The following is a 144,179-nucleotide window of genomic DNA, read 5'->3' as shown; positions in this document are numbered from 1 at the left end:
TATAATTAAGGCATATAAACCACCTTCCATGCACAAATATTTTTGAAACCATACAAACCATATCTTAGGGTTCCAAGTCTAGAATGGCATAATAAATGACAAGTATAATGTACAATACAATACCACCAACTTATCAATTTAAATCATGCCTCATCAATCAGCTTTATGTACTAAATCTTAACATTATAGTAATAAACTTCTAAAATAATTACAATTAGTAATCCACAAGAATATAGAATTATCATCACAATAAATATAGCAATTTAAGTCAATAAGAATCGTATATGACATCAATAATTTTACACAATATAAATACATATTATACATGCTTAAATCAATAAATCCTAAGTCATATGTGAGGATTTCCTATAATATGCAAGACTACAATATTAAAAGCATGTACACAATATATATTAAACCCCAAAGGATTATAAAACACTTAAAGCATAAGCATACTACCACCCCTACCTCAATAGAGAATTGAATCTCTATCATTCAAAGCAACCAAGATTAAAATGAAAAACAAAACTAGGGTAGAAGAGAATGAGAGGAAACTTTTACTTTTCAAGGTTAAAGGTCTAAGGTGAGTGGAAGGAGGCCAAAATGAAACAATAAGCTCTAAACCAAGCTTTTCTTCAATGGTGGCTAGGTTAGGGTTTTGAGAACAAAATAAATGAAAGTGATAAAGTGAAATGTGGTGAGTGGAGGATTTAGTATTCCTCCACTTTCTAGGTGTTCTTACACTACCTCTCACACACACACAATGCAAGACTTAATTTGGTGCCTACACTTGTCAACCTTCCAAGCCAACAAGTGCACCTATCCTAGGCCAACAAGTGGGTGAATCTTCACCCACCAAATGTCACAAGATGATGCATCCAAGTCTCTCCACCCCAATACCAACAAGTGGCTCCATGAGAATGTGACACTTGTCACACTTTCCAATAGTTGCAAAAAAGGTCTTTTTTCCAAAATATCTTCCAAATTAAATTACAAGATGGTCTCTAAGACGAAAAATAATTACTTTACATAATTACAATAAAACCCCAAAAATCAAGAATGTTTGCAAGGAAACTATGCATCCATGCCCTTTACGAAAAAGAAAGCAACTAGCATGCTTTTCTACGAAAGTAAAAATACAATTACCTTGGAAATCAAATATTATGGATGCATGCAAAGCCGGAATCAAAGTCGAACATAAAAAGTGAGGTTATGTGAAGAAAAACGATAAACGGGAAAAAGACAAAATAAGAAAAAAGACGAAAAAAGAATTTATTCAAAAAAAAAGGAAGGAAAATGACCGGGTCATTACAACCTACCCTCCTTAAAAGGATTTCATCCCCAAAATCGAGTCGTACCTGAAATTGAGAACAAATTGGGATACCGAGAGCGAACCTCTTGTTCGAGCTCCCAGGTAGCCTCCTCAACGCCGTGATGTCTTCACAAGACCTTAACCAATGGAATGGTCTTAGTCCGCAAGACCTACTCCTGTGAATCAAGAATCTTGACTGGACCCTCTTCATAAGTCACGTCCTCATCAACAACAACATTTGTCCACTGTAAAACATGCGATGGATCTGGCTCGTACTTCCTTAACATAGAGACATGAAAGATGTCGTGAACCCAATCCAAGTTTGGTAGCAAAGCCAAACGATAAGCTTCTTCACCGACATGATCCAAAATCTAAAATGGTCCAATGAACCTAGGTTACAGCTTGCCCGTCTGTCGAAATCTTAGAAGTCCCTTCCGTGGAAAAATCTTGAGAAAGACGTAGTCCCCTACCTCAAAAGACAAAGATCTTTTCCTCATGTCAGCATAACTCTTCTGCTTGCTCTGAGTTGTAGCTAACCGCTGTTGAATGAACTTAATATTCTCTGTAGCTTCAAAGACAATGTCAGGACCCAAGGCGACTACATCACCTTCCTCGATCCAATAAATTGGAGATCTGCAAGGTCTGCCATACAATGCCTCAAAAGGTGCCATGCCAATACTGGTCTGGTAACTCTTGTTATAGGAAAACTCAACCAAGGGTAAGTGGTCCTCCTAACTACCCCTAAAATCCAAGATGCAAGCTCGTAGCATATCCTCCAATATCTAAATGGTACGCTCCAACTGACCATCAGTCTGAGGATGGAATGTTATGCTAAAATAAAGTCCCGTCTCAATAGCCTCCTGAAAACATTGTCAAAAGTGAGACATCAATCTGGGATCCCTATTCGAAACAATGGATACTGGAACCCGTGAAGCCTGACAATCTACCTCACATACAACCCACTAAGTCTCCCTATATCATTTATGACTACCATAGGCAAAAAGTGAGCCGTCTTAGTCAATCTGTCAGCAATGACCCAAACGGCATCATTCCCTGCCTTGGATCTCGAAAGTCCCGTCACGAAATCCATAGTGATGTGTTCCTATTTCCACTTTGCCACTGATAGTGGTTGCAACAGACCTGTTGGTTTCTGATACTCTGCCTTCACTTGCTGACAAGTAAGGCATTTTGCCATGAATTGAGAAACATCCCGTTTCATACTTTTCCACCAAAATTGTCTCCGCAAATTGTGATACATCTTCGTACCACCAGGATGAACTGCGAGTCATGAATGGTAAAAATCCAGAAGAACAACGTCACGACAAGATAAAGGAACAAACATCTTTCCTCTGTACTTAAGACCACTATCTGAATGTAAGGTCCAACCCTCTACATTCTCGCAGTCTGAAATCCGATCGTGGATGGACTTCATCTCCCTATCCTCCTGCTATACCTCAATAACTCTTTTAATAAGAGCCGGTTGAGCCACAAGGCTAAACAAGATAGCCGGTGAAACATCCTCATACGACTGTAAACTAAGATCTGCAAGAGTACTACGTGACTTCCTACTAAATGTATCGGCCACCACATTGGCCTTTCCCGGATGATACTACAAGTCAAAGTCATAGTCCTCCATGAACTCAACCCATCTGTGTTATCTCAAATTTAAATCCTTCTGTGAGAAGAGATATTTGAGACTCTTGTGATCGGAGAAAACCTCAAATTTCTCCCCGTACAAATAATGCCTCCACCCTTTCAGGGCAAAGATAAATGCTGCCAACTCCAAATCATGTGTCAAATAGTTCAACTCGTGAGTCTTTAACTGTCGAGACCCATAAGCTATCACCTATTCAGTTTACATCAGAACACACCTAAACCTTCTCGCAAAGCATTACAATAGACCATGTAACCCAAACCACATTCAGGTATGATCAAAACTGGAGCTGATGTCAATCTGATCTTTAACTCCTAAAAAGCAAAATTACAAGCCTCATTCCATATGAACTTGACTCCCTTACGAGTAAGTCGAGTCATAGGTGCCGCTAAACGAGAGAAATCCCGAACAAATCTCCTGTAGTAGCCGGCTAGGCCAAGAAAGCTCTGAATCTCAAACACTGTCTTCGGACACTCCCAAACCATCACAGACTCAATCTTCGACGGATCCACTACAACACTGCCCCTTGACATGACATGTCCAAGGAGCTTCACTTCAGGTAGCCAAAATTCACATTTCTCGAACTTGGCATACAATCGGTTATCCCTAAGGATCTGTAACACTATCCTCAAATGATACTCATACTCCTCTACCGAAGCCGAGTACACGAGAATGTCATCAACGAACACCACCACAAATCTGTCAAGATAGTCACTGAATACATGATTTATCAAATCCATGAAAGCTGCTGGAGCATTTGTTAAACCAAATGGCATCACCAGAAACTCATAATGGTCATACCGTGTACAAAAAGCGGTCTTGGATATATCCTCATCCTTAACCCTCAACTGATACTAACCCGATCTTAAATCAATCTTCAAAAAGTATGTCGGTCGCTTCAATTGATCAAACAAGTCATCAATTCTAGGCAAATGATACCTGTTCTTGATCGTAGCGTGATTCAACTTACGATAATCGATGCAAAGTCTCAAAGACCCATCCTTCTTCTTCGCAAAAAGAACCGGTGTTCCCCATGGTAAAGCACTAAGACGAATAAAGCCCTTAGCTTTTAAATCATCCAACTGACCTTTCAGCTTATCAAGCTCTGTCGGTGCCATACGGTATGGTGCAATAGAGATGGGCGTTGTACCGGGAATGACATCAATGGCAAAAATAACTTCCCTTAAATGAGGTAACTCTGTTAGTTCCTCAGGAAAGACATCAACAAAATCCTTAACAACTGCCAGAAGAACACTGCGCAAACTACTATCTATGTCAACTAGCAAACTAGCCAAGTAGGATCTGTGGCGACTCCAGTCACCAATGCTGAAAACCATCGTCGGGTGGGAATCACTCTAATCTCCCACAAAATGGAAACAATCTCCCTTGGGAGTGCAAACGAACACCCTCCCGTGGAAGCAATCAATCGTAGCCCGAAAAAATAATAACCAATCCATCCCGAGAATGATGTCAAAGCCTATTATGTCGAGAACAACGAAATCGAACTCTAAGGTCCGCCCAGCTATCTTAATAGCACAACCCTGACAAATACAATTCAAAGATACTAGACGCCCAACTGGTGTGTCAACACAGAGAAGACTATCCCGAAGTGTGACCTCCAGACCTAATGAATGTGCAAATGATGCAGAAATGAAAGAATATGATGCACCCGTGTCAATAAGAACCCGTGCCCAAGAACTAAAAACTGAAAAGATACCTCGAACTGAAGAGGTCCCTGCGGAAGCATCTGCCTGTGGAAGAGCGTAAGCTTGTCCTTGAGACTCTGAGCCCTACTGTGAACTACCATAATAGTCTGACTCACGTGTAGAAGCAGTAGGTGTGGAACCCCTAGCTGGATAAGTGCCGACTGGTGCCACTGGCTGTGGTGCTTGAGGAATTCTGAAACCAGACTGAACCACTGCAAACTATGCCGGTACCATCTGTGAATCTATGCCACTACGTGACTTATTCAACAACTTTGGACAATTCTTCTTGAGATGACCTGGTTGCCTGCAATAGAAGCAAGCTCCCTGCCCTGTTCTTGTAGAGACTGATGTCTGACTGGCCTGTGGTTGAAGCTGTAGGTAGTGAAGCTTAATGTGCCCCAGCTACTGACAATGGTGACAAATCACACCCCTAGCTGATCCCAAACATACGGGAATTGTGGGTGTAGAATGAATCTGTTGTGGTACCCCCTGTAAGTGTGTATTGTTCCCTATCTTAGCCTTCTTCCACTGACTCCAGGAAGATGACGGAGTGTCTCCACGAGGCTGCTTATGTGAACCCCTGATCCGTAACTGATCCCATTCCTCTGCCTCTGCTAGCATAGCCCTCTGGACCACCTCTCTGTAAGTCCTCAAATCAAGAATTGAGACCCGTGGCCTGATGTCAAGATGGAACCCATCCTGAAACTTCATTGCCCTAGCCTTATCTATCGCTACCATATCCTCAACATAACGAGAGAGAGAAGTAAATCGTGTCTCATACTCAATGACACTCATAGTGCCCTGATAAAGACCTGTGAATTGTATCCTCATCTCCCACCTCATAGCCCTAGGAAAGAAGCGCTCGAAGAACAAATCTCTAAACTCATTCCAAGTCATCAACTTAACATTATGGACATTAGTCATAGACCTCCACCAGATATCTGCATCTCCCATGAACAAAGAGGCAGTCAAAGAAATCCTCAACCTGTTCGCGGGTACCGCCATGCTGTCTAACTTGCAAACCATAAGGTCCAACCAAGCTTCTGAGACTAGCGGATTTGAACTCCCTGCAAATGGATCAATCTTAACCCTCTGTAGTCGCATGAAGTACTCCATTGCCTCATTGACTATCGGTGCCGGTGCTAGTGCCGGAATCTGTATCCCTGCCACCTACCTACGTATCAACTCCTGTAGAGACTAAACGATCCCCTGATTGATTCCCTGAGCCACCCTATCCTCGTAAGTCGGTGCCCGCAGCGGATTAGCATCCACGCCACGATTTGGAATCCTAAGCCTTCCCGGACCCCTCGTGAACTCGGTGTCAGCCACTTGTTCCTCTATGCCCTATCGTGAAGACTCTCCACGCGTGACAACCATGACGTTAAATGTACGAAAGGAAAGAGGTCAACAATAACATAAGTTATTATGACCGAATGCAACTCAAACTATGAATGCACAAAATACAAGCAAGACAAGGTATGCAACATACGGTCATGCTAAAGCAATCAAAGAAAGCCCTTAAAACAGTTCAGCACTTAAAAAAATAAGCATACATGTCAAACAAAGATGCTCTTAAATACATAAGCATATAAGCATAGAGACATATCAAAATACCAAACTTGTTGTTAAGAAACACATAAACATGTTACAATGCCAAAACATGTTATCAAAGGCAAATGAAAATATAAAAGTAGATCAACAAAAAAATGATATGCACCCAAAACCCATCGTCCAAGGTATTCAAACCTAGGAGCTCTCTAATACCACTTATGACTACCCAACTTTTTTATAAACCAGGTACATCAGTGATGACCGAAAGATGACCCGATAACGGATCTGAAATGTGGTAGCGAAAGATGAAAAATGGCTTCTAGAGATATACGTCATCCCTAAGGCACCAAAATGACTCCCCATGTAGCCACAGAACTCAAATGAGCCAAGTATTGAAACAAAGATTTCAAACTCGATAAGAAATAAACCAAGGGTAAAATGGTCATTTCAAACTAAAATGGATGCCACCATGCATACCATTGGAAAGACAATGAAAAATGAATGAAGTTAGACTCAATAATCATCTGACTTGGAGTCCGGACGGAAAAAAATATGAAAATATCTCACTAAAACTGTAATAACTCTCACTATAGTTGGATTTTTGATATATAGTTGGTATCATTGGAAAGCTAACTTCAAGATCTTGAATTTAGACTCAAGAACGACCTGATTTGGATTAGGAATAAAAGAGTTATGACCCTTTGAAGTCAGTACAAGAAAGCTACCCAAGGAAAACTGAAAAGGGAAAGCTCCAGGGAAGATCAACCGACCGACGACAAGGACCAGCTGGCCAAAACTCCATCATTAGCCAACCAAACCCCAATCATCAGCCAGCCGAAATGACTCTTTTTGGTCTCGAGCATGTGTCAGCCAGCTGATGGCTCTCACCAGCCGACCAACGTAGCGGTAACAGCAAAAGCTGTTGCTGCAATACGTGGGAATGGTTTTCGGTCCAACCTTAAAGCTATACATGCATTCTAAATGATCCGAAACAAGTTTAAACACATTTCCTAGCCTCATTCAAGCTTAAACAACATGTTAAACCAAAGGGAAACTTGAAACTTACTCCAATGCATGAATTTTGCATAAAAATCCATAAATCATCCAAAAATAGTTCAAAAGTCGGAACTTAAGAGTTTTATGAGATGTGAATGTTGTGACCCAAGTTTTTCAACCCGGTGCGTCAGTGATGACCTAAAAGTTAACCCGATAACATATTCAAAATACGGAAGCAAAAGATGAAACCAAAGTACTTTGAGATATAAATCATCTCTAAGACACCAACGTGACATTCCATGAAGCCACAGAACTTAAGAAAAGCGAATGAGGAAACTAGTGTCAAAACGAGCTAAATCCGTTAATTAAGGCCAAAGTAGTCAATTCACAATTAAAAAGGGCAGAATTGACTCTAAACAAGTCAAACAAGGAGAATACAACCTAATCTAATCATTTCACAACATTCCAAGAGGTTCCAAGAACAATGGCCAAGAATCCCACCAAATGCCCTTTCCGGTTTAAGCAAAAACTGATACTGTCCCACTAAAACATTAATAACTCCCACTATGATTTGAATCTGACAATTTCATAGGTACCATTGAAAAGCTGACTCAAAATCCTTGACTTTAGGCTCAAGAATCACCCCATTTGGATTAGAAATGAAGAAGATATGGCCATTTGAAGTTGGAACAATAGTGCTGTTACAAAATCTAAAGGGCAGCTGAATGTGGGCTATTTCGGTTTACCGAAATAGAGTTTTGGTCGACCAAAACTCACAAAAACTTTTCTAAAATCATGGTTTTGAGGGTTGGTAGGTTCGGTAGACCGAATTGAGGCATCAGTCGACCAAAATGGAGTTTCGGTCGACTGAAACTCCTTAAAAACTGCTGAAAACTCAATAAAACATGAGAGATTTGCAAGGGAACCTATGGGATTCATTCTATGCACATCCATAGGTCAAAAGCTGATCCTTTTTAAGGAGAAATGAGCATGTTAGCATGCACGCAAGTGTAAAATGGCATTTAAGACGTGTCCCAATGGTCCGCGACCTCAAAAAACCCCAATGCAAAATATGACCTCTCAACGGCCAAAAATGCATAAATATATAACAAATGAAACCAAAATACGAAACCTAGAATGAAATGGTGTTTGGCCTTTGGCCAAACCTCATATATGATCATAGAAACCCTATGAAAGAAAGAAAATGGAATTCCCACACCCGATGCAAAAGTTATGAAGCAATGACTTAGTATTTTTCAATATTTTCATAATAAACCTTGAAAACAAAAGTGCATAGAATACAAACTTGATGCCATTGGCCAATGGCCTCAACTCATACATGTCAAATACATTATAAAGAGTGTACTTACGTACACAATACAAAAATGGAATCGAATATACACATTTTGACATAAAAGACTATAGGTGGCGTTTCCAGCCAACCTTTACAAGAATTTAAGATCTTCAAGTCTACAATCATCCAAGCAATGATGAACACCATGAACCAAGTCTTCGTACCTGAACAAAACCCCCATTAACTTCGAGGTGAGTAAACAAGTTTACTCGTAAGGAATGAGCATGCATCAACTCGATTTCTTTCAGATTTTTAGACTAACATGATATAGTTCAAAAGGGTCATGCCACCTACGGCGTACAAGATGAGACTCAGGGAGCATCCTAACCTACTCATGCAATTGAAATGAACTACGGCGTACAAGTATACGTGCTCAAGTATACTAAAAAATGCCAAAACATGTTATACGGCATACAAGCATACACTTCCAAGTATACTAAACCATATTGAGATAAGTCATGCAATGTCTAAGCATGTCTACTCAAGTACACACTTAATATGGAAAACTAGTAAATCAAGTACATAAACAAAAGTATACTAAACTAATAGGATTGCACATGTGACAAGTATACATAGCACAAGTATACTAAATGAAACTTAAACTCACGGAGCAAATATAAAAGTTCAAGTATACTAAATAGGATTCAATTATCCAAGTAAGCATTAATTCTCAAACTACAAGTAATCCATGATTAACAACTTGATATTAAATGTGAAATCAAGTAATAGAAAGACTAGGACATGTGGTCGCTAGACCAAGCAAGTATTTTCAGGTAATTACGACCCACAAGGTACCACTTAGTACACACTTATGACTTAGAAGACTCTTGTCTCCATACTAGAGCCAAACCCTAACCATCACATAATTTATGTCCTCACAAGCTTTCCAAAATTAATAAGTTCAAAACTTATACAAAATCAAATGCAAGTTACCACATTCTATGTACCAGTAAGGTTGAATCCACACAATTCATGTCCTAGAATTCAAGTCTAAATAGCATATGGCAAGTCATGTCCTCAATATGCAATTTCTACACAAAGCAATGATATTTTACAATAATTGAGCCATATTACCATCCTAAGCCATAAGTACTAAATAAGCTTCAATTTAGTAACTAGTTTCTAAGGTAAACAATTGTAATATTCTAACAAACTATATACATATTTAAACAAGCTATTTAAAACAATGATATCACATATCATGCTAAGTCAAATCATCATCTTTAGAGACTACAAGTACTAAATCTACAACAAGTTAGTAGCATGCTCACAAGGTAATTAAACATATTCCATTTCAAGAGATTATCAACCTAACATGAAAAGTCTCTAGATTTCAAATAAATCCCAAATAATCTCAAATTAATATATGTTAAAGGTCATAACATGGTCTTCACATATATTATACCCAAAATCAATTTAAGTGAGTATAACATTTAAAATAAAATTAATTAAGCTAATTAATTAATTTTTCCCTAGATTATCAAACATATCAAAATGTCCTCAATTAACATATGTTAAAGAACTCGCTAATGCCTACTTTATTATCATATTACAAGTTGATTTCAAGATTGATACAACTATGTGAATTAATCTTTCACCAAAGATAAATATGAAATAAAATTTTCAATTCTCATTCAAATGCTCCCAATTTAATATATGTTAACTAACATACCAAGGCCTAATTTATTAGCAAGCCACAATTTAATTCTAGGCAACATACATCCATGTGAATTAAATTTTATACAAAGAAATAATTAAATTAAGTCTCTAGAACTTGAACCAAAGCATGCATACAAGTTGTATAAACATCAATAGCATGCAAGACAACATAAATATGAAACTATAACACCCCCTACCTCCATTTGAGATGAAATCTCAAATCCCCACCGAAAGAAATGTGCTCTGAATCCTACGATACTCTTAGGTTTTGTCGGGGACAACAAGGTGATCATTAAACACCAAGGAGGTACCATGAAAATCCAAACTTGGCCTTAAACCCAAACTCAAAAAATGGTCGGAAATGGGTTCTAATAAGGGGGAAAGATTAGCGTCGACAAGGCGAGTATAAAACACTAAAGCACTACCCAAGGGAAGTGGCTGGAAAAGAAGAGAGAAGAGTGGCAGCCCCTTGGCTGCCATGGCTGTTGGCCAAGAGAGCAGAGAGAGAGAGAAAAAAATCTGACTTTTCGTCTACTAACCCTCTATTTATAGAAAAACCCTAAAAGTGCCCCTAAAGGGCCCCGCCGGGTCCGGAAAAGTGGAATTTAAGCAGACGCATTCAAACGGCAAAAATCCGTGAACAAAAAAGATTCAAAATGGTAAAATATGAACAATAGAAGAAAGAACGTTGAAAACCGAGTCCCGGGCAGAGAGATATGCCCCAAACAAGTTCGGCGGCAACCGGGCCAGAAATCCCTAAAACTGGGGAAAACAACCGGAAGGGAGTTATAAGAGTTCATGATTGGATGAAAAGTGAAAATGAATTTCGTATGAGAATCCAGGCTCAAAACGTGACATTTTTGCAATAACTCTCGTTAATTGCACAATTGCCCCTCTAAAAAGGGTTAACTACACTAATGACCCAGAATGAAAATATCTTCCAAAAATATTTTCTTAAAAACCCCTAAAATAAAATATCTTCAAAAGATATTTATGAAAAACACCCCAAGAAAAGAAAAAAGATTCTGAAAAACTGTGCATCCATGCCCCTATAGACACCGGGAGCAACCAGAGTACTTTTCTACTAAAGTAAAGATACGTATTTTATGGAAACCACTTAAAATGAAGATACGTAAAGTCAAAAACCAACTCTAAACACAAAGAGTGAGGTTATCCTAACAAGGTGACAAATGGGGAAAAGACAAAATAGGGATAAGGACGAAAAGTGAATAGTGTCAAAAAATGAAAAATGTGGAAATGACTCGGTCCTCAAAGGAAGTTATCAATCCAAAAGAAAGAGTCTTATAAACTATTTCCGATCACTCGAGACGATACTAAGCGACAAGAAACCAAACTCAGGAAAGAGATTTCAACGAACAAAAAAAAAAAAAAAAATCATCCGTAAAATTCTAAGGAAAAAAGAAAGGAAGGAAATGACCGAGTCATTACAACTTTCCGTCCTTAAAGAGATTTCGTCCCCGAAATCAGGAACGTTCCTAGAAGAACCGAAGAAGGACCGTACACAAGGTCACACCAAAGAATAGATCATAAAGTACCCAAGGACAACTCCAAAGGTCTCAAGATCAATGAAAAAACACGAAACCACGAACCGTGAGACACCTCTCTAACGAATTAACATACTAACCCAATGTCAACCACCCAAAGGAGATCAAGGCAACTACATCACTAAACAAGGAGCACAACCAGAAGCAACATGACAGCATGAATATTGACTAGAACCCGCCCACAATGTACCCAAGGTGCGGTAGCATCGACAGCATCAAGCTTCCGCCCACACTTACATTACTAGCTAGGTAATGCAAAGTAGAATCGACGGCAACTAGCATTCGCTCACCACACATAACTTGTACGGTAGCATGACAGTATAAAGCCCTAATTCGTCACCTGCCCCTAACAAGCTTACTTGTGAAACCTATCGATACAAATAACATAAATGTCAAAATGGTCATTACCAAAAGCACCACGGAAGCTAGGCATTTTGTGAGAGTTACGATATGGTCCAAAGATGTTCGGCCAGACCATTCTGGCCAATCCCAAAACTCTGATAACAATGTTATAGGCACTGTTACGCTTAAGGCCTTAAATCCTCAATACTGGAAACTAACAATCCCAAGTCTCAAAACACAGTTGTCATCCACACCAATCACGAATCCAAAGCCTGACGAGTCTATGCCCTCAAGCCAATGGATCGGACTTTACAAAATCAAACAGCATCACCGCCACCCTAGTCACAACGACTCCTGACAAGACAATACACCCAAAATCCTCCACGTCATCCTAAAGCTGACCTACTATAAGGCTACGCCTAAGAATCAAGATATCGAATCAAGCTCACACATACAATCCCGACAACCAAGATCATACAACCCCAAGCACAGTGCGGAATGATAAAGGAAACGAACTAATAAAGCAATTAGTTATAAAACATATCTATATCTATGCAAGTATACATTCACAAGCATACTAAGAAATGTCAAAACGGAAACACAATATGTGTATATGTACAAGTATACACTCATAAGTATACTAAGCAGTACTAAATCCATGGTAGACAAGTATACAGGCTCAAGTATCCTAAACTAAAATGAAATGAAATAAACAACGTGCAACCATACTAGGTACAAGTATACTAAATGCAAATAAAAGTCCATGCACCATACAACTAAACATATAGTGTACAAGGGCAATCAAATATGCTACCTATCACATAGGGGTCAAGCATCAAAGACACGCTACACAGTACCTATGACGTTAGCATGACAAGCAGATATAGTAAATGAAAAACACGCCATCTATACCAGCACATAACCATCAAATAGTCACATCTCCTAACATGTTTCTAAGGCATACTCAAAACAGCAAGGCATATAAACGTGTAAGAATGACTATACAAATAACAATCCCACAAAATCAAAAGCAAGAAGGGATGGAATGCCTCTCAGAAGGGCAACTCACAGAAAGGAATCTGAAAACCAAGATGAGTCTGTTCTCTCTTCGTGAGGAAAGAAATCATCTCCCCAGAATGAACACTAAGGTTCCTAAAACAAAGAGTCTACAAGTGTTTCCCAAGACTGGCTCAAACACAAGGTGGAATCCTAATGCCACACAAACAAACAATGATGTAATGGATAGTCCCAATACTAAACATTACGAGACACCAACAAAAGAAATCAACTCAAGGTGTCGATGAGTTCGATGAGAACTCTACAGGATCCTATCGAACCCCTAAACACAAAATCCCAAGTCTCTAGGGACGAGGGAGAATAATTAATTGCACCAGTGCAATTAATTACACGAAACCACTCACACCCTAACCTAAGCTCGTAAGAGCTGTCCAAGGCAAAACAAGAAGAATTCCAGGTCAACACACCTATCAAATCACTAACCATCACTCTAAGAAAAAAAGACACAAGAACCCCACCGTTGAGGCTTAAGAAAACAAATCTCCCAATCCCCAAGGAAGGACTCGAGTCAATCCGACTCATGGTCCCATGACGTTAGAAACAAGACCCCAATGATGTCATCATATCAAGGTCACCATAAAACCCCAAAAGATGACACCGACACCCCAGACACTCCCTAACCACGTCGTGAAGCCATGAGGGAAAAAGGAAAATGAAATAGAGCCTCCCTGGCCCACGTCTCATTCTACCAGACAAGGATTGCAACTCTACGCTCACATGAACCTTACTTGCATCAAACATCAGACCAAAGTCTTGAAACACCCAAACCAACAAAACAGACAACAAGGTTCCCGACATGGGGTCTTTATAAAAAAGTTTTCTCCTATCCAAGAAGGAAACTCTGCAAGATAATAATGTATCTAAGGGATACAACGGACTCCAAGAGACAATGCCCTAGCAATCTCTACCAACCAAGATGGGACAACCCGCAATGCCTAAACAAGACATAAAAATAAGCAGCTAACACGTAACATAGCAATGGACCACGTACTCACACAAGTAGTGAAAAATCACCTAAGACATGTCAGTGTATGCAGCATACAGTCATGCTAAGGATGACAAGCATATGCAATACGCTAAGGCAAACAAACACATACAACATGCTAAGACATACAAGTATATACAATGTACTCAGACAGACTAGCACATAAACATACCCAAGGAAATAAGTATATACATCATGCTGAGACAGTTAAAGTAAACTTCTAAACATACATCTACATAAGCCCGTAAACATGTTATCAAGAAGAAACTAAACATATAGAGCATGGCAACACAAGCATGACATGCACCCAAAACCCGTCGTCCTAAGGTTTTCGAACCTAGGAGCTCTGACACCACTTGTCGTGACCCAAGTTTTTCAACCCAGTGCATCAGTAATGACCCGAAAGTTAACCCGATAACGGATTCAAAATACAGAAGCAAAAGATGAAACCAAAGTCCTTTGAGATATAAATCATTTCTAAGACACCAACGTGACATTCCATGAAGCCACAGAACTCAAGAAAAGCGAATGAGGAAACTAGTGTCAAAACAAGCTAAATCCGTTAATTAAGGCCAAAGTAGTCAATTCACAATTAAAAAGGGCAGAATTGACTCTAAACAAGACAAACTAGGTGAATAAAACATAATCTAATCATTTCACAACATTTCAAAAGGTTTCAAGAACATTGGCCAAGAATCCCACAAAATGCCCTTTCCCGGTTTAAGCGAAAACTAACACTGTCCCACTAAAACATTAATAACTCCCAATATGATTTGAATCTGAGAATATCATAGGTACCATTGAAAATATGACTCAAAATCCTTGAGTATAGGCTCAAGAATCACCCCATTTGGATTAGAAATGAAGAAGATATGACCATTTGAAGTTGGAACAACAGTGCTGTTACAAAATCTGAAGGGCAGCTGAATGTGGGCTATTTCGGTGACCGAAACTCACAGAAACTTTTCCAAAATCATGGCTTTGAGGGTTGGTAGGTTCGATAAACCGAATTGAGGCATCAGTCGACCGAAATGGAGTTTCGGTTGACCGAAACTCCTCGAATTTCGGTTGACCGAAGCTCCTCGAAAACTGCTGAAAACTCTATAAAACATGTGAGATTTGCAAGGGAACCTATGGGATTCATTCTATGCACATGCATAGGTCAAAAGCTGATCCTTTTTAAGGAGAAATAAGCATGTTAGCATGCACACAACTGTAAAATGGCATTTAAGACGCGACCTAAAGGGCCGCGGCCTCAACAGAACCCCAATGCAAAATATGACCTCTCAACGGCCAAAAATGCATAAAAATGTAACAAATGAAACCAAAATGCGAAACCTAGAATAAAATGGTGTTTGGCCCTTGGCCACACCTTATACATGATCATAAAAACCCTATGAAAGAAAGAGAATGGAATTTCCACACCCGATGCAAAAGTTATGAAGCAATGACCTAGTATTTTTCAATATTTTCATAATAAACCTTAAAAACGAAAGTGCATAGAATGCAAACTTGATGCCATTGGCCTATGGCCTCAACTCATACATGTCAAATACATTGTAAAGAGTGTACTTATGTACACATTACAAAAATGGAATCGAATATACACATTTTGACATAAAAGACTATAGGTGGCATTTCCAGCCAACCTTTACAAGAATTTAAGATCTTCAAGTCTACAATCATCAAAGCAATGATGAACACCACGAACCAAGTCTTCGTACCTAAACAAAACCCCAGTAACTTCGGGGTGAGTAAACAAGTTTACTCGTAGGGAATGAGCATGCATCGACTCAATTTCTTTCAGATTTTTAGACTAACATGATATAGTTCAAAAGGGTTAAGCCACCTACGGCGTACAAGATGAGACTCAGAGAGCATCCGAAGCTACTCATGCAATTGAAATGAACTACGGCATACAAGTATACATGCTTAAGTATACTAAATAATATCAAAACATGTTATACAACATACAAACATACACTTCCAAGTATATTAAACCATATTAAGACAAGTTATGCAATGTCTAAGCATGTCTACTCAAGTACACATTTAATATGGAAAATTCGAAAATCAAGTACATAAACACAAGTATACTAAACTAATAGGATTGCACATGTGACAAGTATACATAGCACAAGTATACTAAATGAAACTTAAACTCACAGAGTAAGTATACAAGTTCAAGTATATTGAATAGGATTCAATTATCCAAGTAAGCATTAATTCTCAAACTACAAGTAATCTATGATTAACAACTTGAAATTAAATGCGAAATCAAGTAATAGAAAGACTAGGACATGTGGTCGCTAGACCAAGTAAGTATTTTCGGGTAATTACGACCCACAAGGTATCACCTAGTGCGCACTTATGACTTAGAAGACTCTTGTCTCCGTACTAGAGCCAAACCCTAACCATCACATAATTTATGTCCTCGCAAGCTTTCCAAAATTAATAAGTTCAAAACTTATACAAAATCAAATGCAAGTTACCACATTCTATGCACAAGTAAGGTTGAATCCACACAATTCATGTCCTAGAATTCAAGTTTAAATAGCATATGGCATGTCATGTCCTCAATATGCAATTTCTACACAAAGCAAGGATATTTTACAATAATTGAGCCATATTACCATCCTAAGCCACAAATACTAAATAAGCTTCAATTTAGTAACTAGCTTCTAAGGTAAACAATTGTAATATTCTAACAAACTATATACATATTTAAACAAGCTATTTAAGACAATGATATCACATATCATGCTAAGTCAAATCATCATCTTTAGAGACTATAAGTACTAATTCTATAACAAGTTAGTAGCATGCTCACAAGGTAATTAAATATATTTCATTTCAAGAGATTATCAACCTAACATGAAAAGTCTCTAGATTTCAAATCAATCCCAAATAATCTTAAATTAATATATGTTAAAGGTCATAACATGGTCTTCACATATATTATACCCAAAATCAATTTAAGTGAGTACAACATTTAAAATAAAATTAATTAAGCTAATTAATTAATTTTTCTCTAGATTTTCAAACATATGAAAATGTCCTCAATTTAACATATGTTAAAGAACTCACCAAGGCCCATTTTATTATCACATTACAAGTTGATTTCATACTTGATACAACTATGTGAATTAATCTTTCACCAAAGATAAATATTAAATAAATTTTGCAATTCTCATTCAAATGCTCCCAATTTAATATATGTTAACTAACATACCAAGGCCTAATTTACTAGTAAGTCATAATTTAATTCTAAGCAAAATACATCCATGTGAATTAAATTTTATACAAAGAAATAATTAAATTAAGTCTCTAGAACTTGAACCAAAGCATGCATACAAGTTGTATAAATATCAATAGTATGCAAGACAACATAAATGTGAAACTATAACACCCCCTACCTCCATTTGAGATGAAATCTCAAATCCCTACCGAAAGAAATGTGCTCCGAATCCTACGATACTCTTAGGTTTTGTCGGGGACAATAAGGTGATCATTAAACACCAAGGAGGTACCATGAAAATCCAAACTTGGCCTTAAACCCAAACTCGAAAAATGGTTAGAAATGGGTTCTAATAAGGGGGAAAGATGCGTGTCGATAAGGCAAGTATAAAACACTAAGGCATTACACCTTTTTACCCAAGGGAAGTGGCTGGAAAAGAAGAGAGAAGAGTGGCAGCCCCTTGGCTGCCATGGCTGCTGGCCAAGAGAGAGGAGAGAGAGAGAGAGAGAAAAAAAAAAAAAAAAATCTGACTTTTCATCTACTAACCCTCTATTTATAGAAAAACCCTAAAAGTGCCCAGAAAGGGCCCCATTGGGTCCGAAAAGTGGAATTTTAGCAGACGCGTTCAAACGGCAAAACTTCATGAATAAAAAAGATTCAAAATGAGAAAATATGAATAACGGAAGAAACAACGTCGAAAACTGAGTCCCGAGCAGAGAGATATGCCCTAAACAAGTTCGGCGGCAACCGGGCCAGAAATCCCTAAAACTGGGGAAAACGACTGGAAGGGAGTTCTAAGGATTCACGACTCGACGAAAAGTGAAAATGAATCCCGTACGAGGATCCAGGCTCAAAACGAGACATTTTTGCAATAACTCTCGTTAATTGCACAATGGCCCCTCCAAAAAGGGTTAACTTCACTAATGACCCAGAATGAAAATATCTTCCAAAAATATTTTCTTAAAAACCCCTGATATAAAATATCTTCAAAAGATATTTATAAAAAACACCCCAAGAAAAGAAAAAGATTCTGAAAAACTGTACATCCATGCCCCTATAGACACCGGGAACAACCAGAGTACTTTTTTACAAAAATAAAGATACGTATTTTATGGAAACCACTTAAAATGAAGATACGTGAATTCAAAAATCAACTCCAAACACAAAGAGTGAGGTTATGCCAACAAAGTGACAAACGGGGAAAAGACAAAATAGAAAAAAAGACGAAAAGTGAATAATGTCGAAAAATGAAAAATATGGAAATGACTCGATCCTCAAAGGAAGTTGTCAATCCAAAGGAAAGAGTCTCAAAAACCATTTTTGAGCACTCGAGACGACACTAAGCGACAAGAAACCGAACTCAAAAAAGAGATTTCAACGAAAAAAAAAATCATCCGTAAAATTCTAAGGAAAAAGGAAAGGAAGAAAATGACAAGGTCATTACAGTGAACATGCCCGCAAATGTAAAATGATATTGTAGACGTGTTATAATGGCCTACGGCCTCGTTGCAATCCATTTGCAAATTTTGATATATTAAACCTCCAATTTCCACAAAATAGGCTATTATGGCCAAACTTGAGTTTCAAAAACATACTTGAGAACTTTAAGTTTAATGGCCCTTGGCCTGATGTTATACATACAAAATATGCATCAAAAAGTATACTTAGATACGCATTACACATCAAGGAAGCCATCTTAGCTTCTAAAAATACCATACATCCATGTTATACAAAATATATCATCCAAAAGAAAGCACGCTAAACAAGTGCATGTCAATATACAAAAATGTTCCAAATTGCTCATAAGCCACTATAGATGATGAGCATCCGAGAACATAGTCTCCTTACCTGTAAAATAACCCAAACAACTAGGGTAAGTAATCAAGTTACTCATAGGAAGAAGCATATGCGTATACCCTAAAGTTCAACATCATTGCAAGATTAATATAAACGAATACAAGGGATCATTCCACTTAACGTCTATATTCAAGGTGTTCTAAGGGATCATCTTAAACTAACTTAAATGATTCTTTAACAACACAATATCAACATCAATGTACTTAACAACGTCAATTCGCCAATAACAAAAATTACAAGTTACAATTAAACATTGGTTGTCAACTTAGAATTGAATGTGAAATCAATTAGTGGAAAACTTGAACATCAAATCTCAGATAAAGCCAAGACCTAAACGGTTATTCCGGGCACTAACCCGCTGAGAATACCACCCTAGTGCGCACTATAAATGGGGAGAACTCATACCTCCCGTACTAGAGCCAAACTCTAGCCATGTCACTTGTAACAATGTCCCAAGAGAATCCAAAATCATTATCAAGTTCAAAACTTATACACTATAATTAAGGCATATAAACCACCTTTTATGCACAAGTATTTTTGAAACCATACAAACCATGTCTTAGGGTTCCAAGTCTATAATGGCATAATAAATGGCAAGTCATCATTATGATATAATGTAAAATACAATACCACCAACTTATCAATTTAAATCATGCCTCATCAATAAGCTTTATGTACTAAATCTTAACATTATAATAATCAACTTCTAAAATAATTACAATTAGTAATCCACAAGAATATAGAATTATCATCACAATAAATATAGCAATTCAAGTCAATAAGAATCATATATGACATCAATAATTCAACACAATATAAATACTTATCATACATGCTTAAATCAATAAATCATAAGTCATATGTGAGGATTTCCTATAATATGCAAGACTACAATATTAAAAGCATGTACATAATATATATTAATCCCCAGAAAATTATAAAACACTTAAAGCATAAACATACTACTACCCCTACCTCAATAGAGAATTGAATCTCTATAATCCAAAGTGACCAAGCTTAAAATGAAAAACAAAACTAAGGTTTTGTAGAGGAGAGTGAGAGGAAACTTTTACTTTCCAAGGTTAAAGGTCTAAGGTGAGTGGAAGGAGGCCAAAATGAAACAATAAGCTCTAGACCAAGCTTTTCTTCAATGGTGGCTAGGTTAGGGTTTTGAGAACAAAATAAATGAAAGTGATAAAGTGAAATGTGGTGAGTGGAGGATCTAGTATTCCTCCATTCACTAGGTGTTCTTACACTACCTCTCATACACACACAATGCAAGACTTAATTTGATACCTACACTTGTCACCAATCCTTCCTAGGCTTTATTCTAAGCCTACACTTATCAACCATCCAAGCCAACAAGTGCACTTATCCTAGGCCAACAAGTGGGTGAATCTCCACCCTCCAAATGTCACAAGATGATGCATCCAAGTCTCTTCACCCCAATGCCAACAAGTGGCTCCATGAGAATGTGACACTTGTCACACTTTCCAATAATTGCAAAAAGGTCATTTTTTAAAATACCTTCCAAATTAAATTACAAGATGGTCCCTAAGACAAAAAATAATTACTTTACATAATTACACTAAAACCCCAAAAAACAAGAATGTTTTCAAGGAAACTATGCATCCATGCCCTTTACGAAAAAGAAAGCAACTAGCATGCTTTTCTACAAAAGTAAAAATAAAATTACCTTGTAAATCAAATATTATGGATGCATGCAAAGCCGAAGTCAAAACCGAGTATAAAAAGTGAGGTTATACAAAGAAAAACAATAAAAGGAAAAAAGACAAAATAGGGAAAAAGACGAAAAAAGAATTTACCCAAAAAAAAAAAAAGAAAAGGAAGGAAGAAAATGGCCGAGTCATTACAAAAATCAAAGAGTGTATGGATTAGAGCACCCCTACCTCAATTAGAAGAAAAATCCCCAAATTTCAAAATTTCAAAAGTGCTCCAAACTAGAAATTGCTCCGATCAAAATAAAATCCTCCACGCGCTTGCCCACTTTGCCTTAAGTGGCAAGATCAAATTCTCAAAGACAATCTCAAGATCTTGGCTTGAAATTGTGAAGAAAATAAAATAAAAAAGGAAACTTATAATGGCAAAGAGGAAATGACATGAGAATGGTGATACAATGGTCATTAGTTAAAAACTAACGATAGCGGTTGGTCCCAATTGCCACTAAATATCATTTAAACATTATAACATACATACATATATATATACATACATATATATATACATATATATATATATATACATATATATATATACATATATATATAAACACGAACCAATTAACAACCATATATTAAACATGTAACCAAAAAAAAAAAGCACCAATTTATAATAGTTAAAAATGCAATGAACCCAAAACGCAATCCCCGACCTCAACAACCCCAGTAGTGGGTCCTACCTGGGACCTCCGGTCCGAAAAATGAAAAAATACCGAAATAGCAACCAATACATTTCCAAGAGTCCTGAACTCAAGAAAATTTCCCAACCAACTCTCAAATATACCTGGCACACCCCACAGTGTCCGGTACGTAAAACGAGACAAGACAAAAATACCCTCAAAAAATTAAAAAAATCGTAGAAAATGAAAAATGGTAAAAATCGAAAACATTACACCTAGTGTCCAAAGACCATCTAGTTTAGGAGTCATTGACCTAAACTTTGCTATACAAATCTTCTAGAAAGCTTAATGGATGTAGACATTGCACAATGCTCTTACAATGAAAGAAAATAAAATAAAATAAAATTTTGAGAAAATATGAAGAAAAGAAAAGAAAAAAAAAAAAAAAAATTGCATGCAAGTGTGAAAAATATTCTATGTGCCTTAAAAGTTAAAATTTGAAAAAGTTTGCTAATGACCTGATGGATGTTGTGGAATGTATATGAGAATGGATGGTAAGCCACATAAATGGGTGTCAGTTCACTTCTAAGGATGCTAGAGTTGATCATTATTTGATTTATTGATTAGAACCTTGTGTGGGGACCATTATTACAATGCACAATGTTAGAAGTTTGAGGTTGTCTCTAGATAGTCATAATCTACATATTTGTTGTAATCTTCTTTTTGATAATTGTAGGGATACCTTTGCTTACTAAACAGGTAATGAATGAGCTAAGTGCAATGTTTGCACAAATTTTGGATGTTTGTGGGTACCATCTCTGGAAACCTTACGAGACAATAACTCATTCACTAGGGGTAACCTAGGGGTTTAAAGGCTTGTTGCATATGCTAAATGCAATCGTGATTCCCTTGAAAGAGGACATTTTTGTTTTTATTTTTACTTTAGTTTTGTGTTGCTAAGGGACCAGCAATATTTAAGTTTGAAAACGTGATAAGCGCTGAATATTTCATATTCGAGCCCTTAACCGTGCATATGTTAATGCTTTAGCAATACCTTTATCTTGGTCCATATGTTTATTTTTGTTTATTCGCTACTTATAGGTCTTTACCCGAAGATTCGGACAATTCCATGGATTTATGTTTGGAATGGTGTTGCCGATGCTTAAAGAGATGTTCCAAACCTTTCGAGTCAATTTGGGATTCAATCGAGAAGATTTGAAGAAAACAAGGCTTCAAAGCCCGAGCACTACATATTAATGCTCGAGCATTCCCTAGTGCTCGAGTACTGCACCCTATTGCTTGAGCACTGGTTGAAGAGAAGTAAAAAAAATGTTTAATTGCTTACTTGAGCATTGCATCTCAATGCTCGAGCACAGACCCTCAATGTTTAAAAACTGCACTTTGAGCTCGAGCACAAATCCTCCTAGAAAGCTGAAAAGACACTACAATTTGTCATAAAGAAGAGCTCGAGGTTCAAGACCAAAAGCTCAAACACAAGGGTTCAATGCTCTAGTATTGACTCCCAAAGCTCGAGCATAAGAATCCTTGGGAAATATCAAAAGGCGCTTCGAAAATCTCAGATTAAAGAGCTTGAGCATAAGAAGCCAGAGCTCGAGCACTGAGATCTAGTGCTCGAGCACTGAAGGTTAATGCTCGAGCATAGGTCACTTAACAGGTTTCAAAAAGTTGCGGGAATGTCATAAAACATCTCTCATTTGTTTCCTTATGAGCCTAATTATCCCCAAAAGCTATAAAGCCCATCCAAGGGGGATTTGGACTTGTTCTCCACTATAAAAGAAAATGAGAAAACACAAAAGAAGCTTCTTGGTGGCTTTTAGGGTTTTATGCTTTGCTTTGTATTGAAGATTGAAGATTCTAATTGGCAGTCCATGGAGAAGAATTCTGCAACAATGATGCTATCATCCATCTCCATGAGTATCTAAATCATTCCTTAGGGCATTGATGTAACCCTAGACTGAGTATCATGGTTTGATTATTCTTAACTCTGGGAAATTTTATGATTTGTAGGTATATTAATTGCACGATTGTGAGCAATTAACTCGGTTATACCGAGCAATTGAGTTTTTAATGTAAAGAATCGGTTTTGATGAAATTAATCTATTGTCTTAGAATTAATTTCATCTTAATTGAAATTAAACTGCTCGTATACTTTGTGATCATAGGAGTAGTAATCGTGCATAGTACTTAACGAATTTGTGAATGAATGTTTTGATAGTCCATGCTTGGGGAAGATGGGTTGTACTACACCGCCGATTAAAGTAGTTAAGTAGACAACCCATGCCAACCAAAGATGAGTTATGGCTTTAGTTATTCAATTCTGGAATATACATCAAATTAAATTCCCTAAGGTTGAAGTAATTAACCATGTTATGAGGCTAGTGGTAAAGTCAAGCCCTAAGTCCTTCTTACCTTGATATCTTTCCTTGATAACTCAGTTTTCTTTCAGTTCTATTGCAATTTAGAATTAGTCAAACTCAAAGTCAACTTTCGTCTTGAATCAAATCAGAATTAATTTTATACTTGACAATATCATCACGGTCCTTGAGGTTCGACACTCTCAATATAACCCTATCCTACAATAAATCATTCTATTGTGAATGGTCTTGTATAATTAACGCACATCATTGGGATTGTGTTGGACCTAAAGGATTTATTTTGCCCAATGTTATGGGCTATAGCGGGATCCATGGATTGGTCCTACATGGATCAGCAAGTGTTAGGATGAATTGAATTAATTAAATTAATAAAAATCTATCCATCAACCCTGTAATTTATCAGTGTGATGAATTATGGGGTGTTCTAAGATGTGACACAAAAAATAAATTAGCATGAAAGTTAATGGGCCTAATTAATTAGTGGTCTCCTTTACACTCCACAAGCCCTGCATGTTCCTTTAATACGTTTCGTAGACTCATAATCAAACTCCAATGCATATATATGTCTCTTTTAAATAGAGGCTCTTGGACTCTCTCTTTCTCTCCCTAAAATATAGAAGAATCCATGACTGCCCAAAACATTTCAAAGTGTAATGCTATTATGAGTGACGGACCCAAAAAATTTTGTCGGGGAGGGGGGGTTTGGGCTTTTTAATTTGTGGGGGCAAACTTATATGGTGGGTCCATTTTTGTAATTTTAAATTTTCAAAAATTTAAAGTATAAAATGAAAAAAAAATAAAAATTAGTGGAGGCGAATTGTAATTTTAGTGGGGGTATCTTCATAAATTCTTAGACATTTGAAGTAAAAAAAAAAAAAAGGAATCCAATGAGGGTGAATTGTAATTTTAATGAGAGCATCATCATAAATTCGAAAAAAAAAAAATTGAGGTATGAAATAAAAACATAAAAAAAAAAAAAAAATCCAGTAGGGGCATCCGTCCCCACTGCTGCTATGTTAGGTCATGCCTGGCTATCATCTACCTTCCTTGGTATTTAAAATCCACTCAAAGTATTTAATTATCAAATGTATAAAAAAAATAAAAAAAAAATAACAGATTTATCGAGATTTCTCACTTTATAAAAATTTATAAAATTTTGGGAAAGAACAAAAATTACAAATTCGATATAGTATTTCTTCATTCATTCCCATTCAATCAAAAAAATATTTAGTTTTGATTGTGTGGATTGCTTTCTTGATCTTGATGATAAAAAAATCTTTCTTAACAATTTGATGAATTATTATTTGATAATTATTAGTTATTTATCAAGCAAAAGTTAAAAGAGAGGCTTAGATTTATGCCTTCAACTAGGCCAAATGGACTTCAACAACTAAATTAGCTTGACAAACACAAGTTGACTCAGATAGTTGTGTCCAAATTTACAGAAAATAACAATAATAATAATCATAGTAGAATTGGTTTTTCGTTTTTTTTTTTTTTTCCTGAAATTTCTTATAAGGAAATTAAACTAAAAATTGTTTTCCCATAAATTTGGAAATGATTCTATTCTTTGTTTTTGAGTAAAAATTTACTGAAACTTTTTGATTTTGAAAAGCAGTTTCAGATAACACAACTGTGAAATTTCCAAAATTGTATACGAAAATAAAGATAAAAAAAACAAGTTCTCAAATTCAGAGGCATCTCCAATGGTTGTCTATATATATATATTTTTGTGTAAATTTGATGTTACGTAAATTTATACAAAAATTTTGGACTAATAAGCTTGCCTTAGGCCACACCAATAAGCCTCTCCTTCTGATGCTGATATGGACCAACAACAACTTAACATGTGTCCAAAAAAATTTTAAAAATTAAACTCATGCGGATCTTTTCATGGGTCATCCAAAAAGAAATAAGATTTTTTTTTCTTCGCGTTTGCGATTTTCTCCCACGCGTGTGAGACCCGGCAAAGCTCTCTCTCTCGGTCACTATTCTCTCTCTCTTCACACCAAATCGCCATTGATGTCCACCATCTCTCCAATTCTGAAACCCTAATATTCATCATCTGTTCTACCAGCCCACCTCCACTGCTTGCTGATCTCCTCGCAAATGTACCCTAAAACTTTAGTTGCAAGCTTTAGAGTTCAGATATTATTCAAGACACCACATTCATTGCTTGCCATATCTGTAACAATTCCATCTCTAGAATGACACAAGACGACAACTATTCATCTGAAGGAGAATTGACTTCTTTAAAATTTCTATAAAATCAATTGGAGGTTGATTTACCATTTTTTTAATTTGGACTATATGTTTAGTTTCTTATGTAACGGATTGTAATATGAAGGTTTTTCTTTCTATTTTAACAGTTGGGTGATCTAATTCTTTGGTGTATAAATTTCCCTGGAAGAAAATTCATTTGTGGGTAAAAAAAAAAATTCTCAAACGCGGAGAAAAAAAAAAAAAAAAAATCCTCTTTCATTTTGAATGACCAGTGAAAAGATCCGCATAATTCAAGTTTAATTTTTAAAATTTTTTTGTACACATGTCATGTTATGTTGGTCCATATCAGCATCGAGGCCTACTGATGCTGCCTAAGGTAAGCTTTTTCGTTATTTTTACCTCTAGCCATTATCGTATACCTTTTGTATAAAAATATATTTGCCAATAACAACCAACCAAGTGTCGTGCTAAAGACCCCACATAATTTTTACAAACTACTTAACATAGTGTTGATTCCTTAATGAAATGAAAAGGTAGGAGGAGAGAGCAAATATGTTGATGTGCCTGTGTAAAAGGGTTATGATGCACAACAAACACCCCCCCCCCCCCCCCCCCCCCCCAATATATACACGATAACAATACAAGGCAATAAATTAAGGGGTAATGTGTAGAAACATTCTAAAGTATACTATGTATAACACTTTCACCCCCTATTTTAAAAATTGTACTATTAACTCCCTCATTTTTTAAAATTTGAGTAGAAATCAAACACCCAGCAAATTACTTTTTGGAGAGATTTGATATAAAGTAATGTTGTAATACCCGTTTTATCATTTTACCCTTTTGAAAATTTTCAAGGAGGTGGTGTGCATGTACACTAATAATCTCATAGTAAATGATTGTTATGTGCATATTAACTATATTTAACCTACTTTTAAGAATTCTATCACCTTTAAAATAAAAAGTAAGAATTTATTTCTTTCTATATATTTCCCCTAACAGTGTATGATCTCTCTTTAAGTTTCTCTATGTAAGTTGATTGTTTTACATTTCCGAGAAACTAATGCCACTTATAAGTTTGAAATTTTTAATATATATATTTCTTTTACTGGTAAAATAGAAAAAAAAAATATATCTCCAAAAAAAAAAAAAAATTATTGTCAATTAAAATTTAATATAGTTATCATTTTTTATTAAATATATAATTAAAAAATTAAATTAAAGATACTGATAAATTATATATATATATATATATATATATATATATATGCATTTAATTTTTTGAACTTTTGAATTTATAATAGAGGGAATGCGGTCGTAATTTGACATATTTGGAGGTAACTGTAGTTATCCCTAATAAAATAATAATGTGAAATGAAACTTAAACATTACATGCTTAGACTGCAAGGTATAGGCAAGTTAGCTAGGATGACGATTTGGAGGGTAGACAGGCTGAAGTTGTATAGTTGGTGGACATTAGTCCCATCATGATGACATAGGAAAGAACTGAAGGTATGTTGCACCAAGCTAAAGGGGGCAGGAGGACAATGAAATATAATCAACATGCAAGCCATAGGCCCTACAAGTCCAAAGATAGTGGTGTCTCGTTCTAGCTAGGCAGTCATATGTGTGTGTGTGTGTGTGTGTGTGTGTGTGTGTGTGTGTGTAACCTTTACGTATTCAAGTGATACATGATGATTAGTTGTTAAACCACCATCAACTTCATGCTCTATTATGTCATCTGCTAATACTACTTTTAGACCATGGCTTCTTGTCTAGTGCATATACAATATATACATACCCATGTGTGTGTCTATATATATATATACACACAAAGATGCACATATTGTATAAGATAAGATCATAAAATACTACTTCATATCCACTATAGTTCCAGCATTGTTGCACATTGTGTATCATTTTACCCATACCCTTTGGAAATGCTACACCATAGTTTATCAAGGTGTGCGCACAAGATTTAAAACCATAGTCACATTTAAGAATTTCTAAATAATTCAATTAAAGGCGGTATCAAATCCATAAGAACAAAATAATGTTATGTTTGGTAGTACCGAATAGACATTCTGAATTTAGAATTGAAAGAATTTTAGTACAAGGTTTGAACTAAATTTCCCTCGATCAAATCTAAAGCATTGATTTGGTACTCCCAAACAAAACATACGAATAAAACCCGCTAGACTCGATCAAATCCAAAATCGTATTTTGATAAAGCTCAACAGCACCTAATCCGTTTACACCACAATTTTTTTAGTCGACTACCAGAGAAAGACTAACATGTGGCCGACTATGGCATGTGGAAATTTAGTCAGCCCATAACAATTCCATTATTCATATCAGTAGCAAGAGAGTACTAGTAAAAGAGAATGGCACTTGACATAACCTGAAGAGTCCTCAGATGACAAGGGACATGTGGAACCCTGTTAGAGGGAAAAGTGAGTCATAAATGGACATGTTTTGACACTTGGTAAGAGCTGTTTGGATAACTGTTCCTAAAAACTAGGAGAAGTGGTTTGCTAGACATGAGGATGATTCTAAGGGAGTTAGTTGTGTATTAAGTGGGAAGTTAATGGATAATCCATAAGGAGGAGTTGACTAAGAAGTAAATGGATAATCCATAAGGAGGAGTTGACTAAGAAAAAGGATTGAGACGTGAGAGCAAGGAGAGCAAAAAACAAAAAAAAAAAAAAAAAAAAACAAGTATGCATGGGATTCCTCCAATGATGTCATTTTCAGTCATTTCTCCCATCATCTTAATATTGACTATCACCGTATGAAAAACTTCTTGGCTTTCAACCTGATTATCAGTTCTTACGGTATTTGGTTGTCGGTGTTTTCCATGCTTAAAACCTTGTTGATCTGACAAGCTTAGTCCAAAATCTATAGCTTGTGGATTTCTTGGTTATAGTGATCAACACAAGGGTTATCATTCCCTAGACCCTTGCACAGGGCGTGTATACTTGTCTCGCCATGTCGTCTTCGATGAAACTGTATTTCCTTTTATTAAAAGAAATAAAACCTCTTTGTCTTTACCACCTTCAACAATCACCTTACCTCTTCCATTTTCATCATCCACAACTATAGACCATGCGCCTCCCGCTACTTCGTCTGATTCTGTTTCAACTTCTATTTCACGTTCTTCACTAATAACTCCTCGTGACTCCACTTCCATAATTGCTGAATCAACCTTACCCCCCTAATCCTCCTCCCACTAATACTCATCCTATGATTACTTGTACGCAGGATGGTACTCGCCGCCCTAAAGTTTTGTTCACCTCTCGTCGCCCCATCCCCGCTGCCTTCTTAGCCACTTTACCTTCACCCTCTCTCCAAGAATCAACCACTTTTCGCCAAGCCATCAAAGACCCTCAATGGATTGCTGCAATGGAAGATGAATATTTGGCTCTACTCAATAATGATACTTGGACTTTAGTTCCTTCTCATCATTCCATGAATATCGTGGGTTGTAAGTGGGTTAATTTATCGCATTAAAAGGAGAAGTGATGGCACTATTGAACGGTACAAGACACGCTTAGTTGCCGAAGGTTTTCATCAAGAGCTTGGAGTTGATTTTGAAGATACCTTTAGTCCAACTGTCAAACCTACAACAATTCGAACTGTGTTGTCAGTTGTTGTATCTCGTATTTGGCCCACTCGACAACTTGATGTGAAAAATGCATTCTTACATGGACTTCTTCAAGAAGATGTTTTTATGCAACAAGCGCCTGGTTTTGTTCATCCTCACCATCCTCCTTATGTCTGCAAGCTTAAGAAAACTATTTATGGTCTTCGACAAGTACCTCGTGCGTGGCTTCACAGTTTTAGCACCTTTCTTTTGAAAATTGGATTTACTCGAAGTAAAGTAGATAGCTCTTTATTTACTTTACATTCGAAAGGTGGGATGGTAATTCTTCTCCTTTATATTGACGACATCATTTTGACCAATGACGCTAATTCTTTACTTGATGAACTTATTCTTCAGCTGAAAGCAGAATTTGCTATGACTGATCTTGATGAACTTAACTTCTTTTTGGGCATTGAAGCTTCTGGCACTAGTGATGGCATTACACTTGCTCAAAACAAATACAATCTTGATCTTCTCAAACGGGCAACCATGACTGACTGTAAACCGTGCTCCACTCATGTTGCTTCTGGATCCAAAATGTCTATTATTGATGGGACTCCTCTCCCTAATCCACATAAGTATCGTAGTATTGTGGGTGCTCTTCAGTATCTCTCTCTCTCTCTCTCTCTCTCTCTCGTCCTGATATATATTATTCATTCAATCGAGTGTGCTAATTTATGCATGCTCCAACTACAACTCATCTCCAAGCAGTCAAGCGCATTTTACGATATTTAAAAGACACTCTCGGTGCTGGCATTTGTATACGTCCTGGACCTTTACAGCTTGTATCCTTTTCCGATGCTGATTGGGCAGGTAGTCCTAACACTCTACGATCTACAACTGGATTATGTACATTCTTAGGGCCAAATCTCATCTCTTGGGGTTCTAAAAAGAAGCCAACCGTCTCTTGTTCTATTGCAGAAGTTGAATATAAAGCCTTAGCTATCACTGCCTCCGAAATAGTAGAAATATAATATAGAAGAGAGAAGAGAAATATGTAAAATGTTTGAATGAGATAAATCACTCATTCACAACTCTAGTGCACATGCTCATATTTTCAAGAAATGATACCAAATCGAATCCCAGCATATACGATAAGTCATTCCATAAATCATAGCTATCATATCTGCAATAGAAATGTTATGGCTTTCTTATCCTCTTAATTGTCCCCTATCATCTCCTATGGTGTTATACTGCGACAACCTTAGCACTACTCACATGTACTCACATGGCTGCAAAAAGCACATTGAGGTTGACAACCACTTTGTTCGTGACTTAGTTGATCCTGGTGAGCTTCAAGTTAAATTTGTGTAAAGGAAAGTATTCAAAATCAAAAGGAAAGTATTCAGAATCAAAAGAAGATTTCAAGGAGGACGTTGATTCTCTACATTAATTTAGTGAGGACAATTGTAATTTATTCTTACCTTTTTTGGTGTAATTCTTTGCTTGTACATACTCTGTAAAATGATAAATACTCTACTCTGTATAATGAAATAACTCAAGACAACTTTTACCCTAAATCATCAAATTCTACACTTTGCGCTTTATTTTCTTTTCCAACCAGTTCCTCAGTAGCTAAATTGAGAAAAATTATGGAGTTTTTAGCTTTATTTTATCTTCCGTGTGTACATCTTGACTGGAAATTCATGCTTTAATTTGCCACTAACTACTATAGAACAATAAACTGTTATAAGCACGTGCGCGCGCGCATATGTATATAAGTTGTATTTATGACTCTCCTGGAGAGCTAGTTATATTTTTAATCATATGTGTAATGTTAGTTCTCTCACTTTTTAAAATTCCAAGCAAATTCTGTTCTGAAACATTTTGTTTTTAAAAAAGCAATTTCAGATAACACAACTGTGAAAGTTCCTTTCCTTGAGAGTTTCTAAAACTTGTATACGAAAATAAAGTTAAAAAACAAGTTCTCAAATTCAGAAAACATTCTTTTCTTAGTTCGTTCAAAACTTTTATCTTTTTCAAAGTCTTCTTAAAACTAAACCAAGCAACCCCTATATTTTACATGATAACAATACAAGGAAATAAATTGTGGTCTCCACATTGCTGATGATTCTATACAAAATAAGAAGAAGAAAATTACTGCATGCCGCCTTCAACGTTGATGTCCTGGTTAACAAAATAAAAAGGTATTTGTCTTAAAGGCCATTGATTTTATCCGAAACAAACATAAAAATATGCTAACATAAAAAGATGCTAACATGCAAATCTGTCCATTGATGTGTGGGCTTCCTCTGCATTTATGGTGCCAGAAGCTGTTCGAAGCCATAGGTGATATGTGCGGTGGTTTCAGCAACGTGGAGGAGGACGATCTGTCGACCGGAGAAAGAGTTATTCTCTTTGTACTTGATGGTGGTGTGATTCCGGAGTACTTGTCTAGTTTCATCAATTAAAACAATATCAACAGCAAATAAGACACATTGAAAACTCATTGTGAATGTGTCTTGCCAGTTCATTTATAACTAAGGCAAAAAGATTTGACTTAATGTTTACCTTTAATGTAAGCCTACAATAATTGAAAATTTAATTGTTTTTCCACAGTCGTTCTAATTAGAGTCACACACCCATCTTACACGTCCTTTATTGTATCCTTTAAACCCTTTTTTTCCTTGCATTGTTTTAAATATTGAACTAATAAATAAAATCTGAAGTACTAAAAAATATTCATTCATGCTTACGTAACACTAATTTTTCTTTTTCTTCTTTTTTTTTTTTTTTTTTTTTTTTTTTGAAAAGGGGAAAATATATACAATATCGTAAACTCAATAATACTATGTGGTGCTATGGTGATCCTCGTGGGAGGGGAAACTCCCATTGGGATGCTTCAGTTCTCTATTCTTAATACTTTATTGTTTTGGCTTTTGGCTTCTGGGGAGAAATTGTAAATCTATGGAGGAGTTGGAGGATTTTGTGGATACGTTGAGTGGTTAGGGGGCCCATTTGGTCCTTGTGTAGTTTTTTGGGGATGCGCTCCCCTTTCTAGGCACTTTCATAATACTTTTACGTATCCAAAGAAATCAAGCTCAATTCTACTATGAAAAACCTTGGGGCAGTTTCCTTCATGTTATGAAGTAAATGAAGGCAGAAAAAGTATCAACACCCATAAACACAGGAAAACTGCTACACTATCAAAATTCTTGAGTAAAGGTCAAATATGGGCATGATAAATAGAATCAACTCGATCAGAAAGAATAATTTGAAGAAGAAAAAAAGGGATAATACCTGGCTATAGCTCGCTGAAACACTCCGTTTAATTCGAAGCATTTCTCGGAAGGCGTCTTCATTTCCATGCTGCACCTCAAACTCCTGCCATTTGTTCCAGATATCAGGATCAGATCGTGGATCTGCAAACTGAGATGCATATACATATACTGCACAAGCACGATCAATTTCTCCAAGGCTCTTTTCCAGCTCAGCATATCTCATGCACATGGTCTTCACATCTTTCTCAGGAAGACCAGATTCTATCGCTTGCTCATATATCTCCCTTGTTTTTGGAACCCCAAAAATCTCATACATGCTTAACTTTTCAGTGGCTGGGACAGCCTTTGTAGCTTGATCATAAACCCCCATGGCTCGCTTTGCTAGACCGTAGTCCTCCTCTAGTTTAGCATATTGTAGGAACAATGGCTCCACAGCTTTGGCAGGGGCCTGATAGACAATAAGTAGAGTAAAGACAATATTAAGTAAAGAAAGTAAAGTGTGTAATTTACCATACTTGCCAAATATATAAATAAATATATATATATATACTTATCAACATATACACACACACACACATATATACCCATCATTCAACTCAAAAACACACTTATCAATGTTCTTTTTAAAAATAAAATAAAAAGAATAACAATCACTCAACAAAAACCACGGATTCTTTTGGGATAGTCTTGTTTTTGGGTTAGCTTTTGGCTTTGTTAGACTCTGGGCCTTTCAAACTTTTTTGTATATTCCTTTTTTCTGGTTAATAAAGTTGAATTACCGGGAAAAAAAAACAAAAACCACAGATTGCAGAAAATATCTATTGACCTTGACAAGATGGAGAAGTATTTTTTTTTTTTTTTAAATCAGTAACACCAACCAAAAATAAATAATCAAGTTCTGAAAGACCACAATAAAACTGGATTACAACATTTGAGATAATATTGTTTCGGCAATCGTTTAGTGATGCTACAGCATTCCTTGTTATTCCCATAGAATTAGCTTATTAATGATAATTCTTTTGTTACCAACGGCCAGTGGCATAGAACGGATTGTAATATGAAGGTTTTTCTTTCTATTTTAATAGTTGGGTGATCTAATTCTTTGGTGTATAAATTTCCCTGGAAAAAAATTCATTTGTGGGTAAAAAAAAAATTCTCAAACGCGGAGAAAAAAAAAAAAAAAAAAAAAATCCTCTTTCCTTTTGAATGACCAGTGAAAAGATCCGCATAATTCAAGTTTAATTTTTAAAATTTTTTTGTACACATGTCATGTTATGTTGGTCCATATCAGCATCGAGGCCTACTGATGCTGCCTAAGGTAAGCTTTTTCGTTATTTTTACCTCTAGCAATTATCGTATACCTTTTGTATAAAAATATATTTGCCAATAACAACCAACCAAGTGTCGTGCTAAAGACCCCACATAATTTTTACAAACTACTTAACATAGTGTTGATTCCTTAATGAAATGAAAAGGTAGGAGGAGAGAGAAAATATGTTGATGTGCCTGTGTAAAAGGGTTATGATGCACAACAAATTTATACATTGATGAAATGACAATGTATCTTATTAACATACTACTTTACACATTGAGTATATTTTACACAAAAATGTATTTTAATACACTGCTGGAGATGCTCTTAGTTCTTTAAAACTTCCCCCACCCCCCCCCCCAAACTTCCCCCCCCCCCCCCCCCCCCACAAACTTTACACATTGAGTATATTTTACACAAAAATGTATTTTAATACACTGGAGATGCTCTTAGTTACACGATAACAATACAAGGCAGTAAATTAAAGGGTAATGTGTAGAAACACTCTAAAGTATACTATGTATAACACTTTCACCCCCTATTTTAAAAATTGTACTATTAACTCCCTCATTTTTTAAAATTTGAGCATAAATCAAACACCCATCAAATTACTTTTTGGAGAGATTTGATATAAAGTAATGTTGTAATACCCGTTTTATCCTTTTACCATTTTGAAAATTTTCAAGGAGGTGGTGTGCATGTACACTAATAATCTCATAGTAAATGATTGTTATGTGCATATTAACTATATTTAATCCACTTTTAAGAATTCTATCACCTTTAAAATAAAAAATAAGAATTTATTTCTTTCTATATATTTCCCCTAACAGTGTATGATCTCTCTTTAAGTTTCTCTATGTAAGTTGATTGTTTTACATTTCCGAGAAACTAATGCCACTTATAAGTTTGAAAGTTTTAATATATGTATTTCTTTTACTGGTAAAATAAAAATAAAAAATATATCTCCAAAAAATAAAAATAAAAATATTGTCAATTAAAATTTAGGGATAATTTCACTCACACCCCCTAAAGTTTGGCCAAATATCAGTCTAAAACATTTTTCGAAAATAACTATCACTCACGTTACAAACGTTTGTTCTGTTTTTCACTCACACCCCAAAAGTTAATTTACAGGTGTGTCAACCACTTTTTACATGTAAAAAAACATTTTTACCCTTTGACTTTGGTTTGACCATTGACTTTGGTCTACCCTCATTTTTTTAATTTATTTTTTTACAAAATATTAGTATTAAAAGACAATATGGCCCCTTAAAAATTTGTAAATTTACAAATTATATTATATATATAGGCAGACATATATATACTCCTATATACACACACAGATATATATCTATATATACACACACACAAGCACAACACCACCACCAATCGCCGTCGAGCGCGGTAAAGAGGACCTCCAACACGCCGTGACTGCTCTCCTCAAGAAGATGTCGATCAGCGCGTGTGGCGCAATTCCAGCAACGGGGTGCGACGGGGTGCTGAGCTTGTCTTTGCCATGGTTTGAGTCCGATTCCGGTTTGGATTCGTCTCCGGCGGGGTTTGTTGGGTCTTGCGGGTCTCGGTAGCAGCCATCGTTGCCGAGTTTGGGTTTGATTTACACCACCACCGACACCGGCAAGGATGTCGGCACAAGAGACAGCGGTGGCGATAGCCGAATCGTGGTGGCTGAGCACCAAACCACCCTCTCCGACCTCACCAACCGTCTTTCCAAAACCCTTCTCAGCGGAGAATCTAGAGAGTGTTTGTGAGCGTCGCCATAGGTTCATGAAATGGATGGGTTTGAGTTTAGATCAGAATCCGGTTGAAAGAGAGAAACCAGGAGATAATGACATCAAAATGGGAATTGACAGAATTAGAATTACTGAAGACAGTGGTGCTGTGCTAAGAAATTCAGATTTGGAAGACCAGTTTTTGTCGAATTGCTCTGAAGCTACAGGATGGATACAAGATGATATATCTGATGAGGGGAATTCCGAGTGTAGTATCAAGAATTCGGAAGAGGAGAGAGAGATTGTCACGGATGAAATTAGCCATCATCGAATGGTTGGAAGATCACATGAAGAAGCTGAGGCTGGTGACACAGTGGATATGAAGAAGAAAATGAAGAGGGGCTGGCTTAAAAAATTAAATGTCCTATCACGTATTACCAACAGGCAAGGGGAAGAAAGTTTGAAGCCGAGTGATTTCAACTTGGAATTGGGGACTAGAGTTCGAAGAGTTCGGGTTCATCTACATGGGAAGAGGTCAAAAGAATTGTCCTCCCTTTACGCAGGACAAGAATTTTCAGCACACAAGGGCTCAATCTTGACAATGAAATTTAGTGCCGATGGCCAGTACCTGGCAAGTGCCGGTGAAGACAGTGTCGTTCGTGTCTGGAAGGTGATGGAGTATGAGAGACCAAATCAATTTGACATTCAAGATACTGATCCTTCATGTTTGTACTTCTCAATGGATCATTTATCCAAATTTGCCCATCTTGATGTGGATAAAAACAAAATTGGTAGGATGAAGAGGTTGAGGAAATCAACGGAGTCAGCTTGTGTAATTTTCCCACCAAAAGTCTTTCGGATTTTGGAGAAACCTTTACATGAATTCCATGGACACAGTGGTGAGGTCCTGTAGCTTCAGAGCATATCTATTGACCTTGACAAGATGGAGAAGTAATTTTTTTTTGTTTTTAAATCAGTAACACCAACCAAAAATAAATAATCAAGTTCTGAAAGACCACAATAAAACTGGATTACAGCATTTGAGATAATATTGTTTCAGCAATCGTTTAGTGATGCTACAGCATTCCTTGTTATTCCCATAGAATTAGCTTATTAATGATAATTCTTTTGTTACCAACGGCCAGTGGCATAGAAGTATCAGCCTCTTACTTTCCAAACGGAGGTCTGGGATTCAAGTCTCAGAAGAGATAAGTGTGCGAGTACCAACTAGGAAAAAAAAAATGATAATTCTTTTGTTATGCCACTACTTTTAGATTGCTTTTGCAATTTTGGCTCCTCAACCTTGCTGAGCTAGCTCATCTGAAGGTTTAAAACTAAAATGGCTGTCAATATGTGAAAAGACAATTTTTTATTTTGGGGACTACATGTGAAGACTCCTTGACCCCTCAGATTCCTCAAGCTATGGATCTTTAAGGATCTCAGCACTGAGAACAATTTTATAAATTACGTGCCATTACAGATTAGTTAATAATGAACTACTCAAATCATGTTACCAAGAGAATAATTCTGGTAGACTAATTAGGCAAGCAACCAAGGAGAACATAAGAAACAGCCACACATGTAATGAAGGTTATGTCACCCAAACTCTTCGTTTAAATCATCTGCAGAACATCTTAAATGATCCTCGCTTATTTAAGTTCAAACCAAGTCTATGGAGGATATGGCCTTACCAAAGTTCTTCTAACCAGAGAAAAATTGGTAAAAATGCTATAGCTTCGTAAAAGAAGAAATGGATTGGGATGGAGGAAAATGTGTTATTTGGAGATTAAGGTGGTGATTCTGCTGTTCATAACTAACAATCTACAACTGTTCAAGGAAAAGGAAGGATGAGGTGAAATGGGGACCCTGTGAAACAGTAGATCCAAGTAATTAATATTAATTGGGGACTTGGATACTTGTTTTCCTTGGTAAGGCATTTGGGCATCTAATCCATCAAACCTGGGATTCTTTGCGTGGCTGGAAGCTCATATAAAGATCCTAACAGTTGGCAACTTGAAAATGAAGGGAAAGTATCCCATGAATTGCTTGTATATGTGCAAAGAATCAGGCAAGTCGGCAGATCTTCTCTTCCTGTAACGTGACAAGGGATATGCAGACTTTGGCTTTGTCCTTAGTTTGATATTTCTCCAATTCTTCCTAGATATGTGCTGACTTGTTCTTCCAGTAGAGCAGAGGAATAGTAAAGAAGAAAGAATGACTCAATATGGAGTAAGTCGAATTAAAGATTTTGTCATAGTTTAATATTTTGAGAAATTTGTTAGTGAATCAATCTTCAATAGCTGTTTTTCATTTTATTAAACAAAAAATTGGATTCTTTCGTGAATACATAGGGGTTTGGATCGTCTTTATGTATTGGTGTTTGCTTTGTAAGTGGCACATGCACACGGGTATGTGTCCTCATAGATGACTCTTAGTGATATAATTTATTACTTGGAAAGAAAGAAAAAAAAAAACTTACAAAATACATAGAGTTCAAAATTGTGAATCATTTTACGCAGTCATTGACTTAAAAGTTCTCAATGGACGATGTTTTAAGTTTCAACATATGTATGTGTGTGTGTGTGTGTGTGTATTCTGTTTGAAGTTCCAATACAATCTCGTGTGTTGTCATCATCATCATCCTTGTCTTTTTTCCAAATGAATGGAATTGGCCACACAAATTCTATTATTCGCCATGCCTCCTCTTATATTCAATTTAATCTCAAATACAGCTCAATAATGCAGATTGCAGACTTTATAAGCAGCTAATAAAATGGAGAGGAGGACAAAACACAAAGGTAACATTTGATTACAATCAAAAGGATTAAGAAGGATGGTAATCTGAAAAGTACACCAAGAGAGCTCTATTAGCATCTCCTTTGCTTTCCAAATGGAAGGTTGAGGGTCAAAGCCCTTGTGAGGAATAATTATGTGTCTGTGTCTTACCTACCCAATAGTAATAATAACAATAAAACAAAACAACAATAATCTAAGTAGTACATACCATTTCAACAGCATGCTCAAACACCTCCCTCGCACGTTCCAATTTTGATTTCCCATATCTTTTGACAAACTTGGAAAGATATGTGACCCATATGTCCTTTACATGCGGATATTTAAAAATCTTGACACCTCGTTCATATATCTTGAGGCATCCTCAAAGTATTTATGTTCCTAGAAAAATCAAAATAATGAAACATTAGTTCTCAACCCACATAAACCAGAGACACAGAGAGACAATAGCGAGACAGCGAAAGCTATGTCTTTACCTCCAAAAGCATTGCATAATTAATTATAATTTGTGGTGTGGCTATTCTTAGATCCAATATCCGCTCATAAACTGCTCAAGTTGACTCCAAATTACCAAGGCTTTCCTCCAAATCAACGTATAATGTCCAAAGCCTCAAGGACCTGTGCAGCTTTATCTGCACTGGTTCATTGCCATCAGCAGCCACTGTTGTGTAAACAGATAGACCAAAGATCCAAAGGTTAGTTATGGTTTCATAAACGCCATATCAAATCAGATCCAACTTTTTTTAATGAAACTTCTAACAAAATAGAAAAGGTGTAGTTAATTGCTTTCTTTTCCCTTAAAAGTTTCCAATGGGGCAACTTCAATACTAAGAAATAAAGTCATAATCTAAAATCATAATTTGCTAAACAATTAGTCTACCTCATATTTGATATAGAAGAAATTTATGTCACGAACCATAAGGGGGCATATAGACGTGCCAATAAAACCAAATATCTGTTCTTAATAGTAGTTGAAGGCACACAAACAGTTTTCTAGAAGCACATTGGCAAACTTAAAATGGACTGTTACGGACACTGGGACTGACTTTATGCATGGGCTGAATACAGAAGGACAGGAAGATAGTGAGTCTGGTGTCTCTAGGCAAATGGAAATCGCTGACAGTGCAGTCAAGAAATTATCTGAAGGGGTTACAGTCTGTGTGGGAAGAGACTTGCATTTTCAGTTGTCCAATGATGAGGCTGTAGCTCTGTTCAAAGAGCTTCGATTAAGTGTAGCATTGAAAGGCCTTAACTGCTTGCCTTTTGCAGGGGCTGAGGAGAATGAGTCTGGTAGATTTGTTGGGTTGGGTGATTTTGCTACAAACTCAGATTCTATTTATGAGAATGACAGAGAACTTGAAGAGGAGGTGGTTGATGATTCGGGATCTATCCAACAGGTTTGCTCCAATGAGCTTGCACCTTGGATGGAGAATGGTTCTGAAATCCTAGTGCAGGAACCACTGGCTATGGTGCGACCTGATGAAGAGGTTGCTGACATGGGGAAAGATTGGGTAGTTGACAATATTGGAGTCACTAGTGAGCTGTTGGGAGTCTCTTCAGAAGGCAATGATGATCAGACGTTATCTATCCTTCAAGCAAATTGTGGAAGGGAGAGAGGTTGCAATGACCAATGAAGTTATGAACACGAGGCCTTTATCATCTTGGAAAGGGGCACAAGAGATGAAGAATCTCATTTCTGAAGTCAACTGCAAAGGGAAAAGAGGAGTGGTGAAGGAAAGGGGAAGAACCAGGAGTAGGAGTCTTAGGAAGGGTGGAGGGGAGATTATTTTATCTGGTTTTTAATGAAGTTACGAATCATTACATGGAATGCTCGTGGTCTCAATGATCCGAACAAGAGAAGGGTGGTGAAGGTAGCTTTAAGGAAGTGGGGTGCCCAGGTTGTTTGTTTACAAGAAACCAAGCTGGCATCCATTTCTGACGGGGTGGTTAGGAGTTTGTGGGGAGGAAGGTTTGTGAAATGGGAGGCCTTGAATGCTATAGGTACTTCGGGTGGGATTTTAGTCATGTGGGACAGCAGATGGTTATCTCAAACGGACATGTGGATGGGGAGATTTTCTGTGTCTTGAGTATTTAAGATGGAAGAAGACAATTTCAGATGGGTTTTTACTGGAGTCCATGGACATAATGGACCAGTTGTTGATGATGAGCGACCTATCTTCTGGGAGGAGCTTAGCCATGTCCAAGGATTGTGGTCTCTCCCTTGGTGTTTGGGAGGGGATTTCAACTCTGCCAGGTCCCCGTCAGAGAGGTCTACAAGGGGAAGAAGGTCCTTGGAAATGGATCAATTTTCTAATTTTATTGATGAGCATCTTCTTGTTGACTTACCAATGGAAGGTGCAGCCTATACTTGGTCAAATGGTAGGGATCCAATCACTCTTTCAAGACTGGACAAATTTTTAATCTCTTGGGAGTGGGAAGAGAAATTCCCGGATGTCGCTCAGGCGGTGTTAGCAAGGGTCACCTCTGATCATGTTCCTTTGGTCTTGGATTGTAGGGGTTTGTGTTCTCGAAGAACCCCGTTTAGATTTGAGAATATATGGCTGTGAGCGGAGGATTTCCAAGGGAAAGTCAGATCTTGGTGGGAGGGAGTCATTGTTTCAAGTTCGCCCAGTTTCACAATAACAAAGAAGTTAAGAGCTCTCAAATTTGCTCTTAAGCAATGGAACAAGGATGTTTTTGGGAATCTGGAATGGAGGAAGAACAGAGTCCTAGCTAATTTTTCCGAGATTGATCGTCTTGAGGAGGCAGGAGGGGATGTGGAGTCTCTACGTTCTAGGAAAGTCTCCTGTCAAGCGGTTCTTTTTGAGATTGCTACTATGGAGGAGATCTCATGGCGACAAAAATCTCGGGCTCTTTGGCTAAAAGAAGGAGATCGGAACACAAAATTCTTTCACAAATTAGCTAACGCTCATAGGAGGAGTAATCATATAGAAAGAATTCGGGTGGAAGGAGTGGAGCTGTGGAGGGAGGAAGAAGTGCATAACGGGATTGCTTTTTTTTTATCAAAAGCTTTACACCGAGCCATTAGTTTGGTAGCCTAAACTTGATGGTCTCCATTTTGAGGCTATTTCTAAGCTAGATAGAGATAGGATTGAGAATCCTTTTACTGAAGAAGAAGTTCTAAAGGCTTTATCAAGTTGTAATGGGGACAAAGCTCCGGGGCCTGATGGTTTTACTATGCGTTTTTTGATGGAAAGTTGGGCAGTAGTAAGAAATGAGGTAATGGGTACTTTTCAGGAGTTTCATTCTTCTGGCGTCTTTGAGAAGTCGTTTAATGCTTTATTTATTGCCCTTATCCCTAAGAAGGGAGGCGCTTCTGACATAAAGGATTTCCGTCCAATTAGTTTGGTGGGTTGTATTTACAAACTTATTGCTAAGGTACCAACAAGTCAATGGCCTAGCGGTACCAAGCTCCTACTTCTCAAAGAGATGTCAAGGGTTCGAGGCTCAGTGGAGGCATGTGTGTGTGAGTACCAACTAGGGAGGAAAAAAAAAAAAAAAAAAAACCTTATTGCAAAGATGCTTGCTCTAAGGATGAGGGAAGTAATGGATGGGATTATTTCGGACTCTCAGAACGCTTTTGTTGGAGGACGGCAAATTCTTGATTCAGCTCTTATTGCCGGCGAATGTGTGGACTCCAGATTGCGAAGTAGTATTCCTACAGTATTATGCAAACTTGATATTGAGAAAGCATACGATCATGTGAACTGGAATTTCCTACTCTATTTGTTACAAAGAATGGGGTTTGGAAGTAAATGGAGGAAGTGGATTGAGACTTGTCTTTCATCTATTAAGTTTTCAATTCTTGTGAATGGTTCTCCCGCTGGTTTCTTTGGTTGCACTCGGAGTATAAGACAAGGTGATCCTTTGTCATCTTTCCTTTTTCTTATTGTTATAGAGGGTTTAAGCAGACTTATGCGCAGGGCAGAGGACCTTGGTTTTATTAAGGGATTCAGGGTGGGTAGAGATTTAGTCCATCAGATGGAGATTTCTCATTTACTTTTTGCAAACGATACCCTAGTTTTTTGTGATGCTGATGTATCTCAACTCCGATATTTGAGGTGTATCCTGACTTGTTTTCAGGCGGTTTCCGAGCTTTAGGTCAATATGGCTAAGAGTGTGCTTGTCCCAGTAGGGAATGTTCAGGATATCTCCTCTTTAGCTGCAGTTCTTGGATGCAAGGTGAGTTCTTTCCCTATTCCTTATTTGGGCTTGCCCCTAGGGGTCTCTTCAAGGACAGTAAGGAGTTGGGATTCAGTGATCGATAGGTATGCGAAGAGATTGGCAGGATGGAAGAAGCAATACTTGTCTAAGGGGGGGTAAAGTTACTCTTATTAAGAGTACGTTATCGAGCCTTCCCACTTATTTTCTTTCTATGTTCCAAATCCCTTGTTCCGTTGCGGATAGGATTGAAAAAATTCAAAGGGATTTCCTATGGGGAGGAAGGGGTGATGAGTTCAAGTATCACCTTGTCAAATGGGAGCAAGTTTGCAAGCCTGTGAAATTGGGTGGACTTGGCATAAGACGATTAGGGATGTGGAAGTCTATTCGAAAGGGCTGGGATGCCTTTTCTGCTCATATCAAATTCAAAGTCCGTGATGGACGTCGCGTTCGGTTTTGGAAAGATCTTTGGTGTGGTGATCAGCCACTATCTCGTACATTTCCTAGATTATTAAGTATTGCAATTGATAAACACGCCTACGTAGCTGACTGTTATCGGCTTGATAGCAGTGGGATTACGTAGGATGTGCACTTTCGACGCTCTTTTCAGGATTGGGAGATGGATGAGGTATGTGTTTTTTTGGATCTTCTGTATCGGCAGGAGGGTGTTGGTAGAGATAATGATGATTTGATTTGGGTTCCTTCTTCCTACGGTCGTTTCGAAGTAAGATCCTTGTTCTTATGTCTGTCTAATTTTGATAATCGTGACTTCTCGTGGAAAACTATTTGGCGGTCCATGGCTCCAACTAGGGTGGCTTTCTTTGTCTGGACCGCTGTTTGGAGAAAGATTCTGACAATTGATAACTTAAGGAAAAGGGGCAATTGTATTGTTAATTGGTGTTGTCTATGCAAGAAAGATGGGGAGTCAGTTGATCACCTCCTTATGCATTGCCCTATGGCGAACGACTATTGGAATCTTATTCTTGGGTTGTTTGGCATGTGTTGGGTAATGCCACGATCGACTAAGGAATTGATTCATGTATGGAGAGGATGTCGTGTGAGAAGGGATGTACGCGATTTCTGGAGAATTGTCCCACATTGTGTATAGTGGTGCATCTGGAAGGAGAGAAATAGTAGAATGTTCTAAGGGAAAGAGTCGTCTTCGGCAATGGTGAAATTTCACATTCTTCGTTCTCTTTTCAATTATGTGAAGAGGAGCTCTTGCTCCTATTCTGAAGATTTAATTATTTTTTTGGACTCTTTGGGGCCTTCTTCCCGGTTCCACTTCTGTATAAGGGACGCGTTCCCCTTTTGAACGCCTTTTTTATGTTATTATTACTTATCGAAAAAAAAAAAAATGAAAAAAGAAAGAAGAAATAAAAATAGAGCCACTACACATGATGACTATAAATGCGAATGATGTCATCTACTAATATCCAACAATAAGATTTAAAATACTCATGGTGTGAAATAACTTGATTTAAAACAATAGAATGGAACTCTTTTCAAATCTACGTATAGAGAACATCTCCAACTCCACAATTTCTGGCGCGGCATTTATGTGCCCTAGCCACTGCTTTAGCACAACCCTAATTTTGCAATTAATATATTCGAATGCTATGTAAAATATTATGAAAAATTCATGCAATGTCCTTACTCCTTACAATTTATAAGGTAAGAGAAAAATAACAGACTATTCCCTGTCAATCAGACATCCATAAACCCTTGGATATACTTTTTTTTATATAAGTAAAAAAAAAAAAACCTTGGATATACACGGATAGAATCCCACAAAATTTAGAAAGAAAAAGAAAATGGAAAAGAAGATGTTTGTTGAAGTGGACTAGAATCCATAAAACTCAGGAAGAGAATAGAATAATGAAATTGGATGAGAATATAGTGATAAACTTGGATGAATTCAAATTACAATAAACTGTAAAAGACAAGCAACCTGTTCGCAAAGACCGTAACCTATTATATAAGAATTTGTTCATTTGACATAGTTGAGACCTACAAGGTGCCTAAGCAAAGGTGTGAAATGTAATTGTTAAATTTTGGATGCGGAAATAAGAAATGCAAATAGGAAAAAGGAAAAGAGAAAGATGGAGAACACAGGCATATACATGGTTCGGCACTAACGCCTACATCCATAGACAAATAGCCACTAAGGGTTACATTTTTATTATTCAGATATGTATATTGCTTGGGTACAAGGCGCCTAAATATAAGCATGGTAAAGATAAGAATATATGGAAGGTGTCAAATAGTCAAAGGAGGTACCATGATTGGTGGAGGATTTTTTTTTTTTTTTGAATGGTAAAGCAAACACACACACACACATTTTTGCCCACGCCGAGGCTTGAACCCCTCCCCTCTTCTTTGAAGATGGGGAGGTTATACCATTGGGCCAAAGGCCCTTTGGTATGATTGGTGGAGGATTTTGCTCCACCGTTATATAGAAATATTTATAATTGGAAGAAAATTAACCGGATCACCATAATTGGTGGAGGATTTTGCTCTACAATTATATAGAAATATTTATATATTTCAACAGTAATTCAGTAGTTCATTGACACGGCATTATTTCATTAATAAAATCCCATAATCCCACCTAAACAAATAATACAAACATCAGTAGAAGACTAGTTATGTTAGCAACTTAGCATATATTTCAATTCTACACAAATCCATTAACTGATAAAGAAAGCATCCATGCATGTCTTTACTTAGATAAAGAAAAATACAGGTGTATAATTTCATAGCTACATAATCAAATACATTATGTATATACACTTATGAATATATATAAGAAGCCAAGAAGAGAACTTCTCCGCTGCAGGCCCAATAAAATTGTCACGAACAAGGAACAAGGAAAATCAGTTGAATAGAGGTCCACAAAGCGGAAATATTAAGCTTGCAAAAAGGATTTTGAAAATTGAGAAGAAGATGAAATTTTTCTTGAATATAATGAATATTATTTGAGGGCAGTAATGCCAACAAACAAGGAATTGATTTCATGTAAAGGGTAAGTAAAAGTTGTGAGCATATCCCCTTATCCCATGGACTATACTTCTAATTCGGTATAGAAAGGTGAAAGTTCATTCACTTCAAAATCCTCATTTACAGGCCTTCGGACTACCCTCTTCTTTACTTATCAAAAAAAGAAAGAAAGAAGTTGTGACTACTTGAGCACAAACTTCTTAATGATGCTATTGACATCAAAACAAATTTGTACCAAGCTTGGTACTTTCTTACTATTTAATGCATGCTTTTGTAATTAATATTTTTTCCAGATAGATAAAGAGATGAGTACTTTTGTCACATCCCGAATTTTAAATTAGGTTTAGATTATGAGCTGTGACTTGTGTACACTTGATTTAAATTTTAGAGACTATTTTATATCATTTTGGTGTTTTTATGGAAAAAATGGGATGCAAGTGGATTTTTAGAAGATGTGGGATTTAAGTAAGGACCTTGGTGTGATAAGAGTTGTTTGTAAGGGAGGGCAATGGAAATATGCTAAAGTTCCTTTAGTGGTTTACATGTGGCAGCTTGCATGCCGCACTAGGACGTGTATTAGATTGCTCCTGCACTTGTACAGGAGATAAAGCGTGACGTGTCACACCTTAAGTTCATTTTACTTACACCTGTTGGTTATTAGGCATTCACACAAGACACTTGTACTACAGTTATGTACCATGATATTTATCTATTTTTGACTCCCATACAGCACCTAGGAGAGGACAGCAAAAGAAAGGACGAACCAGAAAAAGAGGGAGTACAGACTTGTCCGTGAGTTTAAAGAGAGAAAGAAAAGGGGGCTGTTAGAGAGAAAGAGAACAAGATATATATCAAAGATTGGTTCGGCGAACGAGAAAGAGAAGGAAAAGGAGCAGAAAAAAAAAAAAAAAAAAAGGGAGGGAGAACAGGGGAAGATTCAAAAAGGGCGCTTTCAACCGAGGTAGGTTTCCAAACTAAAATGTTTTTCCTAACACGTGTTTTCTTTCAAATTGGCGAAATTTATAAAATTAGAGTGTTGAAAAAGGCCAATATCAAGACTGCCAGAGCTGTGAATGAGGCTTTACACAAATTTTCAAACCTCTCTGGTCTGGTGATGAACAAAGACAAGAGCTAGATTTTCTTTTCTCTGTCTGTTAAGAGAAAAAGAATAATTGTATCTTTACTTAATTGTTCAGTGGGAGCCTTTCCTATCACTTACTTGGGATTACCCTTGTTGCCTAATGGTCCGAGGAAACACCATTGTTCACCATTAATTGACAAAGTTAAATCCAGATTATGCTCATGGAATGGTCTTAACCTATCTCTTGCCGGAAGACTTGAACTAGTGAGATCAGTGCTTTATTCGTTCAATACTGGTGCTGGGTTTTTACTCTCTCCTCTTCTGTGGTCACTGAGGTGGAAAGACGGATGAGGAATTTCTAATGGGGATCTACTGATGGGAATAGGAAAACTCACTGTTTAAACTGGGATATTGTTACCTCCACTAAACAGGAAGGTGGTTTTGGGCTCAGGAAGGTGCATAATATTAATTATGCTTATGCTGCTATTATTAAATTGGCTTGGGATTTCATCAGATCAAAGGATTGCTTATGGGTAGCCTGGTTTCATCGAAGGTTTTCTGCTGATTTCTGGACAGCTGTCCATTCTTCATCTTACTCCAAACTATGGAATGACATGCTATGTCATAGACAATATATTTTGCAATTTATATCCTTCCATATTGGAGATGGTGCTTCTACCAGGTTATTCTTGGATCCTATATACAATGAACATAAGTTGATTCAGTTATTCTCTCACAGAATTTATAGGATACTAAATCTTCCCAAAACAGCTTCGGTGAGTGAACTTATAAGGGATGGGAGGTGAGCTCCCTCACCCTTCTTCATCTCTCCAACCCATCAAGGAAATGATACTATAGAGTGGGATGGAGGGAGATTTTCCTTTAAAAGAGCTTGGAATTGTTGGAGATCTAAGCTGCCTGCTGTGCCGTGGTATCCTATTTGTTGGAATGGAAGTAGGCCAAGGGAATCAGTTACGGATTGTGTGATTTCCCGGAGTAGGAATTTTTCATCTTATAACCTCAAGAGGAAAGGAATATCTCTAGCAGCAATAAGTCACTTGTGTTTTGGAGCTGAAGACTCAAAATGATCATCTGTTTATACACTGTCCCTTCTCTAAACAGATGTGGTTTTGGATTTGTGAGTTCATGCATTGGGAGATGCCTACTGTTAACACCTCATCTCATCTTATGGCCTGGGCTACCTCTAAATTCCATAATGATTCTTTCAACAGTAAGGTAGCAAACTGTTTAGTTCTTTTGTGCGGCATATTTGGAAGGAAAGGAATTCTAGAGCTCATGATAATGGTTCCAATCCTCCAGAGATTGTTGCAAAGCAGGCTTTGTGGGAGGCCACAGACATCATGGGATGTACCCTAAATGACATTTATGCTACATTGTAGCATCTTTAATTTTAAGTAGGTTTTTTTTCTTTTTTCTCTTCCAATGCTATTGGAAGTGGATGTTCTCATTAGTAGAGACTTTGTACTGAGAGGGTATGCCTTCTCTTATAGCCGTGTATTTCATTGATTATCCTTTGCAATAAAATCGTCATCATTTAGGAAAAAATATATATGTGATAATACATTCAAACAAAATTTGGTGTGTACTCTCGTCAAAAAAAACAAATTTATCATGATACCTCAGTTAGGAGAATGACAAGTAACTATAATATAGCACAAATTAACAAGGAAATAATTACCTCTCCTTTTGACCTCTACTGATGGCTCTGCCGTGGCTCATCTCATAAGCTCCAGTGCCCCCTTAAAATTCTTGTGCTTCAGTTCCATCTCCGCCCATTCACACCAAATACTAGCCAGGTTATCCACCGTTTTGTAGTTGACTTGTACAACCTTATCAAAAATAACTCTTGCATAGACAATATCTTTGTGGCCTTCATATGACTTAGCAAAAGAAACCCACAGGGTATGAGGCTTCCCCACAGCTTTCATGGGATCAACAGTCCTCACTGCCTCAGTGTAAGTCAGAATTTGCCTCATAGGATTACCCTCGAAAAGCTTTACTCGCCAGTGCCACTGTTCCACATTATGTGGGTTTTGTCGAAGAAGGACACTGTTACCCAGTTCTGGCCTCCTATCCATGAGATGTTCCAATCTTGCCAACCTCAAGTTGACATCTTTGTCATCACACAACCAGAATCTTTTAAGCTTCTCTTCAAGCTTGGCCACATTTAAACAGTCATCTTCATTGTCATCCTCAACAGAACTTTTTTCTCCGTCATTGTCCTCCTCACTCTCACTCATTTCATCCATCTTCAAAGCAAGCATACTCTCTTCAAACTGTGAGTACGCATCAAAAATCACACTAAAATCCCTTACAGTAACCACTGTAGTCATGCCTTCCTCCAATATATCCCTTGCCTTCTCTACCAAGTTCCTCCTACTATAGTAATCTGCAAGTGAAGTCCAAAGTCGCCCAACCTCATCCGTGAACTTCCTAAATTTACATGATAAGAATACAAGGCAATAAATTATGGCTCCACATTGCTGATGATTCTATACAAAATAAGAAGAAGAAAATTACTGCATGCCGCCTTCAAGTAGTTGAAGGTTCAGCTCCACATGAAGGGCGCAGCACACGGTATGGTGCCCTTGGTACATTCTGATGGCTTCCCCATTTGCCATTGACCAAAGTCTAGCTGTTGCATCAGAGGAAGCTGCACAAGACAATAAAAAATCAAGATGAGTTGCAGAATGTAGCAGAATGCCGGAATCATATTAGCACGATGTATTAAAATGGAAGCAGACATATTGGAATGGATGCCCAGTACCTATGATTAGGAATGCACCATCAACAGAGAAGACACAATCCCAAACCCAACGTTGATGTCCTGGTTAACAAAATAAAAAGGTATCTGTGTTAAAGGCCATTGATTTTATCTGAACAAACATAATAATATGCTAATGATATCGGTTTTAAGAATTACCAGTTAAAGTTTTTTCTAAGGTGAAGCCATCGACATTCCATGTTTTAACTGTAGAAAACAGAACATTCAATAAAAGTAAGCACTACAGTTACTAGTATGAAATGTATGGAGTTAAAAGTATGCTGAACGAAAAATTGCTTCAATGTGGCGAAAAAGGGAAGGGAAGGAAGAATTTGTATGAAACAGACCGGTGGGGATCGCACAACTCTGGCGACAGCAAACACTTCAAAATGTAACCATTGTGTGCTTGTAGTTTATGAAGTGGTTCAAAGTTGGACATCATGTGTAGCAGATCAAATTATTTGGTAAAACGAAGAGTTGTAAAGACAAGTTCATATCAAAGCAGTTGAGGGAGTAAATTGCGTTCTAAAAAAAGTGACCTGGTTTCCCCTCAGCAAACTCCAAACGTAGCATGTACCCTTGTTATTTGCAGCAACAATCAAGCTTCCATCCCACATAACATTCAGAGACCTCAAAGCTGTATCCACTTCTGGTACCTGAATTACAGTTTCAAATTTTAAAAGGTTATTATTTAGTCCCGCCTGTGAGGGGTGCTGGTAGGGGTGGACTAGACACACACCTAAGCTTTTACATTGTCTTGCACAAGAGTGGCTGCTCTTGAGACTGCTCTCAAGTTTGGCTGCCCAAGTTTTTACCATTACACAGAGTAACAGCTCCTAAACTTTTAAATGCAAATGCAGCTTAATCCTTTCCTTTTTTTAACTCATCCCCATTGTCCTTTCAGATACAATGAAATTAGAAAGCTGAAAATTCAAGTTTTCCTTTTCCAAGAGAATCACAAATCAGTGTTTTTCTAAAAAGACAGAATAAACTTTACCGAAAGGAGTTATGTTTTGGGTTTTTGATATGTCCTTACAGATAGAATGACATTAGAAAGATGAAATTTTCAAGTTTTCTTTTTCCAACAGAATCACAAATCAGTTTTTTTCTAAAAGGACGGAATAAATTTTACCAAAAAGAGTTTAATTTCAGGGATTTGTGATATGATACTGAGAGAAACATATAAAATGCTAATGGTTCTTAAACATGTCAACATGCTGAATTAAGAAAAAGCAGAGTGTGTCTATATATTCTGCATGAGATGTTATTTTAAATGCCCTTGCCAAAAAATATCTGATAAAGGAAATTTAATAGAATCAGTCTATTGTTCAAGTAATTCATAATCACATACTTGCACACAAAAAAAAATATTATATGCTATACCAACACATACCAACTCAGCTGCATGAATTTGCCGTCAAATCCCAAACGCGTATATTTCCATTTTGGTCCCCAGATATCAGCTCTGTCTTAAAACACAAACAAGATAGATATATTAAAATAGAAATCACCCAAGTATTACAGTATGAGATTTAAATGAGCAAAAAAAACAAAGAAAAGAACAGATTGCAAATAACCACTCTCTAAAACAACCAAATATATATATATATATATATATATATTAAGATGATCTGAATGGACGAGCGAAAGAATAGCTCCTCAAAGCTCATGTCAATGTATAAAAACCTAAAAATTTGTTTGAAACAACCCTATTTGGGGGGAACCAATATACATTAGAGATAGGATAGACCAACAGAATTTTTTTTATTGAAAAGGTAGTACAGTCACATAAATAATAATAAATAAAAAAAAAGCGCAAGTGCAGCTGAGTAATAAGAGTAATAACAACTTCAAGATCAGGAATTTATGCATTGTAGTATTGTCTCATGAAGAATTTAGAAAATCGCTGATGATAAATAAAAAGGGTAACCTTTTTAGAAATAATTCAAGATTGATTCAACAAATAATACACCTAATGAACAAGCAATACACTGTAAAAAGGGAACATTTCTTGTCATCCAGAAGTTAGTAGGAATCTAGAACGGAGTTCTATACAATATTCACTAAAAATGAAGAATCCGTGAATCACACATAATCGAATCAATTTACATCTGCTTAAATGAAAGAAATAAAAGGATTGAAGTCTTTTTGACTCCCAAATATATATCTGATGAATTTGTCATGATGAGCATAAGACTGCCAAGATCAAATTCCTCATTTTACCCTGTACTATTCTTACTTGTGCAACTTCCATTATGAGATTACTTTATTATTATCACTATTTTTTAATATTTATATTAAAATATGTATGAGTTTTCCAAAAATAATGAATAGTCCTAATTTCATTGATGGGAGTTGCCGTGAGCTTCTCCATGCCACACAAGTAAATCCTACAACCACTACTAAATCTAGCAGTCACTCTTCCTTTTTTTTCTTTTTTCGTCGGGGGTGTAAACAACTCACTTTGCCACACAATTTTGCCCCACTTGGACTCGAACCCCTCACCTCCCCTTTGGAATGGAGAGGTACACCACCTATGCCAATGTCAGGTTATAAAATCTGGCAGTCACTTCACAAGTCAAATCCACCAAAACCACTAATGAAGTTGCAATCACAACCACTAACCCAATCCTCCACCACCTCTAATCCGGTAACTAACAAACCATATTCGGAAGCCTTCATTACATTTACTTCAGCAACCATTACCACCTGCCAAAACCATCTAAACTAAGCAAAACAAATAACCTATGCATGAGTTGGTTGAAACAGGCAAACACTTACAAATTGTGAAAGTTCAATTTTCCCAACATGATTTCAAAACACCCAAAATTCAAATGATTTCGGAAAATGAGTGTATTCCCACAGTTGGATAAGGCTATATATCCTTATCATTGTAATAGCAATATAATATAAATAATATGTGTGTGTGTGTGTGTGTGTGTGTGTGACGAACTTTCACATCAAGAGATAGTGGCAATACACTTGCCCCTATATCCATGCAAGTACACCCAATCAGAATCAGAAAACCACTTTCCCCTTATCTTGATTTAGCTAAAAATGCTTATTAACATAGTGGCACTACACTTGCACCACAAACACAAGAGAATGTCATTTCTAGAGTTCAAAATTTTCTACAAGTAACAAATGAGCCACTTTTCACTTGACATAGTATTACCCAACACAAAGTTGTCATTAAAGTTGAAACCATCTTCAAGCATAGCCCCATACACAGCAGTGTTACATGGACTCTATAAAAAAGCGTGAAATATCCATGTCAGGCACACAATACTCAGACCTAGATATGGGATACGTGTCCAACACTTTTTGTTGGACTGCACCTAAATGTATATTCAATTCTTCAGTTTAAAAGCCTATATTGAACAGTTTGTTACATCAAGGCGTTATTTTACTCTAGAAAATAAAGTTAAAATATTTTACTATGAATATTTAGTAGTATCCCAGTGTTGTACAGTTTGGCCATTCCGCACATCAAAACTTGGATACATACAGGCACCTGACACATGTACCGAAGTCCATGTAACATAGATACACAATAATCTTTGCAATTCCACGGCTTTTTTTTGGGATAAAATAACAAGAAATATTACAATAGCAGTGAATAGCTCAGATCCCATGTTGTTTGGCTATAATGGAAAATCAGAGTGGCCACTGGATAATCTTCACAGCATAGCCAAAAGATATCTTTTGTTACACTATCTTTTTCATAAGGAGATGATGTCTAAGACATTAGACTACACAATGTTTTGACTCTATTGCATAACACTTAGTGCCTGCACTGAAAAATAGCTTTTAGATCTGAACACCTAGGTATGGATATAGGATTCTATCTGATGTGTCTAATTGGACATACACATAGCAAGACTGTCGGATAATTCAAGTATTATATATTAGTACATTAAACTCTCTTTCATGTTCATTTTGTCATATTATACTTCAAAACAAATAACATATCCGTCTCAATTGTTGGGAAACACCAAAAAGAGTGATTTGGGTCACACTAATGAGGCTATAAATACAACCTGAAGGCCAAATATCAACAATTTACCAACTAAACAATCAGGACTTCCCTCACTACCAATCAATTTTTATATCAGCCTTTAGGTTGTATTTGTAACCATATTAACTAGAATCAGATCACTCCTTTTTGGTGCTTCCCAACTTCTAGCAAATGCATTGGTTTATCTAACCATTAAGGTTGATCCCAAATGAAAAAATAATTTTGCTTATTTATCTATTTAATCCAAATATACCCACAGGAAACGGATTTGTACTTAGAAAGCTAATCTGGACTAATATTGAATAAGGTAATAATATATCACCTGATTAGGATGAAGAACGACCGTGTTAACAGCAGCACAGCTTTCATATTCCATTTGACAACCCGGAGCCCTGTAACAGACTTGAACTGAGAACATGACATGGCATAAACGTTACCGAGCCAAAAAGAAGAACAAACAGACCTTCACAAGAAACGACCAGAAAGCAATCGCACAAGTTTACTCTTAATTTTTTTTTTTTTTCCCCCCATTAACCATTTATGATAAAAAGAACTGGCCCAGTGCACAAGGTTCTTGCCATTGCGGGGTCTGGAGGGGGTTAGATGTACGCAACCTTACCTCACACGGAGAGGTTGTTGCTAGTTTCGAACCCCGTGACTTCTGGGTCACGATGGACCAACATTACCTTTTAGCCAAGGCCCACATGAAGGGGTTGTTTCCATTTATGGAATAGGTGCATAAACTTATTTTATATTTCAGTACATGTCTCAGGTGTGGATATGCGTCTAAGTTCGGATTTATTTGATATCTGAATCCAGTTCCAGGGACACAGAGACATGATTGAATATTCAAATTGCCTAGTACTCTTCTTTAATTTAAGATGCTTTATGGTAATATAAAGTGTTTGACATGGGTACTTCACTCATTTTGAAGCAATCCTGTAATAAAGGAACATAGTAAGAGAATTTTATACTTTTACAGAATTATCAAATATGCTTGTTGGTCCATACATGACCAGACATGTCCAACACATAACCCACTGATATTATCCAACAAGGGCACTTCTCACTTTTATCCATATAACATATAACTCACCTCAAATCCCAAACTTTTACTGTCCCATCTTCCGAACCAGAATACATCCAATTTCCATCGCATTGAAACCCCACAGCTGTGACATTATTAGTATGCGAATCATAGCTCCCGACCTATCATTCACCAATGTAAACATGTTAATTAACCATAGAAAATGAATCTATGATGATAGAATAAAGAGATGATCAAGGCATACAGGTTGAGGGGTGTTTGAATCAACATTAAAGAGTCGAATGTGAGGATTTCCAGCTGCAGCCAGGAACTGCTTATTCGGGGTTATTTCCAGCTTATTAACTTGCTGCATCCACCAATATAACCACACAATATTACAACAACTCATTATATAACTCCTATATGACCCTTTAACTTCTACACCTTAATGACCCATTTCCAGACCCTTGAAACCTAAATCATTGATAAACAGAATTTTTCATTGACACATTTTATCAAACAACTGACTGACAAAATTTGGAAGGAAAAAAAAAACACCCACAAAGAGAAGAATATGAAAACAACATATCAGAGAGAGACCACCAAAATTCTAGAAACAAAACACTAATGGTAATTAAAATCAAAAATAAAGATTTATACGCAGAAAGAAAGACTTTACAGAATCTGGGTATTGAATGGTACGATAGCATCGACCGCTTTGGGCTTCCCAGAACCGAATTGTGCGATCGTAGCTCGCCGTCTCGAGGATCACTGATGGATGTTGGGTCACATCTAATCTCCAACTAAACCCACAGCAAAAGAAGAAATTTAACTTAAGAAGTATAAGCATTAACAAGAAAATCAGGGAATGCTTATAAGTTGATCAAAAGATTAAAAGAAAGCAAAAAAAACATTGTTATTGTTATGAAAAAGAAAAAAAGAAAAAATAAGAAGTAGATGAAGAATAAAAAAGTAATAAGTAAATTACAATCACTTCTAATCAGATTTGTTATAATTACAAGTACCTCCTCCTTTATTTAAAGAAATTACATTTGTCAGTTGTTTTGATAACTCATAATTCTTATCGTAATTACTCTATTATTATTCGGTCAGAAATCAGAAACATTCCCTTATGCTACGTTTGGTTGGAGGAAAGAATTGAGGAGGGATTGATGAGAGGAGGAATAATTGAAAGCTTTTTATATTTGGTTGGAGGGAAGGAAAGAGAGGGAGGAAGTGACGCATCCCTCTTACTTTTGTAATTCTTTGTCCGCCCAAAATTGGGAGAAGAGGAGAGAAAAAAATAAATAAATTAGATAACTAACAATTATTGAGTAATTTACATTTTTAACCTTTCTAAATATTTGAAATGAATATTTAATTTTTATAATTGGATATAATAAGGACATATTAATAAAAGAATATAAAAACTCTATTTTCCTTCCTTCCAACCAAATAAAAAAAAAAATGTTACATTATCCATCATTTTTACTATTCATTCCATTTAACCAAATAAAAAATAAATAAATAAAAAAAATCAGGGGAAAAGGTTACGTACTCCAAAACTGAACACAATGCTCTAAATTGTGTGGACTTAAGAGATCAATCAATTTCACCATCCTTGCAAAGAGATTGCTCTAAATTGCAGTAATTGTGTGTGTTGTCTAGCCACTTACATTATGCAAAATGAATTTTATGCAAATATTATTGTGTGCATATTCCTCATTCAATTGTCAGAATTGCCCTTATCACATAAGGTCTCAACCATAAATTGACCCCATGAATTAACCATCTAGGATGCTTTGCAAAAATTTAATGTTTCTTTTCTAATTAAATTTATGAATAATGATAAGGAAACCGATACATTAAACCCATCTGACGTGTTTTTGCTCACCTCATCTACTTAAACAGTTTTCAAAAATAATTATTTAACACGTGATAAGAATAATCATCAAATTCGATACTAATTTGGTAATTCCTTTTCAGTTAACCTATCATTATTCTAAATTTATTTGTAAGTGATCTCTAGATCTACGTGGATTCAATTTGTTATCGAGTCTGGTGCAACTCCGTATTTTCCGCCAGAGGATTAGGTACAAACACCATTTCTTTCATTTCTTTTATAGTATATCGATGACTACTACTTAATTGTCAAATGTTTTTTTTAACCTTTGCATCAGGAATTCGGAAGTCTAACAGCGAAATAAGAAAATGTTGCATGGGAAGGAATTATTTTCACCATCTGCTTTAAGAGAGAAAGATACCACTAGGCCACAAGGTCCTTGGTGATGTTTCATCCAATGAACAAAGATGTTTTTACATGATAATAGTTAGCCTCGTCTCTGCCTTTTAATTCTCTCTAGGGCGCCGAGTGGGCCATCACCATCCTTATCAGCAGTATCATCTCCCTCTCCATCCTTCTCAGTCTCCTCCCTGTTCCGGACCAAGCCACCGAAAACTGCATCAGGGACGTCTTTTTGTGCAATCTCAATTTTTTCCTCATCTTCCGACTCACTTTCCTCTGGCAGCTCAATATCCTCGTGATTTGCTGCAGTCTGAGATTCCACTCCAGCACTCACAAACCCAACTTTCCTGCCACCATCTCCAGTAGTAGTTGGCTTACTGTTATTATTGGCTGAAGGCGCCAAATGCCGCTCTAGAGCAGCCATTTCATCTTCGGGAACCCCAGCCTTTTTCAATGTGTCCATCGCTTCGTCAACATTTTGCTTGCCATCCTTTTGCATCAAATACTCAGGAAGAATGAAGTGTGTCTGGAAGAAGGAGAATTAGTTAGAACTGAAATAACAATATGTAAGAAAAATGCAAACTATATGGATCTAACATCTTAATAGTCAAAACAATCAACTCAATTACATTCACAAAAACAATAAAACAGTGAGGAGTCCCCCACCACTGCAGGGTTAGGGAACGCAAGATACAGTCTTTCCAACACGGCCTAATCAAGGAACAATGGCTTAGAAAATTTTGAGAAAGCCGTTTGCTTGTTGCCAAACCCTTCGTCAATGGAATATTACAGAACGATCTAAGGAGGGTAATGTCTAGGACAAAATAATGTTGAAGATGGCCAGGACCACTCTTTACTTGCCAAGGTAAGATTTGCTTACCACTGGGAGTAATCTGACTGACTCTCTATTCTAAGGGAAAGGCGTGAAAGCTATTACTGTAATAGGATCGCCTCTGGATTCCGAAATTTCTTATGACTTAATTTGGAAGTTAAATTTGACTTAAATAGTTTCATTAGCTGCATGATAAACTGCTACACTATCAAAATAGAATCAACACACAGGAAAACTGCTACACTATCAAAATTCTCAAGTGAAGGTCAAATATGGGCATGATAAATAGAATCAACTTGATCAGAAAGAATAATTTGAAGAAGAAAAAAAGTGATAATACCTGGCTATAGCTCGCAGAAACACTCCGTTTAATTCGAAGCATTTCTCGGAAGGTGTCTTCATTTCCATGCTGCACCTCAAACTCGTGCCATTTGTTCCAGATATCAGGATCAGATCGTGGATCTGCAAACTGAGATGCATATACATATACTGCACGAGCACGATCAATTTCTCCAAGGCTCTTTTCCAGCTCAGCATATCTCATGCACATGGTCTTCACATCTTTCTCAGGAAGACCAGATTCTATTGCTTGCTCATATATCTCCCTTGTTTTTGGAACCCCAAAAATCTCAGCAGCACGAGCTATGTAAATCTCATACATGCTTAACTTTTCAGTGGCAGGGACAGCCTTTGTAGCTTGATCATAAACCCTCATGGCTCGCTTTGCTAGACCGTAGTCCTCCTCTAGTTTAGCATATTGTAGGTACAACGGCTTCACAGCTTCGGCAGGGGCCTGATAGACAATAAGTAGAGTAAAGACAATATTAAGTAAAGAAAGTAAAGTGTGTAATTTGCCAAATATATATATATATATAAAGACACACACATATATATCCATCATTCAACTCAAAAACACACTTATCAATGTTCCACGAATTCTTTTGGGATGGGCTAGTTTTTGGGTTAGCTTTTGGCTTTGTTGGCCTCTGGGCCTTTCAAACTTTTTTGTATATTCCTTTTTTCTGGTTAATAAAGTAGAATTACTGGGGAAAAAAAAAAAAAAAAAACCACAGATTGCAGAAAATATCTAAAGATCAATTTATTCCTCAGAAGAAATGAGAAGATTAGGAAGCCAAGAGGACCGTGACCAGTTAGAGAAGTGATTAATTTTTTAAAAAAAATCAGTAACACCGAGCAAAAATAAATAATCAAGCTCTGAAAGACGCACAATAAAACTGGTTTACACAGCATTTGAGATAATATTGTTTCTGCAATCATTTAGTGATGCTACAGCATTCCTTGTTATTCCCATAGAATTAGCTTATTAATGATAATTCTCTTGTTATGCCACTACTTTTAGATTACTTTGGCAATTTTGGCTCCTCAACCTTGCTGAGATAGCTCATCTGAAGGTTTAAAACTAAAATGGCTGTCAATACATGCAAATACAATTTTTTTATTTTGGGGACTACATGTGAAGACTCCTTGACCCCTCAGATTCCTCAAGCTATGGATCTTTAAGGATCTCAGCACTGAGAACAATTTTATAAATTATGTGCCATTACAGATTAGTTAATAATGAACTACTCAAATCATGTTACCAAGAGAATAATTCAGGTAGACTAATTAGGCAAGCAACCAGGAGAACATAAGAAACAGCCACACATGTAATGAAGGTTGTGTCACCCAAACTCTCCGTTTAAATCATCTGCAGAACATCTTAAATGATCCTCACTCGCTCATTTAAGTTCAAACCAAGTCTATGGAGGATATGGCCTTACCAAAGTTCTTCTAACCAGAGAATAATTGGTAAAAATGCTATAGCTTCGTAAAAGAATAAATGGGTTGGGATGGAGGAAAATGTGTTATTTGGAGATTAAGGTGGTGATTCTGCTGTTCATAACTAACAATCGACAACTGTTCAAGGAAAAGGAAGGATGAGGTGAAATGGGGACCCTGTGAAACAGGAGATCCAAATAATTAATATTAATTGGGGACTTGGATACTTGTTTTCCTTTTGATAAGGCATTTGGGCATCTAATCCATCAAACCTGGGATTCTTTGTGTGGCTGACAGCTCATATAAAGATCCTAACAGTTGGCAACTTGAAAATGAAGGGAAAGTATCCCATGAATTGCTTGTATATGTGCAAAGAATCAGGCAAGTCGGCAGATCTTCTCTTCCTGTAACGTGACAAGGGATATGCAGACTTTGGCTTTGTCCTTAGTTTGATATTTCTCCAGTTCTTCCTAGATATGTGCTGACTTGTTCTTCCAGTAGAGCAGAGGAATAGTAAAGAAGAAAGAATGACTCAATATGGAGTAAGTCGAATTAAAGATTTTGTCATAGTTTAATATTTTGAGAAATTTGTTAGTGAATCAATCTTCAATAGCTGTTTTTCATTTTATTAAACAAAAAATTGGATTCTTTCGTGAATACATAGGGGTTTGGATCGTCTTTATGTATTGGTGTTTGCTTTGTTAGTGGCACGTGTACACGGGTATGTGTCCTCATATGTGACTCTTAGTGATATAATTTATTACTTAAAAAAAAAAAGAAGAGACAGTTACAAAATACATGGAGTTCAAAATTGTGAATCATTTTATGCATTCATTGACTTAAAGTTCTCAATGGACGATGTTTTAAGTTTCAACTTATGTATATATATATATATATATATATATATATATATATATATATATTGTGTTTGAAGTTCCAATACAATCTCTTGTGTTGTCATTATCATCATCCTTGCCTTTTTTCCAAATGAATGGTATTGGCCACACAAATTCTATTATACGCCATGTCTCCTCTTATATTCAATTTAATCTCAAATACAGCTCAATAATGCAGATTGCAGACTTTATAAGCAGCTAATAAAATGGAGAGGAGGACAAAACACCAAGGTAACATTGATTACAATCAAAAGGATCAAGAAGGATGGTAATCTGAAAAGTACACCACCAAGAGAGCTCTATTAGCATCTCCTTTGCTTTCCAAATGGAAGGTTGAGGTTCAAATCCTCGTGAGGGATAGTTATGTCTCTCTGTGTGTGTGTGTCTTACCTACCCAATAATAATAATAACAATAATAAAAACAACAACAATAATCTAAGGAGTACATACCATTTCAACAGCATGCTCAAATAACTCCCTCGCACGTTCCAATTTTGATTTCCCATATCTTTTGACAAACTTGGAAAGATATGTGACCCATATGTCCTTTACATGCGGATATTTAAAAATCTTGACGCCTCGTTCATATACCTTGAAGGCATCCTCAAAGTATTTATGTTCCTAGAGAAATCAAAATAATGAAACATTAGTTCTCAGCCCACATAAACCAGAGACTCAGAGAGACAATAGCAAGACAGTGAAAGCCATGCCTTTACCTCCAAAAGCATTGCATAATTAATTATAATTTGTGGTGTGGCTATTCTAAGATCCAATATCCGCTCATAAACTGCTCGAGTTGACTCCAAATTACCAAGGCTTTCCTCCAAATCAACATAGAATGTCCAAAGCCTCAAGGACCTGTGCAGCTTTATCTGCACTGGTTCATTGCCATCAGCAGCCACTGTTGTGTAAAAAGATAGACCAAAGATCCAAAGGTTAGTTATGGTTTCATAAATGCCATATCAAATCAGATCCAACTTTTTTAAAATGAAACTTCTAACAAAATAGAAAAGGTGTGGTTAATTGCTTTATTTTCCCTTAAAGTTTCCAATGGGGCAACTTCAATACTAACAAATAAATTCATAATCTGAAATCATAATTTGCTAAACAATTAGTCTACCTCATATTTGATATAAAATACATCTATGTCACGAACCATAAGTGGGCCATATAGACGTGCCAATAAAACCAAATATCTGTTTTTAATAGTAGTTGAAGGCACATATACAGTTTTCTAGAAGCACATTGGTAAACTTAAAATGGACTTGTTGGTAAAATGAAAAAAGAAAGAAGAAATAAAAATAGAGCCACTACACATGATGACTATAAATGCGAATGATGTCATCTACTAATATCCAACAATAAGATTTAAAATACTCAAGGTATGCAATAACTTGATTTAAATACAATAGAATGGAACTCTTTTCAAATCTATGTACAAAGGACATCTCCAACTCCACAATTTCTGGAGCGGCATTTATGTGCCCCAGCCACTGCTTTAGCACAATCCCTAATTTTGCAATTAATAAATTCGAATGCCATGTTAAATATAATGAAAAATTCATGCAATGTCCTTACTCCTTACAATTTATAAGGTAAGAAAAAAATAACAGACTATTCCCCGTCAATCAGACATCCATAAACCCTTGGATATACACGGATAGAATCCCACAAAATTTAAAAAGAAAAAGAAAAAATGGAAAGGAAGAGGTTTGTTGACGTGGACTATAATATATAAAACTCAGGAAGAGAATAGTGAAATTGGATGAGAATATAGCGATAAACTTGGATGAAATCAAATTACAATAAACTGTAAAAGACAAGTAACCTGTTCGCGAGGACCGTAACCTATTATATAAGAATTTGTTCATTTGACATAGTTGAGACCTACAAGGTGCCTGAGCACAGGTGTGAAATGTAATTCAGTAGTTCATTGACACAGCATTATTTCATTAATAAAATCCCATAGTCCCATCTAAACAGAAAATTCAAACATCAGTAGAAGACTAGTTATGTTAGGAACTTAGCACATATTTCAATTCTACACAAATCCATAAACTGATAAAGAAAGCATCCATGCATGTCTTTACTTAGATAAAGAAAAAGACAGGTGTATAAGTTCATAGTTACATACTCAAATACATTATGTATATACACTTGTGAATATACAACTATATATAAGTAGCCAAGAAGAGAACTTCTCCCCTGCAGGCCCAATAAATTTGTCACGAACAACAAGGAAAAAGGAAAATCAGTTGAATAGAGGTCCAGAAAGCGGAAAGATTAAGCTTGCAAAAAGGATTTTGAAAATTGAAAAGAGGATGAAATTTGTCTTGAAGATAATGAATATTATTTGAGGGCAGTAATGCCAACAAACAAGGAATTGAATTCATGTAAAGGGTAAGTAAAAGTTGTGAACATATCCCCTTATCCCATGGACTATACTTCTAATTCTGTATAGAAAGGTGAAAGTTCATTCACTTCGAAATCCTCGTTTATAGGCCTTAAGTCTACCAGTAGCAGAAATATGCCACTTGTATTTTGGACCTGAAGACTCAAATGATTATCCGTTTATACACTGTCCCTTCTCTAAACATGTCGTTTTGGATTTGTGAGTTCATGCATTGGGAGATGCCTACTGTTAACACCTCATCTCATCTTATGGCCTGGACTATCTCTAAATTCCATAATGATTCTTTCAACAGTAAGGTAGCAAGCTGTTTACTTCTTTTGTGTGGCATATTTGGAAGGAAAGGAATTCTAGAGCTCATGATAATGTTTCCAATGCTCCAGAGATTGTTGCAAAGCAGGCTTTGTAGGAGGCCATGGACATCATGGGATGTACCATTTTAAGTAGGTTTTTTTCTTTTTTCTCTTCCAATGCTATTGGAAGTGGATGTTCTCATTAGTAGAGACTTTGAACTGAGAGGGTATGCCTTCTCTTATAGCCGTGTATTTCATTGATTATCCTTTGCAATAAAATCGTCATCACTTAGGAAAAAATATATATATGATAATACATTCAAACCAAATTTGGTGCGTACACTCGTCAAAAAAACAAATTTATCATGCTACCTCAGTTAGGAGAATGACAATAAACTCTAATATTGCACAAATTAACAAGGAAATAATTACCTCTCCTTTTGACCTCTACTGATGGCTCTGCCGTGGCTCGTCTCATAAGCTCCAGTGCCCCCTTAAAATTCTTGTGCTTCAGTTCCATCTCTGCCCATTCACACCAAATACTAGCCAGATTATCCACCGTTTTGTAGTTTACTTGTACAGCCTTATCAAAAATAACTCTTGCATTGACAATATCTTTGTGGCTTTCATATAACTTAGCAAAAGAAACCCACAGAGTATGAGGCTTCCCCACAGCTTTCATGGGATCAACAGTCCTCACTGCCTCGGTGTAGGTCAGAATTTGCCTCGTAGGATTACCCTCGAAAAGCTTTACTCGCCGGTGCCACTGTTCCACATTATGTGGGTTTTGTCGAAGAAGGACACTATTAGCCAGTTCTGGCCTCCTATCCATGAGATGTTCCAATCTTGCCAACCTCAAGTCGACATCTTTGTCATCACACAACCAGAATCTTTTAAGCTTCTCTTCAAGCTTGGCCACATTTAAGCGGTCATCTTCATCGTCATCCTCAACAGAACTTTTTTCACCGTCATTGTCCTCCTCACTCTCACTCATTTCATCCATCTTCAAAGCAAGCATACTCTCTTCAAACTGTGAGTAGGCATCAAAAATCACACTAAAATCCCTTACAGTAACCACTGTAGTCATGCCTTCCTCCAATATATCCCTTGCCTTCTCCACCAAGTTCCTCCTAATATAGTAATCTGCAAGTGAAGTCCAAAGCCGCCCAACCTCATCCGTGAACTTCCTAATTCCTCCGCGAATTATGGCATCCACATTCAAGCCTGAGACTTCCTTGGCATGCTGAGTGAGCAAATCACAAAGCTCAAGCCACAACCTGTGTTTCGTTTTTCCTTTTATGGAATAAAACCGGTCATCATTCAAAACCCCAGCTAATCTCTCAGATGCCTCTTGCCAAAGACACGAATTGACCAAAAATTCTATGAAATCTTCAATATGTGAAGGATCATATTTCAAATATCTTCGGTAAACCCTAAGTGAGGTCTCGATTGGGACACCCTTTTGGCTGACAAATACTAAATAGTGTTCCCAAATTCGATCGTGTTGGGTCACAGGCAGCGCACACAGAGCACGATCGAAAGTGCGGCGAGTGCGAGTGACCAACTTCTGATGGGTTAGGGTTTGTAAATACATGATCCAAATGCGAGGCATCTTGTGCATTGTGACAAGAGCTCTTTCAAAGGTGTTGTTGAGTGTTTGATACTGTGAGTGTGTGATGGGTAGGTTGCGAACGAGTTCGAGGCGTTCGCGGAGATAAGCGTACCAGAGCTTGTAGCTTCCAGGGAGGGCTTTGAGGGCTCGCTCGTAGATCGTGTGACGTTTCTTGAATTTCGCGTCGGTTCGAGCGATTAGGTAGCGCCACCATAGCTTCAAGCTGAAGGGATTTCGGAGGAGCTCTTCTTCGTAGAGGAGGTCTTCTTGACTTGGGTAGAGCTCTTGTGGTATTATTGACATGGCTACTTCGAAACCCTAAAATTCAAACTCTATAGAGGTTCCTAGCGACCGTGATCGTCCTTAGTAGGTTTGCCGGCGGAAGTGGTATCTCATCCTGAAAGGCTTGTTGGACAAAGGGAGAAAACTGCAATCCAGAGGGGACGGTATACATTGAGTGTGGCGACCTCGTGGGCGGGTGTGTGTGAGCGTGTGCAGGGGCACCGGTAGGCTACCACACTAAACGAGCTACATGTTCATAATTTCACATCGTCTCAGTGTGGATGGGGCAAGTGCTATATGTAGATTCAACACCTTTCTATGACACAACGCATTTTAAAGCCGTGATGGCCGTGAACCTATCTTAACTCTGTAGTTAAGCATGCTTAACTTGGAGTAGTACCAGGATGGGTGACCCCCTGGGGCCAGGGTGAGGATTGTTACAAATGGTATCAAAACCTGACCCAGTCGGAAGTGTGGCCAACGAGGACGTTGGGCCCCAAAGAGGGGGTGATTGTGGCGACCTTGTGGGCGGGAGCCTGTCAGCGTGTGCGGGGGCACCAGTAGGCTACCACACTGGGCGAGCTACAGGTACACAATCCCACATCGTCTGAGTGTGGACACAACGCGTTTTAAAGCCGTGATAGCCGTGAACCTATCAGAACTCTGTAGTTAAGCGCTTAACTTTGAAAACTAATTATTATATAAATTACTCTGCAAATTACTAGTAATTAAAAAGTATGCCGAAATTGATACACAGCAATATATATATATATTATCTTTCGAAAAAAAACAATATATATATATATATATTAAAAAATGAACAAGTATATTACCTGATAATTATATTTCCGTTTATAGATTAAATTTTTAATTATTAATATATATAATTATTTTTTATATAAAAACTTATAAAAGTGTAATATTTATTCATTCAACCAGTATGGTGTAAATATAAATTTTGTTGTGCGGTTTGAATTGTGAATGATTGAATTTGTGTAACAAATATACAAAACTGATAGTGGATCAATCTGATTAGAGAATACCAAACAAAAAATGATTTGATTATATTTAATTACTAACTTATATATGTTTATATTCTCCAGACTAGAGATATATATATATATATATATATATATATATATATTTACAACAATATTTAATAGGTTAGAGTTAATACAGATATTGTAATAGGTTAAGTAATACTTAACAGGCAAAAGAGCAAAAAAACACCTATTTACTGTACCATTGTAGTATAATGCACCTCCACCTCTAAACTATTTTTAAAGGCAAGTTGCCCCCTCAACTATTAAAAGTAAGCAAAATGTGCCTTTTAACGTCATCGGAGACAACTTTTCTACCGGCAGAGCAATACAATTACTAATTTATCCTTATTTATTAATTTATTATAAAAATATATATAATTCATGGATGTGAAATATTAACAATGCCCTCATATTTTTTATTTTGTTTTTTTCTTTCTTCAGTCTTCCCCACCTTCAACCATTGTGCACAACCTCCAACAAACAAAACCCACCACCGACAACCATCGGTTCTCTCCAAACCACAAGATATATCATAGAGAGAAGAAAATAGAACATCTTGACAGTAGCAGCTGCAGAGCAAAGGCCGAGCAGTGGCTTCGAATTAATTACGAAAATATCATCTTCCACAATATTTATCTTTCAAAGCCCGTCAAATCCTGATTTTTTAGACGGGATTTGAAACATGTTAGAAGGTATTTGAAATTCCATCATTTTTAAATCTCAATTTCAAATTCAAATCCCATCAAATTTACTATTCCAAAACCTGTGATTCTTCTAAAACACCCAAATTTGATCCTATCAAATCAAAACCACCATGGATTATATATGGAATCACCACCCAAGTTTGATATTACCAAAATCTGATCCTATGGCAAAATATTTGTGGATTGAATAATATTGAGAGAGTAGAGAAGATATATATGAAAGGTAAAACCCAATTCGTCGTGACGTTGACTCTAACAAAAGAAGCAGGTAAATTACCCATTTTTTTAAGAAGTTACCAATCATTCTCAAACAATTAATTATAAGCAAAATTATGTCATTTCCTCTTCGAATTGAGAACGATAAAGGTTTTCCTGCTTTAGTCGGAACAGAGATAATTGAAAACTAAACACTCATAGTACCCTAAATAAAAATCTCTAATAAAAAAAAAATTATAAAAATAAAATAAATAAAAAATCTAAATAACTAAAATTACTAAATTTTACCAAACCGTCCAACATCATTTTTGAGTTCATAGAATTATATGTTTGAGATTTAGGTAAATCATAGAACAGTCACAAATGTTCATTACAAGGCTCAAATCCCTCCTCACCTAAAGAGAATGCTATTTGTTTGCCAAAAGTTGTTAAGTTAGAACAACTTCAATGAGCTGTCAAATGGGTTGCCAATTTTAAAATATAGCGGTGGGTTTAACATAGACTCTCCAATGGGTTGCCAAAATATAGCTTTGCCAAATTTTGTGTCAAATATAACCCAAACTATAACTATTGCTATTGCTTCTGCCAAACTGATATTTGGGTTTTGAACTTCTGAGGTGTTGTGCTTATGTATATATATGTCAGTGTTGGTATATGTGTTTATATATATATATATATAGTTGCCTAAATTTCAAGACTAAGTTAGATTTGATGATTATTATCTCACAGTCGCCTAAATAAAAATGACATTTTGCATTGGCGATGGTCTTATTAGCTCTCAAAAAATGGCTGCAAATAATTAACCTTTTTACAATGCAACTTTCTTTGTTTTGAATAAGAAAAATAAAATAAAATAAGAATAGTGTCCTAAAAAAGGTTTTAGTGCTTTTACTACTAAACCAACGCTCAAATCTTCACTTTGAACTTTGTCCTCTCGAATAAATAATGAAACTAGTATCTCTTGGTATTACTGGATAAATAACAAATAAATAAAAAGTAGATAAAAAATAAAAATATCTACACACTTTTATTAGTAGTATAGATATAGATAGACAGTTATCAAATGAATGCCCAAATTCAACTCTGAAAAAGGAAATAAAAAATAAAATACAAATCATCTAGGGTGTAATTGTACACTAAAGCATACCATTATAATAAACCGGAACTATATGTTAACAATAATATTTATAACACTAACACCATTGCAGATAATTCAGTTAAAAAATGATGCCTATGTTTCCAAGTGTACAAAACATTTTGACTTGTAGTTACAGGAGATTAGGGTCTGGTATGTACACACACAGTTAAAATGGGTAATTAAGCACCGATACTTTTTGAAACTTGTTGATGCTCCAAAGTATTAAGAAGATATTGCAGGAAACACCATTCAATAGTCAATAAGAGGTAAATTCATGGATTAAAACTAATTCATATTCGAGAAGAAATCGTGAACAGCTGAATCTTAGTTGCGTCCGTCATCGCCCCAGGCATCATCCCTCATATTTTGCCTCGAAACTATGCGGTTTCTTCTGGCTTCTTCCTGTTTTCTCAGATCACTGGACCCAAAGGCTGTGGAGGGCAACTTTATTCCCATTCCATGAGCAATCAATCTCTTGGCAGTTCTGGCAGATGTCTCCGGCCTTTGGCGAGGAGGTTCCAGATCTGAAGATTACAACAAATTTTGTTTTACAATGGATAATTAATTACCAGAAAGCTTTTAACACGAGAAAGTAATTCATCTTGGGAGTTCTAAATTTTCATTAAAAAAATGCAAAATAATCGACCCAAAGATTAAGGACTTTTTTTTTTCTGTCTCAGCAAGAAAAGAAATAATCAGGAAACTGAAGATTGGGCAACTCGTGGAGAATATATTCAAAATTAAAGTTCATCTAAGAGAAAATGGAAGAACTACAAACTATTTTTTAGCCCAACACCTGACAGATGAATGTAAAGTATTAAAATTTTAAAGTTGGTGATCGGGGGAAGAATTGAAAAGACATAAGGGTATATTGGTAATATAATAATAGAATCTATTTCCTTCCCTTCCATCCAATCAAACAAAAGGAGGGATGAACAACATCCCTTCCCCTCCCTCTCTCCCTTCTATCCATTTTTCCACCCCTCCTACCAAAGGGCGTCCAAGACCAAAAAAAGGACCTAGGTGCATTCTGAGAAATGAAGAATTCCTCAAGAGGTGTTGAAAATTAGAAGTAAAAGCTGATAATGTTTTAAAAGCCTGAAAGTGGAGTAACTAAAAGTGAAGCAGCTCACAACAAGGTTATCCAATGTGCTAATTCAGACACCATTATTGAAGCATGTTAAGTTAGTAAGGACCATGGCGGCGGCGCCGGGGGGTGGGGTAGAGGAATTAAGTGGTTTAATTAAATAACTAAACAAAAACAACTGTAAAAGGGCCAAAGTAAGTTGTTAATATCACATTAGCACTATTGCCAATTATACCATCATAAACTCTTCATGCATATAGGATTGTAGATAGATTCCTTTCAAAAACAAGGACGACAAATTATTGTGCTTCCGACAACTACAAGTTTGATCAAATTGTTAGGTCGGTAGGACTTATATTAGCTACACTTTCATTTCAAAGGCTTGAGTCTATAATTTCTTTTTAACTTAAAAAAAAAAAAAAAAAAAAAAAAAAAAAGATTTAAAATATAGAGTTAGTCGTATTACCTCAGGTGAATTAGAAAATTGAACCTAATTAGTTGGGTGATGGGGAGAAATTGTATATCTATAGAGGAAATCGTTAATTTTTTGGGTTCTTTGGGTCCTTAGGACCTCTTTCTTGGCTTAGGCACTTGTATAGCTTTTGGGATGTGTTCCCCTTTTGAACGCTTTCTAATATATTTTTACTTCTAAAAAAAAAAAAAAAAAGAGTTAGAAACCGAACCTTACATTCAAGGGAAAAAAGGTAATTTCAACTCTCAAATATGCACTCACCATTAGGATTCACATTATTCATGCATTCATTCAATTAGGGTTTTTCATGTTTTTATTCGTAAAAATCCTTTTTGAACAAAATAAATATGTTCTTGAAATTTTTCTAAATTAAAATCCAAATGCAACAAGGAAAGAGCATTTTGATCGATCAAAGGATCCATCGTACTGGCAAGGTGTTGATCAATTGACACTAGATGGATTGATGAACACAGCGAAATTCAATTTTCAATTAGAACAGAATATATTTTTTTTAGCCCTAGTCTCTATAAGCTTCTAAACTCTATATAAAGACCACCTATGTTCAGAAAATAAGCAACTGAGACAAGCATTCTTTGAGCATACAATAAGCATCTATAGTATATTAGAGTGCGATCTAGCACTTCCCTGCGAGAATTTTCTCACACTCATCATTGCATCTAGTATGTGAGTGAGTTATCAAAGGTATTGATCATCAATCATGTTATGCTTATGGTGAATATAACACCATGTTTTCTACACAACAAAACACCACCTGTACGAAAAGCCATGGAAATCAATGCGCTTGTGGAGAAGCACAACACGTAAGGAGTGCATTTGTTAATGGAGCAGAAGCCTGGAGACTAGAGTAGAGAGTTTGCCGTCATTCTTTGTCAAGAGGTAACTAGGGCATTTCTAGGGTTCTGGAAACTGATAACCTGGTTTTATAATCTCTTTCTCATAATCATTTAAGTTGTTTAAACCCAACTGGAACAGGTCCATAGTATGTTGTTAATGTCACATTACCACTGCTGCCAATTCCAACTTCACAAGTTTTTCATACATATAGATATATGGATAGGTTTCTTTCAATAACAATGACGACAAATTAACCCTGCTTGGGTCAGTAAAACTCATATTGGCTTCTTTTGGTTCAAAGGCTTGAGTCTATAATTTTTGTTCAACTTTTAGATAATTTTAACATTTAGTTAGAGTTAGTTGTATTTTTTTGATAAATTTTGGATTAGTTAGAGTTAGTTGTACTAGCTCGGTCCAAGGGCAAATTCGAAATTCTAAGCTACATTCAAGGGCAAAAAGGCCCCTTTCAAATGGAATGTGAAGTCCTATTAAGACTCTCATTTACGCTTGTGTGAAATAAATTCATTAGACTTGGCCACTCACTTACCATGGGAATCAAACAATTGATAGAGACCTTTAACTCTCAAATATGCACTTGCCAGTGGGGTTCATATTATTCATGCATTCATTCAATTAGGCTTTTACATGTTTTGATTCATAAAAATTCCTTTTGAACAGAATAAAGATGTTTTTGAAATTTTCTTAAATTTTTTTTTTTTTCAGTAAGTAAATTTTCTTAAATTAAAATCCTAATGTAACAACAAAAGAGCATTTTGATTGATCGAAGGATCCATTTGTGTCAAGAGGATATGCTAGTAGAGCAGCAGCCTAGAGACTCGAGTAGAGAGATTGGCATCAGTCTTGTCAAGAGGTAGCATCCTGGAAACCAACAACCTGGTTTTATTGTCATGGTCAATTTGATCTGCCTGAACTACGTCCCATTGTTTTTCCCTCTTAGGATTTCCACGTAAAATCAACGTTCTCATTATGTAATTGCTCTTCTTTTTTTTTTTTTTCTTTTTTCTTTTTTAATAAGGCTGTATTAAGAAGCGTTCAAAAGGGGAACGCATCCCTCATAAACGACACAAGGCCAAATAGAGCCTCGAAACTCTCAAGGAATCCACAAAATCAACTATCTCATCCATGGATTTACAATTTCTCCCCTAAAACCCAACAAAAAAGAGTGCTAATAATGGAGAACTTCAGCGTGCCAATAGAGGTCTCATTTCCTTCAAAAGATCTCCTATTTCTTTCAAGTCATAAACACCACCAGACGCACAAAGGCTTGACCCTCTAGAAATCACGATCTTGGGCCCCCACTGTACAACCTCTCCAAGCCTCAACCAAGCCTCTAGAAGACCTGGTCACAACCCACTGAACCCAAACAAACTCAACATCAAAACCCAAAAGCCCCTAGCTACTGGGCAATGCAAAAGAAGATGATCAACTGTCTCCTCATTTCTCAAGCACATGCTGCAGCAGTTGACCACAACCTGACTCCTCCTTAAAAGATTATCCTGGGTCAAAATCTTCCCTAACACATGTCCAAGCGAAGAATTGCAATTCGAGAGGGGCCTTAGAACCCCAAATAGCCTTCCACGAGAATGAATCCCTGGAGCATCCATTAGACACCTATAAGAAGACCGAGCCCCAAAATGACCCTGGGAAGAAGGAACCCACACCAAAACATCAGGAACTCCACCCACAATCTCTTGGCAATACAATAACTTAAACAAGCCAATGGCTTTCTCAATCTCCCAATCCTGAAAGTGCCTTAGAAAGCACACATCCTAGGATGTTCTCCCACTATTAAGGTGATAGCACTCAAACACAAGGCGCATCCGTCCGTGGCAATCCTAAAGAGTCTAGGAAAAGAAAAGGCAAGAGAACAATCACCACCATATATCCTCCCAAAAACAAATCATGTTGTCGTTCCTGACTCGAAACCTGATGTGTGCAGAAAATTTATCCCACCCCTTCGGGATGAATTTCCAAATCCCAACTCCACCAGTAATCTTCACCTCAAGACAGCACCATCCACCCCTAGCCACCCCAAATCTACCTGCAATCATCCTCCTCCACAATCTGTGGCTCTCCACTCCAAAGCCACTTTCCCAGTTGGGCCTTATTGAAAGGCGTCAAACTTCTGATACAATGATACCCAACCCACCCTTTCGAATCGAGCAACACACTTGCTTCCAGTTGACCAAATGATGCTAAAACTCCTCCCCGTTCCCTCCCCATAGAAAATTCCGCTGCAGCCAAGAGGGAATGTGAAAAAGAGAAAGGAAATAAGTACAGAGACTCAAGAAAATGCTCTTCATCAAAGTAACCTTTCCACCCTTCGAAAGATACTATTTCTTCCAGCCTGCCAACCTTCTCTCGAACCTCTCCACCACAGGATCCCAATTTCCCACTCTCCTCAATGGAGTCCCAAGAGGTAGCCCCAGATAAGAAATGGGAAAATAGCCAATGCAACAACCCAAAGTGTCGGCAAGAGGGACAATCTCACAAACCTCCACGACTGGAATCAAAACGCCTTTTCCCACACTTACCTTCAAACTGGAAGCCTGAAACCATATCGGAACGCATCTCAAATACCTCATCTGAGACACATCCGCATTACAGAAAACCAAAGTAGCATCAGCAAACATAAAATAGGAGATCTCCAATTAACTAAGAACGTCACTCCCCGCCAGAAAGCCTCACAATAAACCCAAATTCACCACTCTTCATCATCCTACTAAGAACCTTCATCACAATGAGAAAAAGAAAAGGAGAAAAAGGATCTCCTCGCCTCAACCCCTTCAAACTATAAAAGAACCCCATCAGAGCTCCATTCAGAGGACCGAGAATCTAATGCTTGAGATACAAAACTCAATTCATCTTCTCCATCTCTCTCCAAAACAAATCCTCTCCGACAAATAAAGGAGGCTCCAACTGACGTGATCATAGGTCTTGATCCCACTGCACAGTCTAGAATCCACGCACTCACCTGCAATAAGGACTAAATCAAGAATATGGCAACCTCCAACGAAAGCGTTTTGGGAATTCGAGATAACCCCAAAATGCCCCCATGCCGGCTATTTTTCATTACATGACCATAATGCCCTTTCTTATTGAATTACACTTGATCCATTTTTCTTATTAAAATAAATAATGACAAAAAATCATACTAATTTGATTACATATTCTCCATTAAATTTGCATAAATTTACCTTTAATTCTTGAAATTAATTGTTTAAATAAAAATCTTAAAACAATTTAAGTTATTTCTTGATTTTTCATGAATTTATTGCATGAAAAAGAAGGTATTTTCTATTTAAGTAATTTATTAATTTTTCATGAATATCTTGTATGAAAGAGAAGGTATTTTTTTGGGTAAAAATTTTTAAACCGAGTATAATAAGTTTTATTATAAATAGTAAAGTTTTAATAACAAGTTAATCATTTTAGAAAATGGTAGTTACAACTTTATTTATTTTTTCCATTTTTATGATAAATTGATACTAATAATAAACTTAAGGTAAATGGTATAGTTAATATTTAGATAAGAGAAAAAGATAATAAAAATAATTTAATAAGAAATGACAAATTTAATGAGAAAGGGTAAAATAGTCTTTTTGTGATGGGTTTGTCCTTAAACGTAACAAATCGTTAGTTCAAGTGTAGTTTGTAGTTCAAGGGGATTATTTGCAAAAGGGCAATAATTCAGGGGTGTTTTTTGCACTTTACCCTAAAATTTATAAATTTGTTAGAAATAAACAACCAACTAATACAATTATGACCTATTCACCCCCTTAGGTCTAAGTAACAGCCTTGCCCTACTCTATATCAGAGCCTAGGGATATGGTCCTAGATTTCTGAGCAAGTTGATTTATTTTAGTGAGTAGATCACAAATAAGGAAGATGGATCCATATCTCGACCCATTTTGTTTGATGGAATCATGGAACGTCTTATGGCTACTGGAAGGCAAGGATGAAGAATTGTCTCAAATATATTGTAGAAAAGGTCTGGACTGCAATAGAAATTGGATGGGTACATCCAATCAAGGTCGTAGAAGGTAAGGACGTGCCTTAAACTAGCAGATATTGGAGGTAAGGATGAAATTGCTGACGCTAATTATCTTCTTTTTTCTTTTTCTTTTTTTGATAAGTAAAAGTGTATATAAAAGCGTTCAAAAGGGGAACGCATCCCAATAGCTATACAAAGGCCGAAGCCAAAGAAAGAGTCCTTGGGACCCAAAGAACCCAAAAAATCCACGATTTCATCAATAGATGTACAATTTCTCCCCATCACCCAACTAAAAAGAGAACTAATAATAGAAAATTGCTGAGGCTAATTATCATACTAAAGCTTTGAATGGTATATGTAGTGTTGTCACCTGACTCAGCCCTATTGAGTTTGCTAGGATTCTATGTGTACCTCTGCTAAAGATGCATGGAATATATCTTCCAAAAAGGACATGAAGGAACTATTAAACTATTACAGTCAAAATTTCTAAGATACAAATGCTAACTATTAAATCTGGATCTCTTAGGTGGAAGAGAATGAAAGTTTTCATGAGTTCTACGCAAGCTTAATGATAAGCTACTTACAATTGAAAAAGCTTCAAACAATAATGAAAACTTCTAATCGTAATGAAAACTTCAAAAGTTGTTTTGAAAATTCCTCCTGCTTTGGCCAAAAATCCTCCAAAGAAGTACATTCCTCAACATAATGTAGCAAGAGCTCCTAGAAATGCATGAAAGCATCTTCAAAGCTCTCTTAAAATTACTGGTCTGCATTCATGATTATTTTAATTCACAGTGTCCAATATCTGAGTATTTTAACAGAAATTAGACTATGTTTATGTATGTGTGTAAGTTATTTTAATGCACAATAAATTTGTTGAAAGCATCACCAAAAAATAATGTGTACAGAACTTTAGGAGAAGTTTATTGGCATTATGAATTTAACTGACATGGAATTTGAGAAATTAGTGGAGTCCTAATATTTTTGGGAAGATTTAAAATTTTCTTGTGATTCAAATTGAAGGATTCTCAGCATGATTTAGGATTATATTTTTAAATATAAAAGAAATTGAAATTTTTTAAAAATTATAGAAAGATTTTATCTTTGTTTATAGGACTAAGTAAAACTTCTAAACTATTGAGTTATATTTGTCTTACTAAGTTGATTAATTAACTGGTTTAGTTAAAAATTGAAATTTTCTAAAAATTTGAAAAAGTGTGCTTGCCAATTCTATGGGTCAATCGATCAGCATTGCATTGAGCTATGAGCACTGACATGGAAAGAATGGCTTCCATGCCGGTGTCGGACACGGACACGCGTGTCCCAGCCTCGGACACGTGTCCAACACTCCTCTTTTTTCTTTTTCCTTTTTTCATGTCGGACACGCTGGGTACATGCCGTTTGGATTTTTTTGAAAAGAAAAAAGGAGACGATGAAAGATATATACGTGTGTGTGTGTGTGTGTGTTTCAAAGTAGATCAAAGTTTCAGATCGCTCAAGCATGGAACATACCGACCTCTTGTCTTCATCCTCCTCCAAGACCGCCGAATAATCAGCACTGGGTGCCACCGTGAATACCCTTCCATGGCTACCAATTCTGTTCTCTGAAGTGAAGCCCTAGTAGTAGTCGATTAGCTGTGATTTAGATTGGGCTCCTAAGCTTTCTGGGCCATGACTTTGCTTTAGGTTTGGTCTACCACCCTCTTTTGGCTCCTGGACCTTTAATTGCTTTTTTAATATGATGGGCTATTTGGTGGGCTTAAAGGTTGTATTTATGAATATAGATTATAAATTTAGTAAAGATAAAAAAATTATATATATATATATTAATATATATAGTATTATTTTATTGTTGTATCCTTGCTGTATCCGTGCCCTAGTTTTTTGAACTTTGCCGAATCGCTGTGTCCGTGTCGTATCGTACCCGTGTCCCATGTCCAGTGTCCATGCTTCATAGGCATTGAGAAATATGGGTAGAAGTCCAATATGACTCAATAGAAGCATCAATTGATCGAAAGAAGTCCAACAGGTATGATCAAAGAGTGAATCGATCGAAAAAAAACTTAGAGAAAAATATTGTTATCCAGTATAACTCTATTAATATCTTGATCCATCGACTGGTTTCTGGAACATCTAGATCGATTGAAGACACTAATCAGTCAATCAAGCTTGGCAGGTTTCAAATTTAAACACAACTTGTTAGGCTTCTAAACAACTAAGGCAAGCATTCTCTGAGCATAAATAAAGCACATTAGAGTGCAATCTAACATTTCCCTGCTACAATTATCTTTCTTTCATGTTCATCATTTCACCTAGTATGGTGAGTATGTTGTTAAGTTGTTGATCATCAATTGGGATGTGCTTACGGAGAATGCAACACTGCTTTTCTACACAATGAACACACAACCTAGACAGTTAGCAATGAAGATCAATGTGCTTGCAGAGAAGCAGAATGTGTGTTGTGGATCTGTTGATGGAGCAACAGCCTAGAGACTCAAGTAGAGAGATTTGCATCAAACAGTGTGGAGAGGTAACTGGAGGTATCTAAAGTTTTGAAAACTGGTCTGGTTCTATAATCTATTTCTCATAGTGGATTTGATTTGTCAGAATTAGATCCCATGGTTTTTTTCCTTGAGGTTTTCATATCAAAAAAACGCACTTATTGTGTGAATGTTTATTTTACAATTTTTATAAGCTATCAGACATGATGAATGGATCATTTTAAAGGTGTTCTAGTCAGTTTTAACTTTTGAATTTCTCTTATTTTTGTTAAAATGCAAAAATTCATTAAAAACAGTTGATTGAAGCAATTAAGACCTATTCTCCACCCCCCAACCCCCCTTTTCTAAGCGTAGATCACAGCATTGAGCAACTTTGTATGGTCCTAGATTTCTCACTAACAATATGCATGTCCCAAAAAGTTCTAAGAATAGAAGGGAGACGATACCTTTTGTTGGAATTGAGCTCAGAAGGTCATCATTTTCACCAAGTACACGCACGGGAAATGGACATTGAATGCATTTACAGGCCTCTAGTGCTGCATTATAAAAATGGAATCATAAATCAACTAAAATCCAACTTTGGGACTTAATATTTCACAAAGAAATTATATCATTTCAACATTAATCAAATCCTGCAGTGGCAATTCAATATAAGAACATAACAAAGAAAAATAAGACAGCGGGAACAGAGAAATAACTTGCACAAAGCAAGAATGATGCTCTAGCAGGGGCAAAAAAAGCTTTAAATATGAAATACAGTCACCATCAGCATCGTCATCATCATCACCCTTGCCTTGTTCGCATTTCATAGATGAATAGTGTAGGTACTAGGTTCACGGTTCATACTAAAATAACAAATGGTGAGTTATAATGATATAGATCAAAGGCAGACAACTTTAAGGACATACAAAAGGCGCAAAAAGGAATGTTATAGGGCTCAAGCCTTAATTCGGCACATGATAGATGATGGGGGGTCCACTTGGAGTCTTGCATTATTTGGGGGATTTGGTCAAATTGCATAATTTTGGTAATTGCATCAATTATGGTGAAAATTGCATTGTTTGGGTAAATTGCATCAATTAAGTTATTTGTAATTTATTATGCTAGAGTCAACTTTTGATTACCTCCATTGTAGGGTAATCCAAAGGTCATCAGTAGTTATAAAAAGGATACTATGTAATTCTGATTACTAAGTCAATGAATGAATACAAAATATATTTGAGATTTCTTCGTGAGCGATTCACAAATTCTGAGGGTGTGAGGCCTTCTCTAGGTGGGATACCTAGGCCCTGTTGGAGTGATTCCAATAGGTAGCTCTATTCTATTTTTTTCCCCTTTGTTTTTCTACATTTTTACTATCAAACCTCCAAATTTCAGCCCTAGTTGTTTGAACTTTCAGTCTTTGAATTCTGTACATCTTTATCTATTTAAGGCTACTCGTGTCCTACATCATATAACTCACAACATAGTAGAATCCGAGGTGGACTAAGAGAGGTGGAATCCAAGGCAAACTCGAGAGAGAGAGAGAGTAAGAAAGAAGATGGCAATCTACATTGACTCCCTTAGTGAAAGTGTGGAGTGTAGGGAAAATATGGGTGTAAGAGTATAAGAGCCCTCCGTGTCTAGGGGGATTGTCCATCCTTGTCTGCTCTCTAGTTCGGCCTTCTCCTCTTGCCCTTGGAACATGTCCTTTTATAGGCCAAAGGAGAGAGTGGGAGATGCATCATGTGACAAAATGGTATTTCTCTCTCTACAAGTTTGGTCGAGTCTTTGACCGTTGACCATAAAATGTGGGCCATTGTTGCTGATATGGCATAGCGCGTTGACTGTTTGACCAAGCTATGTGGGCCATTGTTGATGATGTGCCGTTTGCCATGTGGCCTCGAGTATACTGACACGCATATTTATCTGATGCCTCACCATTTGTAATTTAATGTTTGACTGTGAACCTAGTACCTACATTTTGGCGACTCCACTAGGGAGGTATCCTCATATAAATCATGGAAGGAGTCTGGTGGATATGTAAGAGGTCACCATGGATTAATTGCTTCGTACTAGTGACATTGCTCTAAATTCATAGAAGAAGCCATCCACAATACACCTCAAGAATTCAAGTTTTAATGCCTCATTGTGGTGATCTCGTTCCAAACTCAACCTTCTTGTTATCACTGTTTGTGATGCATGATGTAGTAACAGTAAAACGTTTAAAACATCTGAAAATATCATGCTAGATCCGGCACTCACTTGTTTGTTATGCCTTGCTATTGCTTATTTCCTACTTCTGCACAAGAATATGCTTTTTTGCTTCAGACTCAAACCTCTCGAATGGATCTAAAGCATTTTGAAAAACATCCAATTAAAGGGTACATATATATTTTATCACCCTTTATCCGGTAACCTTAAGCATTCACCAGAGCAAATCATTCTTTTATCACCATCAATATCATATGAACAAATCTATGTATATTTAATACTCCGTAGGTTGCTATGACTTTCTCTTGCTGCAACCAAAAAATAATAAATAAATAAATAAAGAGTTTGACATTTTCGCTCACAAATCCATTACACTACCTCCCACTCATTTTATATCTTTTCGAGTCTCTTCTACTCGAGCCACACAATTTACACAATTTCCTGAACAATATATACAATATGAGAAACTTTTTCCGAAAAGCTTTATCTACTGGACATGAGCGTAAAATCAATTCTGATTTCTGACACACTTTTACTAGGCTTGATGCTTGCTCTACCCAAAAGTTGATCGATATGAGTGTATCAACCTTCAAAACAATCAACTCTTGAGCTCTCTTTGCCATTTATCACGAAATATCAATAAACTCTTTGACCTTTTATTTACTATTTTATAAATCAGACCTCACGCTTTATCCTACAGATATTTTCCATTATAAAGATTTTCGGATGAAAATCTTGTACTTACAGGCACCTATTACTTTTGTGGGCTTACTACAGTTATCTTGCTTTAAGGCTCATAGCCTATAGCTACAACGTGAAAATAATAAAAACTGGTGACTCTATGCACCTATGATATACCTCTTGCACAATGTTTGGTGGTACTTTCCAGTAAACCACCTGCACACTTCTTCTCACTATACACATGGTACACATCTAGCATTTTTCTTTTTCACTTTACATCCGACAAAAGTACTGAAAGTCAAAAGAAATATTGACTGATACCAAAACTTTCTATGTAGCTATACCTAATTTCATATAAACATATATATATACATGATTAGACAATGGTAGAGCAATACTTTTTGCTATCAACCGGTCCCACCAATGCATTTGTGGCTAAACTATTGCTCTGATTACCCACTGTTACATGATACAACCTACACCATGATATCTAACGATCTAGCATTGTGGCTATGGTAACAGTAGTGAGGTGACCTTTGCATTGAATCTTGCCGCATAAAAATAAAAATAAAAAATAAAAAAGAACCACTTATCACTATTTCAACATATGTAAAATTATAATATTAAGTCTTGTCTACTTATCAAAAAAATAATAATATTAAGTCTTGTCTGAACTGCTGTTTGGGGCAAGAATTTGACCCTGGATAATTTGAGAAAGAAAAGACAAATTACAGTCAATTGGTGTTGGTGTTGTCTGTGCAAGAAGAATGGCGAGTTCGTGGATCACCTTCTCTTACATTGCTCAATGGCCCATGACTCCTGGAGCCTTATTTTTGGACTTTTCGGTGTCCAATGGGTTATGCCTCGGTCTTCGAGGGATTTGATCGACTCTTGGAGAGGTTGCAGTGTGGGGGCCCACGTCCGTGATTGTTGGAGGGCGGTTCCTCTTGGTGTTTGGTGGTGCTTATGGACGGAGTGAAACAGAAGATCTTTTAATGGGGAGGAATCTTCCTTGGGGGCTTTGAAGTTCCATATTATTAACTCTCTTTTTAGTTGGATTTTGGGGAGAAATTGTATATTTATTGAGTTTATTGATTTTTTGCGTTCGGTGGCTCCTTAGGACCCTAGTTCTGACTTCAGCCTTTGTATAGCTTTTGGGATACGTTCCCCTTTTCAACACTTTCTAATACAATCTTACTTATCATATATATTAAGTCTTATCACTGTTTTTGGCTCTCATATCTCAATGCATTAGAAAGCGTTCAATATCATATTCACATATCTAGCAATACTTTATTACCTTCAATATCATATTCACATATCTATGTATATTTAATACTCTGTAAGTCAAAAGAAATAAAGTAATATTGACTGATACCAAAATTTAGCTGTATATAATTAAAGTACTTCTCACACGGTACATATCTATCATTTTTCTTTGATATTGAAGGTAATAGAGTACATAGAAAGTTATAAATATAACTTTATGTGTAGCATGATTTTTCTTTTACATAGAAAATCAAAAGAAATATTGACTGGTACCAAAACTTTCTTTGTGGGTATGCATAATTTCATACACAAACACACACACACACATATATATATACATTATTAGACAATGGTAGAGCAATACTTTTTGCTATCAACCGGTCCCACCAATGCATTTGTGGCTAAACTGTTGCTCTGATTACTCACTGTTACAAGATACAGCCTACACCATGACATCTATCGATCTAGCATTGTGGCTATGATAACAGTAGTGAGGTGACCTTTGCATTGAATCTTGCCCAAAAAGAAAAAAAGTCACTTATTTTCAACATATGTAAAATTATAATATCAAGTGTTATCACTATTTTTGGCTCCCATATCTCAATGCAACAAAGTCACTTACATATCTTTCAAGATACAACTTGTCCCATCAATGCATATGTCATACATGTATCTAATGAGTGTGTATATGACACAAGATGCGTCACACTTTTTTGCTACTTAATATCATGCTCATGGGTAATAAGTCTAAACCTACCTGATGACATGATTTTGTTACACGATTTTTTAAGTTCATTTGACCTAAACACTGTTAAATATATATTTTACAATACATATAAAGATGCAGCCTATGTACTATGGTCCTTCTCTTTATATTATTTAATTTATTATCTTATTTTAATTTATGATGGTTTGTATGCTAATTATAAGTTTTAACGTTATATTATACCTGTTCATTTGATTAATACATTGACTTGCCACACTTGCAAACCGTCGAGCGCCCCAGAGCCTCGAAACACTCAAACGATCTAACTCTTCGAACACAGTCCATCAAGCACCCCAAAGCCACGAAACACTAGAACAATCTAATTCTTCAAACACAGTCCATCGAGCGCGCCCCAGAGCCTCAATCTGACTCCCACAACCTGGACATCGACAGCCCCAAAGCCTCGAATGTGACAACGTCATTCAGTCGATCCGACTCCTGTAACCTAGACATCAACAGCCCCAAAGCCTCGAATGTGACAAGGTCATGCAATCGATCGAGCGCCCTAGAGCCTCGATTCGACTCCCACAACCTGGACATCGACCGCCACAACCTGGACATTGACCGCCCCAAAGCCTCGAATGTGCCAAGGTCATTCGGTGAGCGCCACAGAGCCTCGATCCGACTCCCACAACATGGACATCAAACGCCCCAAAGCCTCGAATGTGCCAAGGTCATTTCGTCGATCAGCTGATCAAAGGACCTAGAGTCTCGATCCTACTCCCACAGCCTGATCATCGAGCAAACCAAAGTCTCGAATGAACTAAATCACAATAGTCGATCGAAGGACCTAGAACCTCAATTGGCAAAATGTTGGGACACTTTTCATCATCAGATCCCTCAACGTTAGGAATCTCAAAAGGTTCCTCTTCTGGCTTATACAATCACAAAATATCATTTTATGCATGACTAACCTTCTATTTTATACGAAGCTCACCCGCGTGGGACTACCTACTGTAAGTACCTGTATATTTGTGGTCCACATGGCAACATCAACAAATGGCCCACAAACTTGACCAGAGACTCGAATCAGACTTGAAATCATTGAGCGACCTAAAGCCTCGAATGAACTATCATAACAGTCAATAGAGTGACCCAGAGCATCGGCCAAACTTCACCAATGAAGTCATCGAATGACCTAAAGCCTCAAATGAACCAAGTCCTAATAGTTTATTTTTTTGATAATGTAAGTCCTAATAGTTTATCGAGTAACCTAGCACAACACGCTTCATTCTTGTTGCAGTGTCTAGAGCCTTTCATTTGGCTTGCTCTCACCCTCGATATGCCTCTTTCAGAGATGCCTCACTATAAAAGGTCCCACATAGGGATGCGTCGTACGTAGGTTTCATCCAAGAAAACTTCCACGAGATGTCTCACCACCTTGACGAGCTCTTAGCCTCGAGTCCTGCCTCGACGAGCACTTTACTCGAGTCACGCATGATATCTCATTGCTAATTTTTTGCTGAGAAATCTCCACGAGATGACCCTTTCTGAGATACCTCATCTAGGGGCACCTCGTTGCTTAAACTTTTTCTTATAAATCTTTTTCCTTTAGGAATCTCTAAAGATTCCTCCTTTGCTTATAAAAGCACAAAACATCATTTTATACCCAACTAACCTTCTACTTTCTACGAAGCACACTCGTGTAGGACTAAATGTGGGTGTCAATATGCTCGAGTCCACTTGGCAAACGCCACATCATCAACAATGGCCTACATAACTTGGTCAAACGGTTAACGGCTACGCCACAACAGCAACAATGGCCCACATTTTATGATCAACGATTAAAGTTACTACATCATCAACATATCTTGAACAGAAGATCGAAGACCTGAGTTAGAAACAGGACTTAGAATTACCTACGATTCGAGGAGGTACTTGGTTTGGTGGCCGAAGTCCAGGTCCGTCGAGTTGACCAGACTTGTAGAGAGAGAAATACCGTTTTGACTCGCGTACAAATTACCCATCTTAATTAATATTGCTTCTTAATTATTTGACAAATTAATCTCTTTTCATTATTATATTAATGGACCACACGTGATGTCATCAATGACATCACCCACTCTCACTTGACCTATAAAAAGAGATGACCTAAGGCCAAGGAAAAGAGGCAGAACCATATGACAAGATGGAGCTTTAGACATAGAAAGATCTTATGCTCTCACACCCATATTTTTCCCACACTTCACACCTTCACCAAGGGAGTCAATGGTGTTTTTGAACACTGTCATCCTCTCACTCTCTCTCTCTCTCTCTCTCTCGTTTTCCCAGGCTTCCACCTCTCAGTCCACCTTGGATCCTATTATGTTTTATTTGATGCCTCACCATTGGTTATTTTATGTTAGACAAATTGACAGTGAACCTCGTAGCTACAAATAGTAACAAACCTAAGTGTGGTTTTAGAATAAATGGAATTGTAGAATTTGTAATATCTACCTAGTCAGTGTATTTGATCTGCTTAGACTAAGTTTCGTGATTCTTCCCTGCTGGAGTTTTCGAAAAATCTTGTGTTCATTCTCTATCCTTAACGGGATTCATATTGTGACATTTCAAATATAATTGTGATAATTTTAAATTCAGTTATTGTTAGTTAAAATTGAACAAGATCTAGTCACCCCCTCAAGATTTATTTTAAGCATTGTGCCTACTCTCTACAACAGAGCCTAGGGTTTCCGGTCCTGTACTTCACTACTACATTTTTTTTTCTTTTTTCTTTTTTTGATAAGTAATAACTTTGATACTTCTCATATCCTATTCTTAAATAATTTTAGTTTCTCCCTCTGAAATTCCACCACCTAGTTCTTGGATTTGTAATTCTATTTCTTGTATACACTAAAACTAGTATCCTATGCTATGATGTCAAAATTTCTCCTAGGATAACTTTACAATCTTTGCATGTTAAATTGGTCTGCCTTTTAAATTAGAAAGAAGTTGAATTCACTCATATTTAATCCACTTTTAAAGGTCATTAAGCGTTCATCTCTATTTTTAAAGTATGTATTCTCTAGTTAAAATATGCTTACCAATTGAAGGTGTTCTAAAAACTGCAAGAGCAGTTGTATCATTAACCCAGCGAATCACAACTCCGCGATCTTTGAAACTTTCCAATAGCTTTTCCAGGTCAATTGTCCGCGTACTTGGTGGAAAGTCATCCAGAACAAGAACATGATCTGTACCATATTTTGCTGAAATCACAAAGACAAAATTCCAGATCTTGGTTACTATTTGACCCATAGCTCATGCATGAACTTGACTTAGTTGATAGGACATTCGGAAAAAAAAAAAATTAATGGGAAAATTTTCAACATTATTCCAGATCGTGCATCACCCATACATTACAAATTGTAATATTATAAAATGAGATAGTTAACAAACAGGCAGAGCAAAAGAAAAGAGGGGAACAGGAGGGTGAGGAGGAGGGGTCTCTATCCTTATTTAAGCGTCTAATCTAAAAACATAACTTAATTATCAGTGACAGTTGCATCTATCGCGATGATGTCCAACAATTAGTACAACCTTTATTATGCTTACTATTTCTTTCTTATCTGCTTATTATTTTTTTCTTTTTGTACTACAAAGAAAATCATTATGAAAGTTCGTATTAGACACATACACACAACTTGAATTATTCTACATGAGCTAGGATCATTGATTCCTTTTACTCAATTCAGACAAGAAGAATGCTAAGGACAGTCGCTAAAGCGACTGCCCATTCACAGTCGTTGTTCTCATTGGTTCTAAGAGTTGTTACTTTCTGTTTTTTTTTTTTTTTTTTCCCTTGTTAGATCCGTATGTGTTACTTTCCTTTCCTTTTCTTTTTTTCCTTGTAGATCCGGATGCCAGTTTATATATATATTCTAATAAATGCAATCCTCGTCTCTCGAACCATGAATTCATAAGGAGAAAATATTTATATATATATATATATATAAAGAAGAAAGAATCCACTCACAGATTGTTAGTGATTTATTTTTATATATATATAAACAAACCCATTGGTGAATGGAGGGAAGAATGGGAAAAAGGTAAATGAAAGAGATAAGGGAAGTTTTGTCCATAAAAATATATATTTTAATATCTCGTAAAAATAGGAAATATCTAATTAATGAAGGCATTAGTTATAATTATACTCACCAATAAGAACAGCGAATGTGAATGAATGGGCAGTCGCCTTGGCAACTGTCCTTAGCATTCCTCTTCAAACAATTTGCATAAAATGTTTTATGAAGGGTTGTAAGATACTCAAATCAGTTCCATCATCAAATCACAATCTCTAGATGAGCGACTTTTTTTACAATGAGCAGCGTGAGCTACTTGAATTTGCATTCAGTTGCAATAATTGTCCAAAAAATAAATAATGAGTAAATGTGGGAAATTCAAATAACATAATAAGACATAGTAATTCTTACTGAAGTATATCTAACAAAATGACAAATGTATCCGCTCCATCACAGAGAATATGCAATTTCAGATTCTAGCATGACTTTGTAATTTAAATCATGAATTTATTAAATTCTCCAAATGCCTTTCATATCAAAAGAGGTAAACATCCAGAATTACTTCATGCAGCTCATTTTGTGCTTATAGCAAACTCACAAGCTTATTTATTATAAATCATAACAATAATAATAAATTATTGATAATTATAGCAAAATAAAAAATGATATTTATAAAAACTAAGACATAAAAATGTCAAATAGACACTTGATGGAAAAACCAACTTTTTCTTTCTAGAATGGTCTAGTATTCCACTCTTGCCTATAGGTTTAATTTGATCTTTCACTCTTTAACGGTCAACTCAATCTTAACCATAACTACCACCAAGAATGGAATATCTTAATCATGTAGGAAAAGATTGCTTGTGTTGTTAAGGAAAGGTAACCTAGGAAATGGTCAAATAAAATGCGGGGCATTTAAGCCATCTAACAGAAATTCAACCCTCACGCATATTATTTGCATTCGGTGCAGATGAACTTAACCAGCATTTAGTGAAAAGATATTTTTTCTGTGCAGTAATGTAGTAATAATATGTCCATAAAAAACAGTCCCCACCACCCCCCACACAACCCCCCACCCCCCCCGCGGCGGGCGCCAAACAACTTTTTCAAATTGAAGTAACTATATGAAAGGAAACTGACAATTTCAACTGTGAGACAATTAAATCACTCCAACATAACAACGTTTCACACCTTTATATCACAACAGTACTTCCTATAAAATGCCAAGTTCAACAAAAGGGTCAAGTCAATGAGATGAGAAAAAATAAATAAAAACTGAACTACCGACACACTTTCAGGAGTAAAAGCTTGAAGTGAAACACAGCAATACACATGAATGACGTACCTTTTCTAATTTCCGTGTCTCCTTCAGAACTATGGCACAAAATTCCATTTTCTGAGTCATCAACATTAGACTCATCAGTCTGCTGGTCACTATACAAGCTATGTTTCCTATATGAGAATGTTCCCCTTCCACGCCTTTTAGGTGCTTTAACTTTGGTCTCCTCCAGTGAGAGTTTTGAAACTCCTGGCATGCATTCAGGAGGAAGTAATTCATCTGGAGCACGATCAGCGATAGCTTCCCAATCTGTAGTCGTCCATAGCATCATTTGAATAAAATCATAAATAATATTAGTTAAAGATGATCCGCGACATTATTTCAGGGATAAAATAAACTGAGATTAGAATGGCAGTGTAATTGATGTCCACACAATGAAGCATAGGCTCATAGCATGTAAGCATCTCACTAAGGAGCCAAGAGCTGAACCTTCACTACTCACTTTATACCTAACTTATGTTAAAACTAAACTCACGTGATTCGAAACAGTCAAAATTACAAAATATCGTCCTTGGCGAAGGTTAGTCTCATGTCGGTATGGGGAAGACATTGGCGGTTGGTCTACCCATCCGGTTTCTCTTGTGGGAGGAATTGGGGTGTGGAAATCCATTCGGAAAGGATGGGATGCCTTTTCTTCTCATATCAGATTCAAAGTTTGTGACGGCAGTTGCGTTCATTTTTGGGAGGATCTTTGGTGTGTTGATCAGCCATTATTTCGTACATTTCCCATATTATACAGTATTGCAGTTGATAAACATGCCTACGTAGCTGACTGTTATCGGCTTGATAGTAGTGGAATTACGTGGGACGTGCATTTTCAACGTTCATTTCAGGATTAGGAGTTGGACGAGGTAAGTGTTTTCCTAGATCTATTGTACCGAAAGGAGGGAGTTGGCAGGGGTTTTGACAATTTGACATGAATTCCCTCTACTCATGGTCGTTTTGAAGTAATATCTTTGTTCTTATGTCTGCCTAATTTTGATAGCCTTGACTTCTCGTGGAAAACCATTAGGCGTTCTATGGCTCCAACTAGGGTGGCATTCTTTGTATGGACCGCTGTTTGGGGTAAGGTATTGACGATTGATAATTTGAGGAAGAGGGGAAATTGTTTTGTTAACTGGTGTTGCCTTTGCAAGCAAAACGGGGAGTCAGTTGATCATCTCCTAATGCATTGCCCCGTGGTGCACGATTGTTGGAATCTTATTCTTGGGTTGTTTGGTATGTGTTGGGTAATGCCACATTTTTCAAAGGCTTTGATTTATGCTTGGAGAGGATGTCGTGTGAGTAAGGATGTACGGGATTACTGGAGAATTGTCCCACATTGCGTTTGGTGGTGCATCTGGAAGGAGAGAAATAGTAGAATGTTCGAAGGGAATGAGTCGTCTACGGCGACGCTGAAACTTTTTATTATTCGTTCTCTCTTTAGTTATGTGAAGAGGAGTTCTTGGCATCTTGCTCCTCTTTTGAGTTCTAATGATTTAATTTCTTTTTTGGATTCTTTGGGGCCTTAGCCCTCGATTCCACTATTGTTTAAGGGACGCGTTCCCCTCTTGAACGCCTTTTTTAATTCATAATTACTTATAAAAAAAAAATTACAAAACAAGTGGTTCTTATATATATAACAGATTGATGGAGAAGTCTCAACATCATATGTGCAAATATAACAATTTCAAAAGCTGGTATAAACTCTGAGGAATCTTGTGGAACTATTTTGAGTTAAGTAATTGACATAATCATGTCATGTACAACGAAGACCAATGATGTCACCAGTAACAACTAATAGGTGATAAAGTTCAGGGTCTAGGTGCTAAAAGAATCCATGGAAGGCCAAGAAGACCAAATGGTTATTGGATATATCAAGACACACAATATCCTATGATCAGCAATATATGTGACCTAAATAGAACTAAACATGACTAAACGCATGATATTTCCAAATATAAAATAGACATGTGGAAATTAAGCCCAATGTCAAAAACTTAAATGGCTTTATTGAGTTGCATTGAGTTTTATAATGAGGATTAGCCAACACCCAATTTAAAATGTCACCTAAAATGATGAATGTAGAAGAATAAGGTAAGTACCATCGTCGGAACAACTTTCATGAGGCAAATCATCTGCAGGCATTTTTGAAGGTTTCCCCCTATATCCTTCAAGACAGAAGCCACAACCCGTTACTTCTTGGAAAATAATCAATGAATGACAACAAAAACATTTGTGCAGCCAACCCAGATAGTGAGGATAAAGCTTAGTTAAATTTAGTGAACAACATCATTGGTAATATATATATACACACACAATTCCGATAGAAATGTAAAGCTAAGAACAGAGAACAAACCATCATCTGTAGACCCATTACTAGCCGAAACCCTAGAAGCTGCAATGCCTTCTTCCTCTGATTTTTTATTCGAAAATTTTAAATCACTGAACAGAAAACAACATCAAAAACCCAAGAAATTAAAACCCAATTGGCAGCCAAGAAATGCAAGAAAAAGGTAAACGAATCTCAATTAGTTCTCAAAATGGCACCTAAGCAAGAAAAAAACACATGCACATAACACAAACATTTCAAAATTCAATCCTGTTGCATTTTCCTCGATTTTCTAAGCAACCAAACAGGGAAAAAAAAAAAAGAGCATGTAAAAGTAAAAAAGAAGAATTGGGTCTGACCCTTGAGGATTTGGAGTCTGCTGAGACTGTTGTCTGATGACAAGTGCGCGAGAGTGAGCCTCGTCGGCTTTGAGAGAGAAGCCTTTGGAGTGGAAGAGTTTGGACAAGTCGAAGAGAGCAGAGGACAATTGAAGATCCGAATGCGATGAATTCGAAACCACCCGTTCAAGAAGAGAGATGGCCTCATCGACATCGCCTCTGTGAACGAGGTCGTCCACCGATTCGCTCCAGTTTCTGCTTTCTTCTTCCATTTTGTTGCCCTTTACAAACTGGGTTTGTTGCGACTTTTGATGGGTCAGCGTTGTTTAAGGAATTAAGCACGAATTGGTGTCAAAACGTGCTGTTTCTTATTAGGAATTAAGAATTTTATATAGTTCGCGGTGCTGACCCGGTTCGGTCGTGGAAGGGGCGGTGTGTGTGCACCGGACTCTGTTATATGATCGTTAATTGTAAAAAAAATAAAAAAATTTAACCTCTCATAAGAATTTGATACACTGCCTTTTACAAATTTTGTAATTTTTATTACGGTTAAGTGTCCAAAAAAAAAATCTCATAATAGGCAAAATGTGCAATTATTGCCGTATTGTTCGAAAAACTTCTTATTATTTTTTATTTGTACAAATACGATATTGTGAGGAAATTGAACCATGAACTGATTAATGTATCCTTACAATAAAATAAAATAATATATAATATAGGAAATATATATATTTGTATCAGTGTGTGTGTGTGTGTATATATATTTATGCAAATGAGAGGCCATGGTTAAATAACCCTGATCCACATCAGAAATTTAAGGGAGCCACGGCTGGAATTCGTAGAGGTGAAGTTTGTAAAGTTATTGGTGGTAGTGGCACTCGGAGAAGAGAGGGAATACGGGGGTTGTCGGTGCACTCAGGAATGGACCTAGAAACTCAAGAGAGGAGAGGCAATGCTGAATTTTTAAAAAAAAAATCAAAAGGGACAAAGGTAATATTTCATTAGTATATATATCAAAATGACAAAAATAATAAAATATAATAGTAAAAGAAAAAATTGCCCCTCAGTACAACATAATTTCGTCCCTCTTGTGGTGGTGTGTGTGGGTTTGATAGGTGATTTTTTTTTCAAAGCAACCATACAAATTTTCATTGATAGCAAAAATTTAGTTACAAAAATATGGCAGCCAATAAACGAAAAGGAAAAAAAATATTTTTTGCCTTAAAACTTGAATGAGTAAGGCGTATGATCGTATTGAATGGTCTTTTTTGAAAACCATGATGGAAAAACTTGGGTTTCATGCTCACTGGATTAACCTTATCATGAATGTGTTTCAACTCTATTAATGTCAGTTGTCTTTAATGGTAATCCTGTGGGTTTCTTTAAACCATCCCGAGGCTTGCGATAAGGTGATCCTCTTTCTCTATATTTATTTATTCTTTGTACTGAAGCATTATCACGTTCTTTGCGGGTTACTTGTCAGAACCGAGTTATTTCAGGTACTAAAATTTGCAGATAGGCTCTAGAAATTTCCCATCTCTTTTTTGCAGATGACTCAATCATTTTCTGCAAAGCTTCCAAGTCTGAAGTTACATCCATAAAAAATATTCTTCATAGATATGAGCATGCATCATGCATCAAGTCAGCAAGTTAATTTCATAAAATTATCCATTTTCTTTTCTAAAAATATTACTCATCAAGGGAAAAAAGAAATATGCAATATTTTGGGCATTCGTGAAGAATGTTTGAAGGAAAAATATTTAGGCAGGCCAATCATCATTGGGAAATCTAAATGGGATGTGTTTCATTTTGTCTATCAACGAATGGTCGATCGTTTAGCAAGCTGGAAATCATGCCTTCTCTCTTCAGCAGGACGAGAGGTTCTTATCAAAGTTGTGTTAAGTGCTCTCCCGACCTATGTTATGTCATGCTTTAAACTTCCACATAAGCTTTGTTTATCTTTAACATCTATTGTCCGTCGATTTTGGTGGGGTTCCCAGAATTTTTCTAGGAAAATATATTAGGTGAAGTGGGAAGATCTCTGTACAAGCAATGAAGTTGGTGGTTTGGGTTTTTGTAATTTTGAAAATTATAATGTGGCACTTCTCACTAAACATGGGTGGAATTTTTAGGTGCAGAAACAAGAGTTAACTTTCCAGCTTTTCAAAGCTAAATACTTTAAGAATTGTTCTTTTCTCCAAGCCTCCCTTAGGTCCAATCCATCATGGGCATAGAGACGCATTTGGTCTACGTAGAGCCTAATAAAAGAAGGAACCCACTAAATCGTTGGGAATGGTCAGCCTATTGATATATGGTCACATAAATGGGTCCCTAATTTTTCAGGTACGCTTCCAAAGCCATCATCCCCGAATTGTCCCCAAAAGGTTTCTGAGCTTATTGATCCTTATTCAAACAAGTGTAACATGCCTGAGGTGGTTAAATGGCTGCTCACTTCGGTTGTTAATCATATTCAAAACTGCCATTTTAGTCTCTTCAATATGGAAGATAAACAATTTTGGGCTCCGAACTCGAAAGGAAGTTTTTCGGTTAAATCCACGTATTATCTTGCAGTTAAAACCTTGAGCATGGGTAGTTTTGTGCCTACTCCATCAAATGATGGTGGTCATTTACTAGGATCTTCCAAATATGTGTGGCGTGGAATTTGGCGTTGCAAAGCTAAAGAGAAAATAAAGCTCTCTGTTTGGAAATGCTGTAAAAATGCTCTTTCCGTTTATGCTAACCTTGTTTCCCGAAGCATTGGTGAAGACCCTATATGTCATCGATGTGGTCTTGCAGATGAAACTTTACTTCACCTTCTTTTCTCATGCCCCAAGTTTGTTAGTGTTTAGAAATTGTCACCGTTTTATTTTGATTTTACTTCCAATCAGCCTTATTCTTTTCAAGTTTGGTAGGGGGACTTAATTTCTTTGTGGGGTCTTAAAGAGGAAGGGCTTAAAACTCTTGGTCTTGTTGCCAATATTTGTTGGCAAATTTGGAAAGCTTGAAACTCTGTCATTTTCAATAATAAATGTTGGGATGATCTTCAGATTGTGAACTCAGCTTACTCTCTTTATTGGGAATTCTTGGAAGTTTCGAAGTTTGGACTCTCATCCTCAACGGTTATTGCCATGGGAAAAAGCAATCATTTTCCCTTATCCTCTAGTTGGGCCCTCCCACGTGCTGGAGAGATCAAATGTAATGTTGATCCCTCTTCTCTTCTATTTCCTATCTGGGTGGTGGAAGGGCTGTGTTTCGTGATGACGATGGGTTCATTCTTCATGCAGTTGTTTTTTGTTCATTCAAAGCTCATAATGCTACTAAGGCTGAAGCTGTTTGTCTTCGCAAAACAATCATATGGGCTCGTCAATTTTTGTTTCCTTATTGTTGCTTCGAAACTGACTCTTTGATTGTTTGCAAGACTGTTTTTTATGTTGATGTTTGCCCTGCGGATGTTACAGTTGTTATTCATGATATTCAGTATGGGCTTTATAGAGTTCCCTTGTTTCAGCTTAGTCATGTGCGTAGACATGGCAACGAGGTGGAAAATATGATTGCTAAACTCTCTAGAAGTCATATTCATGAGGACATTGTTCTTTCTCACACCCTGTTGGATATCCTCCATCGCGTGTAGCTTGACTTACTGTGATTTTGGAAGCTTTTGGTTATTGTTTGTTGTTTGCCAGGAATATATATATATATATATATATATATATATATATATATATATTCTATACTTGATGGGTATTGAATCTGCAGTCAATTAAGGAGAGAAAAAAAATATCCACATAAGATTAAAAGAATCCCATTTGTTCATCAATTGGCAAATTCATTTGGTCATAAAATCAGTCAACAAGCAATACAATTGCAAGCTTCTTGATTTTTCCATTTCATTCCATTGCATGTCAAAGAATGAGGATGACGGAATTAACTGGAATTCACAGAACTTGGTTCGTTCTAGCTTGGAGCTCTGTTGAAAATGGTGCGCTGCTGTCTAAGGACGGATCTAGGAATTCATATGAGGGGGCAAATTTATATAAAGGAGTTTTTTCATAATTTCAGTGGGGACAATTTCAAAATTTTATAAGTATAAATACAAAAAGTATAAATTTAGGGGTGTAAAATACAATAATCAATTTTTTTAGTAGGGGCGGATGCCCCCACTGAGCTCTTCACAGATCCAAGCTTGATGTTGTCTGTGCTCGCCGGAAAGCTTCTGTTTTGAGCTCGTCGTTGCCAAAGTTGCAAGCAACGTAATCTTGTTGTTACTTGAGAGATTGCTGTTGCCGGAGTTGCAAGGTGAACTTGCTAGATGGTCACCAAAGTGGGTTCACCGTCACCGGAGTTTCAAACTTCTTGGGTTTGTTTTCTCAATTGGGTCGTTGATTGCTTAGAGTTGTTCTTTAGTTGGGTCGTCGCTGAAACTTTCAAGGTTGAACAATGAAGCTATTTAGTTTCTATTATCACTTAGGTCATTTTGGGGTTTTTATAAAAAGATTGGTCAAAATTGATGATTAGGGACAATTTGCTAAGTAAGGTTGATAATACAAGGAGTTATATAAACTTAATTTTTAATATGGGTGTTTCTTGCACGTTCTTTTTGTATAGCAGGGGTTTTTCATTTTTTAAATTTTTTTTAAGACTGTCTAGTACAAATTGGGACTTATTTTAAAATTTTAAGTCATCGTTTTTATTTTTTAAAAAAATGTGGTGTAACAATAATTTTTATTAAATTAATAAATAATAATCTATTTAAGTATTAAATAAATTAACATTCATGCACATATAAAACATATGAGAAGAGAAAATAAAATTAAAAATATATAATATAAGTCAAAAGTACCACTTTTTTATAATTAAAAAAGTTAAATAAATATGTTAGAGTGTATTAATAAACAATAATGGATTTCACTATAAAAGAAGGGTTAATGATTTTTGTGTTTTAAATTCAAATAAAATTCCTAAATGCGAGGAACAATTTCTTTTTTTCATTTTCTCTATTTTCTTTTTCGTTTAAATTCAAATAAAATTCCTAAATGGGAGTATTTACTTCATTTTTAAAAGGTGGAGGTCTGACATGCTCCCAAAAGTAGTTCATGGGGTTTTATGCAAAAAAATTTATACGTTTTTCAAACTTGTGCTCTTTTTTTTTTTTTTTTTTTTTTTTCTAAAGTTACTTTTGCCATTTTTTTGATAACCTATTGATCTACTTTTCTTTTTTTTTTTTCTTATATGTTTTGTGTTATATTTTTAAAAGCCGAAAACAATGGTATTATTGTTTTCAATGGATCCCAGGTCTATCACTGCCTTTGGGGCCGCGGGTGGCTGGGTCGGGTTTTTCTTGGGTTGATGAGCTTATTGACAGTAATTGTAACGCGTGGCGTATGGATGTGTTGCGACAATTATTTTCGTCCATGGAAATTCATCGCATATTAAAGATTCCTTTACGTCATGGGCTGTTGGAAGATATTCAAATTTGGGACGTTGATGGTTCAAGCAGGTTTAGTGTTAAATCTGCTTATCAGTTAGTCGTGTCTTTTGCTACCCAGAATCCACAGAGGAGGACAGGGGCGGTTAAACCACGGGTGTAGGGGCAGTTATGGAGTAAGTTGTGGAGTTTTTCTTTACCTTCTAAAATCAAACACTTTATTTGGAAATGTTGTTATGGTGCTATTCCAACAAGGTATGCGTTAGTCCGCCGAGATTGTTTGCAGGATCCGGTGTGTCAGAGGTGTGGGCTGGAGGTTGAGGATATTAGTCATCTGTTTTTTCGATGTTCTCACTCGGTTTAAGTATGGAAGTTATCTCCCCTTCGCTGGGATTTTTCTCAACATTCTCCTTCTTCTTTTGTTGAATGGTGGGATATAATTTTAAGCGATGTTCTGCATTCAATGACAAATAAATGTGTTATGATTGGGTTGGCTTCCTTTTGTATTTGACTAATTTGGAAAGCTAGAAATCACTTGGTTTTTGCAGATGAAGTGTGGGATCCTTTTTTGGTGGCTAATTTAGTTGCAGCTCATTTTTAGGAATTTATAAAAGTGCAACAAAAATGTAAACTGCTGCTTTCTCCGTTGAATTCTATTGTATCCTCTAACCGTTGGAGTCCTCCGTTGTGGAACATGATTAAATGTAACGTGGATGCTAGTTTTTCCAAATCTTCTTTGTTAGGGGGTGGCAAGGCGGTGTTTAGAAATTCAGATGGCTCTGTTATTCGAGTTGTGATCTTTAAGCCGTGTTCATCCTCGTCTGTATTTGAGGCTGAGACTTTTGCTTTTCGTCGTGCTGTTTACAGGGCTAAAGTCTTTAATTTTCAGGCGGTCTATTTTGAGTCGGATGCTCAATTGGTGGTGGAGGCTTTAACAGGACTTCGCTCTGTGGAGGGTGCAGTAGTTTCTTTAATGGCTGTTGTGCAACACAAGCTTAAATCTTTTCATACGTTCTCCATTACTCATATGCGAAGGGAAGGTTGTTAGGATTTATATGCCCTGGCATAGCGAATTCCTAATTGGATTAAAGTGACACATGTTCCTAATATATTTGAAATATTTATGCTTTATACAATTGGTGAATTCAATGTATTATGTTTTGATTCATTATGGAATTGATAGTGTCCACTTGATTACAAGAGATATTTATATATGTATGTGATGGCGATCAATACATGAATATAAATAGTAATTATAAATAGTTCATAGTCGGTAATTATGGATGGACTCATTATTAACTAAGACTTGAACTGGATCCGTGTTAAGTTGAGATATATTGCGAAAGCCGTCGTATGCAATTGCTCCCTATCACCGTCATGGCATTTGACTCTTAAGCATGAGAGAAGTATAGACTCTTTTATAAATTAGTAATTACTTTGATTTGTTTGGCGGAATTTTCGGAATCCTTAGATCGACACTTTGGGTAATTATATAATTAATAGTTAGAGGGTTATATTTTCAATATTTGCATCATTGCTATTTGTATTTATTTTGTATTGATTATGGTTGATCACAAAGTAAATTTGAAGGCCTTCATGTATTTTTAGACAAAATGATTTATTATATATTTATTTATTTAAATTATTATTTTTGTCAAACAAATGTTATATTGTGATCAAGCCGGAAATAATCAAAGGTGTCAAAATAAATATATTAATTAAGTAGTCGGATTGATGGCTTTATTTATCCGATAACTAATTATGTATAGAGGGGTCAAAATGCAACATTGACTTAGAGGTTATTTATTATTTAATTGGAGTTCAATTAATTTCTTTTAGTGGAGTAGAAATTAATTTATGAATTAATTGAATTGGGTCCATGGACCGGGCCAATTATTAATTCATTGTAGCCAATAAAATAATAAGTCCAAAGGATTCTCACTCATAGCCAAACTTGATATTGGAATCCTATTAGATTTGAGACATGTGAATTAGAGATTGAGAAGGATTTATTGTTTCCTTTTCCTTATCTTTATGTTGCCTATATATACATGGTCTATGTATATTTTAGATGTGACTTTTGGAAGAAGGAAAAAAAGAATATATTTTCTCTCTCTAGAATATTAGGGTTAGTGTTCTCATCTAATGGAGGCTCCCACAAGCCTAGTTTTCCAAGGTCATTCATGGAGGCTTATGGGTGATTCCTAAAGGCAAAACCATTACCAATAAGTGAAGATGGAGATATAAGGAAAATGCAGCTAGGAAAGGGATTTACAATAAGTGAGAACATTCACTTTAGAAGATAGATCTAAGGTTTACTCAAACCTTGATGTAAGTATTCAATCTATTAATTGAATGATACCTCATATTTTATTTTTGCATAAAATTTGTCTCTATGTGATAAATCAAGATCTATATATGAAAATCCCTCAGAAAGTTTTTAAAAACTTGCATATTTCCCAACAGTGGTATCAGAGCATGGTTTGATTCATTACTAGAGATCATGTTTTTATCAAAATTCATCATTCATGGATCCAATTTTGATATGTATATATTTATTTATTGATGTATGTCAATGTATTAATTAATATGTTGATATATATTAATACATGATGATGTATGTATAATTGTGAATTGATGATAATGTGTGTCTGAGCCATGGATGAAGCTTATAGGTATATTGAATGTAATTTTATTTTTGGATGAATGTAATTAAGGCTTTGATTTAGCCGTTTGAAAGTTCAATGATATAATTTAATTTTTTTCCGTTGTATTTCAAATTATAAATTTTATTAAAGCCATGTAATCTTCATCAAAGGAAGTTATGAAGCATCAAGAAGGTCCAAAAGGGTTAAATTAGGTTTCAGGAATTTTTTGGAATTTTTCAAAAAATTTCAAAATTTTTCTGGAAATTTTTTGGTCTTAATTTAATTTTTTGGGAATTTTTATTATTTTTCTGGAATTATCGGCGATTTTTCGGCAACCGGAGCGTCGCCGGCAGCAAAGGCGTCGCCGAAAGGAAGGAAGGATGCTCCTGTGGTTCGCGGTGCACCAAGATTAGGTGCAACCGCATGCAGCAGCCATAGGATATCAAGATCAGCAAGGTAGGGATCTTATGCAGCGCAGCACAGGTACAACCCGCGGGAATTAAATCCAGCGCCAACAATGCTGGACTATTCAACACGCGTGGCAGCGCGTGAAGGTGCGTTCCACATGCCTATTGTTATTCCCAGTGCGTGGGGATGCGCAGTAGCTTCCCCAAGCGCGTGCCAGCGCGTGTGGGGTCCTCCAGGCGCTTTCCAAGCGTCGTTTTGCTTCTCTTAACGCGTACCAGCTTCCTATAGGTGTTTGCAGACTGTTGGAAGACGCCCGTACAACAAGAATAGTATTTAAGTGTTAAAAGCTGATTCCATTGGCCATTTAATTTGCTTTATCTGTTATTTATTTATGTATATGATGCATGGAATAATTAATTGCTAATTATTTTTGTTCATGCATTGGATCCATGATTTTTTTTTATCCAAATGACTTGATTTATATTAATTAAATTATGAAAATTAATTGGATTTGATTGCTAATTAATTTGAGGGCATTTATTGGGAAACAGATTTTTTTTTTTTTTTGTAAATAGTTTTTAAAGTGTGCCTCAAATTAAATATTAGTGAATCATTTAAAAGTCTAGTTATTTTCTAAATTTAATTGGATAAAAATCAAGGCGTTTTGCTTGCATTATATCATGGATATGAATAAATGAAAAACCAATGATTAAAAAATTTGAGTGGGAGCGGGGATTTTTATACATTACCCCATGGTCTTCGTTATTATAACCATTGTAATTAGATCTTCAAAAATAAGGCCCCACGCATGATTTGAAGAATCTTAATATTACAAGAATGGTTGTCTCATGAAAATAAAAATATTAAATGTTCATTGTAATTAGATCTTTAAAAATAAGGCCCTACGCATGATTTAAAGAGTCTAGATTATAATGACAAGATATTTAATGTTTTATTTTTCGTTGGAGCATTAATAACATTATACACTCAATCTAAAATCAATAGTGTTAGCTCCCCACGGAGTGATCTACACTAGGTAATTTTAGAAATGCTAAACATAATTGGGAATCATTTTATATAGATAGACAAAGCATTTTCTTAAGAGATATGGAAATGATGGGATTTACCCGTCAATAGCAATAATGAACTTCGCCAACTGAATAAGTTATTGGTGTATTGGTTATTCGATTTTTCATGTAGTGGTTAAGGAACCCACATACTATTTTAATGGAAGTGCTCACCTAATAGCAAATGAATCTCAACAATAGTAATAATGAACTCCTCTATCATGATAAATTATTAATATATTGATTGTGTGATTTATTATGCTACGAAGTTGAAGGACCCGTATTAATTAAAAGGGATTGTTCACCAATAGTGATAATAAACTCTTTTTCTATTGAGATTTACTATACTATGTGGTTGACATATTTATTTTAATTTTAAATATACATGATAGTATTAATAATTCACCTTGCATATTGTATGAATGCATTTATATTCAAATTAATTATGTCTAATCCATTTTATCTGCTTGCTTACATATTCAATGTAACTGGACCTTATTTATACGGACTGAAAAAAGGAACTTAGATATTTTATTCACAACGTAAGGGTACAAATGTATATTTACTACTCCTATATCTAATCCTTTTACTTTAAGATACCTAATTTGACATTAATGTTTTTTATAAGTGAAATAAGACAAATGATATGGCTCAGTGCAACATTCTAAAGTTCATCTCGAATACACTCCAAAGCTATCATGTGTATTATTTTATTTGTTTTAAGCATCATGTAAATGAGATGTTTTGGTAAGATTAGATAGAGCATATGCCTAAGTATTGTGTCAAATTAAAATACCATCAAGATAGCCTAAGGAACTCCAGTATGATATTGGATTTTGGAAAATGATTATTTATTATTTAAAAATTGAACTGGAGGTCAAAAGGGTTGACTTGGGTGGTAAGTTTGAAGTTGACATAATTATTGCCTTATTGCCAAACTCGTTCGACTCTTTTAGAGTGAACTAAATAATGAACTAGTTTGAGTTCACACTCGCTGATATTTTTATAGAATTGGTAACAGATGAAGGGATAATCAAAAGTATGGGCGTTCCTATCAATCTAACCTAGTCTTTACCATCTTCTTCTAGGCCCAAGTGGAAGGGCAAAAGAAAGAGGAAGGATGATAATAGGACTAGGCTAGCACAAAATATGGGTATCCAAATGGTTAAAGGGAATAAGGCAGTGTATGTTGAGGGCGAATGAAACTGTTTCTTTTACCGCTAATTAAGACACTAAAGGACGAACTGTCTATGCAATGACGTGACATAAGAAAATGTATATTTAATCATTGAGCCATATTATGTGGTTGTATCTATTAATTCCTGATGGATAGATTCTGGAGCCACTAAATATGTTTTCAATTCGTTGCAAGGATTTCAGGAATCCAGAAGCCTCGATGATATAGATATATATTTGTCATTGACCTGATGCCAAAGTTGTAGCTAAGTCAGTGGGAGTATTACATCTGAAATTAGAGAGTAATAGGATATTAGTATTAGAAAATTATCTTTATACACAGATATTAGACGCAATCTAATTCTTGTTTTACTTTTGGTTTATAAAAACTGTGTTGTTATTTTGTAAAATTGGTTTTATAAAATTGAATAGATGTGCGATTGCTTCTGGTGCATTGAAATATGGTTAATATACTATAACCACAAGCTCTTAATATTTGCAGGATGTAGAAACTAATGTTGCATCTTCTAGATTGAATGTTAAGATAAAATTTGTTATTCCTGACTCATTGTATTTTTCATGTCTATTATTGGGTTATAATCAGTCAAAATGAGATTCAAAGATTGGTCAAAGAAGGTTTATTACCTAGTGAGGCAGGGGAGCCTAAACCAACTTTTGAATTTTGTATTGAATGATAGATAACTCTATGGGCTTTAATCAGCAAAAAGAAATAGCCATAAAGAACAATTGGAGTCAGTACATACTGACACGTGTGGTCTTATGAATATCCAAGCAAGATTACTCACATTTTGGATAAATTTACCTGATGTGACACAAGTCTTAAACTTTTGGTATATTCCAAGAGTGTCAAGACTGATGTGGAGCACAGATTAGGTAAACTTATCAAAACACTTCGATCTGATCGTGGATTTGAGTATTCCTCGGGATAGTGCAAAGACTATATGGTTAATGAGGGTGTTGTGTACATGTTTTCTGCAATTGACGCTCAATGAATTGATGTGTCAAATAGGAATAACAAAATTCTGCTTAACATGGTTAGATCTATGATAAGTTATGCTACATTATCTCTTTCATTTTAGAGTTTAGCCTTGACAATATCAATGCGCATTATGAACTGCATTCCATCTTAGTCTGTTTCAAGGATATCTTTTGAGCTGTGTTTTTTACTAAATCTTAGTTTGAATCACATGCACATATGAGGTAGTCTTGCACATGTGCGCTTGATATGGACAAGTAAGTTGGAAGCAGATCAAAGGCATGCTTGATTTGATGACTACTCTAAAAGCACTATGATGGATTATTTTATAATCTCAATGATAAAAGTTGATTGTTTACACTCACTATTTATCTATAAGAGGATCATATTATGAATCATATACCTAGTAGCATAATGTTTGAGAAGATGGTATGAGTACCAGATATACCACATATGAACACACTTATTATAGAGATTAAGAATTATATATGAATTCCCTATTGATACATCGGCATCATTTAGTACACAGATTCCTGCATCAGTACATTGATGTAGTGGGAGGATTATCATCCAATTTGATAGAATCATGTTTTTAGGTGAGACATTTATGCACATCCCTATTAAGTTAGACCCAGCAAGTTACACGGAAGCGTGAACCGATATGGATACAGATCGTTTTGGCAAGTTGCTATGAAATCAGAGTTGGAATCCATGTATTCTAATAAAATCTAAGATCTTGTAGAACTTTCTAGTAGGGTGATACCTATGGAAGGCAAGTTAATCTACAAAATGATACCAGAAGATTTTTTAGTGAATGAACCATGTGTGTACAAGGTAATGTCATTATTTTTCTAATTCTATATATTGGTGACATCCTACTCATGTATAATGATGTGGGAGTTTTGTCAACAGTAAAGACGTAGTTGTTCAATTATTTTGAAATGAAGGATTTTCAAGATGTAAGCTATATTCCTAGAATTAAGCTTTTTGTAAGATCAGGTTAAAAGGAAAATAGGCTTATCTTAATAATCCTACATTGATAAAGTTTTGACCAGATTTGGTATGCAAAACTCAAATAATGAGTTTTTATGTTATTGACATGGATTGTTCTCTCTAGTAGGTTTTCTAAGACTAACAGAGGAGAATGAGTAAATGAGAGTGCAATAATATGCTTCGGCATGTGGGATTCTCATAGATGCTATGGTCTATACCAAATAGGACATCCGCTACATTGTAGGAATAGTCAGTAGATATCAGTCTAATCCCAGACTTGATATCTGGTCTGTTGTGAAAAATATCATTAAGCACCTTAGGAGAACCAATGATCTCATACTCATTTATGGATGTGATGATATGGTTCTAGTCAGATATGTTGATTCTGATTTCTAATCAGATATAGATAATATGAGGTTCATGACTTGGTGTATGTTCACTCAATAGAAGGGAAATCAGTTGGTAGAGTGTTAAGCAGATTTCAACTGCTTACTCAAACCTGAAGGTGGAGTACATTGCAGCCTTAAAGGCAGCAAAGAAAGTCTTTTGGTTTGATCTCACTGATTTAGAGGTTGTGGAGCATACTAGCCTGCCTATCGAGCTATATTGTGACAATAATGCAGAAGTAATCCAAACTAATGACCCAAGGTTCCATAGAGGAACAAGGTACACTGAAAGGAAATATCATGTCCTACATGATATTGTCCGGTAAGAAAATGTACTCGTGCCTAGAACATTGCATTGGAACACAAATTTGTTATTTATTAACAATGGTGTCATCGATCAATAGTTTTGATCGTCACTTGGATAACATTGGAGTTAGATGCAATTAGAATTGGCTATGAGGGTAAGTGTGAGCTGTTAGGATTTATATACCCTGGCATAGCGAATTTCTAATTGGATTAAAGTGACATATGTTCCTAATATATTTGAAATATTTATGCTTTATACAATTGGTGAATTCAATGTATTATGTTTTGATTCATTATGGAATTGATAGTGTCCACTTGATTACAAGAGATATTTATATATGTATATGATGGCGATCAATACATGAATATAAATAGTAATTATAAATAATTCATAATCGGTAATTATGGATGGACTCATTATTAACTAAGACTTGAACTGGATCCGCGTTAGGTTGAGATATATTGCGAGAACCGTCGTATGCAATTGCTTCCTATCACTGTTATGGCATTTGACTCTTAAGCATGAGAGAAGTATAGACTCTTTTATAAATTAGTAATTACTTTGATTTGTTCGGCGGAATCTTCGGAATCCTTAGACCGGCACTTTGGGTAATTATGTAATTAATAGTTAAAGGGTTATATTTTCAATATTTGCATCATTGCTACTTTTATTTATTTTGTATTGATTATGATTGATCACAAAGTAAATTCGAAGGCCTTCGTGTGTTTTTAGACAAAATGATTTATTATATATATATTTATTTAAATTATTATTTTTGTCAAACAAATATTTTATTGTGATCAAATCGAAAATAATCAAATGTGTCAAAATAAATATATTAATTAAGTAGTCGGATTGATGGCTTTATTTATCCGATAACTAATTATGTATAGAGGGGTCAAAGTGTAACATTGACTTATAGGTTATTTATTATTTAATTGGAGTTCAATTAATTTCTTTTAGTGGAGTAGAAATTAATTTATGAATTAATTGAATTGGGTCCATGGACCGGGATAATAAGTCCAAAGGATTCTCACTCATAGCCAAACTTGATATTGGAATCTTATTAGATTTGAGACATGTTAATTAGAGATTGAGAAGGATTTATTGTTTCCTTTTCCTTATCTTTATGTTGTCTATATATACATGGTCTATGTATATTTTAGATGTGACTTTTGGAAGAAAGAAAAAAGGAATATATTTTCTCTCTCTAGAATATTAGGGTTAGTATTCTCATCCAATGGAGGCTCCCACAAGTCTAATTTTCCAAGGTCATTTATGGAGGCTTATGGGTGATTCCTAAAGGTAAAACCATTACAAAAAAGATGGAGATCCAAGGAAAAGGCAGTTAGGAAAGGGATCTACAATAAGTGAGAACATTCACTTTGGAGGAGAGATTTAAGGTTTACTAAAACTTTGATGTAAGTATTCAATCTATTAATTGAATGATACATTATATTTTATTTTTGCATAAAATTTGTCTCTATGTGATAAATCAAAATCTATGTATGAAAATCTCTCAGAAATTTTTTAAAAACTTGCATGTTTCCCAACAAGGATAATATGATTGCCCATGCTTTGGCTTCTTTATTGAATGCTGATATGGATGCCGATTCAGTTCTTAGTTCCATGTCGTCATCACTGCTTCGCATTGTGGAGGTGGATGCTGCTGTTAGAGTTTTTGTGGGGCTTTGTCTTTATTGTGTTATGGGTTGTTGGGTTGTTGTTTGAGTTGTTGTTTGAGTTGTTGTTGCTGCTGTTGTCAAAAAAACATAAAAAATAAATAAATAAAGAAATGAATGGTATTATATCCCCATAGGACATACCACATATTCAGTGTGTCCTCTGCATTGGGCTAATTAGAATGCCAGCGCACCGAATACCTCATGAGGGGATCCGAATTGGCAAGGTTGATGGGCTTAATATGATGCTGATGTGGACTCCACGTCATATTTGACAGTGAGGCAGCCAAGTAGACTCGGTCCAGGAGATCGGCTTCTGGTTTCGGTTTAAATATCACAGCCCTATTAAAATTTGTCACCTCAGTCTTCACTCTCCCTCACCGGAAAAGCACGCCTCTCACTAAAACTGAGCGTCCTCCAATAGGTAGCAGAGGAAAGCGAGGTCATCTTTTTCCCTCTCTTACTTCATGTATTCAGTGATTCATTCTAGATTTCTGTATATATGTACATTTATTCAGTAATTCATTCTAGATTTCCTTTTCTTATATATATATATATATATATATATATATATAATTTTGTGTTTGATCGAAATTTAGGACGTTTCTTGATAGCATTACTCTTTACTGGTAACCTATAACCTCGTCCTAATCGGATCATTGTCCTGTACCCAATGTTGGATTTTCTTTTCCCTATCCAGTGTTGGAATTTGTGTGCGCATGATATATACAGCTTTGTTTTTCACTAATTGTTAGAATAATCTTATTTGTGGGTTTTGCTCAGTCCTTAATAATCAATCCAATATATATTCCATACATTATTTTTGCATGGAATGGACACCATTATGCTGTTGTCTCTCTTAAGAGCATGCATAAATTCCAAGTCACTGAAACAAGGCAAGCTCATTCACCAGAAAGTAGTCACTTTGGGTTTACAAAATAACATTTCTTTGTGCAAAAGTGTCATCAATCTCTACTTCTCTTGCCACTCATTTGAATCTGCAAAACTAGTTTTCCAAACTATTGACAACCCCTTAGACATTTCTTTGTGGAATGGCCTTGCAGCAGCTTACACCAGTAACTGCATGTTCATTGAAGCTCTTGAGCTCTTTGAGAGGTTGCTACACTTTCCTTATCTTAAACCGGATAGCTATACATTCCCAAGTGTTCTAAAGGCATGTAGTGGCTTGGGCAGAGTTGATTATGGCAAAATGATCCATACCCATGTGATCAAAAGTGGGTTTTTCTCGGATGTCGTTGTTACGAGCTCTTTACTCAGGATGTATGCTAGGTGTAATGTTTTTGGTTCTGCAGTACAGTTGTTTGATGAAATGCCTGAAAGAGATGTGGCTTGCTGGAATACTTTAATTTCTTCTTATTATCAAAATGGACAGTGTGAGAAGGCTCTGGAATTGTTTGAAAAAATGAAGGGCTTTGGGTTCGAGCCTGATTCAGTGACGCTAACAACCGCTATATCTTCCTGTACAAGGCTTTTGGATTTTGAAAGAGGGAAGGGGATTCACAAAGAATTGGTGAGAAGTGGATTTGCTTTGGATGGTTTCATTAGCACTGCTCTTGTGGACATGTATGGAAAATGTGGTTGTTTAGAGATGGCCAAGGAGCTTTTTGAGAAAATCCCAAGAAAGAGTTTGGTTTCTTGGAATTCCTTGATATCAGGCTACAGTTCCATAGGTGATGTGAATTCATGCATTGAGCTTTTCCGGAGGATGAATGCAGAAGGAATTAAATCCACTTCGACAACTTTAAGTAGCTTATTAATGGCTTCTTCTAGATCAGCCAAACTGCAGCATGGAAAATTTATCCATGGGCATATTATAAGAAACCATCTAGAAGCTGATCTTTTCATCAATAGCTCACTTGTTGATCTATACTTCAAATGTGGAAGAGTTCAGTTAGCTGAAATTGTCTTTGGGAAGATGCCAAAGACAAATGTAGTGGCTTGGAATGTAATGATTTCTGGGTATGTGTCAGTAGGTTGTTACTTTGAGGCTCTTGGCATCTTCACTGGCATGAAACAAGCTGGCATAAAACCAGATGCCATCACATTCACTAGTATCTTAGCAGCTTGTTCACAACTAGCAGCCTTAGAACAGGGTAAGGAGATTCACAAGTGTATCACTGAAAGTAAGTTGGAACCCAATGAAATAGTTATGGGGGCTCTCCTGGACATGTATGCTAAATGTGGTGCTGTGGATGAAGCTCTTAGTGTGTTTAATAAATTACCAGAGAGAGACATTGTGTCGTGGACTTCAATGATCATGGCTTATGGGTCTCATGGCCAAGCTTTTGAAGCTTTGCAACTTTTTAATAAACTGCAAAGATCCAATATGAAACTTGACAGAATTACATTTCTTGCGGTAATGTCTGCATGTAGCCATGCAGGATTAGTTGATGAGGGCTGTTATTATTTCAATTTAATGACTACTGATTATGGAATCAAACCTACAATTGAAGACTACTCATGCTTGATGGATCTTCTTGGACGTGCTGGGAGACTGCATGAAGCATATGAGATTCTCCAAAAAAACCCAGACATTAAAGAGAATGGTGAATTGTTAAGCACATTATTTTCTGCTTGCCATATGCATGGGGAATCGGAATTAGGGGGGGAAATTGCAAGATTTCTTATTGAGAAGGATCCTGATGATCCATCATCTTACATAATTCTAGCTAACATGTATGCTTCCATGAAGAAATGGGATGACGCTCTCAAAGTGAGATTGAAGATGAAAGACCTTGGATTGAAAAAGAACCCTGGGTGTAGCTGGATTGAAGTTAACAAGAGGATTCAAACTTTTCTTGTGGAAGATAAATCACACCCAGAAGCAGAGATGGTATATGAATGTTTATCATTTCTTGCCAGTCACATGGAGAAGGACGAACTGCTGTCATGTTAGAATTACAGCATGAGTATTTTCAATCCAGAAGCACCTACATTGATATAAATTGGTCATAAATTCCAATCTCAAAAGATTTGACTTTAAGTGTTACAAATTCTAATGAGGCCGACCCCATTCTTTTGGGATAAAAGGTAAGGATGATGATGATCAAATGTTATAAATTCTCATCAGATAATGCAACTGGGTCAGCATAACAAAGCTTCAGAAGCCAAATAGATACAATTAAAAGCTTTAGGCTAGCAATACTTACAGCCCTCTCGATACGGAACCAAAGAAGAGTGATTCTGAAATCTTCTTGGCTTCATGAAGTGACATTATGCAACCGGCTCTTTCTCAGATTATATTTGTATGACAGGGACCCAATAACACCAGTACTCATTGATGGATCTGTGCTGAAGAATTGCTCAATTTAGTGGATTGAATCAAAGAATGGGGAATTCCATTTGAAGTCAATAGTCCCAAAACATACACTAGAAGTTCTCCCTTGAATTCTCCATTTGGCAACAGTGACAGCTTGCTGAAATCAGAAGGTACGTGCTACTACTCTGTATACACACAGTTCTTGACACAATGTATGTATATATGCACAAACACACAGAATTCTATAACACCAGCAAATAAGATAATTTTTGTTAATTCAGGATGGTGATCAACTTCTCCTTCATAGTGATATTACATGAAAGCTCCCCGAAAAAATGGTCTAAAATAAGGGATTTGTAAATGTGACATTATATGCTGCTCCCCAAGAGTTTCTTCCTTCAATCTGCCAATGCTCTCTTCATTCTTTATCATCTGGAGGCTCAAATGTTGTACATTGTCACGTGAAGGAGAAGATATTGGGTGAGCCAGGCATATCACAACATTGGTATGCCCATCCAATGAAATAGCTACTATATCAGTTTGTTGAGAGCAGTTTTTATAAGTAGGTGGGACAAATTTCAGTGAATTCCATTTTCATTGGGTGGGCATACCCTGAATTCCATTTCCATAGCCACATGAAGGCTTTAGGAATGGATACTTTTAGTGTAAGCCAATCAAGTTTTGTTAGCTCATCAAACCAAGGTTCTGACCGTGTCCAAAGCTAAATTGGCTGACCTGGGCCCAGCACTCAAAGACTGGCCCAGAAACTTGGCCTGATATTATTTAGATACCGGCCTGAAATTGCGGTCCTATTACTTGATCGAATGCACAACTCACGGCCCAAATGTCTGACCCAATTTCGGCCCTCGCTCAAAATTTTGAAAAGAATTTTATTGAAGCAATTGCAATGACTGAACCGGAGCATGGAAGTAATGTTGTTTCTTGCAAAAATATTGGTATTCGTAGTTGTCCTTTCAATTATTTTGTTTTCAGTATCAATATAAAACTGACACGTTTCTGTTTTGATACTCTTTAGCATGCGGCACGCACTATAGTTTTTTCACAGCCCCATATAAATGGAAAGAATCAAGGGGTCCATGCTTTTATAGTCCAGATCAGAGATACAAATGGCGACGTCTGTCCAACCATATCTATAGCTGATTGTGTTCATAAGATTGGCTCAAATGGTGTTGACAATGGTCAAATCTGGTAAAAGTATAGTTGTTGGATTTCATCTAAGTCAATAACTGTTGTCATAAAATTTTCCTGGTGCTGCATGTGTAAGAGAGATGAGAAGATTTTTGATCACCTTTTGTTGCATTGTCCAGTGGCTTGGGATTGCTGGAGCTTATTGCTGGGCTTATTTGGGGTGTCGTGGGTTATGCCTCACTCCTCGCAAGGACTGATTGAGGCTTGGAGAGGGTGTATAGTGGTTGCCCAAGCTCGTGATTTTTGGAGCGCAGCGCCCTTGTGTGTTTGCTGGTGCTTATGGCTTGAGCGTAATAGGAGATCTTTTGAGGGAGCGGAGTCTTCAATTGGGGTGCTGAAGTTCTCTATTCTTAGCTCTCTTTTTTGTTGGGTTCTTGGGAGAAATTGTAAATCAATGGGGGGAATAGTTGATTTTTTGGACTCTTTAGGGGCCCCTATTAGGCCTTGTTTAACTTTTGTGGGATGCGTTCCCCGTTTGAATGCTTTCTAGTACATCTTTACTTATCAAAAAAAAAAAAAAAAAAAAATTTCTCCTGATTGGATGAAAGAAAGAATGAAGTGTATGCTTTGCCAATATGTATTTTCCGGATTTGTCAATGTCTTGGTCCCTAGAGAGAATTTATTGAATTCAGTAGCTGATGTTTCTGCTGATGGGCAATATCTTGGCACAATAAAGGACCCAGATCAGGTGATTATTTTTCAGATGAGTAATGTCTTCTCTTTCTCTCTCTCATTCTTGATGAGAATATTTCAAATTACTCTCTCTTTCTGTTGGATCCTCTATGTGTTTATATATGTATATGTCCTTGGATAGGTAATGTGTTAATGGCATATACATTACTTCTAAAAAATAGTCACAACCCCACAGAGTAAATTATTTGCAGTTGTGAACAAATGGAAATAGTTTAGCTGCTAAAGTTCTTTCTTCTCAATCATAATTCTGAATTTACTGTAACGTATGCATATGTTAATTCTCTCTCTCTCTCTCTCTATATATATATATAATGCTAATAGCCTCCCATAAAGGTAACAATGGCGTTGTTTCGATGCAGGGTGTATAGGGGCGCTTATGTAAGGTTAACGGCTATCCCAGTTGTCCTCTCCCAAATGTACCAATCTACATGTTGTAATCCCATGCCGCTCTCCCAAATGTACCAACCCACTTATCATGTTCACCATTGAAATCCTCATTCGACCTCTACTACTAGTTTTCTTTGAAGCTGTTAGCATGAACACCGATTTGAAATAGCCCACACAGCCACACTGCAGCATTGAAGATCATCCTGCATACCTGATCCGTTTGAGAGTTATTCTTAAAGACATTGGCACCCCACTTTACTAGCTGATCAAAGGAAGAGACTGGTTAAATTCCATCCAATGCCATCCCTGATAGTCGTCATCCATACCTCTTGAGCTAAAGGACATCGCCTAAAAAAGATGATTAACCGAGTCAGAATCTATAAAACAAATGTGGCAAGCATGGTGGTGACAGCAGCTCTAGGTGTTCCTTTACTCCAAACCAGTGTGGTCCAAGGAACTTTAGGATGGCAGATTCCGAGTTTTGTCCCAAGCTGACCTGAATGTACATCTACCATGCTTCCTCACCTGGAGTGATAGTAACAGCTTGTATGACAAATATAATCAGGAGCGGCTGAAGGTCGCCGGGTCTGATCCAAGAATTTCGCTGAATAGTTGCCCAAGGAAGAGGCCACTCCTTGTCTAATGAGAAAATCATTATTGAGCCATTGCGCACCCTACATTCAAGTTCAACGCGCTGCAATACTTGACTCCTTGTATACAACAGCTGCTTCCAAGAGGAGAGTGAGAAGGCTTCAATACAGAATTCCAAATGGCACACTTGGAAGCATACTTTCTGTTGCACCAACCAATCCAAATCCTATCCTTGGATTGAAGGAAGTCCCATAGCAGAAGGCATTTAGCAGTGTTATCATTTCCTCTAAACTTCCTAAGACCAACGCCACCTTCAGATTTAGGAAGAGAAACTGCAGACCATTTGATAAGATGAAGTTTCCTTGCAGTTTCCCTACTGCCCAAAGGAAACTCTTCATCTTGCTTCCCAAAGTTGCAGGAACAGAAGCAGAAAGGGAGAAATCAGCACACCAATAATAAAGAAATGAGTTCAGAATTGATTTCACTAACTCCATCCTACATTCCTACCAGCCAAAGACAACTTCATTGAATGCCAATTAGATTGGTTAACAAGAACTGGAAGACCTAATATGAAGAAGTTTGGACAAAGAACTCAGAAGTCGAATGATTTAGAGACGAAGATCTTTCTGTTAGGGAATGACGGGTGATACGCTTGTTTGTTCAAAATTCCTTGAAAGATCGTACAACAAGAAAGAAAGAACCCTATCTATGAATTACCTAACTGTACTACCCTCACAACAAGCAATTAGTTTAGATCTTTAGAGAAAGGTGTAAATAAAAAGATCTAAACTAATTTGCATACTTGATCCCATGAAACTGTATTTGCATACTTGATCTTTTATTGTTGTAATGCTAAAACTATACTTTAGATCTTTAGAGAAAGGTGTAAATAAAAAGAAATTATGAGGGAGTAAAGGTGTTAGAGTTGGAAGTAATTAGTTTTGATTTCTAGGGCCTATTTAGAGTTGATGAAATAATAAAGTCAAATTTGTCCAAGTTATAGACACAAATGCTTTTTATATATATAATATTTTGTGCAATTGGGTCATCTGAGTTATGGATTTACCTTTATTGTGACTCATCTCATGAGTTTTGCTGCTAACTACTTGAAAATAATTTATACTTACCAAAAAATAAAAAATAAAACTACTTGAAAATAATTTATGTGAAGAGGACACCTGAATCAAACAAAACAATCCATGTATTTTCAAGTGCATTCAAGGCTACTTTAACCTGGCATAATATGAGAACTCTTCAGGTCCTATTAACTAAAATTATAGGTGTGGAGTTGATTATATTCCTAGTAAGCAGCTTCACTGACTTCCTACAATTTATATACCAGGAATGTCTATGTTGCGAAGCTTGTGGAGGACAAGGTCTGAAGACTGAAAATCGTATTGGTCACGTGCAAGGTGAATAAGATGTGCAGTCCACTTTTGAGGGGACAACAACGTATTTAGAATCTCATGCAACAGGTATTTGGGTCATTAATATGTGAAAAGGTTTTTCTAGTAGCGTGGCACATAGTTGTTGACGTAGTTGTTTAAGGCTCAAGGTGCACTACGGTGCCAAAGGCCTTTTGGAGCCTAAGTGCAAGGCGCAGTATAAGGCACGAGCCTGATCGAAGCAAGGCACGTGTATATAATATTACATATTTAAACATATATTATTATTATAAATTCATAATCAAGCAGTAATTGCAGTTAATGTAAGTAGTAAATCATAAATTTATGAATTTTGTCAAATATTTCATAAGGTTAAACAATACGACATATGATGTAGGACTTTTTAATTTAGTTGTTATCAAGTAAAAAATAAAATGTTATGGATAAATGATTAAAAAAATATAAGGCACGCCTTTTTTGAGCCTGGAGCCTACTAAAAAGCGTGAGCGGCTTTATGTGAGCCTGATTGAAGGGGCCTAGCCTGTAGTAGGTTGAGGCGATCTAGCTGAGCCTTGACGAGCCTGGGGCTTTTTTGGAGCCTAGGCGCGCCTTTAACAACTGTGGTTGTTGAGATGAAGATTACGTTGTAACAATGGTGCAATTTATTACGAAAAAGTTCCCTGTTTGAACCATTCAGATAAACCTTTTAACTTCTGGATGATTTTAAATAGAATGCTATTGTTGCAATCAAAGTATCAGTCTACTCAATTTATCTTTATGAAATTTAGATCTGGATGCATGGGAATTTACTCTTCAGGTTAGCAAGGCACTTTTAGCGGAGTATGTTGCAGCCAAGAAGAGAAACATGCCATTTAAAGGGTTTGGATTAGACCACATGAACAAATCTTCCCGTCATCCTATCTCAGCTGACAAGTTCTATCCACGGGAGCATTCAGTTCCAGGTAATAAATTTTAGCTTTATTCATTTTTATAGTATTAAACAAACCCTACAAATCTGGAATATTGACTCCTAGAATACCATCCGTATAAATCAGGGATATTAGCTAGTAGAATATACATTCTAATTACATGACATATATACAGTTGTAATACACGTTTTCTTCCTATCTAGTGAGCTGTAAAATCTGCACAACATATCCATACCATAATTACTGATTCTAACACTCCCTCTCAAGCTGGTGAGTGGATATTTTCCATTCCCAGCTTGCTAATAATAGACTGAAATGCAGAACCACTCAATCCTTTAGTTAACACATCTGCAAGTTGACCCTCGGTTGACACATATGGTGTACAAATTAGTCCGCTATCCAACTTCTCCTTTATAAAATGTCTGTCTACTTCCTCATGCTTGGTGCGGTCATGTTGCACAGGGTTATGTGCAATATAAATTGCTGATTTGTTATCACAATATAGCTTCATAGGTCCTTCCCATGCAATCTTCAGATCTTCCAAAATTATTTTCAACCATAGAAGCTCACAAGCTCCTAATGCCATAGCTCTGAACTCAGCTTCTGCAATTGACCTTGCAACTACATTCTGCTTCTTGCTTCTCCATGTTACAAGGTTTCCTCCGAGGAATGTACAATAGCCTGAAGTTGATCTTCTGTCATCAATTGATCCGGCATTCAGTTTCAGGTAATAAATTTTAGCTTTATTCATTTTTATAGTATTCACGTTGAAATAAGTAGGAAGTTCTAATCATTTGTCTGGGTCAGACTGATATATTCTGCCTTAGAGAGCTAAATCTGTTAGACTCGTTTTGCTGCTGAAGTTTAACAATACCAAGCACAGGGAGAAAGCAAAGAATATGCATTCATTCTGGTTAGGTTTCCTTAATTTAATTGCACTCCTGCACTCCTCTGTCAATATGTTAATTTTACTTCGACACCATAGGAAATAGAAAACAAAAAAACATTAGCTTTACCAAACGACCCCTTAATTTGTTCTTTTGCTTTTGCAGCAGAGTTATTATCTTGCTGAAGACTTGGGGAACGCCTTTTCAGAACAAGCAATTTTGCAGGCCTTTCTGCTGGCCCATTGAAGGTAAAATCTAAGAAGCTCTTTCCTTTAAAATTTACTTACATTGGCAATTATCATAAGAATTATTTTCTGTACTTTTGAGCGAATCGTTTAGTTGAAAATGGAAGAAGACCTTGACTAGAGAAGCACAACATCAAAAAATAGAACAAGCTGATCTAGATTTGGAGGGAGATTTGCGACAGGGTTACAAGAGATATTCATATATACATATATATATATAGGAATCTCACTTTCAGGAGTAAGCTATGATGCTTTGTCAGCAGTTAATTGACATTGGAGTGATAAGCATGCTAAAACTATGCGAAACATAGTATAAAAACACAAATGAAGATTGTTCTTGTTAGTGGTTTATTAAGCGTCTTCATTTTCTTGTTCAGGAAATGACTGTCCGGAATTTGTGCGATTAGGATTATTTTTCTAATCAATGGTTTAATAATTAATAGTATGCCTGTCCTTCGTGCAGAAAATATTCTACTTAATTATGCGAGCATCAGTTTGGAAGAAGATGCTGCATTCCTCGAAAGCCAAAAAATAATAATCAGTTTGGAACAATGTTGACTGATTATTATTTTTTGGTTGGTGACAAGTGGATATTGATACAATTATGTACTGACTAGACTAGACTGTGCTATGATCAATTTAGTAGTATATATGAAGTTCTTAATTTTTTTTTTTTTTTTGGTTGAACGGAGGTGGAGAAGGGGGGGTTAATACATAACAATGGGAATGACAATGACTGGTTTGGTAGCTTTGTGTATGGTTCATAAGCCCATATAGCATGACAATGACAATGGGAACCATGCGACAATATACACTTTTTTTGTGGTTCATATTGGTATTGCTCAAACAGTAAAGCCCTAAAAGCCAATCACATCTTACTGAGAATTCATCAAATATGTAATTTTTCTAAATTTTTTAATTTATTTTTTTATAAATAAAAATAAAATAACCGCATTAAATAAGTGGCAGAAGGCAAGATTTGAAAATTTTGAAACAAGTTTAATCCATAACACTTGCTTGTAATCCTGTTTAGTTGAAGTTGCTAGATCTGCGGGTTTGAATTTGAATTCCAATTGAACAAATAATGTGTGAATGTGTCTTGTTTACCCCCCAAAAAAAAAAAAAAAATACAATTAGCAAGTGGCTATAGTTAGACTTATCCTATGTTGAATTCATCAAATTTAACCAAGTGGCATCCCTTAATGGTCTGTTTGGCAACCGAAAAGGTTTTGCGTTTCTATTTTCATCCAGAATAGAAATAACGTTTTTGTTGTGGAGTGTGTTCAATAGTGACCGAAAGCAGGTTTAGTAACGCATATAATTTGTGGCAAGAATTTTGTTGTTGGTCCTAGTGTTTGTTCAGAAAGTATTCAAAGACAATTTGGTATGTTGTGCATTGGCAAGCTGATATATCCTTGCAAAGGCTTACATTCATTAAGTCTATGTGATCAAGGGCAGTTTGGTATTTCTCAATGTACATCTCATGATGTTAAGATCATTGGTAAAGGATCATTGTCTGGAGGGTTTATCTAAGAAGCTACTACAACTACTAAAGCTTAGTGTTTGATTTAAATTCGGTTTCAGCACGTGGTTTGCTCAGTCTTTCTCAGGGGCTTTTCAGTCCTTATACATATATTCTGGTATTCATATTACATTTTCCTGAGAAGCTACATTGTTCATCTGAGCTTATTTTCTCAATATGACAGTCCAATTACATGCATGTTCTGCTACAACAACATTCTTTTACTGGTCTGTCAAATAGTATTTGCAGGGGCATTATTGTAATTCTGTGTATAGCTACAAAATGATGACACGTGCTATATGGTCCTGGAGTGAAAAACTGCATATGGTATCTGACAAATGTTTACGTCGAGGTTGAGGTCGAGTCCATCAAGTGGGGCATGTAAAATAACATGCCAAAAATTTATGGATAAATTATTTTTGTTAAATTTTAATATTTTTTTTCTTCATAAAAATTTACCAACCAAACACCAAAATTTTTTTTTTAAAAAATATTTTACGTCCAAACAAACAGAGCCGTGGCAATCAAAATAAAGTTCAATGTTGGTCAAAATTGAGGGTATAGAATAGCATAGCAGCTTAGAAACAGATTGATTAAGATGGCTTTGGCTAATATATATATATATAGAGAGAAGCACTGAGCTACTTGAGGCTCAGGCTCACATTTTTGGAACCAAACATTCAACTTCATAAGCTCTGCATCACTGAAATGCGCAATTCAACTTGGCATACCAGATATCATCCACAACCATGGCCAACCTATGCCTCTCTCTATGTTGCTCGCCGCGCTACTGATCAACCCCACAAAAGCCCACTGCATCTATCGCCTAATGCGCATTCTTGTTGATTCATTCCCGTTTCTTTGTTCAACGAAAAGTTGCCGGAAGAGATGAACAAGAAGAAGTTGAGTATCTGCTCACACCTGCTTCCCGGCGCTTCTCGTAAAGGACCATCCCATGAGTTTGTCACCATTTTTGCTAGCCATGCTCGATCCGACTGTAACAATTCCATGGCACTTTATGAGCACTTGGTTCCAAAATGAGGATCAAACCCCATTTTACACGGTTAATGGGAGGACATTTTGGGACCATGGTGGCCACGAGCCGGTGCTGAACAATTTTTTCAATGAAGCCATGGCTAGTGATGCCCAGTTGGTGGCTGGTTTGTTGGTTAAAGAGTGTAAGGGTACTCCAAAATAAACATCGAGGGTTATGGGTTTGGTGAAACAATATACCTTGTTGAAAAATGTTAAACATCACTAATTATTTGGTGAAACAATATACCTTGTTGAAAGATGTTTCAAAGGATTGACAAGAGACTACATGTGATCGGTGGTTGACAATAACATACTCTAAGAGGCATTACATTAGTATTTGTTGACAACAAAAAATAAAAATAAAAAATGTGTATTTGCATTATTTAAGATTTTATTCCGATTAAAGTTTGTATCCCAAGTGAAAGCTATTATGCTTAACCTTCAGTTTTATTAGACAAAATCTAAGAGTATATTAAAGAACAGACAAAGAAAAGAAAAAAAAAGAGCTTTTAAAAATAGAAAAAGAAAAAAGAAAGCATCTTAGACCATAAAGATATATCAACTAAAGAACAGGAAAATAGAATTACGATGAAAAGTTTAGTTTATTTTCTGGAGTATTTGGTGAATTTAACAAAAATAATCATTTAGAGAATTTTCTGTTTGAAAATCCCAGCAATAATATTACCAAAAAAAATTATGCATATGCAAGTTAGTCGAAGCCCAAATATTTCAATCCTTTTAAGTCTAGCTTTTCAGTTTAAAGAGTTCAGAATTTTTTTTAAAAAGTTTTTTTGGTGAATTAATAAAAATAATCATTTGGAAAAAATTTCATTTGCAAACGAGGAATGTTTTTGCCAAAAAATTATGTACATGCACAGTGGCGGAGTCACATTCAGTGTATAATGCCTCACAAAATTTTTAAGAATCAAAATTAAAAAAAAAAAAATTCCTGTCTTTTGCTATTTATTATTTTGATTCAGAATTTTTATCCCATTATTTTTAATGGTTGGTCCCCTGTAGTAAATTCATGACTCTGTCACTTCATAATGCAAGTTTATTGACCCCCCTCCCATGGAGCTGAAACAATTGTGATTTTAACGAGTACTTGTTTTAGCTTACTATATATCTTTTGTTTTTTGTCATATATATTATATTATTTATTAAAAAAAATATTGAAAAAAAATTCCAATTATATAGAAAATTATATTAATTTTCTAAAAAGAATTATTTTCCCTATATTTTCAATATTATTATTATTGGACTTGTTTTTAGCTAAATTTAAAACGATTGACATTAAATTGAAAAGCAGGCATGATTTCGCTAATTAAGAATAAATTCGAAAGTATATATATAAAGAGAATTTGTGAATTTGGTCACAATGAGAGAGTATATATATACCTAGAATTATTTGATATGCTATGGGAAATTGACTAGCTGATCTGACATGTAAATACTCACAGATTTTTTTTTTTTTTTTTTTTTTTTTTTTTTTCACATCTGGTTCACAATTCATGCAAATTTCACTCAGTAAAATAATAAATTTACTTAAATACAATATGCATGGTAAATACCAGTCATGTCTCATCCATGTGTAAAGAGTATATTAATAAAATGAAACTTATTTTGGAATGAAGTAAAAAAAAAAAAAAATTATATTTTAATTATTACAATTCATAATTTGATATTATTTTTTTATTTTCATATTATTCTAATTAAATGGGTGAAATATGGAAGGAAACTAAAGGGCTTATTATTGTGTGCGAAATCAGGAGTGAAACAGATCTTTTCAACTCTTTATTCCGATCAAATTTACTTGTAGATTTTCAATTTATCTAGCATAAACTCAGTTGTTAGTAATATCCTTTTGTTTTATATTATCTTCCCAAAAGTTGACCGTTTGATATGGTATCAAAAAGTGATTTTGTAAAAAATACTGAAGTTAATTCCCATTTTTTTTTATAAAAATTATATTTATAGGTTTTTATTAAACTATTTATAATTACGAATTTATGATTATTGAAGATGATTTGTAAGGCTCCATTTGGTAGACATAAATAAGCAAGAAAATAAATGAATAATGATAAAAAAAGAAGTAAAGTGATTGAAAAGAAAAGTTATTTTGCAGCATGTATTTATTTATTTATTTTTTTGTATAGAAAATAGAAGAGTACCAAAAACCTTTTTTCTTTTGGTAAATTAATTCATTAAAAAGAAAAATGGGAACTGTACAAAAGAGGGACTAAAGCCCACGGCCCACAGGCAACAACCCAGGAAGGCTACAAGCAGCCCAGCCTAGGGACAAAAAACAAAGCTGTTGCAGTAGCAACTAAATGCAAAAACATATAGTTGCAGCAACAACGAAACTCAAAACCCTCATTGATCTCCGTGGAAAACTAAACTAGGAAGACTCCATGTAGCAGCAATGGACCTTGCTTACTTCGAATCCTTCAGCTTGTAGGACATGAGACGATTCCTCACATTAGTGTGAATCAATTTTGTGACTGAAGCAGTGGAAGCCATTTGGTTCATGATATGTCGCCTATTTCTCTCACTCCAAATGAAATACACTGAGGTTGTAAGACATAATTTGAACACATATGCCTCCGGAGCCTTGGTACCATCCTTCCATATTGACACAATCCAATTAACGATCTCATATAAGTTGTTATCTCCAACATAAATACCACAGAGGTGTTAGAAAAAGATCCATATCTCGGAAGCAAATTTGCACTTGAAGAAGAGATATTGGTGACTCTCAGCAGCAACAAGGCATAAAAAACAGTAATTTGGGGCAATTTTCTTTGCAAGAGCTGGGCTGTCCCTTGTCTTGAGCCTGTGACTAAGAGCAACCCATGTAATGAATGAATGCAGCATAATATGCTTTGAAAACCAGATGACAGAGTGCCAAAGGACAGGCAGAGATGGTGAAATGAGAGCTCTATAGGTAATAGCAAGGTGAAAACTACCCATAGAGGAGAGGGTCCAAACAACAGAGTCTTGTGATCCAATACTTAGGTCTAGAATGTGTTCTGTTGTCCCAATGGATGAAACCATATCTCTGAAAAGCTATGGAAGTCTCCACTGATCATGCCTAATCAGTCTTTGGACCTTTGCCCAATCTTCCCATTGAGAGCAATGATAAGCGCCGAATATTGCATATTCAAGCGCCTTTAGCTGTATTAAATCCATTATTTGATTATTCTTTATAAATTATCTTTATTTGCCCATTTTTATATATTTTCAGGTTCATTGGCCAAAAAGGAGCAAAAATGGTGTTTTATTCAATCTTTGAATAGCAATGTGCTTAACGCTAAGTTCTGGCAGCAGTGGAATCTGACTTTTCTCGCCATTTTTGACCGATTAAACTCAAGAACTGGACTTCCATTAAAACATGACATATTTAGAGCTTTGAATTAACTTTCCAAATCTTCAAACGGTTCATCATTTGGAGTTTGGAGCAGAAATTTATGGCTGTTCTATCAAAGTAGTGCAAAGCAGGTCAAGAGGAAGGAGTATACTGGTCTAACTTCGAGCGCTCGAAGTGCTTAGTTCGAGCGCTCGAACTATAGGCAGACTACTCTCCGGGAACCATCACTTCAGTCCACTTGTACCTTGTTTCCCTCATCTCTGATTTCCATCTTTATGGGTTGGTTGGAGATGTCTTTTGGTGGGGTTTTGAGCCTTGTTTGGTGGAGAGGAATGTCTACAAAAGGAAGAGGACCACACATAACATCATATCTCATCTTAGCAAGATTTGTGGAGAGAGAAAGAGGAGGAAAAAGATAGAGTTCTTGAAGCCAAGGAAAGGGAGCTCGAAAATGGAGGTTGCAACCAAGCTTCTTCCTTCTTCTAAGGCTCCCATGGGTAACTAAACCTTCTTCTAGGGAGGTGATGAAGCCCCTCCCTTGTAAGCATGTCCTAGTATAGTTCTATTTTGGGGATTGCAATGTATAATCTTTGGTCTTTTCATGGTCTAGAGCATTTTGCCTCTTGTAATGGATCTTCATGTATTTAAATGATTAATGTTGAGTCAATTATCTATCTTTGATGGTTTATTCTTTTAATCATGTTGCTTGCACTCTCATGGTGACAATGGTAATGAGATCATGAATTGGTTTAATGGCATGTTGATAAGGACTTTGATAGATCATTGCTTAGGTGAAACCTTTGATGATTTATGCTTATTTCTTACCTTCATGTGCTTCATCATTTTATCTAGGGCTTGATAGTCTTTCATTCAAGTAAATGTGGTTAAGCTACACCTTAGTTAGGTAGTCAAAACATGTTAACCTTTGATGGATTATGCTTGCTTCAGATTTAATGAACTTCTTGAGGATATTATAGCAACCAAGTGTTGCCATGTATCATGACCATAATATATATTGTTTTCCCCCAATTTAGCTCTAATCTAGCATGTGTATAGGGATGGAGCCGGATTCACTTCCCTAGTCCTCTTTACTTGTATTTCATCTCCTTTAAATTCTTGCAAGCTTTTAATTTATGCACCTTAATTTCATAGCTTAAGTGACAACCAACAAATCCTCTATGAACACCCTGTATCATTCTAAAAAGACTCTAGACACTTAGGTTGCCATAGATTAGTGCAGTCCCAGTGGTTCGACTTACCCGACCAAGCCCTATTTTACAATGATTCGTGCTATTGCGAAGGTTGATTTATAATTGTAATCGACTCAACCGATCAATTTTTGGCGCCGTTGCCGGGGACTGCAAACGGTTTAGCAACCGAAGTTCTAGGGTTAACTTTAGTTTGATTGTTAATATTATGATTTGTGAATATTTCTTGTATGGTTTTGACAATTCTGTTGTTGTAAGTTGTGTGAGATTCTAGGAACTCGGGGCTCACTGAGGGAACGCTAGCAAATTTGTAAGTCTAGGGGACTCCAGGTAAGTTTCTTGACCTTTTAGTTTCGAATTTGTAATATACTGTGCATGTGTTAACCTTAGTGATAATTTAGTTTTAAAGCCCTGGTTGAGGCTATTATCTTGTTTAAATTTCGTGTACAAGCATCGGTCCTTGTCGTGGCCATTTAAATTCTGTCTTAATAATTGAGGAGAATGGGAACATCGTATGTGGAGTTGTGAATGATGAATAGTAGCATTGATAACATTATGTATTGTTGATGTTTGGCCGTAGATCGCTCTCCCTACCAACACTTGACTCGCCAGTTAACATAAATTCACTTGAAAGAACTCTTAGACGAAACCTTAAGGAATCTTCTAGCGTAAGAGAGCTTGAAATTGAATTTAACACAATGGCTGAAAATGTAGGAGATGTTAGAAATGAGGGAATTAGGGCCAAAATTCCAAATGAAGAGCCAATGACTCTCAGGGACCATTTCATCCCTACTACATATGCTTCACCTTCATGTATAGTGATGCCAAACATTGATGCGGCTCAATATGAGATCAAATCAAGTACCATTCAAATGCTTCCATCTTTCCATGGCCTTGATAATGAAGATCCGTATAAGAATCTTGATGAATTCCTTGAAATCTGTTCGACCATCCAGTTGAGAGGTTTTCCTGAGAATGCACTCCATCTGCATATTTTCCCATTTTCTTTAAAAGATAGGGCAAAGTATTGGTTAAACTCACTCACTCCAAATTCCATCACTTCTTGGGCTCAATTACAGTAAGAATTCCTTAAAAAGTATTATCCGGTGAGTAAAACCAACCAAATGAGGTGTTCCATTCTTAGCTTTTCTCAAACGGATGGAGAACAACTCTACGAGACTTGGGAAAGGCTACAAGACCTTCTTAGAAAATGTCCGCATCATTTGATTCCAAAATGGCAATTAGTGCAAGCTTTCTATGCTGGCTTAACCGAACCCCATAGATTCATGGTTGACTCTTCTTGTGGTGGGATGTTCATGTCCAAGAATGCAGATGAGGCTTGGACCCTACTAGAGAATTTAAGTGAAATTTCACTTCAACAAAATTCTCGTAGGGTCCGACCTCAACCAATGCAAAGAACACCAACCCGTGTCAACCAAAATCAATAAGGGAGGAATCATCCCAAGTGGATGCCATAGCTCATAAATTCTATCAATTGATGGCACCACATCTCTCTCCTTCATTATCTCAAAATTTGGCAAGTTCGGTATGCTCATCATGTACTAGTCCATTCCATCTCACGGAAGATTACCCCACACCGGAGCAATATTCCAATCCAAATGAAGAGCAAGCTAATGCCATGTTCTCAAGATCCAGGAATAATCCCTATTCCAATACCTACAATCCGGGATGGCGAGATCACCCTAATTTTTCGTGGCGGCAACAAGCCCCACAAAATTCCCAATTCCAAAATCAAGGGCATCAAAATCAGCCCCCTCCTTAATTTCAAAATAGACAATTTCCAGCCTCCTCAAGCTACCGTCCTTTGTATAATCTAAATGTCTTTAATCAACCTTCGGTGTACCCAACTGATGAAATTGTGGCTGCAAACAAGCAAATGATGGAGTCATTAAACAAGCAAATCATGGACTCCAACAAGCAACTCTTGACATCTTTGCAGCCTACTCTTCAAATGGTTCACTCTCATACTTAATCCACAGCTAAGCTCGAAAATCAAGTGGGCCAAATAGCTAACTCTGTGAACCAATTGCTTCAAAAGGACAAGGGTAAGCTTCCCGCTCAGCCATTTGAAAATCCTAGAGGGATGCATGCGATTGATGAAACCCCTCCATCAAGTGGGCCGAGTCATGAGCATGTTCAAGCAATCACCACCCTTAGGAGTGGTAGAGTGGTAGAGTGGTTGACAACAAGGTTGATGGAGACAAAAATGGAAAAGAACCTCCTTTGAGAAATCCAAATTCAAGCTCTTCCAATCAAATTCCAAGCTCTTCTCGTCCAAATACCATTCACGGAAATCCCACACATGTTAACCCAAATGTGGAAACTACTTATGAGCCAAAAGCTCCGTTTCCGCAACGTCTTCAAGAGTCAACACATATTGGGAACAAGAATTGTAAAATTCAAGACATGTGGGAAGTTTTCAAGCAAGTGAAGATCCACTTGCCCCTCTTGGATGCTATCAAGCAAATCCCTCCCTATGCAAAATTTCTCAAAGACTTGTGCACTCAAAAACGCACTTCTAAAAGTCATTTGCCAAAGAAAGTGAGGTTAACTGAAAATGTTAGTGCTATCATTCAACATAGCACTCCTCCAAAGTATAAGGATCCGGGTGCCCCCACAATCTCTTGTGTCATTGGTGACAACAAAATCGAGAGGGCCCTCATTGACTTAGGAGCTAGTGTGAATTTAATTCCATACTCAGTTTACTTACAGCTTGGCCTGGGAGATTTGAAGCTGACTTCCGTGGTTTTGCAACTTGCCGATAGATCGGTCAAGCATCCACGAGGCATTCTTGAGGATGTTATCATCCAAGTGGACAAATTCTACTTCCCGGTAGACTTTGTGGTTCTTGACACGGAACTGGTCCACGATCCAAAAAAGCATATTCCAGTGATCCTTGGTAGGCCATTCTTAGCTACGGCTAATGCATTAATTAATTGCCGAACCGGGGTGATGGACATTGCTTTTGGAAACATGCAAGTCAAACTCCATATCTTTCATGCAACTCAACATCCTTCCAATGAGGATGATTGTTTTCTTGTTGATGTCATTGATGAAGTGGTTGAAGAATCTCTCCCCTTCATTCTAAGCAAGGACCCCCTTGAAACTTGCATGTCTCATTTCGACTTCTTAAACTTTGATATTGACCAATCCATCCAAGAAGTTAATTCTCTGCTTGATGTCGACGCTATCATGGATATTCCCCCTTGGAAAATTCCAAGAGAGCCGCTTCCTCAGCTTTCCACTACTCCTCCGGTTCCATCTCTGAAATCTCCACCACTACTTGAGCTTAAGCTGCTCCCGGCCCATCTCAAGTATGTATTCCTTGGTTCAAATCAAACTCTCTCGGTCATCATTGCATCGGATCTTCTAAAGGACCAAGAACCCAACCTTTTAGCGGTGCTACAAGAGCACAAAGAAGCTATTGGTTGGGCAGTGGCTGACTTGAAGGGAATTGACCCCTCCATTTGTATGCACCGCATTCATATAGAGGATGACGCAAAGCTTACTAGAGAGGTTCAGCGCTGGTTAAATCCTAACATGAAGGAAGTGGTAATGAAGGAAGTAATAAAATTGCTAGATGCGGGAATCATCTACCCCATCTCTGATAGCAAGTGGGTAAGCCCCACACAAGTTGTTCCCAAGAAATCCGGTCTCACCGTTGTTGAAAATTCAGCGGGTGAGCTCATGCCACAACGAACCACCACCGGGTGGCGTGTGTGTATTGATTACCAGAAGCTCAATTCGTCAACTAGGAAAGATCATTTTCCATTACCATTTATTGATCAAATCCTAGAAAGGCTAGCCGGCCAAAGTTACTATTATTTTCTTGACGGTTATTCCGGCTATAACCAAGTGGCAATCGCCTCTCAAGATCAAGAGAAAACAACATTCACATGTCCCTTTGGAACTTTTGCATATCGACGCATGCCTTTTGGGCTATGCAATGCTCCTGCAACGTTTCAAAGGTGTATGATGTCCATATTTTCTGATATGGTTGAAAAATTCTTTGAAGTTTTCATGGACGATTTTTCTGTCTTTGGCTCCTCCTTTGATTCTTGTCTCAACAATTTATCTCTTGTACTCCAAAGATGTAAGGAGACAAATCTAATTCTAAGCTGGGAGAAAAGCCATTTCATGGTCCAAGAAGGCATTGTTCTAGGACATGTCATCTTTAAACGGGGAATCGAGGTAGACAAGGCCAAAGTTGAGTTAATTTCTAATCTTCCTCCTCCGCATTCCATCCGTCAAATCCGTTCTTTTCTTGGCCATGCCGGATTCTATCGTCGCTTCATCAAAGACTTTAGCAAAGTCTCACGGCCCTTGTGTAATCTCTTAGCCAAGGATGTTCCGTTCGATTTTGATGAAGCTTGTATGGAAGCATTCATTAAACTTCGCACTCTCCTCTCATCTGCCCCAATAATGAAACCGCCTAATTGGTCTCTTCCTTTTGAGATTATGTGTGATGCATCCGACTATGCATTAGGCGCGGTTTTGGGCCAATGTGTGGACAAGCTCCCATACGTCATTTATTACGCTAGTCAAACTCTTTCTGATGGTCAATTAAATTACACAACTACTGAAAAAGAGTTGCTAGCTGTAGTTTATACCTTAGATAAATTTCGCTCCTATCTTCTAGGTTCTAAGGTCATAGTTTTCTCGGATCATGCCGCACTTCGGCATTTGCTATCAAAAAAAGAGACCAAACCCCGCTTGATTCGATGGATACTCTTACTTCAAGAGTTCGACATTGAAATCCGGGATAAAAAAGGGGCAGACAATGTTGTCGCCGATCATCTCTCTCGCTTACTCATTAAAAAATCTTCCGATTTTGCTGTTGTCCGTGATTCTTTTCCGGATGAGCAACTCTTCCAGATTTCCCATGCAAATCTTCCAGATTTCCCATGCAAATCTTCCAGATTTCCCATGCAAATCTTCCATGGTTTGCGGATATTGTTAACTACCTTGCGGTAGGTAAAATTCTAACTCATTGGTCCAAACAAGAGAAGGACCGGTTCTTTTCCCAAGTCAAGCATTTCTTTTGGGAAGATCCGGAGCTATTCAAATACTGCCCGGACCAAATCATCCGGCGATGTATTCCCGAAACTGAGACCACAAGTATCCTCAATTTCTCTCATACTCTTGCTTGTGGAGGCCATTTCTGTGCCAAAAAGACCGCTCACAAAGTTCTTCAAAGCGGATTCTATTGGCCCTCCTTGTTTCGAGATGTATACAATTTCTGTAAATCATGTGAAAGATGCCAAAGGCTCGGATCCATGTCCCAAAGAGACATGATGCCCCTCAATTCCATATTAATAATTGAAATTTTTGATGTGTGGGGAATCGACTTCATGGGACCATTTCCACTTTCTTATGGCTACGAGTACATCCTTGTAGCGGTGGACTACGTTTCCAAATGGGTGGAAGCCGTGGCCACTAGAACCAGTGATCATAAAGTTGTGATCGAGTTCATTCAATCTAACATCTTTAGTCATTTTGGTATGCCCCGAGCAATCATCAGCGATGGCGGATCACATTTCAGAAATCATAAACATCTTCTTTCCAAAAAGGAAATCAAACCCCATTTGATTCGATGGATCCTCTTGCTTTAAGAGTTTGATTATGAAATTCGGGATAAAAAAGGGTCAGAGAAGGTGGTAGCTGACCATCTTTCTAGAATTCTGATTGCAAATACCTTAACTTCATTTCCAGTTTGTGATTCCTTTCCTAATGAATAACTGTTTGATGTTTCTCATAAGGATTTGCCTTGGTTTGCTAATATTGTGAATTACCTCGTAATAGGCAAAATTCATTCGTCTTGGTCAAAGCAGGAAAAAGAGCGATTCTTCTCCCAAATTAGGATGTATTATTGGGAAAATCCTCAGCTATTCAAATATTGTGCTGATCAAATCATTCGTAGATGTGTTCCTAAGAGTGAGTTTCATAGTATTCTTTTCTATCACAGTTTAGTTTGTGGAGGTCATTTCAGTGCAAAGAAAACTACAGCTAAAATTCTTTAGTGCGGTTTCTTTTGGCCTTCACTCTTTCGGGATGCATACTTATTCTGTAGGTATGCCTTAGATGTCAGCAGCTAGGATCAATTTTTGGAAGGAACATGATGCCCTTAACTCCAATCTTAGTTATTGAGGTTTTTGATGTTTGGGGTATTGATTTCATGGGTCCTTTTGTTCTGTCCAATCATAATGAATATATTATTATGGTTGTTGACTATGTGTTTAAATGGGTTAAAGCAGTGGCTACTAAAACCTCCGATTACGCAGTCGTGGTTGAGTTCATTCAAACGAATATTTTTAGTTGGTTTGGTTTGCCACGAGCTATTATTAGTGATGGGGGTGCTCATTTCTGTAATAGGTATTTCCGTACCTTGGTACAAAGATACTCCATCACTTATAAAGTTACTTCTGCCTATCATCCCCAAACAAGTGGCTAAGTAGAAATATCCAATTGTGAAATTAAGAGAATTCTTGAAAAAACGGTTAAGCCAGATCGTAAAGATTGGTTTTATAGACTGAATGATGCTTTGTGGGCTTACCGTACTACTTTCAAGACTCCGATTGGTATGTCACATTAACGTCTCGTCTATAGTAAAGGGTGCCATATTCTTGTAGAGTTAAAACACAGAGCTTTATGGGCATAAAAAAACTTAACTTTGATATGACATCTGCTGGTTCTAACAGGAAACTTCAACTAACTGACCTTGAAGAATTACGTAATGATGCTTATGAGAGTACTGAGGTTTATAAATCAAAGACTAAGGCATTTCATGACAAACTTATCTTGCGTAAGACTTTTGAGCATGGGAAGAAGGTTTGGTTGTTTAATACACGACTGAAACTTTTTCCTGGAAAGTTAAAGTCACGTTGGGAAGGTCCATACATGGTTATTTCTATTACACCTTACGGTGCAATAGAGATACAAGATTGCAAGATTGGACAACTGTCCAAGGTCAATGGACAGAGACTTAAACCCTATACAGAGGGTAGTGTGTAGAGAGGCACAGTTGAGGCAGTAGAGCTTTATGATCCTATTTACTTGGACTAGAGAGTCAGTTTACGTTGAGCTATCGACGTTAAACTTAGCATGCTATCGAGCTGTCGACATTAAACTTAGCATTTATATGTTATACTGTAGTTTTATTTCATTTTTATTTCTCTTTATTTTAGTTTGTGATTTAGTTATTTTTCTAGGTTTTAGTACTTTTTAGATTTAATTTTATTTGTAGTTTAGTTTAGTTTTAGGTTGAAAAAGAAAAAGAAAATAAAAATTGAAAAAATGAAAAATCCAAAAATTTGTCTTAATGCTCAAGCCTGAAAGTTGGGGCTCGAGCATTAGCTACTATAGGCTCAAGCATCCGTACCTTAAGCTCGAGCCCTCCATCATCGTTAATTTTAGGGTTTTCAGTAGCCATGTTCGAGCCTTAAACCTAAGGCTCGAGCATCTATACTTTAAAATATTAAGAAACCCTCGTGCCTTTAGAAATTCTTACCTCCTCTTTATCCCAAATCTCTCAAACCTCTTCAAGTTTTTGATCTTCATCATTTTGGGTTTCGATCTACAACAACAAGGTAAGATCTTTGCTCCTTCTCCATTCGAATTATATATATATATAGTGTTTATATATCTTATGATTTCGAATTCATTTTATGCCCAAATTCCATAACATCATTGTTTTAATCATGTATATCTATAACTAATCCTTAAAATCATCCAAAAACTTGCAGAAATTCTGAATCTAATTTGGATTTGAAGAACACAGGGTAGGGTGGTTTGAGGTGTTTTGGGCGAATTTGTTGAAGTTTGGGGGGTCGTTATTTGATAAAGGAGAAAATTGGGGGTACTGTGGAGGTATTTGGGATCAATTTTAGAGGATTAGAGAGCAATTTTGAATTAGTTGAAAACCTAGGAAGCTCGACCCTTCATATCCAGGCTCGAGCATTTGCTTGTAGCAAGCTCGAGCATTAGATCGCAAGCTCGAGCCTTAGAGCATAGAGTTGGGGGTTTGTTTGGACAGTCCTTAGAGGTTATTTCAGAGACTCTTGTTATAGGGATGTCGAGACGGCCGAGGCAACGGATTATTCGGACGCTGGCGATGGCATTAGATGATTCCTGGCGGTACAGTAAGATCTGCTATGAGACAGAGTTTGTTTTAGAGGATTTTCAACGCTACCGTGATACATTTTGGGCAGTGGAGGCCCTTTAGGCTCACCAGCTATCGGGATTCTTGAGGCATCTAGCCTAGATTGCCTATCCCAGGATGGTGCAAGCGTTCTATCGATCCTTGCAGCTTCATGCAGGGGATGTGGAGCAGGAGGAGGAGGATCACTTCACAGCCACTGTCGAGGGTGTACAGCTGATAGTGAGCTGTGATATTATTGCTCAGGCTATGGGTTGCCATCACCAGTGCCCAGCCAGTCTTCAGGGGAGGTTTCCTCAGATTCCCCTAGGCACGACCCGGGAGGCGATGGTCAGTGCTTTGGGCCAGGGGCAACATGCCACCATCTATGAGACGAGCCGAAAGTCGCAGCTTTCAAGACATTTTTGGTTCTTGGATACGGTCCTAGTGGCCAATGCTTGCCCTATCGGACATAAGGGAGGGCGATGTACTAAATGGTGGATGCGCACTACGTATTTTATGCTGGCTACTGGGTGTTTGTTCCCCGGTTAGTTTTTGTACAGTTGCGCCGGTTGTATGACGAGATGGGAAAGGCCTGACGCCCTCCTATCCACCATATTCACTTTCCTAGGCTTATCACACGCCTGATGGAGATAGCGGGGGTTCCGATACCCCCGAATGAGGCTACTATTACCATCTTCACCCAGTACCATTTCACGCAATGGAACAACATTTTTGGGCATATGCCCAAGACGAAGAAGCTGGAGTGGGTTGTTGACGATGAGATCCGAAAGGATTGATGGCGCATGGACACCGAGGTGAGGGGTGTGCCATATGTACTGCATTTTCCACCTTATCCACCCCTGCACACTATTCTGTCTACCGACCCTGCTGCTGCAGTGCTGGTGGAGGGGGATAATAATAAGGAGTTTGATGATGAGGCTGCGGATGAGGAGATGGATCTCTTCGATAGCCAGCCCTTACTGAGGAGGAGGCCCGTTCTTGCAGCCCAGCCTGAGAGTTCTTCTCAGGCTGAGATTAGAGCTTTACAGGCCAGGGTGGCTGAGCTATAGGATGGCCAGAAGGTGTTGTGACAGATGCTAACTGCGCAGCAAAGCAGATTAAAGGAGTTACCGCACCGCACTCTATCCACTCCATCTACTTCTATAGATACTCCTCGACCTTCTATAGATTAGCTTTCTTGGGCTTTTCTATATGTTTGTTGACTAAGGCCGTCTTTTTGATGTATTTATTTCCATATGATGTATATCTGCCCTAAGTCTTTATTTCAAAAGCATTGTACTGATTTCTGATATATATACATGTTTTTTGCTTCTATTTCCTTGTGTTGATATTTCCTTTCATTATGTTATTTCTTTATGATTACTCCATATACTTGATACTCTGATGTGTGTTGAAGTTTATTGATTTTGCCAGATACAACAGATTAAGTTTGGGGGTGATTTGACTGACAACACCATCGGGTGGTTTTGAGAGGAACCACTATGTCGAAGGATGAGATACTGGAAATTCTTTTTATCCGTCTGCGCATTATTTTGTCATATCTTTGCTGGTCTGCTTGTATGGTAATATCTTTCTAACTCTCTTTTGTTCTCACACATTGAGGACAATGTGCACACTAAGTTTGGGGGTAAGGTTGTATTGGGAAATTGAAAAATTGAAAATTTATTTATGAAAATTTAAATTTTTTGCTTACATAAGGATGTGATTTGATAGTTAATGATATAAGCATGAGTTTGAGTCTGTTGATGGTTATATACTCTGTTTGCAGTCTGTTGTTGGTTAGAAATGGTTTGTATACTAGCATAATGTGAAAGGGATTCCTTGAAAATTTTTGGAATCAGTTGGTGGCCTGTGGTCCACGTTGTTAGGTTGGTTATTGTTTAATATTGTTGATTTATAGAATGCTACACTTGAACAGACTCACACTTGCATGAATTCTGTGGGGTAAAACTTGGAAGTCTTGTTTTGTTTTGAGTTAGACTAAGATGAGCAGGTAGAGTTGATAGGTTTGATGACCGAGGTATATATATATATATAAAAAGAAAGAAAAAGAAAACAGAAAAACATTGGTATACAATACAATAAAAGAAAAATTCTTCACCAATGTGAATGAAAAAAAAAAAAAGAGTAGAAAATGATTAAGTTCAGATTTGTACTTAGATTGCTTGAGTGATTAAGTCCTTAGGGGTGTGTTCTGACACCTAATGCCCTAAGACCATCTAGTCTGGGAGTCATTGGCTGAAAGCTAGTTACATAGGGGGTTTAAGTTGCCTAGATTACTTGAACAATTAAGTCCTTGGGGGTGTTTCAACACTTAATGCCCTAAGACCATCTGGTCTGGGAGTCATTGGCTGAAAGTTCGTTACATGGGTGATTTAGAAAGTTTAATAAACCTGAACATTGCATAGTATCCTTTTTAAAAAACTGCATACCTGTAGAAAAATAAGAATGCTTTAGGAGTTGGAATTTGAAAAATTTGTCTGTGAATTGAGGAATAGTAAGGAATAAAAGCAAGTATGGACAGTGAGCCACACGTTGAATTGTAGGATCACTTTCAAAAAGTGTTTTAGAGATTAAGATTGTTGAATATATGATTAAACTGATATGTGGGAACTATGGTTGTTTAATTGAAATTGGAAGTTGAAAGTTTTTCGGATTACATGATTGGTATACTTGCTGTATTTGAATGATTAATGAACTGCATGGATGATATGATTTGAAAACAGGCTTGAATAAGCTTACTGTGCAGTTAAGGCACTTATTTGAGAAGTTTGTGGGTATCTTCATTGGAAACCCTCACGAGACTACAACTTGTCTACTAGGGGTAACCTAAAGGTTTAAAGGCTTGTTGCATATGCTAAATGCAACCGTGATTCCCACGAGAGCGGCTTTTTTTAGTTCTGTATTACTAAGGGACTATCAATATGTAAGTTTGGGGGTGTGATGAGCACTGAATATATGCATATTCGAGCCTCCAAATATACGTATGTTAAGGCCTAAAGTACTACTTCTATCCATAGTTAGACTAATTTATGTTTAATGTGTGTTTATAGGTATTTTCCAGAGAAATGGTTAAAACTGGGACTTTATGATGATATCAAAGCTTACAGAGTCGTTGCCGGTCATTCAGAGCTTACAGAGTCGTTGCCGAGAGCTTAAATGGTGAAGTTTAAAGAAATTCAAGCCCCAGAGCTTGAGCCCAATTGTTGAGGCTCAAGCATCACAATAAAGAAAAGAAGAAAAGTAAACATTAAAGCTCGAGCCTTGTACCTTGGTGCTCGAGCCCCAATTTAGGGTGCTCGAGCCTTACCTAAGGGTGCTCAAGTCTTGACCCTCAAGCTTGAGCATGAGGCGTCGGAGGTTGAAAAGTTGATTTTAATTGAAGCACCATGCTTCCAAGTTTCATGCCTCACCTCCAGGATCGAGCACCATCCATTGAAGCTCGGGCCTTGAGTCCCAAATGCTCGAGCCTGGTACCTAGTGCTCGAGCCCATGAAGCTTGGATCGAGTAATGTTAAAAGATTTTAATCCCAAAAATATTCTAAGTGTTGAAGAAAAAGACGCTTCAGAAAATAATTGAAGAAAATTGGCTAAGTGTCAAAGTAAAGATCGAACACCAATTCTTGAAGCTCGAGCATTAATCCAGAGAATCTCGAGCCTTGTTCCTTAAGCTCGAGGCTGAACCTTAAAGCTCGAGCCTTTGTTCTTAAAGCTTGAGCCTTTCATGACAAGTCAGAATTAAAATACGGGATTGCTCTATCTACCAGCCGTATCTCATCCCAGATTAGCCAGAAGACCTAAAAGCCCACCAAATCCTTATATTCTTCTACAAAAGAAGGCGTAAACCTTGATAGAAGAGGTCTGAAATTTTATGTTCTTTTTACAGTGTTATTCAGAAGGCTGATAGTGTAGTGGCTTTTAGGGTTTCTTTAACCTTGAAAGTGAAGATCCTGAGAAGAGAAGTGCCGTCCGTGACGATGGAGACAACTCCAACACAAATGATATCCGACATCGTCATGAGTAGCTAATTCCTCTCTTAGGGCATTGATGTAACCTAATCTAGTATTATAGTTTGATTGTTTTAACTCTGGGATTATTTTAATATATTATGTTTCTTTGATTATATGACTATGAGCAATTGAGACAACTCAATTGGTTTTCATGCTTTATTAGATTATAAACTATTATTCCTTTGTCTTAGATGTAATAGTTTATTTTCTATTCTCAACCTATCTTATTGGACGGTATCTGGCAGAGCCCTGCCGGACATGAGAATATAGGTCATATAATGGTGTTCCAATGTTTTTATAAAATAATGTTTTCATAATCTATGCTTAGGAAAGGTGGATTGTTTGCAAAGTAGTTAAAGTAGTTAGAGTAGGTAGGTAGATAGTCCATGCTAACCGCAGATAGATTATAGTTAGCTGAATTTTGTAAAACATCTTTCTTTAAAACCCGAATTGAATGAATGTTATTGATTTTAATTCATTTGAAAACATAATTACTAAATTCCCAGAGTTAATACAATTAACCATGGTATGATGATTGTGGTGAAGTCAAAGCCTTAAGATCTTTCTCTTGGGTAATTTAATTTAGTTTAATTTGCTTTAGTTTAATATTTTGTTTTAATTTTAGTTTGTTTAATCGTGACAATGAACAAACTTTCCAACTAACTTACTTGTAAACCATAAATCTAAATTAAAGATTGAAAACTAATCTCATCTCCCTGTGGGTTTGACATCTTTTTTACATAGAGCTATCTTTTACGGAATCGTTCTATTACAAGTGGTTAATTTATTATTGACACACATCAATCAACCCTGTGGCTTAGGGCTTTCTCTAACTCACTAATTCTCTATCTGGTAATAGCAAGCTCACTTCTTGCATTAGCAAGTGATCTAGCAGGAGCCTGTTCTAACATCAGCTTTGCCTCGGCTAATGCTTTAGCTTCCTTAGCAACAACATCCCATTCACCTTCCTCTATTTCTTTATGGATGGTGCCTAGGCCAGGTTAAGTGTCAAGGTTAAGAAGATTTGCAGGAGACTGCTTATCAGAGGGGGGAAAGAGAATGTTAGGGCAGGTCAGGTGGGAAGGGGTTTGTGAAGGTAGTGGTAAGCCAGCTACAGAGTCACAAGGCATTACAAGCAAAGTGAATGGTGGTTGTGGTTGTGGTTGAGAAGGGAGAGGTGGTGGTGATGGTGGTGGTGTTGGTGTTAGTCATGGTGGTGGTGGTGGGGAGGAGGACTTTGTATCTGAGAAGAGGGTGAGAAAACACCTGATTTCACAAAGTAAGTTAAGTACCAAAAACCTTTTTTTTTTTTTTTACATGGTGAGAGCTAAAAAAAAATTAATATTATGCAATGAATGATGATAGTTATCTTATAATCCAAAGGGGAAAGGAAGCAAATTTAACAGATACAAATAATAAAATTTTCAGTATATAATATCGAAAAAATAGAGAGCCCATTGAAGGAAAATACTTTTCCAAGCAACAACTAGTGCCTCAAAACTATTAAGAAAAGGAAACCACAATGTAAATTAGAATATCTAGTTACACAAATAAAATGTTAAAAAACATCATTTACTATTATTTTAGGAGGAAAATTCGCCTAACTATTTTAATTATAGGGGAAAAAATTATCATCAAAGCCGAGCAAGATGATAAATCTTATGTTTTTGCATCCTTTCATGCCACACACAATAATAATAATAATTAAAAAAAAAATTTGCTCACTTCTCAGTTGAACTAAGCCAAATTGTCGAATTAGAAAGAAAGTCGAGGACAGATTTTAGTCCCAGCTAACATTTTCTCCTTGCAACCAAATAAAGCACATTAAGGTTTTCAATAACTTTGCTATGTTTGGCGGGTATGGAATTAGAGCTTCCGAATTAAAATTGGGATTGATGGAATTAGAGAAAAACAACTCACAAAATTAAAACAAAATTTTCTTCAATTCCCTTAATTCCAACACTCCAATTCCATGCGACCAAACACACTATAAGTGTTTTTGTAAACTCATCAATATCTATGGCAGCCTCTTATCAGTATTTTTATCAGTATCTTTGAGCTGGGACATCAGTAAAGTAACAATTAATAGAACATTCGTGCAAGCTGTGGTTAAACAAGAAATAGAAACCAAAAAAGCATTGTCTTCTTGGATTGACAGAGGTAATTTAGCAACATAAATTATAAATGAAGGAGGATTTATACAGATTCCCTATGATTTGTTACAAAATCCATAATTTAAGAAAGACAATATCAGAATATTAGCAGAACTACTTGTAAGAGTTGTCGAATTAAGAACAAGTAACGAATATCAGAAGGATAAATCAGAAATGCTTTTGCTTTGATAGGATTAGCATTCAAGAACTCAAATACAGTCATGTGGCTATTGATAACAAGCTCTTCAACATCCATCATAGCTTTGTAAAGTTCTGAATAATTGATATATGGCTCCCTTATCTCATATGCATCAACTAATCTTGCCATGTTATTTGTAATAGTAGCCATTGTTTCAACAACACTTTCTGCGGTTCGTGGTTTTTTTGCACAGAGTTTAGATCGATGGACATGAAGAAGATCCTTGGTCACACTTGTCCCCACTACCAACATTACCTGATTGACTAACAGAACATTTACCTTCTATGTCACCTAAGTCATCCACAATCATGTTCAGGCACGGACCTAGCATAAGACCAGCGCCCGCACTGGATTTTTTATATTTCCATTTTAGACCTTAATTTTTTTAGAATTTATGAAGATGCCCTCACTTAAATTACAATTCGCCCCCACTGAATTCTTTTTTTATACATTTTATACTTTAATTTTTTTAAAATTTATGAAGATGGCCCCATTAAAATTATAATTTGCCCTACTGAATTAATTTTATTTGCATTTTATACTTTAAAATTTGAAAAATTTATGAAAAAAACTCCATTGAAAATAGAAAAATGGACTCACCATATAAATTTTCCCCACAAATTAAAAGGCTGCCCCCTTCACAAAATTTTCTGGGTCCGTAACTGATTATGTTGTCATAAGGATCCGCTAAAGGTAGGGGTGGCAGTTCGTGTTCGCGGGTCGTAATCGTGTTGTGTCAATTTAATGGTATTATACGTAACAGCTCAACCTGAACATGACCCGTTTAATAATTATGTCAGGAACTCTGAACACTAACCCAACCTGTTTATTAAGTGGGTTCCCGTTTAATGATCTATTTACAAAAAAAAAAAAAAAAAAAAAATTATATTATTTAAATTATTAATAATACTCAATAAAATAATAAATACTAAAAAAAATATAAGTTTTAATCAACCAAATTACTAAATAGTTTCTAGTTTACAAAAGATTAAATTATAAGACACATGTTTATATAATAATTTTAGAACTTCAATAGAAATTTATTTACGACATATATAGTTAAACGTTATAAATGGGTTAAACCCCTCAACCTAAACACGACGCGATTAACTAAACGGGTCAATCGTGTCGACTCGTTTATGACCCAAACCCGTTTAACCCGTGTCGTGTTGGCAGGTCGTGTCAACTTTTGTTACCCCTAACTAAAGGTGTATTTTCCTCCTCACTATCATTATTCATTTGCTTTGACAACATGTTAGCATTTATATTGCAGAACTAATCCATTCTCTGGTTGCATGATTAGTGCTACAAATGATAGTGATTAACTCATCAATCAAAGTCAACTTTTCTTACCTCTTAAACCCATTACACCAGGATTCGCCTAGTCAACATTTCAAAGAATCAAAGATCAATAAATAAAAGACGTAATATTAATGAATTCATTTAAAAATTTTAAACCATCATTTAAACAAGTCCACTGTGATATAAACAAAGAAGTATGTTAAAGAAAATTTAAAAACTCCACTGTGATATGAACAAAGAAGTATGTTAAAGAAAATTAAAATTGAAAGAAAGGGTTTAGGAATATGAAAAATATATTATTTACAAAAAAAAAAAAAAAAATGAAAAAAAGATAAGTAATTTTAGATTATTTTAAAATTCAAAAACAAATACATGTCGCAAAAATGAAGTCCATACTTGATCACTGCATTCTACCATTTTTATAATCGGATTCCAAGAAAATCCACTTTTACTTAACATATCATGAATGAGTCTATATATTTTCTTCATAGTTTATAAGCGATTAACATAATGTTCTCAATGTAGTGACAGTTGAAAATTCGAATTTAAAACAGAACAAGTTGCAGTATAAGCATAAACTTTGAAACCCTCATCTACTTTATAGCCCTTGTTAGCTTGATGCACAAGTTTCAAAATAAGCATTTATCCATCTCTTTAGACCATATTGTTGTAATAGAAATATAATATCAAAGTATAGAAATCAAAAGTTGAACGAACAATGAGCGAGAGAGAGGAAATGAGAATAACTGATAGTTACTCTTATTAATTGTACACTTATGTCCATTACATTCATTTGTATATATAGAATACATTGTTACATCCTTTAATCTTTGCCATTTGAATTTAGCGCCTACATTTGCTCCAATTAGGTGGTTATACATCATCCCACTAATCAAATTCTTTTATGGCATCAACATACCAATTGTATAAGTGCACATCACTGCACCAATTACATCAATACAAATATGGGTGGTGGACCCCATATTATATAACACTCCCCTATGGGGTCCACAATACTACACTAAAATATGCCTCATTAAAACCTTGCTAGGAAAAACCCAGTGGGAAAAAACCTGAGTGAAGGAAAAATAATACAATATTCTTGTGTGTCTAAAAATAGTATTGCATGGGTTAGAACTGCCTTATTAAAGCCTTGTCAAGAAAACTCGGGACAAAACCTGAGCGAAGGAAAAAGAGTACAGTATATGTCAATACCTTTTCAATTAAGTACTCTCCCTCATTAGTGCCAAAGATTTTTTTAAGTTGTCGCATCCCAATATTGTGTACTAATTTCTTGAACGTTGTGGTTGGCAGTGCCTTAGTGAACAGGTCTACTAAATTTTCACATGAACGTATTTGCGGAATATCAATTTTACCATTCTTTTGGTGTTCATGTGCGTAAAAGAATTTTGGTGAGATGTGTTTGGTCTTGTCACTTTTGATATAACCCTCTTTCATCTGTGCAATGCATACGACATTATCTTCATATAATATTATGGAGCTATTTGTTATTGATGGGAGGCCACATGTTGATCTAATGTGTTGGATTATGGATCATAACCAAATGCATTCCCTGTTGGCCTCATGAATTGCGAGTATCTTAGAATGATTTGAAGAAGTGGCAATCATTGTCTGTTTCATAGAGCGCCATGAGATAGCAATGCCACCACAAGTAAACACATACCTTGTTTGTGATCAAGCTTGATGTGGGTCAGAGAGATAACTAGCATCTGCATATCCAATTAACTAGGATTTTGATTCTTTTGAATAAAACAATCACATATCAATTGTTCCATGAAGATATCGCAATATGTGTTTGATTCCATTCCAACGTCTACGGTTGGTGTAGAACTGTATCTTGCTAATAAGTTGACTAAAAAAATAATATTAGGTCGTGTGCAATTTGTAAGATACATAAAAGCACCAATTGCACTAAGATATAGTACTTCCGGATCAAAGAGTTCCTCATCATCTTCTGGAGGTTGAAAAGGATCTTTCTTAATATCAAGTGATCAGACAACCATTGGTGAGCTCAAGGAATGGGCTTTATCCATATAAAAACGCTTCAGAACCTTTTCTATATACATTAACTGGTGGATATGGATTCCTCTTGATAAATATTTAATTTGTAATCCCAAACAAAAAGTTGTCTTTCTAAGATCTTTCATCTCGAATTCTTTCTTTAAATAAGTGGTAGTCTTTAGGAGCTCTTCAGAGGTTCCCACCAGATTCAAATCATCAACATATAGTACAACAATAGCAAAACCTGATTCTATTTTATTAATAAAAATACATGAACAGAGATTACTATTCACATACCCTTCTTTTATTAAGTACTCGCTGAGGCGATTGTACCACATGCGCCCGATTGCTTGAATCTATACAAGGATCATTGTAATTTTATTAAGTACATACTACGTGGTTTTGTATCTGACATTTTTAAACCGTCGGGAATCTTCATGTAAATATCATTATCTAGTGATCCATATAAGTATGTCGTTACCACGTCCATTAGATGCATATGCAATCTTTCTGTGACTGTCAAATGTATTATGAATCTAAAAGTGTTTGCATCCATTACCGGAGAATATGTTTCATCATAATCAATACCAGGTCTCTGTGAAAATCCTTGGACTACCAGTCGAGCTTTGTATCTCACAATTTCATTTTTCTCATTACGTTTGCGTACAAATACCCATTTGTATCCAACAAGCCCAACACCCTCGGGTGTTCGGACGACTAGTCCAAATAATTTTTGTTTAGCTAATGAATGTAGCTCTGCCTGTATTGCTTCTTTGTATTTTAGTCAATCATTTCTTCGTTGACATTCTTCGACGTTTCGAGGTTCTGGATCCTCATTTTCAATATCAAGAGCAATGGAATATGAGAATATGTTGTCGACAATAATTTCATTTCTACTCCACCTTATTTCATAATTTAATGAGATTTCATCATTTTTAGATACCATTGCCTCATCAAGGGCCACAATATCATCATTTATTGTCTTTGCCTCATTAAGGCTTATCATTTGATCAGTTTTAGGTACCTAGGCCTCATCAGGGGCTATAATTCCAGATTTATTTATAATTTCTATTGCTCTTTTTTTGGCCTCTTCAGGAGCACCAACTTTTCTTTATATTTTCCTCTTGCGAGGAACAACATCTTTTGCATCGACTGGTCTTCCACGTTTCAGCTATATTTTAGATGCATTTGCTGCAACATTGACAGATTGTCCCACAGGGACATCAATTTTTGCTGAAACATTTGCAATTGGTATGTGTGATTTTATTACCTTCTTTGTATCAATAAATACATTAGGTAATTGATTTACAATATTTTGCAAATGAATAATCCTCTGAACTTCTTTTTCATATTGATTTGTGCGAGGATCAAAATAAGAGAATGTTGAGGCATTCCAAGTGATCTCATTATGCCTTTCAAAAATTTTCTTTTCTCCCCTTAATAGTGGGAAAACAGCATCATCAAAATGATAGTCGGTAAATCACGCTTTAAATACATCACCTGTCAGGGGCTCAAGATATCTAATGATAGAAGGAGAATTAAAACCAATATATATTCCAAGTCTATGTTAAGGACCCATTTTAGTGCGTTGTGGTGGTGCAATAGAAACATATATGGCACAACCAAAAACTTGTATGTGAGAGATATTTGGCTGTTGTTGTAATGACCCTGTCATTTTCCCTCCTTTCTTTTTTCTTATTTTTACGGATAAATTTTTTTCGCTGATGTTTTCCTTTATAGGTCAGAGTTTTGACCCTTCGGATCGTCGTGAGTGCTCGAGAATAATTATCGACACTTAATCTTTTAGGAGATTGGTATCGTCCTCACGAAGACTGTGCCGTCTCCCCTTTTCTTTTTCGAACATTTTCCTTTTTCATTTTTTCCCCGTTTGTCATTTCTTTCGCGAAACCTCATTTTTGTGCTCGGAGTTGATTTCTGACTTCACATACCTTCATTTTATTTGGTTTTCATGAAATATGTATCTTTACTTTTGTAGAAAAGTACGCTGGTTGCTCGTTGTGTCTATAGGGACATAGATACAAAGTTTCTTTGGAAACATTCTTCTTTCTTGGGGTGTTTTTCATAAATATCTTTTTAAGATATTTTATTTTGGGGTTTTTTAAAAAATATTTTTTAGAAGATATTTTCATTCTAGGTCATTCGTGCAGTTATCCTTTTTTGGAGGGGCCATTGTGCAATTAACGAAAGTTATTGCAACGTACCTCGTTTTGAGCTTGGATCCTTGCACATGATTCATTTTCATATTTTGTTGAGTTGTGTACTCTCAGAATTGTCTTCCGGTCATTTTTCTCAATTTTAGAGTTTTCGGCATCGGTTGACGCCGAACTTGTTCGGGGCATATCTTTCTGCTTGGGACTCAATTTTTTACGTCGTTTCTTCCATTATTTATTTTTTCTCCATTCGGTTCTTATTCATTCATAGTGTTTTACCGTTTGAGCGTGTCTGCACAGATTTCACTTTTTAAGGCAGGGCGGGACCTGTTCGGGGCACTTTTAGGGTTTTTCTATAAATAGGGGGAGTAAAGAGAAAAAGTCAAAATTTTTCTTCTCCCTCCTCCTTGACCGGCCAGCCATGGAAACCCTTGGGCTACCACATTCTTCCTTTCTTTTGGCCTCTTTCCCCTTCGATTCTTCCGCCTCCGATGAAGGCTTTATCGCAGGCCTTGGCGAGGTCGTCCTTACCTTTATTTTAAAATCTGGTTTGATGAGCGCTGAATAGTGCACATTTAAACCCCTTAAGCTAAGGTATTCGAGGACCTTTATCTATCTTATTTCCCCGTTTTATTCTAATTTCGTGTTATTTCCCTTTTCAGGTGCTTATCCCAAAAAAAAGTCAATTCAGCCAAATAAGAGCATTAAAGGAGTTAACTCAAGCTAAATCGAAGAAAGGAGCAAAGTGGGAGCAAAATGAAGCAAAGTGTGGAAATTCAGCATGTTCGATCGATCTCAGCATATCTTCGATTGATTGAAAGTTCATCGATCTAAACAATTCAAGATGGATCCAAGCCCTTGTCCTTATCCAAAAGAATCCAACAAGTTCGATCGATCTAACATTTTCCAGATCGATCAAAATGATTCGATCTTATCCACACCTACCACCCACCTACCACTTTTGTCTTCTTCCCAAAAATATCTCAGAGATTTGTCTTTATTCAAAAAGACACCACCAAGGATGATCGATCTCTGCAGCATTCGATGGATCTCAGCCATGTTCGATAGATCTCAACACAGTTCGATTGATCGAACTTCCTCATGTCCAGAAAAAAAATAGATTCCAGCTATGGTGCAATTATTGGAGGGACTTTGGTGTACGAGCCCAGACCATTGGGGTGACATTTGACCTACCTATATAAGGATTGAGAGCCACTTTTAGAGAAAGTTAATAGTTGTTATTCATAACTTGTATTTTCTTATCTTAGAGAGGAGGCTAGAGATTAGAGAGCTTTTACACATTTTGGGAGTTCTTCCATTCTTCTAGGGTTTCCATCAAGAAGGAGGTCATTCCTACCATGGAGATAGCCTTTGAGGGTTGGATGACTACTTTAATGAGTGGCTAGACATCTACTTGGGGCTAGAGTAGCCCCTAAGTTTGCTTCCTAGACTTAGTTCTTTGTATGTTTTTGGGGATTTATTTGTAACAATATTTTGATCTTGGATTTATATATATATCTTGTGGTTTCTACTTGATGTGTATAGATTAATGCTTTCAATTAATTATCTACTTCTAACCATATGTCTATGTATTCTAGAATGGATGATTCATGTGCTTTTCTCTAGATTTAAATTTATACATGTCTATGTGTATGGATGAAGTTAATCTAGAGATGGTCAAAACATAGAGCTTAATGGAAAACTCTTGTAATATATTTGACGGTTCACACTTGTTTTATTGATGGATTGTACCACAACTTTAGCTTACTTAGTTAAATTTCATGTCTTTAGTGTAGATGTAGTGTAGTTGCTTTAAATTCATAGATAGGTGGACAATCTACTCTTATTCCTTGGTGTTCTATACTTATGAATGCATTTGGTGTATGTTTCTAGATAGTTGTGTGTGCATAAATTGTGGTTTCATTGAATGGATCTTGGTCTCATTTGATAGATTGTGCTTTCCATTTGATTTGGC

At 36.5% G+C, this 144,179-nt stretch overlaps 3 protein-coding genes and 2 pseudogenes across 6 annotated transcripts; 2 read left to right on the top strand and 3 right to left on the bottom strand.

The window, feature by feature from the left end:
* Window positions 1-30,587: 30,587 nt before the first annotated feature.
* LOC132306334 (uncharacterized) lies at window positions 30,588-56,257 on the bottom strand (annotated as a pseudogene).
* A 1,013-nt stretch (window positions 56,258-57,270) lies between these two features.
* Window positions 57,271-65,578, bottom strand: LOC132306333 (uncharacterized). The gene is made up of 5 exons (XM_059803687.1): window positions 63,954-65,578; window positions 61,535-61,719; window positions 61,269-61,439; window positions 58,484-58,936; window positions 57,271-57,837 (listed from the first exon to the last, which is right to left on the bottom strand). The coding sequence occupies exons 1-5, from the start codon at window positions 65,434-65,436 to the stop codon at window positions 57,397-57,399; spliced, it is 2,733 nt and encodes a 910-aa protein (XP_059659670.1). The 5' UTR covers window positions 65,437-65,578; the 3' UTR covers window positions 57,271-57,396.
* Window positions 65,579-68,497: 2,919 nt separating this feature from the next.
* Window positions 68,498-90,753, bottom strand: LOC132306332 (uncharacterized). 3 transcript variants are annotated; one of them, XM_059803683.1, is made up of 7 exons: window positions 90,363-90,743; window positions 90,031-90,116; window positions 89,777-89,842; window positions 87,699-87,941; window positions 85,379-85,540; window positions 77,893-77,982; window positions 68,498-69,040 (listed from the first exon to the last, which is right to left on the bottom strand). In XM_059803683.1, exons 1-7 carry the CDS (start codon window positions 90,611-90,613, stop codon window positions 68,841-68,843), a joined length of 1,098 nt encoding a protein of 365 aa, XP_059659666.1. In that variant the 5' UTR covers window positions 90,614-90,743; the 3' UTR covers window positions 68,498-68,840. The 3 variants fall into 3 exon arrangements, with proteins under 3 accessions (XP_059659666.1, XP_059659669.1, XP_059659668.1); XM_059803685.1 differs by lacking the exon at window positions 68,498-69,040 and adding an exon at window positions 70,039-73,925 and having other exon boundaries at window positions 90,363-90,753; XM_059803686.1 differs by lacking the exon at window positions 85,379-85,540 and having other exon boundaries at window positions 90,363-90,752.
* A 15,276-nt stretch (window positions 90,754-106,029) lies between these two features.
* On the top strand, window positions 106,030-112,583 carry LOC132306331 (pentatricopeptide repeat-containing protein At5g27110-like). Of its 2 annotated transcripts, XM_059803682.1 has the most exons (4): window positions 106,030-108,880; window positions 109,747-109,919; window positions 110,039-110,607; window positions 110,972-112,583. In XM_059803682.1, the coding sequence occupies exon 1, from the start codon at window positions 106,263-106,265 to the stop codon at window positions 108,345-108,347; it is 2,085 nt and encodes a 694-aa protein (XP_059659665.1). In that variant the 5' UTR covers window positions 106,030-106,262; the 3' UTR covers window positions 108,348-108,880; window positions 109,747-109,919; window positions 110,039-110,607; window positions 110,972-112,583. The 2 variants fall into 2 exon arrangements, with proteins under 2 accessions (XP_059659665.1, XP_059659664.1); XM_059803681.1 differs by lacking the exon at window positions 110,972-112,583 and having other exon boundaries at window positions 110,039-110,695.
* A 4,260-nt stretch (window positions 112,584-116,843) lies between these two features.
* On the top strand, window positions 116,844-117,756 carry LOC132309185 (probable O-methyltransferase 3; annotated as a pseudogene).
* The last annotated feature ends 26,423 nt before the right edge of the window (window positions 117,757-144,179 follow it).

Source organism: Cornus florida, unplaced genomic scaffold (genome assembly GCF_030987335.1).
Source record: "Cornus florida cultivar Cherokee Brave unplaced genomic scaffold, ASM3098733v1 CherokeeBrave_3.0.0_Hap2_Chr05, whole genome shotgun sequence".
NCBI classification, from domain to species: domain Eukaryota; kingdom Viridiplantae; phylum Streptophyta; class Magnoliopsida; order Cornales; family Cornaceae; genus Cornus; species Cornus florida.
Note: the sequence above shows the minus strand (reverse complement) of the source record. Positions and strands in the feature narration are given on the sequence as shown.

Excerpts from the sequence above, each read along its gene's own strand:
- LOC132306331 (XM_059803682.1), top strand. The coding sequence starts at position 106,263 with ATGGACACCATTATGCTGTTGTCTCTCTTAAGAGCATGCATAAATTCC.
- LOC132306332 (XM_059803683.1), bottom strand. The coding sequence starts at position 90,613 with ATGGAAGAAGAAAGCAGAAACTGGAGCGAATCGGTGGACGACCTCGTT. Across the intron at positions 90,117-90,362 it reads CAGACTCCAAATCCTCAAGG|TGATTTAAAATTTTCGAATA; the intron begins GTCAGACCCAAT and ends TTTTCTGTTCAG. Across the intron at positions 77,983-85,378 it reads TTTTAGAACACCTTCAATTG|CACTAGAGGCCTGTAAATGC; the intron begins GTAAGCATATTT and ends TTTATAATGCAG.
- LOC132306333 (XM_059803687.1), bottom strand. The coding sequence starts at position 65,436 with ATGTCAATAATACCACAAGAGCTCTACCCAAGTCAAGAAGACCTCCTC. Across the intron at positions 61,440-61,534 it reads ATTATGCAATGCTTTTGGAG|GAACATAAATACTTTGAGGA; the intron begins GTAAAGGCATGG and ends TGATTTCTCTAG. Across the intron at positions 58,937-61,268 it reads TTGAGCATGCTGTTGAAATG|GCCCCTGCCGAAGCTGTGAA; the intron begins GTATGTACTCCT and ends ATTGTCTATCAG.